The 144,179-nt window shown below is 42.7% G+C and overlaps 5 protein-coding genes across 10 annotated transcripts in view; 4 read left to right on the top strand and 1 right to left on the bottom strand.

Moving 5' to 3' along the window:
* The first annotated feature begins 23,635 nt into the window (after nt 1-23,635).
* LOC115167310 (uncharacterized) lies at nt 23,636-26,127 on the top strand. The gene has a single exon (XM_029721616.1). The coding sequence runs from the start codon at nt 24,359-24,361 to the stop codon at nt 25,208-25,210; it is 852 nt and encodes a 283-aa protein (XP_029577476.1). The 5' UTR covers nt 23,636-24,358; the 3' UTR covers nt 25,211-26,127.
* Nucleotides 26,128-34,252: 8,125 nt separating this feature from the next.
* On the top strand, nt 34,253-47,476 carry LOC115167309 (cytochrome c oxidase subunit 5A, mitochondrial). Its single transcript, XM_029721615.1, has 5 exons — nt 34,253-34,426; nt 42,279-42,395; nt 42,553-42,674; nt 46,104-46,228; nt 47,341-47,476. The coding sequence occupies exons 1-4, from the start codon at nt 34,354-34,356 to the stop codon at nt 46,215-46,217; spliced, it is 426 nt and encodes a 141-aa protein (XP_029577475.1). The 5' UTR covers nt 34,253-34,353; the 3' UTR covers nt 46,218-46,228; nt 47,341-47,476.
* Nucleotides 47,477-50,431: 2,955 nt separating this feature from the next.
* On the top strand, nt 50,432-57,115 carry LOC115167308 (protein FAM219B). Its single transcript, XM_029721614.1, has 6 exons — nt 50,432-50,652; nt 53,829-53,943; nt 54,072-54,165; nt 54,273-54,350; nt 54,849-54,900; nt 55,194-57,115. Exons 1-6 carry the CDS (start codon nt 50,578-50,580, stop codon nt 55,341-55,343), a joined length of 564 nt encoding a protein of 187 aa, XP_029577474.1. The 5' UTR covers nt 50,432-50,577; the 3' UTR covers nt 55,344-57,115.
* A 986-nt stretch (nt 57,116-58,101) lies between these two features.
* LOC115167307 (AT-rich interactive domain-containing protein 3B) lies at nt 58,102-135,518 on the top strand. 4 transcript variants are annotated; one of them, XM_029721611.1, is made up of 10 exons: nt 58,102-58,575; nt 59,887-60,537; nt 96,890-96,967; nt 97,287-97,359; nt 126,589-126,772; nt 128,217-128,470; nt 130,040-130,306; nt 130,972-131,013; nt 131,213-131,305; nt 131,414-135,518. In XM_029721611.1, exons 1-10 carry the CDS (start codon nt 58,540-58,542, stop codon nt 131,593-131,595), a joined length of 1,860 nt encoding a protein of 619 aa, XP_029577471.1. In that variant the 5' UTR covers nt 58,102-58,539; the 3' UTR covers nt 131,596-135,518. The 4 variants fall into 4 exon arrangements, 3 of the variants coding, with proteins under 3 accessions (XP_029577471.1, XP_029577470.1, XP_029577473.1); XM_029721610.1 differs by having other exon boundaries at nt 130,037-130,306; XR_003870468.1 differs by lacking the exon at nt 131,414-135,518 and adding an exon at nt 130,568-130,715 and having other exon boundaries at nt 58,103-58,575; nt 130,037-130,306; nt 131,213-131,229.
* A 6,165-nt stretch (nt 135,519-141,683) lies between these two features.
* LOC115167306 (semaphorin-7A) overlaps nt 141,684-144,179 on the bottom strand; it is a 15,527-nt gene continuing 13,031 nt past the window's right edge. For 2 of the 3 annotated variants that reach the window (XM_029721608.1, XM_029721609.1), the window contains exons 12-14: nt 143,430-143,575; nt 142,495-142,571; nt 141,684-142,388 (exon numbers count right to left, since the gene is read on the bottom strand). In XM_029721608.1, the coding sequence (XP_029577468.1) occupies nt 142,030-142,388; nt 142,495-142,571; nt 143,430-143,575 (582 nt within the window). In that variant the 3' untranslated portion in view covers nt 141,684-142,029. Of the gene's footprint in view, nt 142,389-142,494; nt 142,572-143,371; nt 143,576-144,179 lie in introns of those variants that run through there. The other variant, XR_003870467.1, reaches the window with a different exon arrangement.

The following is a 144,179-nucleotide window of genomic DNA, read 5'->3' as shown; positions in this document are numbered from 1 at the left end:
CAGTTTCCCTCTCCATTCAGACCACTCCCTGACAGTCCTAGCAAAATTCTTGCTTGATAAATTGCTCTTTGCTGAGAAGCTATTTTTGTTTCTTTTTGACCATTTTAATTGAAAACAATCACAGTAAGGTACTTAATTATTACCCAGGAATGATCTGATACTGAGATAAAACAGCTGCTTTGAACCTTTAAGACATAACATGTTTGAATAGTAGTAGAGTAGAGCTGAAGACTCATTCAGAGAGTGTTACCTTAGGTTGGCTTTTCATCTTGTGCCATCATACTAATATCCTTTAAAATGTCTAAACCCTGTCCTAAAGAGTAAAAAGGGAGTGTGATGGTTATGCAGTTTGTGTAAGGCTTAGCTTTGTGGCTTTCATCTCAGCAGGAGCAGAGGCCGGCCAGCACTGGGGTAAGTATAGTGCTACTGCCCCCTAGAGGGACGTTTGGGGAGGGATGGAGGGAAATACTGGAGCTCTGACTGCAACTTTAATATGCCCTATCAGGAGACTCCTGGAGGAATTCCAGGTGTCTTTGTCATGACCTGATTAAGTGGTGCTTCTTGCACAAAGGTAATGCAAGACAAATGAAGACACTCACTGTCTTGCTTGCCCATCCACATCAAATGCACACGCACACTGTTATTTCATGATTGGATAACTGATTCCACTGTTTCCTCTGGTCCATGTCTATGCAACAAGTATCAGAGATATTACTAATAATACAGAGGGTATACAGTATTCACACAGGTTTTTTGCATGCTTTTTAAAAGTCCCCTGAGGATTGGTGAGACCAATGCTACAGCATCAGTGTTTGTGCAGTTACACTTAAGAGAAACACACATTTGTCTTTATACATTTTCTGAAGTGCTGGAGTCTGGAACATTCTGAGACTTTGTGTTCCTCAGTGAAGAAGTTAGAGGAAATATCATTTTAGCAGTGTCCTGTCTTACTAATAAACTGCCACCAGCCACCTGTGGCACACACAAACAAACAGACAGAAATAACAGCTGGGTTACATTCAGTAAATAAAGGTAAGCGTTTTGATGTTTGACTTTATCCTTTGTGTTTTTCTACCATTCTGTCCTCACATTATCTGGGGTTTCATCCAATTGGCAACAGAATTTCATGCGAATATTCTAAAATCTGCATAAAGAATATATGTGTGTTCCACCAAACGTACATTTTTGCGGATACAAGTCAGTGGGTGATGATGTAGTGCACACAACATGTACTTTTTTGTTGTTGCTTAAAATCTAAAGTTTAATGTGTTTCCATCGCATTTTCAACTCTACGGATAGTTCAGTCACAAAAACTGTTGCGTTAAATAGCAAATCTGCCTGTTCTGGTCGTGGCACCTGCGCTCTAGCCAACAGCTCACAGATACAGTGCGGGCAGGCTAGTCTACTCTACACGATGAGATTATTATGGATAAGAGCAAGAATATTTGTATTTGTCAAACGGCAGTCAACCGTTGATCACGTCACCAGAATAAGACCCTCGATATTTATTGGAAAGTAGCACCAACATCACCGTGCACTTTCAACAAAACACCCTGTGAAGTTCATCATTATTTATTTCCAGCAAGGTCTGACAACGTCGAGAGATTACGTAGAAACCAGTCACTAGGCGCAACAACGTAGGTTTCGGTTTCCCTGGGGCGATGTGGACAGGGATGGCGAATGGGCGTTAGCATCTGCTTCTGATTCCAAAGGTTGCCGGTTTGAATCCAGCTAAAGAAAGTTGTTTTTAATATTTTTATTTTAAGCCTATCCCAAACCCTAACCATTCAGAGGTAATGCCTGAACTTAACCCTAGCCTTAAACACTTCGACATTTGGCGTTTGAATAACATGGATGAACGTCTAATTCTGATGTGAGACTGAGAGCTGGTAGCTTATTTCATTTGTAGCCTAATAAACTGCATGGTTTCTCGAGTCATAGTGGGAGGACCACACACCATATCATCTTATGACTGCGTTTCCACCGCAATTTCTCGCATAATTAATTTTACAGACACAAAAAGATCCCACCATTATTGTCATGTCTCTTGTCACCAGTCCCTGGTCTCCCTGCCATCGTCAAGGACCCTGTGGCCTCCCACGTAGCCGTGATGGTCCTTATCTCGGCAACGCACCTAGCAACCGCCTCTCGTAACTATGGATTATAACCTGTTGCTAAGGGAGACAGAGCTGGAGGGTTGATTTTCAGGGATGAAATTCCTGAAAAATAACTAAATAGATCAAATATGCTTGGAGACACTTTAGTTTATGAATGATGTTTATTCGTTCATACACTGTTATGCAGCTAACGTTTATTTTTGTTCTCTAGTGCCATATCATTGCAATAGCCTACTTCTTCCTTTGTCTGCTTGCCATTATATTCACTTCATTTACTTGCGATGTTCTGATGTGTATTTTGGCAAGAATGCCATCCTTTCTCAACTCACATTTTTGACTTGACAAGAAAATATGATAATGTAACACAGATAGAAAAACACAGATTCACATTGCCATGCCCTGTACTGAATAGAATGATTAATGTGTCTGCTTTTTGTACATCCTAACAATAAATAATACAGCAGACAAATGTCCCTACGATTGGTTTTGATAGTGTGCTTATTTGTTATTGGTGAAGATCAACAGATCATTAAGCAGGTCTAATATGTTCATTCATGTTCATTGAATGTAGGAGGATACTAATAATCAACGATAATCAAAGAACAAACCATTATCAAACGGTTCTATAATTCAATTACAGGGATCCATGGGCTTTTCATTCATTTTCTTGACATGTATGCAGAGACAAAAAAAAAACATTGTACATCTGGTACTTTCGTCCTGGATATGAGAGTGAAAAACTACAAAACAAATTGCCATTTAGTATTTTCTTAATTAAAAACTGTTTGGTGGCACGGTAATTCAAATATAAATTATAATGTAGCAGTAACAGTCTTTGTTTATTCTATTTGAGATGTTTTATATGGTGTTTTGCAGTATTACATGTTCACAGAGGACTTTTTACAATACTCTTTAAAATAAATGTACATAGAGCGTTTTATACAATATTAAACAGAATTAATATTAAACAAACTTGTATGCTCTTTGTTTCAGTGAGAACAAGGACATACAAGGCAACATTTTGAAAGCAAAATACATTTGCATGCGTGCACACACACACACTGTCTTTTCTCTCTCATCTCCTGTTCTCTCCATCCCCTCGCTCTCTGATGAATGCTTTTACATGAGCACACAAACTAGTCATTATATTACCCCAGTATTTTCCATCCTCTGAGCTAAATTACAGCCCAAACAGGCTGGCTTCCTGTCGACCAGCCTGTGGATATGAAAGCCTACTATTCCCCTGCTGTCACCTCGGCTAGGCTCTCACAAGCACATTAATGATAACCTGCCACTAGAGAGCCAGAGGAATGGGGCTGTAATGTCCTTGGAAAGTGCTGGTTGGTGATCAAACGGCGGTGGAGCACTCTGTTCCATGTCACTTACTCCCCCAGCGCTGCTACCAAACTGGATGTTAGTGGGCTGGGGTCTGGGTGTATGGCTGGGATTGGGGATTTTGGTGGATTGGGGAGACAGCTGACAGAACAGAGGCCCTGGACTGGTCATTACCCCAGTACTGTTATCCACATAGAACTGACAACACATGCCCTGGCTGCTGGCTCCTATTGCGCTGGCTGGCTCCTAATGCGCTGGCTGGCCAGCAGGGCTGCTGCTACAACAGAATGGATTCACCAACACTGGTGTCATGAGTCTGGAATCTGGACTGTGGTATTAATGATGAGCTCTCCATTTTTTTGGTCAAACAAAGATGGGGATATTGATATTCTTACACCTCTGGCTATTGAGTCAAAGGATGGAGCTGAATTTGAGTTATAAAACACTGATCTGGTATTCAAACATGAAATCAAGGAAGAACATGTCTTCTCCATAATTAAATACTATAAGGATTGTGCAGACAAAGTTGTATCCGCTTTGGAATATTTGCCACACTCCTGCGTAGTCCGTTCTGCTCTGACCTGCATTGACAATGGTTCAAATAAACCCAAATAACTTACAACAAACACAGAAATTAGAGTTCCAAGATGACGTATTGTCCACCAGCCATGTGTCATATACAAGAGCCTAGGGGAGAGCCTGGAAGACTGGCACAAAAGACTGGTACACACAAACAAACCCTGATACAGCAGCACCACCCTGTGGACGTTGAGAGAGAAAAAGTTCAACAGAAAAAAGTATTGTCTCCATAAATCGATTTATCTGATTGTTGATTATGCTAAAACGAGATCCTCTAATCCTTCCAATAATGGTCTGGCTGAGACCTGAGTCATTCGGGCAAGACCAGGGAAAAACCGCCCAGGGAAGAAACGCTCAGTGGAGAAACGCCCAGGGAAGAATCACCCGCTCCTGGCTACTTTCTTGTTCTAGCAGGTTAGGATAATTAACGTGGCAGGTTAGGATAATTCATGTGGCAGATTAGGAGAGCTAACGTTACATGTTAGGAGAATGAGGTAATGGTTAGGAAAAGGATTAGCCAAAAACCAATAGAAGAGGGGCGGGGTTTCCCTGGGACGCGGATCGCAGTCAGATTATTGTCATTCCTTCTAACTGCAGGCCTCTACAGAAACTGTATTTCTGTATCCACCAGTAAGTAGTTTATGATCTAAATTTTTTTTTAAAACAGCTCATCTAACAATGAAAAATTGACATTTCAGTATCAAATCTACCCTCCAAATGTTAAAAGGATAAAAGGAACCAAGCTGAATTGATTATGCACAATGTAAAATAGCTCATTTAGAACTCCTAATTTGATTGTCATATATTTTGTAAACTTTTAAAACTGGTGCCCGATTTCGGATAATCACGGATTATATGTTTACGTTACTTATTATATTAATTGCCACAGTTTAAGTCGAAACAGAAGATACTAGACCGACAGTAGCAATTTTCATAGTGTCTCTCTCCCCTTGTTGATACACACTGTTTAAATGGCAAAAATTATGATTTAGACCTTAACGAATATCACAGATTTTGACCATCACACATTTTGGATAAAGTAATAAAGGTGAAATATTTTGGGTAGATGTTCCTAAAACGGATTGTAACTATATATGGACATATTATAAAGCATGAAAAGGCTTCACATGTCATGAATTCACTATGATATCATCATATTTGTATAGGGTTTATTATACTTCATTATACCGTAGCCTTCTTGCTAGATGAACACAGCCATAGTAAAACAGTACAAAACGTCTGTCAGCTCAATGGAAATGTCAAGTCATTTCATCCTGTAATTTTATGATTTAAACAGATCTCCATTTTGTCTTCAATGCAACATCATATTTTGTTTTTGAAGTATCTTTTGACAGTTATCCACCAGAGGGCAGTAAAGCCTTCCAAATCAGCCCAGGCTGTGTGTGTGTGTGTTGAGCTGGGAGCTGTGTGCAGCTGAAGCCCTCTCTCTTGGGAACAAAGGTATTAGAGGTCCATCAGAGTGACAAGGCTATTCTGTGTAAATCCACTAAATCCAAAATGGGAACGGAAGGCCATGTCACTTTGATTTCATACCCTGGTAGCTGGATAGAACACTACAGATAGTAGGCCAACTGGGTATGAACACTACAGATAGTAGGCCAACTGGGTATGAACACTACAGATAGTAGGCCAACTGGGTATGCATGACAATCACTAGAACAACATACTAGAACACATGTGACCTATTGACACTAAATCAATCAACAGGTAAGAGTGTATTATGAAGATAGATGGATTTGGATATTACACTGAACAAAAATATAAACGCAACATGTAAAGTTTTGGTCCCATGTTTCATGAGCTGAAATAAAAGATCCCTGAAATGTTTCATATGAACCAAAAGCTTATTTCTCTCAAGTGTTGTTCACAAATTTGCTTACATCCCTGTTAGTGAGCATTTTCTCCTTTGCCAAGATAATCCATCCACCTAACAGGTGTGGCATATCAAGAAGTTGATTGTGTGCTGAGGACAATAGTGCAGTTTTGTCACACAACGCCTCAGAGATTTGAGGATGTTTTGAGGAAGCGTGCAATTGGCATGCTGACTGCAGGAATGTCTACTAGAGCTGTTGCCAGAGATCCGTACACAATTCCTGGAAGCTGAAAATGTCCCAGTTCTTCCATGGCCTGCATACTCACCAGACATGTCACCCATTGAGCATGTTTGGGGTGCTCCGGATTTACATGTACGACGGCGTGTTCCAGTTCCCGCCAATATCCAGCAACTTCGCACAGCCATTGAAGAGGAGTGGGACAACATTCCACAGCCCACAATCAACAGCCTAATCAACTCTATGTGAAGGAGATGTGTCACGCTGCATGAGGCAAATGGTGGTCACACCAGATACTGACTGGTTTTCTGATCCACGCCCCTACCTTTTTTAAAGGTATCTGTGACCAACAGAAGCATCTATATTCCCAGTCATGTGGAATCCATAGATTAGAGCCTAATGAATTTATTTCAAATGACTGATTTCCTTGTATGAACTGTAACTCAGTAAAATCTTAGAAATTGTTGCATGCTGCATTCATATTTTTATTCAGTGTCGAAAGTAACAATAGAATTGAACAGTTTATATGCCCAGTTACGACCATGTCCATTGTATTCAACGGAACTCCTATTGAACAGTGAATCTACAGCAGGACCCATAACAACATAGCCACTCGACACATTCCAATTCCAGTCAGGTAGAGCCCATCAGTCAGCTGGGGACAATGAAAGCTATGGCGAGTGAGTTGGTAAATATTTTGAGAGAGGAGACAGAAACACAATTAAAGAGGCAGTATGTAAATGTTGGATAAATGGAACGTGTGGTGAAGAGGGAGTCTCTTCTGAAGCAGCTAATTGATCAATTAGGTAAACAGAAAGTGCAGAGGGAGACTGAGGGGTGGGTGGGGAGATAGATAAGCCTCAGCAGTAATGACTCAGCTGTGGTTATGGAAGGCTGGAGATCTGGAGATCCTAATCGAGGACAATGGCTTTTGGGAACAGGAACACCTTGTGGACAATCTGTGGAGAACCGTGCCAGGATGAGTATGGAGTAGAGTGTGTGTCTGTGTGTGTGTAATACACATAAGTGTATTTCCCTATGCTCGTGTGTGTGTGTGTGTGTGTGTGTGTGTGTGTGTGTGTGTGTGTGTGTGTGTGTGTGTGTGTGTGTGTGTGTGTGTGTGTATAGAGGCTTGTCTCCAGACTGCAGTGTGGAGTGGAGAGCCGTGGGCCATGGGGCTGAACGAGACGGGGCCCAGTGCTGACAGCCCGGCGGACGGGTCTCCACCCTCATTCCCTCCGTCTTTCATTTGAATAATTCATGCTAATTACCTACTTACCGTGAGCAGAACTGTCAGCCCGTGGGTCCCAGCAGACAACGTCAAAACACACACACCTCCCAGATCAGCACACTCCCAATGGAAAGTTCAGAGCTGCTGTTGTCAAACTAAAGGGAATTTCTTTAACAAAAGCTAGCTGTCAGGTAACAGTGTAAGTTAATGATGGAGTAGACCTCTGCTCCACTAGAATAGCAGAGGATGGTACTTCTATTCTAGACTGTACTGAACTGCAGTGTTTAGTGACATGAAGTGACAGCAAGGACACTGGGGATAGAATTCAATCATAAAGCATTGCATAACACAGAACAGAAATGATCCAGGGTCATGATCAGAAGCAGTTGGAGGTAATGCAGTTGACATCTCCAATACTGCATAATCAACCTGTGAGAAATCACATTGCAGAAAGATTCACAACAATTGAATTTTGGCCTGGATATCCTATATCGAGTGTGCTATGTACACACTCTCTCTCTCGTACACACAGTATTTTTCCAGCTGCCTATAAGCACTGCAATGAGCACCTTTTCAGACGACCCCCCCCCCCCCCACACACACACTGGTTTTCTGCCACTCTGTTTACGGGAGCTCAGAAGTTTTCATCCTGTTCATTTAAGGGTTCGTTACACAAAGAAATCTTCACTTGGCCAAACCTGCAATTCCACTGATGAGCTTCCTGGCTGGGTACCCAGCTACCCACTAGCTGCTACCCAGGTGATTCTGGACAGCCTTGAGTGTGTGGCATCCAGTCATCCAATCAGTGAGCAGAGCTGCCCGCCGTGCACGATCCTCCAGCTCTAATACCCACAACAAAACCGCTGCAATTTGGGGCTCATTCTGCCCCGCTTGTCTCGTTCTCTCTACGAAAGCTCCCATTGGTATGCATGGGACTGCTTCCTACTAACAATAATGTGAGACTAAAATCAATGGCTTGCCAGTTGAACAGCCCCTGGGTGGAAACAGGGTTCACCAAATGAGGCAGAGCATTATTGCCAGACAGACAGGACTGCATTTTGGCAAGTACCCTGCACTAAAAACACATACACCAACACACACACAAGTTTGACAGATACTCAGCAGCTGTGGCGGAGGACGGCCATGTGTGTGGGGATGAGGCTGTTGACAGGGATGTCCATTAGCCGCTGGATGACTCATGGACAGCCGTAATGGCAGCAGTCTGTCCCTCCAGTCGTCATCACCACCATAGAGGGTTGTTTCACTTCACCCTGATAATGTGTTCTATTCTTTTTGACTGATTCCACATGATCACTTCTCAGTTGAATCCTCATTAAGATGTCAAATCAGTGGTTAATGTATTTTAGCGTTTCCCTCGTCCCCTAAACTGTTATTTATGACACTTATTAGACAGCGTAACCCAGCCATCAATTAATGTCCTACAGGCATTGCAGGCAATTGGGGCATAGTGACGTTGGATCAAATGTACTGGAACGTCCATTAATACCGCAATTCCCATACAACTGCTCAGACAGAAATCAACACACGTACAGGGTGAACACTGTGTGTGTGTATCTCTCGCACGCACGCAAACACACACTGCATGCAGTGAATGCACAGTGGATGCAAGTAAGACAAAGTATATTTTTTCAGGCATAAAGCAAAAACAAGTAAGAAGAGTAGGACTAGCCGTATCTCATTTTGTGTCGACCATTATTCATTTACTGTGTGCTGCTGTCATTTGCAAATGTCTACTGTCAGTGTAGCTGAAAAGATGAAGGAGTGGGTATACACCCAGTGGTGTGTGTTAGGCAAAACGCTGTCTCGGGGTTGTGTGTGTGGGTGCGCACACATACAGTATATATGTGTGTGTGTGTGTGCATATGTGTGTTCACGTACTGTATGTGTGTGTGGACGTGTGTGTGTTTGCGTGTGTGTGTGTCTGGGCCCATGGCCTGTAGGGCAGGGGCTTCTGTCAGGCCCATGAGTGAGTGATGAATGTGTGCAGGATGGGGAACCGGGTGCCCACTGCATTAACACTGCTCCGCGGCAGAATGTGTGTGTGTGTGTGTGTGAATGTGTGTGTGCCTGAAAGCACAAGGAGATAATGCTTCTCTCTTTCTCATCTCCCTCATCCTCGCTCATCCTGACACCACCCATGCCCTCTTCGTCACACTCCTGCCTCTCATCACAAACCTAATCGTCTCGCCCCCTCGGCAAGTACGTGCTGCGCAAATTAAAGCGCCTCTGCCCCTTTTCTTTATTCATCTTTGTCCTCGTCCTCCTCTTCTTCTTAGTGTTGTTTTTACATGTGCAACTCTCAACAGACAGCAAGTGGCCATGACAGTCTCCATAATGTGTCTACTTGTCAACATTTAGCTGTTGAACTGACATTTTCAATTTATGTTTACAAATTGAAGATATTATTATGTAGATGTGAGGGTGTGTATTCATTGAAATGGACCATAAAATACTGTAGAAGGAATGACAATGGCCCAGCCTGCCACAGCCATACAGTGTGCTGATCATTACAGAAAACACTGAGCATGCATTTAGGATACAGAAAGGCTTATAGAACTGCTTTTACATTAGCAGTCTTTGGTAATAAAAAAGACAGAGTCTAACCTAGTATTTGCATTTTCCCAAATGTTCACATTCAGAATAGTTTCCATTCTTTATAGACAAAACAGTTTTTTTCAGTTTGCTGATGCTATTTCATGTTACAGACACACAATGCCATTTTATGAGAATACGATATGAAAGAGTGTGTCATACATTTGCCACAAGCTAATAACTAGCAGTCCTCTCATAAGGCTTTTCAATCAGCCAGAAGCCCTTGTTCTATTTCCATTTTCAACAGCACTGGAACCACAATTACCGTGAGTGAGGGATTGATTTAACGGTCATCAAAGAGCGAGAACAGACATATATATTCAGAACTTGAAAGAGAAACCTACCAGTTGGCAGGCTGTAATAGCGTGAAGAGAGATCCAGCCTGCCTTTGGACTGGGGAGAGAGAGAGGGAGAGAGAGGGAGAGAGAGAGAGAGAGAGAGAGAGAGAGAGAGAGAGAGGAAAAAAACAGAGGTATAATCTATAACTGTAAGGTTGGTAATGAGAAAGGTGGGGGTGCAGCAGTCTGTTCACTGTGATAAGCTGGGGAACTTCCCTCAGGACTTAAACATCTCTGACCCAACAACAACAAAGGCAACAAATAGCTTTTTACCCCATCCATCTTTCTGTGCTCTGTCCTTCCCTTCCCTTCCCCGCTCTCTCTCTCTCTCTGTCTTATCCCTCTCTCCATTCTTTCCTAAATTCAGGTCCACACACAGCACCGCAGCCATGTAATCGGTTTCATCAGCGTTTCTATTAGCCAAAGAAGAATACATGGTAATTAAAAAGAGAGCGGCCAAGCGTAGCAGAGAGAGCTTTTACGGAGGCGCTCGTGTGGAAAAAGATAGAGAACGAGAGAGAGAGAGAGAGAAAGGGGGAAGTGGGGAGAGAGTGAGCGAGCGCAAGAGAGAGAGAGTGAAAGGGGGTCTTGAATGAAGTCAGGAAATAAAAAGGCAGAGCGTGAGGGTCACAGTGGTTTGGTCCTGCTCTCCAGTGTTCCGAGACAGAACGCTCTGTGAATAGAAATGCCATGTTAATGTGGTCAGTCACACAGTGCCACAATAAGGCCACATTTCACCATGACCAGTCACTCCATCATTTTTTTTTTTTTTACCAAATGTAACCTTTATTTAACTAGGCAAGTCAGTTAAGAACAAATTCTTATTTACAATGACGGCCTACCCCGGCCATACCCAGACGTCGCTGGGCCAATTGTGCGCCGCCCTTTGGGACTCCCAATCACGGCCGGATGTGATACAGCCCGGAATCGAACCAGGGACTGTAAGTGACACCTCTTGCACTGAGATGCAGTGCCTTAGACCACTGCGTCACTCGGGAGCCCATGAACCTACTGAGGACATGTACTGTGGAGATTTTTCAGAATGGGTACCTCAACACTGTTGGACCACAGATATTGTTTCACTGGACATGTCATGTGTTATAGAATCAGGATGGAGACATCACAGATGTGGAACTCTTTGATAACGCTCCCCCACCACTCCCATTCCCAGCACCTTGGGACTGATTTGCATGATAGTTCCCATTCAATCACATTATAAATCCTTTCGATGTACAAGCAGGGTTCACATTTCAGTGATGGTGTGATCCCCTATAATATGACTGGGCACTACTAACGATGTTACCATGCGCACCCTCATAAGTGTTCAAAAATATCATTGTTGGTCCAGTCCATCATTTTTATGACATACTCAGAAATCTATATTTATTTCAAACCCTTTCACAAGTGCCACCGCCATAACACATTGGTGCTGATGTTTAAATCTGAGGGCAGCTCCATGAATCATCTATTTTCTGTTTATCTCCTCTATATACAATGTTCATTTCATTCAGCTGTAGATGCAGTAGTCAGTGGACCAGAGACTGAACTCCAATATATTTCCCAAAACACGCCGGCCGTACGTTCCGCTGCCAAGCTGTGCTAACATTCATTTTCTGCTGAAACAGCCACTGGCCTGCGAGAGCAAGTTTGCCCTGAGCCGAAATATCAATTATACTGTTCTCTCCCTAGCGGACAGAGTGTCTTTAATCTTCACACAACCAATCAAAATGTCTTATGACTAGGTGGGAGAAATGTGGGGCTGAAGTAACGGGAGGGGAAGGAGAGTTTCAGCCACACAGTTAATATTTACAGGGGGTTTGTGGATCGATCTCCTACTGCTGGAATGAATAAATATATATTTTCTGTCTGTCTGTCTGTCTGTCTGTCTGTCTGTCTGTCTGTCTGTCTGTCTGTCTGTCTGTCTGTCTGTCTGTCTGTCTGTCTGTCTGTCTGTCTGTCTGTCTGTCTGTCTGTCTGTCTGTCTGTCTGTCTGTCTGTCTGTCTGTCTGTCTGTCTGTCTGTCTGTCTGTCGCTGGTTGGCATGTGAAGATGCTGTAATTTTCCGCCACAGTTCCCCTGCTGTTTGATGGCTTTTCCTTGGCCGGGCGCAGCGACAGAGATAGCGTTGAACAAGGCAAAGGCCCCGCCAGCACTCCTGCCTTCCCGCGATTATTAATGCAGCAGCAGCCACCGTGGCCGCCAGGTTAAACCAGCAATCAGCACTCTCTAAATAACATCATTCACAGCCTCTTTAAAAGGGAGGCACTCAGACAGACACAGTCCCAGAGCTCCACACACAGTATATGTACCGGGAATGGAGGTACAGGGAGCAGCGCACATCAGAGACCTATTCTAACCACTGACCCTGCTCAATCTGCATCTCACTACCTCAAGACACCTCAATATGGACCTTTCAACCACTAGATCAGAGTCCCGGTCTTCTCACTGACCTGTTGAGACGTTGTTAAGAGAGGCCCCTCACTCCTCACTCCTCCCCCTCATACACACTACCTATCATCACAACAGGACTCCTCTCACAACCTTTCTCATCCAGATATTGATCTTAGAATACTTCTATTTCATTATTGACTCCAATACTATTATAATAACCCCTCCACATACATAAGGACTATTCAACGCTAGTCTGACCAATCGGAATCCACGCTTCAAGATTGTTTTGATCAAGCGGACTGGGACATGTTTCAGGTAGCCTCAGAGAATAAAATCAATTTATACGCTGATTCGGTGAGTGAGTTTTTAAGGAAGCGCATAGGAGATGTTGTATCCGCTGTGAATATTAAAACCTACCCTAACCAGAAACCGTGGATAGATGGCGGCATTCACGCAAAACTGAAAGCGCGAACCACCGCATTTAACCATGGACAGATGACTGAGAATATGGCCGAATACAAACAGTGTAGTTATTCCCTCTGCAAGGCAATCAAACAAGCAACATTTTAGTATAGAGACAAAGTGGAGTTGCAATTCAACGGCTCAGACACGAGACGTATGTGGCAGGGTCTACAGACAATTACGGATTACAAAAAGAAAACCAGCCACATCACGGACACCGACGTCTTGCTTCCAGACAAACTAAACACCTTCTTTGCCCACTTTGAGGATAATACAGTGCCACCGATGCGGCCCGCTACCAAGGACTGTGGGCTCTCCTTCTCCGTGGCCGACGTGAGTAAGACATTAAAACGTGTTAACCCTCGCAAAGCTGCCGGCCCAGATGGCATCCCTAGCTGCGTCCTCAGAGCATGCGCAGACCAGCTGGCTGACGTGTTTACGGACATTCAATCTCTCCCTATCCCAGTCTGCTGTCCCCACATGCTTTAAGATGGCCACCATTGTTTCTGTACCCAAGAAGGAAAAGGTAACTGAATTAAATGACTATCGCCCTGTAGCACTCACTTCTGTCATCATGAAGTGCTTTGAGAGATGAGTCAAGGATCATATCACCTCCACCTTACCTGTCATCCTAGACCAACTTCAATTTGCGTACCGCCCCAATAGGTCCACAGACGATGCAATCGCCATCACACTGCACACTGCCCTATCCCATCTGAACAAGAGGAATACCTATGTAAGAATGCTGTTCATTGACTACAGCTCAGCATTCAACACCATAGTACCCTCCAAGCTCATCATTAACCTTGAGGCCCTGGGTCTCAACCCCGCCCTGTGCAATTGGTTCCTGGACTTACTGACGTGCCGCCCCCAGGTGGTGAAGGTAGGAAACAACATCTCCACTTCGCTGATCATCAACACTGGGGCCCCAGAAGGGTGCGGGCTCAGCCCCCTCAGCCCCCTCACGCTTCTAACTCAATCAAGTTTGCAGACGATACAACAGTAGTAGGCTTGATTACCAATACCAACGAGACAGCCTATAGGGAGGTGGTGAGGGCACTCGGCGTGTGGTGTCAGGAAAACAACCTCTCACTCAAAGTCAACAAAACAAAGGAGATGATCGTAGACCTCCGGAAACAGTAGAGGGAGCACCCCCCTATCCACTTCGACGGGACAGCAGTGGAGAGGGTGGAGAGTTTTAATCTCCTCGGCGTACACATCACAGACAAACTGGAATGGTCCACCCACACAGACAGTGTGGTGAAGAAGGCACAACAGCGCCTCTTCAACCCCAGGAGGCTGAAGAAATTTGGCTTGTCACCTAAAACCCTCAAACTTTTTCAGATGCACAATTGAGAGCATCCTGTCGGGCTGTATCACTGCCTGGTACGGCAACTGCACCGCCCATATCTGCAGGGCTCTCCAGAGTGTGGTGTGGTCTGCACAACGCATCACTGGGGGCAAACTACCTGTCCTCCAGGACACCTACAGCTCCCGATGTCACAGGAAGGCCAAAAACATCAAAGGACAACAACCACCCGAGCCACTACCTGTTCACCCTGCTACCATACCATCTCATGCATCTTGCCTATGCCGCTCGGTCATCCATATATTTAGATGTATATATTCTTATTCCATTCCTTTTCTTAGATTTGTGTGTATTAGGTAGTTGTTGTGGAATTGTTAGATTACTTGTTAGATATTGCTGCACTGTCGGAACTAGAAGCACAAGCATTTCACTACACTGCTAACCATGTGTATGTGACCAATGAAATTTGATTTGGACTCATGCACACACACCTCATTTGTTTCATTATCAAATGTTGGTTGCCCACTCTCTAAAACCAACTGAAACCTATTGGGAATGTGTATTTCAGTGGTAAGATTGAAAATCAATGAAAAGGGGTTTGGAGTGTAAACAGATTATTAACTCTGTGTATTGGGGCAAGATCACTGCATTACATACCTCTGTGATTCCCAATAGATGACCTGGAGCACAATAGATTTTCATCCACTTGCTTCGCAGAAATCCAATCGTAATTTCAACCTGATCAATGATTTGCTCAAGCTGATCATGCTCTCAACCGAGAGACTTTGAGTTTGATGCACCGTTCACAATAAACAAAGAGGGACAGAGATGGAGAGAGAAAAAGAGAAATTGAGAGAAGAGGTAGTGGTAGAGAGAGGGGGGGAAGAGAGAAAAGAAGGGTGATTGCTTTCGGGGTGAGAGAGTGTGTTTTCCTGGTTGGAGTGGGAGAGAAGAATAGTCTCTCTAGATGGGAGGAAGAGGCCCTGCTCTGCCACTGATAAAGTGACTGAAGCCCACTACTGCCATAGTTTGACAATTCCAGCCGCAATCTTCTACTCTCATTTCTTCTGTCCTCCTCTCTGCCAGACCCTGCTCTTTGCAGGCATAATAATGGCTGTCTCAGCACCCTGTCTGCCTGCTCCACACACTCCCCTGTAGTGCCAGGGCTCCACAATAGAAGTACATTTGAGGGGTACTTTCGTTGTGGTGTAGCCCTGACAAGCCTCTCATTAGACCAGGATAGAATTAAAAGGGCTCCTCATTCTTCTTCATCTTCCTCCTCCCCCCTCGTTCTAATTTCCTCCTCATCTTCCTCCACCTTCTCCTCCCTCCGCTCAGGTCTGACACATGGAGGTGTCTCTGGAGCATGTACGGCAGAACCACTCTCAGATCTGCACCAGTCCATTATCACGGAGATGGGAAAATGCCTTCAAAATGTATGTAGACCAGAAGCTCAGCTGGGAAGGAACGAAACCCTGCATGTGCCGAGTTTCACATTTGAACGTGTCAATATGTTCTGATGGTTGTAAGAAAGCGGGCCAGAGTTATGCATGTTATGCATTATGTGGATCTCTGACTACTGCTCCCTGTCAAGGCTTTGACAGATTAGAAAGTGTGTGTATATGGATTCAAGGCAAATAATGAGAGATGACTTTTAAAATTGTAGCTGAGCCCATTGACAAAAAAAGGCCCTGTCAATATTGCTGGATGGTGCAGAGAGAAAAGCGAGGGATTCAGGGATGACTTTGTTTTGGTTTATTGCTTATTACCATCATAATCATCTGTCCTCTTCCACTCTGCAGTCTGGGCACACCTCTCCGCCTGCCTCGTCTCTGTGTTAGACGGTGATTGCCTTGTATTCAAAGATGCTTCTGTGAGGCTCTGTTCCGACAAATGCTTTTCCAATACCACTCACAGCAGAGCACACCTCATTTAAATCTGTGAAAGGGATTTTGATTCCATCAGCAGAATTCTTTGAGGCGAGAGAAGGTGCAGGCCATTCAATAATGCGTCAGGGATGAGAAAAAGCACAAGAATATTCTTTCTCACCTACCATATACATACGGTATGCTGAAAGAGCTATCTCTCTCCTCAGACAGTGCTGTTCATTTAATCCTTCTTTTATTCTTAACACAGACCCTCATTTAGCTTTACGGCTTCACGACAGCATGAGGAAGTGTAAGCCATGTGCCGAGCAGCTTTCAAACACACTGTGAAACAAAAACATTGGACTGATCATAAGCTTTGATCTAAGAGTTACAGCAGAGACTCACTGTAGGATCTGCGTGGAGATTATCATGTAACGTATGAAGTCTGAGGTTTATATTTTGTGGCTGTGTGTGTGTGTGTGTGTAGCTACGTGTTTCTGCTGTGGACCAACTGCTCATATCTTCACTGTTGCAGCTTGTTGACCTTCAACACTTATCAGTGCATATCTTTTGTCTAAGCAATTGCCAGCTTTTCAGTCCGAGAGGGATTGGATAATGCATCCAAATTAAAATCTTGTGTAAATCCCCACGCTTGATTGCTTGAGAGCCGCTGAGAGTTGTTCTAACCTTAATGCTGAAGGACTTCCTGCATCCCAAAGTCATTTTCTTTTTCATTCGTTTGTGAACACTTATTGTTTTCTGCCCAGGGACTTTTCACTAGTACAGCTGCATACAAATACATCTAGCTTAACAATGAAACAAATTCCCCATCCTCTCAGTTGTGCTGCTATTTATAATAGTAATATAATATTGTCTATATATACACGGAGTGTACAAAACATTAAGAACACCTGCTCTTTCCATGACATACAGTAGACTGACCAGGTGAATACAGGTGAAAGCTATGATCCCTTATTGACGTCACTTGTTAAATCCATTTCAATCAGTGTAGATGAAGGGGAGGAGACAGGTTAGAGAAGGATTTTTAAGCCTTGAGACAATTGAGACATGGATTGTGTATGTGTGCCATTCAGAGGGTGAATGGGCAAGACAAAATATTTTAGTGCCTTTTAACGCGGTATGGTAGTAGGTACCAGATGCAATGCTGCTGGGCTTGTCATGCTCAACAGTTTCCAGTCTGTATCAAGATTAGTCAACATGGGCCATCATCCCTGTGGAATGCTTTTGAAACCTTGTATTGGCCATGCCCCGATGAATTGAGGCTGTTCTGAGGGCAAAAAGGTGGGTCCAACTCAATATTAGGAAGGTGTTCTTGATGTTTTGTATAATCAGTGTCTGTAGAACTCATACATTTGGATAAACTCTCAAATTGGTGAACACTTAATTGTTTACCTATATGGAAACAAAGGTCTAATGCTGTAATCATCCGCATAGTACTTGAGGCTAGTGATGTTTTTAGTTGAGGCAGTTTGCTAGTCTCCACCCAATGAGCTGCCTCCTCTGAGAGCCTAAACACCAAATCACTGATGGTGGGGGAGCAAAGGCTACAGGGAAATGAAGAGTTGACTCCAGCAGCTGAGAGGGGTACAGGACAAGTGTCACAGGATGCCATACCGCAGAGATAACAATACTAATGGCACTTATTTTACATTATGATAATTGCCAACACAAAATGCCACCTAATTTTTCCCTGTTTCTAATTATTGAGCTCTCCAATGCTAGCAGGCACTGAGAGCAGCAGAACATTGGCAGCCAATTAAACTCCTGCAATTATGGTTCCATTGTAACGTGCTGCGGCTTTACAGAGGATTTGTGGGGCAGAGAATGATTGCTCTCCGATGCAATTAAAAACGGGACAAATCTGGTCTGGACCTGTAAACGTGTCTGCTACACGACGGGTCTTTTGAAGCTTACCGCAGTTACACTCTGAAGTCTTTCTAGGGGTTGTGAAACGTGCCAGAATATTTGGAATAGGTCACACGGACATACTCACCAAAGAACCTACTGAGGCAAATCGATTTGAGGATACACACTTGGAACACAGTCCACACGCACGCACACAGTGTTTCATCCATAGACACACATTTGCATTTAGAGTTTCCAGAGTGTGGCATGCTGGGTAGGATTAGCCACCCTCCTCTCCTCTGCAGTGTGTAGCGTGTCGGAGGAAGCAGTGACCCGGTACGAATGTGCTCGGTAGGAAGTGGCAAAGCACCGGACACGGGCACTATCGGGCCGTGGCCATCTGGAAACAGTGGCAGGAGAGTGTTTATGACTGAGGCAGCTCTCTGGGGAGACTAACGACACCCACAACCTGGGCCACTACCTTGTCCTGTGCTGCTGCTGTAGACCAGCCATCAAAGGACAACAACTAACAAGTCATTTTAATGGGAGAGGGCTGCCTGCAGCTGTAGGGCTCTAATCAGCATCTCTGATGGTGCTTAGTGTTAAGTGTTATTAAGACATGCTGTTCTCCGTGACACTGCTGCTCTTCATCTGTGTTTTTAGTTGTGTTTGTTTTTTTGGAGCACCGGTACGTCTCTAAATGGAACTCCTGGTATTAACTCGTAGTCGCTAGGAGCCATTATTAGCTATTAGCATTTGTTTCACATGGCATGTTCATTTCCCTTAATTTAATTGATCAAAAACATTTCCAATAAAATCCATTAATTGTAGCCTGGGGCTGGAGAGAACAGCATGTGTTTGTGCCTGTGTGTGTTTGCCATTAATAGGTAGACTCTGCCAATTACAGTTAGAGTCCGTGGAGTTAATCAAACACAGTGCACAAATATACCTCAGAGCAGAGAAAAACAGCTCTCAACTCTTCACTCATCTCTTTAAATGTCACATTCAAAGTGTCATGGATTAGGAAATGTTTTCTGGGATGACATGCTTGTTAGCGAGTAACCTACAATGGCTTCAGAGAATGCATTTGTGGGGGAAAAAAAGGTTTCCTCATAGTTCCACAGGGATGGTACACTACATGGCCAAAAGTATGTGGACACCTGCTCATCAAACATCTCATTCCAAAATCATGGACATTAATATTGAGTTGGTCTCCTCTTTGCTGCTATAACAGCCTCCACTCTTCTGGGAAGGCTTTCCACTAGATGTTGGAACATTGCTGCGGGGACATGCTTCCATTCAACCACAAGAGCATTAGTGAGGTCGGTCACTGATGTTGGGCAATTAGACCTAGTTCGCAGTTGGTGTTCCAATTCATCCCAAAGGTGTTTGAGCAGGCCAGTCAAGTTCTTCCACACCGATCTCGACAAACCATTTCATTATGGACCTTGCTTTGTGCACGGGGGAGGGTTGTCATGCTGAAACAGGAAAGGACCTTCCCCAAACTGTTGCCACAAAGTTGGAAGCACAGAATCTTCTAGGATGTCATTGTATGCTGTTGCGTTAAGATTTCCCTTCACTGGAACTAAGGGGCCTAGCCCAAACCATGAAAAACAGCCCCAGACCATTATTCATCCTCCACCAAACTTTACAGTGGGCACTAATATATATCTCATGTATATATTTCTTGGGGGGGGGTAGTGTTCTTCTGGCAGCTGCCAAACCCAGATTCGCTAGATGGTGAAGCATGATTCATCACTCCAGAGAACACGCTTCCACCACTCCAGGGGCAATTGGCAGCAAGCTTTACCACACTCCAGCTGACTCTTGGCATTGCGCATGCTGATCTTAGGCTTGTGTGCGGCTTCACAGCCATGGAAACCCATTTCATGAACTTCCTGACGAACAGTTGCTGTGTTGACGTTGCTTCAGGAGGCAGTTTGGAACTTGGTAGTGAGTGTTGCAACCGAGAACAGATGATTTTTACCCACTTCAGCACTTGTGTGGACTACCACTTTGCGGCTGAGCTGTTGTTGCTCCTATACATTTTCACTTCACAATAACAGCACTTACAGTTGACCGGGGCAGCTCTGGAAGGGCAGAAATTTGACAAACTAACTTGTTGGAAAGGTGGCATCCTATGACAGTGCCACGTTGAAAGTCACTGAGCTCTTCAGTATGGGCCTTTCTACTGCCAATGTTTGTCTATGGAGATTGCATGGCTGTATGCTCGATTTTATACACCTGTCAGCAATAGGTTTGGCTGAAATTGCCAAATACACTTATTTGAAGGGGTGTCCACATACTTTTGGCCATGTAGTGTATAACAGAGGACTTTCAAAGTCCACTCTCATAAATCAAGAGTTTCCCCATCTGTTTTTCTGTGCTATGGTGTTTGTTTACTTTCTCTCCTTCCTTTGTTCTATGTACTGAAACTTTCTTAATCCTTGCCTACACCCTCTTGGTGGCACTAGGTCACCTTCCCTCTGTCAATTACCTCTCTCTCTCGATGAAAGTTTCCTGCCATCATGTGAGGCTCACATCTGCATTGCAGTGCCGAGGAGAAAGCAGTGGCTGGAAGAGAGGAGTCATTGTGCATGTAGAGAGAGAGAGGAAGAGGAGAGATGGCGGGGAAGTGAGAGAAAGAGGGAGATTAAATATGCAATTTAGCTACATCATGGAGTCATGAGTGACACCTTGGAATTATTGCCTTTTGACACACACTAACACATAGACCAATCAATCAATCTCATCCAGAAGTGATGACAACACTGAGAGGGTCATGTACCCCTCCACCCCCACATAGACTCTCTCATTAATGGCATCAGCATTTTTCCTGGTCTCTCTCCATTTCCCTCCTGATGGCGGGACCCTGCTTCATTGTGTTCTGCCATGTTCCTGTAATTGCTGAAACGACCTGCCTTATGCTGAGCATGCACGTGTGTGTGTGTGTGTATGTGTGTGTGTGTGTGTGTGTGTGTGTGGAGAGCAACTCTGTACCCCACCGAGGCCGGCTGGGAGTTTGTGGGGCTGAACGGCAGCAGAGCCGCGGGCGAGCTCCACACTGAGTGAAATGACAGCCTCGAGGCCAGCATTGGTTGATGACCGTGAAACTCTTGCGGTTTACAAAATGCGAGCGGGAGGCTGGCACAGCGAGAACTCTGAGGCTGTGTGCAGTTCTGCCAGCAACACAAGCCCCTCTCCAACTACTCTGCAGTACAGAAACAAAACAACAGAGTCCATGTTACAATTCATAACACCAGCAACTATGCCATACAAGGTAAGCAGAGAGGAGCTAGACAACTGCTATTTGTCACAGTCTTTAAGAATAAATTGTTTTTGTGCATGAATAAATGCTGGTATACACACAGCAGAGAAGGCTGAGAGAAACTGTAGGTAGAGTAAACTACATGGTCAGAGAACAGTATTTGGGAGAGATAGAGTGCCTGCCTGCCTGCAGTCAGAGCAGAGGTGTCAGCGGAGAACAGATAAAAGGTAGGAGTAAGTGTCTGGAGAGGTGTGGGAGCAGAGGGCAGCCGTAGAGGAGGTGTGAGAGGGTGAGTGACCAAGCGTGAGCTGCTACTGCTCTCTCTGTCATTAAACACAACCACCATTTTAAAAGCTCCTCTCTCTCGAAAAGGTACAAATACAGTCTGATGGAAATGTATGATGTTTTCATGTAGTGATTTAGAATAGAGAATAGATAATAAGTTTTCAAATGCACAATCAAATGAAATTGCTTTTTCAGAGAAACTCTGTTGAAGACATTGAGTTCTTAAAAACACCAGATTCGTAAATCTATATTTTCCCTAAGCAGAGAGCTTTTTCAGGTTACATTGAGGTTCAAATGTGGTGCTAAAAACAGGTTGTGAAGTGGGAGTGATTACTGGCAGCTTTTTATCTTGTAGTTTAACCTCTGGGCACTTAAATCAGCCCTCTTCTCTCGCTCTCTCTCTCTCTCTCTCTCTCTCTCTCTTAGTTTATTATGCAGTAACATCACCAGATCTCCTTAGGCAGCTATGCATCTCCTTATGACTGATGAGGGTAATTTCTCCCAAACAGCAGAATGATCACTTTGGTTTGGTCCTGCAACTCCTTCCCCCTTCTCTATATCCGAGTAGAAAGAAAACAGAGACATTTGTTGCTATGTCTCCAGCAGTGGGTAGAATGGGTTCAGATGATGAATAGCTCTCCAGTCCCATGCATTTGAGCTACGCACAGATTGGCTATAATAAAGTGGTTGGTGAGAAAAGAAACAAAATTGTGCACAAACAAAAGAAATTGGCAAATGTGTTCAGTTGGTGATCTGGATTTTTCATTGGTGAAGAAATGTTGCTTCTCAATCATAGAAACTTTGACTAGAATACAACATTTAATACTGATTTAAATAATACCGTCACGTGTGAAAACAACAAACCTCCTTATTTTCTTTGATTTTCCTTTGGGGATCCAAAATAATACCCACGCCAATGTGAGTTACCTTCATGGACTATTCCCAGACATAGCGCGGTTCTTATTCCCATTGTGTGCCCTCAGAGGAGTGATTGGAGAACAGTTAGGAGTCTCCTAGCCTCATAGGTTCAGCCTCAGTGGGCTGTCTTTACCAATTTTCCCATCTGTCAGTCACAGGCCAAAACAAATCCACCTGTCTTCCAGGAGGCTGGGCTCAGAGACACTGCAGCTGTCTGGACTGGGACAGGAGAGTGTGACAGCGCCCTCCTCTGGTGATGGAGGGTCCATTAGTCTGCTTATTAGCCCACCTGTCACCACTACGACACCATCTCACCTGGAGGTGCCTCCAGCACACTAATGTGCAGACCTATCCATGCCCCATCACAACAATACTTTGGTGCTAGAAGTAATGGCTCTATGCTTCTGTGATCCACATGTCCTTGATCATCATGAGGTTGTTTCCAACCTGGTAACAACATGACAAATCATCCATGAGAGACATGCACCTCAGTGGACTCATGATTGCTTGAACAATGAAGCCATTAACACCACATTATGTAAATGGTAATGGCCAAAAACATTTAATAGGATAAAGGCTAAGTACAGTGCAATATAATGCCGCTGACTTTAACTGGCTCTTTGAATTATGTTTTCAATTATAACCTTGCTAATGTAATTCATTGTTTCACAGCCGAAAAATGCATTTTTAAAGCTTCACTGAGTCTCTATTTCAGAAATCAGTTTAATCAGTCATGTACATTGAACACATGCACTGAAACGTCCTCTAAAGAGATTGACAAAGTTGCCCGGGATCTGCGCTCGCTACGGCTTTTAAAAGGGATATAACCCCCCCCCCCCTCCCCGCCATGGCAGGTTTCCATTGTGGAGGGAAAGTGTTCATCTGAGATATGAAAGGCCTGTGCCTTTAAGAGGGCTGTCCCCCCTTTTCCTCATGCTCCCCCTCAACCACACAGAGTAGACACTCCTCCTGCGAGCATTTGTGAAGCAGCTCCTGTCCCTTACGTCTCTTTGTGGGGAAACAGAGGGCACACTTTCTAGAGCATAACTGGAGACAGAGACACAGAGTTCCAGGCAGGACGCCCAGGGTTCCAGCCTACAGCCACCCCTGGCCCAGCCCTGCAGGGGGACAGCTCCCCCAGAGCACCTTGGCCAAGAGGTCAACGAAAGGAGAAGAGACGCTAATCAACTAGACCGTCCCAGAAAGTGAGATGAGAGTTGATGATATGAATGATATGAATCCAACTGATCAATGTGGGATCTGAACCCTAAGTGAGAGGTGTATTGAGTGTGTTGTATAAAGTAGCAGTTCTCTTGAAAAGTTAGACTGAAGCATCGAAGTATCCAGGTTACAAGGATAAAAGCTCATCGAGAGAAAACAAGAGAAAGGACACTTCAGCTGAGAATGTATGCATTTTCAAGGTTTTCTTTTTTTACGTCTTGAATTGCCCCATTTGTATTCTTAATTCACCACCCAGCGTTTATCTTATGTTTTCAGCTGTCTGTAAAGCAGCATGAAAAGACTCCATTGAAAGCACTTTCTGCGAGCCGGATAATATTACTTTCTAAAGCCTTGAAACTTTCGCAGACGTCTACAGAAAAAAGAAACCTATAACGAGAATACGAAAACAATGCTGTGCTGGATCCCATATGAGTAAGAGGCTCTGACTGGACTTATATGATTGGAGAAGATATAGGAGTGAAGAGATGTATTCCGGCTGTGGAGTTGGAGTGGCCAGCATTCAAAGCCAGTATCAGGTCAGGGACTCTGTCAGACCATACACCGGACCTGGAGGGAATGTCCCAATGGAAACCGGTGTGACCCCAGCTAGGTGCCCAGTATATCAGGTTCAGCCTTACAGTGGGCAGCCCTCCTGCACTGTGAACAGTGTTTCCAACACACAGCCCACTCCGGTGCCTACACCTCTAACTCCACCTCCCGCCGCACTCAAACCGGGCCAGGGTGGGTTCAAGAAGGTGTGTCGCACAGAGGAGGACAGCCCGTGCCCCTTCCCAGGATTGGCCTCAGGAGTGCTGGAGATGCGTGTCAAGGAGGGCAGTAAGATCCGTAACCTCATGGGTTTTGCCATGGCTCGCATGCAGGGGGATGTCAGTGGTGTTGGGGTTAGTGGAGGCGGTGGCCTGAGGCAGGTTGTTTTCTCTGGGTCAGGTCGTGCCGTCACCAAGACCATCACATGCGCTGAGATCATGAAGAGAAAAGTGGGGTCTCTGCACCAGCTGACCAAGCTGCGCTACAAGGGCGTGAGGGAGGTGTGGGAGAGCCACGAAGGGGGGGCATCGGAGATGACCGTTCACAGGACCGTCCCCTCCATCAGCATCCTTTTGTCCAAAGACCCCCTGGACCCGCAGGAGCCCGGCTACCAGCCCCCTGAGACCCTCAGTGCTCTCTGGGAGGACAGAGACGGTGTGGATGCCCTACAGACAGCCAGCAAGAGACCTCTTGGTCTGTCCCCATACAGTAGTTTCTCTGACCCTAAGAGAGTGTGTCTGGGTCTGGACGAGGGGACTCTGGCTTTGTCCAACCCCCTGGCTAACTGAACTGGTATCAAACAGTCGAGTGGGAAGGATCAGAGGAGTTCATTCTGCACTGCCCTCCCCTCAAGCACAGCGCTGAAACAATCAGAACATTCACTCAGACAGAACAGTGCTTTCTGAGGAGAACTGAGCACCCTGTCCACCCCATCCTCCAGAGGTCAGTCAAAATAGGACCTGAAAGCTTGTCTTTGTAGATACAACATTTATTGAACCCATTTCTCAGCACAATCAATCGTTCGCCTTTGTGCCCAGAGATACTTAATGTCATCATACTATATGTCACACTGTAAGAGCTTAGACATGACAGCACACTTATCACATTTTAAATCATCAACACAACAAAACACAGAGTGACCAATCACCCAAGATCCCAGATTTCTGCTTTCAGTAGACTGACAATACATTTTGAACACTGTAGTTCTGTTTTCCTAATTATATCCAACAACTGCAAATCTGTTCAAATGCACAAGGTAGGTCCACGATATTGTAATGAATACACAGAATATCTACACTCCCCTACGTATATATTTGGACAGGGAAGCTAACATGTTTCATTTGGCTCTACACGCAAGCATTTTGGATTTGAGATCAAATGTTTCATATGATGCAATAGTAGAGAATGTCACCTTTTAATTTGAGGGTATTTTCATACATATCCGTTTTACCATTTAGAAATAAATGCACTTTATGCATCTAGTCCACCCATTTGAAGGTGTCATAAGTGTTTTAACAAAGGCACTTATAATAGTCTACATTTGATACACTATAACACAATAAGTGAATTTATCCAAATACTTATGGCACCTTTAAATGGGGGGACGATATACATAAAGCGCATTCATTTCTAAACTATCCATAATATGACAAATGTATCATGTTTTCAAATATCCAAACATTCAAATAAACTATATGCAGGAAAAGCCTTTTTTGTGTATTTCTATCCCTCAGACTATAGTACTGTACAAAGTCCAGATTGAAAAGGAAATCACAGCGTGCTGATGTGTTGATAAGAGTAACGGGAGAGAAATTTGTCTAAGAGACAGCTGATTTAATGACATGGCCACTGATAAGACGCAGCTCCAGAACCAAGCAGCCTGACAGATGCTGGGGGCTGAAATACAGGGACAGATTATCATTAAGATTACAACACTACATTGCAGCACACTAGAGAAAAGGATCAAAACTAGGCTTGATATAACTAAACACAGTCAGTGTCCCACCAGAATATGAAACCATAGCAGCAGACTCAAGTCCATACCATTACTACAGTGCTAGGGTTCACGTAGAGAATATCTTATGCAGTGTTTGGGAGTAGTGAACTACATGTAATTCAACAAGTAAGTTAATTACATTTGTTAGTGGAACTCAATTCAAATCTTGGTAGTGTTTTTAGTAATTCATTACTTGTGTAGCTAACGAACTACACACAAAAAAATATTGGTAGGCAAGTAGTAGGCAAATTGGTAGGCAAGAATTTCCTTTCTTTTATGGCATCAGACCTGCCTAATTCTCGCTTGTTTTTGTGTTTTTGTGTTGAATAGGATAATTACACATTATGTTAAAGGAAAATACCATCTTTGGGTATTTGAAAAACATTTTCGAACTATATCAACAGTGGGCTAATGAAATAAATACCAAAAGATTGTTTTTGAGAAGTATTTTTCTTTAACATTTGACTCCAGAGTGATATGTTATTGCAATTTGTAGTATGACATTTCAGATATGATAATTTAGACTGGATGTTTAAAAAATAAAAACACTTTAGCGTTATTCCACCTTAAAAAAGCACAAGAAACACGATTCACCATTTATTTTCATCATGAGCAAAAGCTATTGGTTTTCTACCCAAAGTTGCAAAGAAAATGTTGTGATCTATTTAATAAACACAAGAAACAAGCAAAATGGATAAAAGGGTGTGGCGGCAGTAGCAGGAACAGTGGCATCTAGTGGGCAAAACGTGGTACTTTCACACTAGCTTATAGTAAATAACGCAAGCAACTTCAATGGCTAATTTCTCTGAACAGGGGGAAAAGACCATCACCAGATTCACATGGAATACATTACAAAGGATGAAGAAGCAATACTCCAAGCAGCAGCTCATAACTACCTGTCAGACAGAGAACTGATATTGTATACTGGTTGTTGAGTTGGGGTGTGTGGGTCAGTGGGTGGCTTCTGATCGTTTTATTGGATTCCTCATGCCTACTCATTGTTCGGTTGAATTATGGTCCAAGTCGAATGTTAGGTACTATATTTATTGAAGAATATATACATCCTATAAATTAAAATGGCCAATTTGGGTGCAATCAATTAGCTTTATTTAAACAAAATAATGTTTCAGGAATACTAATCTTATCTGTTTCGACCTACATAAATCATTTCAGAACAATCTGAGATGGTGGGTGTCATGGCTTGCTGAAATTACCCTTTAGTTAGGTAAACAATATGTTTCTTAGGGATAGCTTTAGTATAGCTCAACTTCTTCCAGTGTGAAGTAATTGGTAGCTTGGTGAACTATATTTTCAGAGTAACCTCCTCTTCCCTATATCTTACTGTACATCTGACCCGAAAAGGAGTCAAGTACTCCTAGCTCCATCCGTTATGGACGACTCATTCAACTACTGATAAGTGTAAGGTTTTCCTTTATCAAAAAAACGATTAGATACTGTCCCAAACCGAGATCACACTTCCCAAGAGGTATTAGTTCCATATCAGCCATGCCTGCTGAGTATGATAACCTTTCACAAAACGGAATGAAGTGTCCTTTCTCTTCATCATAATGAAAATCTGCAAGGACAACACAAGCCTAATACAATACATTTATCAAAATGCCTTTAGAGCTCTGGAAATAGTTTTGAACAATTAGAAGTGTGAGCCCATGCACTCCTAATATTTTGACTGAGATGACATCTTTCAAAATAATACAAAAAATAATGAAATACCAAACAGTGCTTTTGTAGCAAAGGTCTGCCTGCATTTCACTGTCTAGAGCGGACACAGCCATTAACCTCCTTCTCAAACCCATTAAATTAATCTGAGCAAAGCAGAGAACCCAAGGTTGAATAAAGAAATGCTGCGACTGCAATAAAGCCCATATGGAACAAACTGTGTGTCCTCAAGACTGGAGAAGGTTATCACTTCAGGTCGCTGTTATCATACAGTTAACAGCTTCCATTGAGAAGCCTGAGGGACAACCAGTCAGTGATGCAGGTCACATAGATAGAGGCTCTATAGGTAAATCTCCAATCGACCTGCTCAATCCGTTATCAAGCATGACGAATTCTGGGCCAAGTGTAAAATGCAGAGAGGGTAATTAGGGCGAACTGGATAGTGTATGCCTGAGTGAAAGGACAGATAAAACACTGTGACAAAAGCATTACCCTACAGCCAAATCACATGTGGCTGGTGAGAAATAGCATATCAGATGAGACAACAAGGCACCATATGAGCCTGTGGTGTACAAGGATACACAAGCTGGAAGTCTATTTCCCCAACGACATTGGTTTTCTATGAAGTACCACAGCTTTTTGTATGGAACACATCAAGTGGTATTCTCCTAAAACATATAGCCCTGCAACTACACAAACCAAAATATAAACGCAACATGTAAAGTGTCCCATGTTTCATGAGCTGAAATAAAAGATCCCAGAAATGTTCCATAAGCATAAAAAGCTTATTTCTCTCAAACTTTGTTCACAAAATGAGTTTACATCCCTGTTAGTCAGCATTTATCCTTTGTCAAGATAATCCATCCACCTGACAGGTGTGGCATATCAAGAAGCTGATTAAACAGCATGATCATTACACAGGTACACCTTGTGCTGGGGACAATAAAATACCACTTTAAAATGTGCAGTTTTGTCACAACACAATGCCACAGATGTCTCAAGTTTTGAGGGAGTGTGCAATTGGAATGCTGACTGTTCCAGCATGATAATGCACGGCCCCATGACGCAAGGATCTTTACACAATTCCTGGAAGCTGAAAATGTCTCAGTTCTTCCATGGTCTGAATACTCACCAGACATGTCACACGTTGAGCTTGTTTGGGATTCTCTGGATCGACAGCGTCATCCATTTCCCGCCAATATCCAGCAACTTCGCACAGCCATTGAAGAGGAGTGGGACAACATTCCACAGGACACAATCAACAGCCTGATCAACTCTATGTGAAGGAGATGTGTCGCGCTACATGAGGGAAATGGTGGTCACACCAGATACTGACTGGTTTTCTGATCCACACCCCTAACTTTTTTTTTAGTGGCATCTGTGACCAACAGATGCGTATCTGTATTCCCAGTCATGTGAAATCCATAGATTAGAGCCTAATTTATTTATTTCAATTGACTGATTTCCTTATATGAACTGTAACTCAGTAAAATCTTAGAAATTGTTGCATGTTGCGTTTATATTTATGTTCAGTGTACTACAACTACTACTAATAATAAATATTTTTTAATATTGATTAATCATAACCCTTTTCTGTTTGCCAAAACCTTCCAATGATGTGGATGTAGACTAAGGCAGCCCCCCACGCCTCTCTGATTCAGAGCAGTTGAGTTAAATGCGGAAGACACATTTCAGTTGAATGCACATTTCAGTTGAACTGACCAGGTATCCCCCTTTCCTTTTCCACTGCATAGAGAATGAGAATAAATTCATTTTGAACTTTGATAAAAGTGTGCACTCTATTTCTTCCCTTCTCCCCACCTGCAGCAGATGAGAGCGAGGTCTCTAGGATGGCGTGGGAGTTTGCTATCTCCCTGCTTGCAGATGGTTCCATCTTTTCTTATCTAGAAGAATGGGTGCTGCCTCCATTCCCTTATCTGGGAATCCTTTCAATTGAATATTTACTGGGCCTATGTTGCTTTCTGCCTGTGTTAGCCCCACTGAACACACTATTCCTCTTGCTTGGGAAGACAGGCCGAAGGGTTTTTCTCCCCCCCTTCATGCACACTCTCACTCTCCATCTCCCTAGTCAGGGAATGGGACAGTGATTGATTATGTGATTATGCCAGAAAAGAACGTAAGGTTAAGCTGGGAGCAGCACGGAGGTATTAATGAATGACCATACAGGGAATATGTTCAACAACAGAGAAAAGTATGGATTATGACAGGGGGGAATACCTCCTCCATCTTGTGTCAAGAATAGAATAGATGGAGTTAATCACTTTTTTCCCCACACTCTTATTTCCTTCTTCACTTTGTACACCACGGATTAAGAGGCACACTCAAACAGTCATTTTAAACGTCTTATTGCAATATAACTGGCAGGCTGGGGTCTATCTGCATGAACAAACCAGGTCACAGCTCCTCCCTGGTAAGTGTCTCAAAATATTTTCAAAAAACAAATTCCTCCATGTTGGATTAATCAGTGCAGCTGAGGATGTAATTGCAGTGCTGAAGTCAAAGCTGTAAGTGCAGATAATGAAGACTGAATAAAGGGCTGCCAGAATTCAAATTCAAAGTTCAAAAAAATATGAGAATAGCAGAGACCACTGTGCCCCTGATTTATATGCTCTAGAATTGTAGCGGGCCACAATGCAAAATGGTGGGACTTTAGTTTGTTTTACATTTTATATAGAACAAATTGATCTATACCCCCAAATTCAATTTCTGATGTGCAAGCTGATGATTGAATGAGAAAAGTGGGATAAATTTGACAATTAAGAAGAAAAAAAATGTAATTGCCTAAATGGTGGTTTTAATAATTTTTAAAGAAGTATGTTTGTCTTCTGATGCTCTACCAAAACTCTCAGATAATCTCCATTGAAATAGCTTTTTAGTCCAGGACTAAATTAGTCTTGTGTCTGGGAAACCGCCCCTCATTGTGTTACATGGGTTAAGGTAAAATTGTGAAAGCTGTCAATTTGGTTACTTGAACTGACTGTTGCTGCCCTCTGGTGGAGGTGAAATATTATAGACACCTACATTTGGAGAGGACAGCAGTAAATAACAATAGCTCTATATGCTTCATGTTCAGGCTGTTTAAGGGACTAAATGATGGAAAGACGTTTGTTTTGGCACAAAAATTTGTAAAATTGTGCAGTACATTGATTGATTGATGATACTCAAGTTATCGCACTTAGTCTAATTTATAGGGCCCTAGCCCAATATTGGACTTTAACGTTTCTCCTTACACCATACTGGGCACGCGCGTACGTCCGCAAATTGATTTTGTCCCTCCACACCAAACGCGATCACGACACGCAGCTTGAAAAATCAAAACTCTAAACCAATTATATTAATTTGTGGACAGGTCAAAAAGCATTAAACATTTATGGCAATTTAGCTAGCTAGCTTGCAGTTGCTTGCTAATTTGTCCTATTTAGCTAGCTTGCTGTTGCTAGCTAATTTGTCCTGGGATATAAATGTTGAGTTATTATTTTACCTGAAATGCACAAGGTCCTCTACTCCGACAATTAATGCACACATAAAACGGTCAACCGAATCATTTCTAGTCATCTCTCTTTCTTCCAAGCTTTTTCTTCTTTGGACTTTATATGGCGATTGGCAACTAACTTTCATAAGCTGTATTACCACCACCGACCTCCGTTCATCTTTCAGTCACCCACGTGGGTATAACCAATGAGGAGATGGCACATGGGCAAATGCTTCTAAAAGCCAATGAGGAGATGAGAGAGGCAGGACTTTCAGCGCGTTCTGCGCCACAAATAGAAGCAACTTCTATGTTAGCGCCTGGCAATGCAGACGTTTGTTGGCGCAATGATTGAATAACATGTATGTGTACATTTATTTTGCAACGCTCACGCATGGGACGTGAGCAGTGTGGTCAGCATGTTAGTCCAAGGACCTTACATTTCGTATGATATGTTACAAATTGCAATTCGTACAATATGTTACGAATTTTAATTTGTTGTGGCTTATGAAAGCTAGGCTAGGAGTTAGGGTTAGAGTTAAGGTTAGCTAACATGCTAAGTAGATGCAAAGTAAACTCAGCAAGATTTGCCAGTTCTTGCTGTGAGATGTTACTCCACTCTTCCACCAAGGCACCTGCAAGTTCCCGGACATTTCTGGGGGGAATGGCCCTAGCCCTCACCCTCCAATCCAACAGGTCCCAGACGTGCTCAATGGGATTGAGATCTGGGCTCTTCGCTGACCATGGCAGAACACTGCCATCCCTGTCTTGCAGGAAATCACGCACAAAACGAGCAGTATGGCTGGTGGCATTGCCTTGCTGGAGGGTCATGTCAAGATGAGCCTGCAGGAAGGGTACCACATGAGGAAGGAGGATGTCTTCCCTGTAACGCACAGCGTTGAGATTGCCTGCAATGACAACAAGCTCAGTCCGATGATGCTGTGACACACCGCCCCAGACCATGACGGACCCTCCACCTCCAAATCGATCCCGCTCCAGAGTACAGGCCTCGGTGTAACGCTCATTCCGTCGACGATAAACACGAATCCGACAATCACCCCTGGTGAGACAAAACTGCGACTAGTCAGTGAAGAGCACTTTTTGCCAGTCCTGTCTGGTCCAGCGACGGTGGGTTTGTGCCCATAGGCGACGTTGTTGCCGATGATGTCTGGTGATGACCTGCCTTACAACAAGCCTACAAGCCCTCAGTCCAGCCTCTCTCAGCCTATTGCGCACAGTCTGAGCACTGATGGAGGGATTGTGCGTTCCTGGTGTAACTCGGGCAGTTGTTGTTGCCATATTGTACCTGTCCCGCAGGTGTGATGTTTGGATGTACCGATCCTGTGCAGGTGTTGTTACACGTGGCCTGCCACTGCAAGGACGATCAGCTGTCCGTCCTGTCTTAGCGCTGTCTTAGGTGTCTCACAGTACGGACATTGTAATTTATTGCCCTGGCCACATCTGCAGTCCTCATGCCTCCTTGCAGCATGCCTAAGGAACGTTCACGCAGATGAGCAGGGACCCTGGGCATCTTCCTTTTGGGGGTTTTCAGAGTCAGTAGAAACGCCTCTTTAGTGTCCTAAGTTTTCATAACTGTAACCTTAATTGCCTACTGTCTGTAAGCTATTAGTGTCTTAACGACCGTTCCACAGGTGCATGTTCATTAATTGTTTATGGTTCATTGAACAAGCTTCGGAAACAGTGTTCAAACCCTTTACAATGAAGATCTGTGAAGTTATTTGGATTTTTACGAAATATCTTTAAAAGACAGGGTCCTGAAAAAGGGATGTTTCTTTTTTTGCTGAGTTTAGCTAAAAGGTAGTAGGCAGTTGCTAATTAGCTCAAATTATAAAATTGTCGATGATGAGATTAACACACAACCCTTAGGTTGTTAGATGTTCACGTTATACGACCACCCACGTACCCTCCATTCATTTTTGCCTTAAGTAACCTTCTGTCTCATGTAAACATACCAGATGTAACATATACTAATTTGAGTGTCCCGGATTGGCGTTTACTATTTTACATCTAGTCAATGAGACCAGGCTGTCCATTTACACACAGTTGTTCAGAGAAGGTTAGCTAATTAGCACAGATCGTCCAATCTCTCTTCGCTCTGTACACAATCGCTGTAACATGAACATATGGCCGTCTGGGAACCCTAACCCTATAAAAGGTGTATCAATTGAAGCTTTGTTTTTCGAACACGATTTCTCACTGATGGTTTATATGCTTCCAAAACCATACTGCAATCATTACAAAATGACGGCCTACCCCGGCCAAACCCTAACGACGCTGGGCCAGTTGTGTGTCAGCCCTATGGGACTCCCAATCACGGCCGATTGTGATACAGCCTTGAATCGAACCAGGGTCTGTAGTGACACCTCTTGCACCGAGATGCAGTGCCTTAGTCCTTCGAATGCCCCATTTATCAGTGGGTAATGTAGCCTAGCAGTTTATTTACTGCGTTAGGCAGGTTAACACTGCTATGGGAGTGTGTATTTACGGTAATTATATTGTAACGACCCTGGGTTTAATGTATTACCAGAAGGCGTATGTACATTGTATGCATTTATTTCCAAATGGCAGTTGTTGATAAGACCACCAAAGGTGAGGCTAACAGCCTACCTCACTCTGTCGCGCGGTTGTCTCCTAGCACGTAGGCCCTGCGGTTTTGCGCAGACGCAATAGCTTCCTTTTCGATGTCCCTCTGAATCGGTTCCTTAGCATACGACACCGTTAGCCACTGATTGTCACCGGTCGGCAATATGTTCAGAGCTGTTGTTCGACTTTCAACCTCTGGGGTACGGAGTTTAACGCGGACACGACCATGTTACTCGGGTAAGACTGACGGCAAAGCCTATTAATTGTCTATTTATTAATTAAACGGTTTGCCTTTCGTGTTAGCTTGCTTGCCAGTTGTCCATAGCAAGTAGCCACCAAGCTAGCTGGCTAACGTTAATCGTAAATGGTATGTAACGTTACGGTAGTCTTCAAACTCGACATGATATATATATAGTTTGCACTTTTAGGCAAATTCAAAGCATTGCGTTAAGTATATGAAGTCACAAATGTATTGTGATCATACACCGCTGATTAGACTAGATGGCATTAGCTAGCTAGTTAGCTAATGCCAAGTCAATGGGACTATCGTTTGCGTCAGGGTGACATTGATTATCATTTGATCTAAAGTAATATTTCTTGGTGCCCATAAATAGTGTAGAGTTTTCACGTTCTTAAATTGATGCCATATCCAGTGTCAATGTATAGAACCATCAGACAGCTAGTAAACTTTAGCATGTGTCCTTGTGATGACCCATGCTTCGGTTTTTCGAGGGAGTCACAGCAGTGTTGCCAACTCCTCAGTAAGGAAAGTAGCTATTGGCTGTCCTAGAAGTCGCCAAATGACGTCACATAATTTGCATAATTGGCCATGTGCATGTAATTGTGATGGACCCTGTAGGAGAGAGGAATAATGTGGGAGAGACAAAAAAGTGAGTAAAAAACATCCTAAATATGTTTAGAACTAACTACAAATGAACTTTCATCTGTCGATTTCTTGTTTTGTTTTTTGTCACAATTCCAACCCTCCTCCTTTATCCGGGCTTGGGACCGGCAAGTGACCCAAAAGAGACACTGGCGGAGTTACTTCGTTTTTTATAAAAACATTTTTTTTTAGTTTTCTTAATTTGGTTTGGTTTTTAACCTTATGGACCACTTAGGAGCCTACAACAAGTCACAGTAAAACATGAACATTTTTAACCATAACATTTAAAAAAAAAAAAAAATTGTATACAATCTAAATGGACCAAAAAGAGACAATAGAAAAAACTGTCAATGGCAATGTGAGAAAATTATGGTAACTAGTCTGGCCCTAATTCAGGTTAATTTGTTATTTATTTTTTTCAGACCCCCCCCACACACACACACAGGCTGTGCTGGCTCACAGAAAGAGTGGGTCATCGTCATTTTGGTCAAGGCTCTCTATGGCAGGTTCAGCAACTGAGGGAGCTGACTTAAATGAGTAAGCAGCTGATGTGCCAAAAAGCTGCAAAACATTATCAGGCAGCTGGTGCTCATAGCAAGCCTCACCAGACAGCCTCAGCCCATATTGAATGTACAGGATGGATTTCTAAGTTTGCTTTTTACCACACTCATCTGGCTGAATACTCTCTTGACTTCAGCATTCGAGTGTGGCAAGGACAACACAGACACAGCGGCCATGGCAAGTTCTTGAAACGGGTTGATATCAGCTGCATCCCTGAACTTCCAAATCTCACTCCAGAAGCCCAGTGTGTTTTTTTTGTCTCATTCCATTTACTAAGATGGATGGCACGCCATTGCTGGACAATCTTGTCTATCTCTGCAGGGGAGTAGCCAAAAAGCTTGGCTATTTTTTTCTATTTCTCCAGGGCTCTTATTGTGCTTTAGAGTTTCCTCCACATTGAAATCTGACATGTACTGCAATGCTTCGACGTTGTCCGGCAGTCTCACCCTCAACTCATTAGTGAGGGAGATGGTAAAGGCTACACATCGCTTTCGGGCATTGTTTTCATCCTCAGGCGCAAGGTGGAGCTCAGCTGCCTTTGACTCAAAAAGGTAACCAAGGTACGGTTTGGGACTGATGTAGAGGTCGACCGATTATGATTTTTCAACGCCGATACCGATTATTGGAGGACCAAAAAAGATGATGCCAATTTTTTATTTTTATTTATTTGTAATAATGACAATTACAACAATACTGAATTAACACTTATTTTAACTTAATATAATACATAAATACTATCAATTTGGCCTCAAAAAAATAATGAAACATGTTCAATTTAGTTTAAATAATGCAAAAACAAAGTGTTGGAGAAGAAAGTAAAAGTGCAATATGTGCCATGTAAAAAAGCTAACGTTTCAGTTCCTTGCTCAGAACATGAGAACATATGAAAGCTGGTGGTTCCTTTTAACATGAGTCTTCAATATTTCCAGGTAAGAAGTTTTAGGTTGTAGTTATTATAGGACTATTTCTCTCTATACGATTTGTATTTCATATACCTTTGAATTTGGATGTTCTTATAGGCACTTTAGTATTGCCAGTGTAACAGTATAGCTTCCGTCCCTCTCCTCGCTCCTACCTGGGCTCGAACCAGGAACACATCGACAACAGCCACCCTCGAAGCAGCGTTACCCATGTAGAGCAAGGGGAACAACTACTTCAAGTCTCAGAGCGAATTATGTTTGAAACGCTATTAGCGCGCACCCCGCTAACTAGCTAGCCATTTCACATCGTTACACCAGCCTAATCTCGGGGGTTGAAGTCATAAACAGCGCAATGCTTGAAGAATTGCAAAGAGCTGCTGGCAAACGCATGAAGGTGCTGTTTGAATGAATGCTTATGAGCCTGCTGCTGCCTACCATCGCTCAGTCAGACTGCTCTATCAAATCATAGACTTAATTGTAACATAATAACACACAGAAATATGAGCCTTTGGTCATTAATATGGTCGAATCTGGAAACGATCATTTCGAAAACGTAACGTTTATTATTTCAGTGAAATACGGAACCGTTCCGTATTTTATCTAACGAGTGGCATCCCTAAGTATAAATATTCCTGTTACATTGCACAACCTTCAATGTTATGTCATAATTATGTACAATTTTGGCAAATTAATTACGGCCTTTGTTAGGAATAAATGGACTTCACACAGTTCGCAATGAGCCAGGCGGCCCAAACTGCTGTATATACCCTGACTGCTTGCACGGAACGCAAGAGAAGTGACACAACGTCACTTCCCTAGTTATAAGAAATTCATGTTAGCAGGCAATATTAACTAAATATGCAGGTTTAAAAATATATACTTGTGTATTGATTTTAAAGAAAGGCATTGATGTTTGTGGTTAGGTATGTTGGTGCAACGACAGTGCTTTTTTCACAAATGCGCTCGTTAAATCATCACCCGTTTGTCGAAGTAGGCTGTGATTCGAGGAGAAATTAACAGGCACCGCATCGATTATATGCAACGTAGGACACGTTAGATAACTACACATGGTTGATGATATTACTAGTTTAACTAGTGATTATGTTAAGATTGATAGTTTTTTATAAGATATGTTTAATGCTAGCTAGCAACTTACCTTGGCTTCTTGCTGCCTTCGCGTAACAGGTAGTCAGCCTGCCACGCAGGCTCCTCGTGGAGTGCAATGTAAGGCAGGTGGTTAGAGCGTTGGACTAGTAACCGGAAGGTTGCAAAAACGAATCCCCGAGGTGACAAGGTAAAAATCTGTTCTGTCCCTGAACAAGGCAGTTAACCCCCGTTCCTTATTGAAAATAAGAATGTGTTTTTAATCTGACTTGCCTAGTTAAATAAAGGTGTAAAAAAAAAAAAGGCTAATTGCTATCCAAAAATACCGATTGTTATAAAAACTTGAAATCGTCCCCAATTAATCGGCCATTCCGATTAATCGGTCGACCTCTAGACTGACGTATCCATCTATTGGCCCTTTGAGTACATCAACATTTGCCAGTGGATTCTGCACCCTGCTGCTCACAGACTTGATCAGGCTAACCAAGCTGTCAAGTAGCTTAAGAGGATCTACTTGCTCTCCCTCAAAAGCCTTGATGGCAAACTGTACCTCACCCAGCACTGACTTCAAAAAAGCCATATACAATATGTTTTGAGGATCACTGTACATGGAGTATAAAACCTCAGCCATGTAGCAGTGTTCACTGGACTTGGTGACTGCGAAATGCAGCCTAAGCTCCTCCCACTGGTCCAAAATGCGTGAAACCACAGGTTCAATGGAGAGCCAACGTGTGGCACACACCTTGGTTATCTGTAAAGGTTTCTCCCCACAGTTGATGGTCTCATATATGGCCTTGTAGCCTCCCTGCGCTTTGGAGACACTGAAAATCAGTTATAAGTCTCTCGTACCGAGTACTCCACACTACGGGGGATGGTGTCATTGGAAGCATGACTTACAGCAAGCTGCAGAGAGTGGCACACACAGCACTTTATGGACCCCATTGTTAATCCCCGTCATAAGAGGCATTGTCAGTCCCTATCCCCAGGAGTTTCTCTTTTTTAAGACAACACTTCTCGAGGAAAGCCACAACAGCACGTGCTATAGATTTGTCATCTCCTCCCTCCAACTCAACAAGCCCCAGAAATGTTGATAGAATTGTCTGCTTGGTGTCACTAAAGTACCTTATCACAACCCCCAGGTACTTAGAAACACTTACATCCGTGGACTCATCGAGGAGGAGGCTGAAACGCTGGTCACCCACATCTGCGACCAACTTTTTCAGAAAGTATGGCACTAGAACACCATTAATCATTACTGTGCACTTTGTCCTGTGCATTTTGAAGTGGGTAGCAGCAGTGGAGTCTGAGAAAGCAGCTCTACATGCTTCTCCAATGTGATCACATGCCAGCATGGAACAGTGTTCAGCGATAGCTAATGCCATGGTGGCCTCAGCCTTTTTTGCAGAGTACATTTTAACCATAAATGGCAGCCTCTTTTGGGTGGAACTGTTATAAGGCTTTGCCTTTTGAGTATGTTTTTGAGTTGTCATGTGTTTTTTTTGTTTTTTTTACATCACTAAGTTTGGTGTAGAAATCAGCCTTACAATACAGGCAGTATGCCCGTGTATCATCTCCAATAAATGGCTTCAACCAGCCTTTGAATTCAGGGTTTGATTCCCACTCCTTTCTGTATTTTTGAGTGTACAGTTTAGACTGAGACATGATGAGCTAGCCAGCTAGATGTTTAGCTTATGTCACAGAGAGGCACACACACAGTGGACAAGGTAAGTGACTGAGGCTGTGTGAGTCAAATGCAGTGATTTATTTTTGTGCAGTGATTTATTTTAGACAAAGAACATTTTACATTTACATCCTGCCCTGAATGTAAGCCAGGGCGGGATCAGCCAGCGGCGGCTTCCCGCATGCGTGATTCATTTGCAGTCTGGACGCGGAGGGGTGAACATCTCCTGCTCTGACTGCGGCTGGGAGGGACTTCTGCACGAGGACTGGGCCGCCTGTGAGTGTTTTTGGACGGGGGTGGGGCCCACGGCAGCATCCGCTGCTCTTTGAGAAGAGTAAGAACGATACGTGCTTTCACCTCAGTCTCCAATAACACCAGGAAAAAGTTGCTAGATTTGTCGCTAGTCAATGTTTTTTGTAAATTGTTTTAGAATGTGTCGCTAGAGGGATCTGAATACTCGCTAAATATAGCGACAAAGTCGCTAAGTTGGCAACACTGGTGCACAACAATTCGCAGAAACTCTAGACCTTGCAGTCAAACCAGTGTATGGTCATGTCCTACACTGCTCATGTCCTACACTGCTCTTGATCTGTTTACACTCAGTTATGGCTAGATTTGGGCTGTCAAAATATATTAAGTGTCTTGGCATTGACCTCTGACCCAGTTAGCCGGATTGCTGTAAATAGACATTCCTTCCCTGCCAAGTCGGGATATTGCAGAGAGCTGCCCGGTGACACGAGCCTACTAGACAGGCTAAATTACTTCTATGCTCGCTTCGATGCAAGTAACACTGAAACATGCATGAGAGCATCAGCTGTTCCGGATGATTGTGATCACGCTCTTTTTATTTTTTCAATTTATTTAACTAGGCAAGTCAGTTAAGAACAAATTCTTATTTTTAATGACGCTTAGGAACAGTGTTGTTAACTGCCTTGTTCAGGGGCAGAACAACTTTTTTTTACCTTGTCAGCTCGGGGATTCGATTATGCAACCTTTCGGTTACTAGTCTCCGCAGCCAACGTGAGTAAGATCTTTAAAACAGGTCAACATTCACAAGGCCAGACGGATTACTAGCACGTGTGTTCTGAGCATGCGCTGACCAACTGGCAAGTGTCTTCACTGACATTTTCAACCTCTCCCTGTCTGAGTCTGTAATACCAACATGTTTCAAGCAGACCACCATAGTCCCTGTGCCCAAGAACACTAAGGTAACCTGCCTAAGTGACTACCGTCCCGTAGCACTCACGTCTGTAGCCATGAAGTGCTTTGAAAGGCTGGTCATGGCTCACAACACCATTATCCCAGAAACCCTAGACCCACTCCAATTTGCATACTGCCCTAACAGATCCACAGATGATGCCATCTCTATTGCACTCCACACTTCCCTTTCCCATCTGGACAAAAGGAACACCTATGTGAGAATACTATTCATTGACTACAACTCAGCATTCAACACCATAGTGCCCTCAAAGCTCATCAATAAGGTAAGGACCCTGGGACTAAACACCTCCCTCTGTAACTGGATCCTGGACTTCCTGACGGGCCGCACCCAGGTGGTAAGGTTAGGTAACAAAACAGCCGCCACACTGATCCTCAACACGGGGGCCCATCAGGGGTGCGTGCTCAGTCCCCTCCTGTACTCCCTGTTCACTCATGACTTTACTGCCAGGCATGACTCCAACACCATCATTAAGTTTGCCGATGACACAACGATGAGACAGCCTATAGGGAGGAGGTCAGAAACCTGACCGTGTGGTGCCAGGACAACAACCTCTCCCTCACCGTGATCAAGACAAAGGAGATGATTGTGGACTAAAGGAAAAAGAGTACCAAGTGCGCCCCCATTCTCATCGACGGGGCTGTAGTGGAGCAGGTTTAGAGCTTCAAGTTCCTTGGTGTCCACATCACCAACAAACTAACATGGTCCAAGCACACCAAGACAGTCGTGAAGAGGGCACGACCAAACCTATTCCCACTCGGGAGACTGAAAAGATTTGGCATTGGTCCTCAGATCCTCAAAACGTTCTACAGCTGCACCATCGAGAGCATCCTGACTGGTTGCCTCACTGTCTGGTTTGGCAACTGCTCGGTCTCCGACCGCAAGGCACTACAGAGGCTAGTGCGTACGGCCCACTGGGGCCAAGCTTTCTGCCATCCAGGACCTCTATCCCAGGCAGTGTCAGAGGATGGCCCTATAAACTGTCAGACTCCAGCCACCCTAGTCATAGTCTGTTCTCTCTGCTACCGCATGGCAAGCGGTACCGGGGAACCAAGTCTAGAGAGGCTTCTAAACAGCTTCTACCCCCAAGTCATAAGACTCCTGAACATCTAATCAAATGGCTACCCAGATTACTTGCATCTCCCCCCCCCCCCCCTTTATACTGCTGCTACTCTCATCTATGCATAGTCACTTTAATAACTCTACCTACATGTACATATTACCTCGACTAACCAGTGCCCCCGCACATTGACTCTGTACTGGTACCCCTTGTATATAGCCTCACTATTGTTATTTTACTGCTGCTCTTTAATTGTTACTTTTATTTCTTTCTTTTTTTAAGTTAATACATTTTTTTAAACTGCATTGTTGGTTAGGGCTTGTAAGTAAGCATTTCACTGTAAGGTGTTCGGCACATGTGACATACAATTTCATTTGATATTGCAATTATGCATGTAATGTTTACAGGTCAGTTTCCCCTAGAATAAATCTTAGTGGAGCGCACAGGCGAAGTCCTCAAAGCAACATCCTGGGCTGCAAAAATCACATTTGAAATCAGCTGGTAGTGAGATGACATGTCTGACAGCAGGTGTAGGTTATGGCGCACCTGCTTTTTCATGAGAATTGAAGTGTGTGTGTGTAATATTTTTTTTTTCAGTCAAGCATCTATGAATAGGCCTTGACCTCTATATGATCTAAAATGTTTGTTTTCTATGTTGCAGCTCCTTTGGCCTCCCGGTGCTACTCCCATGCCAAGGTGGAGACAGATGAGGAGTTCGATGCCCGTTGGGTCACTTATTTCAGCAAGCCAGACATTGATGCCTGGGAGCTGAAGAAAGGTGATCTAAAGAATATTGAAAATAAGTCTGCACTTTTGCCGAAGGTCTACAGTAATTTTTGAGTTTGAGTCTAACGGATAGACAGTTTAAATAAAAATCTGTCAAATTTGAAAAATGTATAACGTAGTATGCTTGAATCCCATTCCACATCCCATAGGCATGAACACACTAATTGGCTACGACCTGGTACCTGAACCCAAAATCCTCGACTCAGCTCTTCGTGCTTGCCGAAGGTTGAATGACTTGGCCAGTGCTATCCGCATCCTCGAGGCAGTCAAGGTAAGCTACACAGCTTGCCCTACCAACTCCTAGTGAAGTCATCTCAATAAAATAAACGTATATATTTTATAAGTGCAGTCAGAAAGTGTTCAGACCCCTTGACATTTTCCACATTGTTACGATAGCCTTATTCTAAAATGGATTAAATTATTTGCCCCCCTCAATCTACACACAATGACAAAGTGAAAACAGGTATTAAAAATAAACATACCTTATTTACATAATTATTCAGACCCTTTGCTATGAGACTTGAAATTGAGCTCAAGGTGCATCCTGTTTCCATTGAGCATCCTTGAGATGTTTCTACAACTTCATTGAAGTCCACCTGTGGTAAATTCTATTGATTGGACATGATTTGGAAAGGCACACTCACCGGTCTATATAAGGTCCTAGACATGAGGTCGAATTAATTGTCCGTAGAGCTCCGAGACAGGATTGTGTTGAGGCACAGATCTAGGGAAGGGTACCAAAAAATGTCTGCAGCATTGAAGGTCCCCAAGAACACAGTGGCCTCAATCAATATTAAATAGAAGTTTGGAACCACCAAGACTGGCCGCCCGGCCAAACAGCAATCGGGGGAGAAGGGCCTTGGTCAGGGAGGTGACTAAGAACCCGATGGTCACTGACAGAGTTCCTCTGTGGAGATGGGAGAACCTTCCAGAAGGACAACCATCTCTGCAGCACTCCACCAATCAGGCCTTTATGGTAGAGTGGCCAGACGGAAGCCGCCACTCAGTAAAAAGGCATATGACAGCCCGCTATGAGTTTGCCAAAAGGCACCTAAAAGGACTCTCAGACCATGAGAAACAAGATTTTCTGGTCTGATGAAACCAAGATTGTGACGCCTGGCATTCAGGCCAAAGAGTTCATCTGGAGGAAACCTGGCACCATCCCTACAGTGAAGCATGGTGGTGGCAACACCATGCTGTGGGGATGTTTTTCAGTGGTAGGGACTGGGAGACTAGTCAGGATCAAGGGAAAAATGAACGGCACAAAGTACAGAACCTTGAACTCCTGCTCCAGAGCGCTCGAGACCGTAAGCACACAGCCAAGACAATGCAGGAGTGGCTTTGGGACAAGTCTCTGAATCTCCTTGAGTGGCCCAGCCAGAGCCCGGACTTGAACCCGATCGAAGATCTCTGGAGAAACCTGAAAATAGCTGTGCAGCAACGCTCCCCATCCAACCTGACAGAGCATGAGAGGATCTGCAGAGAAGAATGTGAGAAACTTCCCAAATACAGGTGTGCCAAGCTTGTAGCCTCATACCCAAGAAGACTCGAGGCTGTAATTGCTGTCAAAGGTGCTTCAACAAAGTACTGAGCAAAGGGTCTGAATACATATGTAAATTATTTTTTGATTGATTGATATCAATCTCAATATAAAAATGTGTAAACCTGTTTTTGCTTTGTCATTATGGGGTATTGTGTGTAGATTGAGGAGGGGGGGGGACAACTCATCCATTTTAGAATAAGGCTGTAATGTAACTGTGGAAAAAGTCAAGGTGTCCGAATACTTTCCGACTGCACTGTATTAGGATCCCCATTAGCTGTTGTGAAAGCAGCAGCTACATTTCACAGGGTCCACACAACATGAAACCTGACATACAGAGCATTAATGGACAAGGACAGAACAACCCAAGTGTGGATATACTCACTGCTTTTATATCATGTCTAAGTGGGAAAATAACTTCAATTTCTGCCATTTGGTTAAAGGACCTATATGTAGAATTTTTGCATTGTAATTTCAGAAAATGGCCATAATATACTGAACAAAAATATAAACGCAACATGTAAAGCGTTTGTCCCATGTTTCATGAGCTGAAATAAAATCCCAGAAATGTAGGAGTTTTTCTGTCTGTAATAAATCTCTTGTGGGGGAAAACTCATTCTGATTGGGTGGGCCTGGCTCACAAGTGGATGGGTCTATTGCAATTCACCTAGCTTCCACATGGGTGAGACATTCTACATGTTTATCATATTCAGGTGTTTTTGTTCCAGATGGTTAAATTTGAAAATTTTACAGATTACTGAGCATAAATGGTTTAAATGACTTCCATTCAGACAAATCCACTAATAAAGTACATTTAACATTCCAGTAGCTTTGAAAAACACTGCTTATTTCAGGGGAACCGTACTATTGACTTTTAGGGTTTGGGCTATTTCTTATATTGGTGGAAGCAGACTTTAATCCTCACATGAGACACCTAGCTGTACAAAAATAACAGTCAAACTCCTTAATTAGTAGGTGTCAACGTAGCTGACTTTCAACGTAGCTGACTTTTTAATTTATTTGACTAGCCGGAAGGTTCACAGCATAATCTATTTTTATGCTATACTGAATAAAAAAATGCAACATGCAACAATTTCAATGAGTTACAGTTCATATAAGGAAATCAGTCAATTAAAATGAATTAGGCCCTAATCTATGGATTCACATGACTGGGCAGGGGCACAGCATAGGTGGGCCTGGGAGGGCATAGGCCCAGCCAATCAGACAGTTTTTCCCCACAAAGGGGCTTTATTACAGACAAAAATGCTCCTCAGTTTCATCAGCAGTTCGGGTGGCTGGTCTCAGACAATCCCGCAGGTGAAGAAGCCAGATGTGGAGGTCCTGGGCTGGTGTGGTTACATGTGGTTGTGAGACCGGTTGGACGTACTGCCAAATTCTCTAAAACGATGTTGGAGGCAGCTTATGGTAGTGAAACAAACAAAATTCTCTGGCAACAGCTCTGGTTGACATTCTTGTTTTCAGTATGCCAATTGCACGCTCCCTCAACTTGAGACATCTGTGGCATTGTGTTGTGACAAAACTGCACATTTGAGTGGCCTTTTGTCCCCAGCACAAGGTGCACCTGTGTAATGATCCTGCTGTTTAATCAGCTTCTTTATATGCCACACCTGTAAGGTGGATGGATTATCTTGGCAAACCAGCAATGCTGGGGCGGCAAGTAGCCTAGTGGTTAGAGTTTTGGACTAGTAACTGAAAGGTTGCAAGATTGAATCCCTGAGCTGACAAGGTAAAAATATGTCGTTCTGCCCCTGAAGGCAGTTAACCCACTGTTCCTAGGCTGTCATTGAAAATAAGAATTTGTTCTTAACTGACTTGCCTAGTTAAATAAAAAGATGCTCACTAACAGGGATGTAAACATTTGAGAAAAATGTGTTTTTTGTGCATATGGAACATTTCTGGTATCTTATTTCAGCTCATGGAACCAACACTTTACATGTTGCGTTTATATTTTTGTTCTGTATGTCACTTTCTTGTGAAAAGGCATTTAACATGTAAAATATGTTGGATTTAATTTCCTTTGAATTTATTCACATAATATACTTGTAATTTAGGAAACTTCTAGAATGGTACAGTTATCAACCTGTATGCCTTTTTTTGTAATATTCCCTATGGTGAACTTTATCGTCCTCTTTGTAACAGGACAAATCTGGTCCCTACAAAGATATCTACCCATACCTGATTCAAGAACTGCAGCCCACTCTGATTGAGCTGGGTATCTCCACACCTGAGGATCTGGGCATGGACATATTATAGACATCCTCTGGGTGAGTGCTTACACATTGAAAAACAAATGCTCTGGGCCCGGTTTCTCAAAAGCATCTTAAGGCTAAGTTCATCGTTACAACCTTTTGTAGGGGCATCATTAAATCTCAGAGTTGTGTCCCAACATTTGTATTAAAGTTGCACTTAAATATTTGATTTACCAACTGCCTCAGACCACTCGTAGAACAGCGACGTGCATCGTTAAATGTGTTTCCCCCCCCTACCGTGTCATGTTATACATAGAATCAAGATGTTTATCAGTCTTTATGACCCCAGATAACTTAACAACGAAGTTGAATGCAAATACAAAGTTGCCAATGTCTCTGTAAATGTTAAACAAGCGAAGGATCAAGATCTTCACATGAAACCTGAGATGACTGCATCAAAAGACAAATAGCCTACCTACAGTATATGCTACATAGGCCTATATTTAAATATTTAAATCAATTATGTTCATTTGAGATTTATTTAGTGCATTTAGAATAAGCTGCCTCAATATTAGCAGCCGTAGGTGATAATATCTCTAGGAGCTGATACAGAGTCAGTATTGTGGAATAATTCTAATGTTAAAGGTGCAATGTGCAGAAAATCGCTCTGCCACTTCCTGGTTGCTAAAATTCGAATAGTTTGCCTAATTTCAGTTTGATAAAGCAAGCAGTCATTGTGTAGAGAATCATTGTACTGCTCTGAAATAACTTTTCCATAACCAAAAATAGTCTTCATCAATTTGAAGCTGGTGTACAAAACCAAAAGATGCTAAAACTAAACTTAAGAACGGGAAGCATAGATATAGAGCACATAACAGATCTACCGCTTCTTAGACTTGCTTTCAATGAGTGACAGATCTATAACCCATTTCTATGTGAACTTGGTTGGGTCGCCCAGAAAGTTACATACTGCAGCTTTAAGGTAAGATTTCAATGGAGAAAGCTGGCCCGAGAGCAGCGCTGCCTTTCTTTCGATCCTATCAGTATTGACACATGCCTCAACGACACACTTAGAGAACGTTCTCTCTGCATGGTGTTTTGGGAAACGCATGTTACATCTTCGGGCCCTTTACAGTTCTCTTAATTTTAAATAACTAATTAAATGTTTCCTTTTCATTTCCCCTCAGGTCATCTGGTGTCCAACGAGATGAACCACTTCTCTTCAAGTCTCTGCCTTGTCCTGGTGTCTGTGTGATGTTGATTTAATCCACACTCTCCTGTTGTGTACAGAATTATGGATTTAATAAAGAAATATCTATTGATTCTGCTGTCTCAATGGTAAGGTTGATTTACTGGCATGTAACCCATTCATTCAAAGGTCTCAAATGTTCAATTTCCAAAACACTTTTATTAATTTAAATCCATTATAGGCTTTTTTTCAGACCACTGACTTACACAACACACAGATAATCTTATGTTTACATGAACATATGGCAGCCCCAAACATTTAACTTATCTAGTAGTATGTACTTTGATGCACCCCAGAACACTGCTGGGTTGAAACTGATAAAAGATAGTTGAGGGCAAAGGGATCAATTCCAACAATGGGTTTGGTCAGCATTCACTTTGATTCAATGCAGAGGGGTCCTGTTATTCTGTCAGGTTTTGCACTAGCTCTCAAACCCTTCTCTGGGTAGGGTGTTCAGCAGTTAGCTTCGCCCACGGTTGGCTGTTACGTCAGTCATTTGCTTATGGACCGGTTTTCAAAAGACATGGCCCATATCTCTCATTTTAGCGAACTAATCTTCCAAATAAAACATACTACTTACTGTAACATTAGCTAGCAGACGTGCACAGATCCATATGCTGTGTGCTTCCTCCCAGTTAACGTTACACATGCTAGATTGCTAAATAGCACTGGTGGTCGTCTTCCTTAACAAGTGCTGTAACATGGTGATATGGCTGTGTGGGAACACTAACCCTAAAGGTGTTTATTTAACCTTTTTTTTCCAAAATTATTTCACGCTGATATGAATAACATACGTTCCTTATTTCCAAAACCTTACCGCAAGCGATATATGTCAACATTAAGAGCAAGCGTCGGGGGCTCTGAACAAAAGGCCCCCGGGAAGAAGTTTCCTTCATCAATAGATGCTAGCCTAAAGGTAGTTTTGCACTCTCTGTTAGGTGGCCCCTTTTTGTTGAATATTGCACTGATCTGACATTTTGATAATGACATAGATAATACTGATTTGTTTCGTAACTGCCTAAAAAGAAGCCAGTGTTCTTTTCTTCTCAGGAAGGCCAAGTCTGAATATTTTGTCTGTTACCACTGATAACCTGAATGACCCTAGAAAGATTTGGAAGGCTATTAAGTATGTCTGGAAACAGTAATGTTAATGAATTACCATCATGTGTATTGAAGGACTTTGTTGCTGTATATGACAAAACTGAAATGTTTCAATGAGCACTTTGTATCATCTGGTAGGCTGTTTGATTCAGTGTCCTCTGACTGTACAACCCTGTGTGGATGAACCAGCGAGAGCTGGTCAAACTGAGCTTTTTGCCATTCTATGTGCAGGAGGTACATAAAGCCCTGAAATTCTTAGATCAGAGAAAGTCTGCAGGTCCTGATCTTCTTGATCCCTGCTTTTTAAATCTGGCAGCTGATTTCATAGCTGAACCACTTACAAATCTGTTCACTCTAACCCCGGAATATAATGAAATTCCAAAGATCTGGAAATCAGCATTTGTCCTACCATTTTTAAAAGGGGGAGATCCAACTCTTTTAAATAATTATAGGCCAATCTCAAATCTGTCACCCCTGTTAAATACTTGAAACCCTTGAGTGAACAGCTAAAATAGTTTTTATATACTATTTTATCAATGTACCAGTCGGGCTTCAGGAAAAAGCATAGCACATTTTCTGCAGCCATGAAAGTTTTAAATGATATCATTGAAGCCCTTGACAAAAAATAGCACCGTGTCTCACTTTTTATTGATCTCTCTAAGGGTTTTGATACAGTTGATCATGCTATTCTGAGGCAGAGATTGTCGAGTGTAGGTCTTTCAGGGCATGCAGTTGCATGGTTTGCTACCTATCTGTCTGATAGAACTCAGTGCACTCAATTTGATGGGCTCATGTCTGTTAAATTGTCTGTCTGTAATGGTGTGCCCCAGGGCTCTGTACTTGGTCCCCTCTTATTCACTATTTATATAAATTAGACAAATGTGCAAAATGCACAACTTCACTTATGTTGATGATACTGTTATTTATTGTTGTTCCTCATCTCGCACAAAAGCTTTCCAGAACTTGCAAACTGCTTTTTATATACTGTTCAACATACCTTGTGTCAATTGAAGCTTATCCTCAATACTGACAACTAAACTAATGGTGTTTTCTAAAGCAAGAAATACATCTATGAACCTTACACCCATTACTACCTGTCAGGGCAATGAGATTGAGACTGTAACCTGATATCTTGGAATTTTAATTGATAGCCTCTTACTAAATTGCATATTCAACAATTTACAAAAGAAATTAAGCTGAAGTTGGGATTTTATTTTAGGAATAAGGCCCGTTTTTCTTTTGAAGCCAGGAGGCCAGTATCAGCTACATTTATGCCTTTACTAGACTATGGGGATATTTTATATATGAATGCTTCCACTCAGTGTTTGAGATCAATTGACACCCTTTACCATGGCGCATTGAGATGTATTTTAAACTGCAAAACCCTTACGCACCACGGCACTTTATATACCAGGGTTGGCTGGCCTTTTCAAGTCACTGGTATACTTTTTTTTTTTTACAAAGCCATTTTGGGTTTACTGGCATTTTTATTGTTCAGAACTGTGGTGGGTACTCTCTTCGTTCGCAGGACTTTATCCTGCTAACTGTTCCAAATGTCCGAACTGAATTTGGTAAAAGGGCTTTTATGTACTTATAAACTGGAATAATTTGTCCCGATTGGTGTTTTTAAATCACCGATTAAGAATTGATGCTTATTCTCTGACCTGTCAATGTTTTGAATTTGTTGTTTTATGATTTTGTTATACTCTTGTGAATTCTATGGTTTTTACAAGATTACTTGTAGTTTTTCATGTCTGTAATTGTGTGCTGACTATCTTGGCCAGGACGCTCTTGAAAAAGACATAAATAAAAATACGATCACCAGAAAGGTTTGTTACCTGTTTACTACAACTGAAGTTCTCCCACTTTGTGGTTTCTGATGTCATGGGGTAGGGATGAAGGAAGGAAGGACGGTGAAAGTAGTCCAAGGCTTCTCTTGACAGGAAGCGGAAGTGGTCCTTAGACTAGCTAGCAGGAGTAAAAGACATCAGCGATAAGACATCCTTTCATGGATGGTTGGAAATACAGTCAACATGCCTGTTTTAGCGTGTAAAGCGTGAACATTCCCACCAACATGAACAACATTATGGAGGAACAGGAGAGGGATACTCTCCTTGCTGCAGTCCCCGAGTCCCAAGTTTTGACGCCGGTAACTATGTTTTGGCTAGCTCGCTAACCAATAACAACACGCAATCTGATATCTGCCAACTCTTTTCAAATGACAGCCAACCTTGCTACAATTCTCTCAGCGTATAACGTTACTTGGCTTGTTATTTACGGTTTACTGCGAACGTTAGCTAGCTACGTTTGTGTAAGCTAACCATACTAGCTACAGATTGTACACCAGATAATGAGAACGTTATTTACATTTGTCATTTAGAAGACGCTCTTAAACCTAATTTCTCTGGATAAGTGCCTTGCTCAAGGGCATACCGGTATATTTTCCACCTAGTCGGCTCGGGCATTCGAACCAGCGACCTTTTGGTTACTGGCCCAACGCTCTTATCAGCTTGGCTACTTGCCGAATCCAGCAACTTTAGGTTCACTAACAAATATTAAAAAGAGGATATGTTAAACTGTGTAGAATACACACCAATATCTTTCTTTTGATATTTCAAAACATCTTGTGTAATCTTAACTATTCCGTTACCCCTTTACACTCGTGGGAATATGCCTATATTGCACAGGAGGTTGGTGGAACCTTAGTTGGGGAGGAAGGGCACATGGTAATGGCTGGAGCAGAATAGGTAGAAAGGTATCAACAACATCAAACATGGTTTCCATGTGTTTGCCATTCCATTCCAAGCATTATTAGTCTGCCCCTCAGCGGCCTCCTATATGGAAAGGGCTAAATTGGAATGTTTCTTACAGAAGAAATATGAAAATTATTTGCATAAGCATAGCTATGGTAGCAACTGAAACGGAAGAGTTTCGTAAAGTTAAGGACACAACACGACTGAAATCAAAACATTACACTGTTGATTTTATGATATAACCAAAGAGTTTGGGTGTACGTTACAGGACAGCCCCATACAAACCACCGCCATAGTTCAAATCTAACTTTTATTTGACTATACCTTTTTTTGGTCTCGATTTGGGCAAAGAAGTATCTTTTAAATATACATGACCAGTTGCAGGTGGTTCATTTGAATTTAGAAAATGCTCAGTTATTAAAATAAATGTTTTTCTCGATGAAGTAATCCAACAATGTTTATGCCACCATTTTGTCTATTTAAAATCTTCTCTCATTGAGTGACACTTTGGGAAGTGTCCTGATGGCACTCACTTGTGTCGATCAATGTGAGAAGATTTTTAAATAGACAAGATGGCGGCACAAACATTGTTGGATTACTTCATGGAGCGAAACATTTATTTAAAAAATGTAGCATTTTCTAAATTGGTGGGAATATACTCGGCTAGTTATCTATTTGATTCAAATGAGGCTAATAGCAGGGCTAATTTGTAGTTGTTTAGCAGCGTTAGGGCAAGGCTGTTTTCCTGTAGTGGTCTTCCAGGGATCCTCTATTTGTAACAGAATCCGCCATGACATTTCATACTTGGGGTCGACCGATTTCTGATTTTTCAACGCCGATACCGATTATTGGAGGACCAAAAAAAGCCGATACCGGTTTGTAATTTTTTTTACATTTTTTTAACATTTAAATGTATTTATTTTTAATACTGAATGAACACTTATTTTAACTTAATATAATACATCAATAAAATCAATTTAGCCTCAAATAAATAATGAAACATGTTCAATTTAGTTTAAATAATACAAAAACAAAGTGTTGGAGAAGAAAGTAAAAGTGCCATGTAAAAAAGCTAACGTTTCAGTTCCTTGCTCAGAACATGAGAACATATGAAAGCTGGTGGTTCCTTTTAACATGAGTCTTCAATATTCCCAGGTAAGAAGTTTTAGGTTGTAGTTATTATAGGACTATTTCTCTCTATACCATTTGTATTTCATATACTTTTGACTATTGGATGTTCTTATAGGCACTATAGTATTGCCAGTGTAACAGTATAGCTTCCGTCCCTCTCCTCGCCCCTACCTGGACTCGAACTAGGAACACATCGACAACAGCCACCCTCAAAGCATCGTTACCCATCGCTCAACAAAAGCCGTGGCCCTTGCAGAGCAAGGGGTACAACTACTTCAATGTCTCAGAGCGAGTGACGTCACCAATTGAAACGCTATTAGCGTGCACCCCGCTAACTAGCTAGCCATTTCACATCGGTTGCACCAGCCTAATCTCAGGAGTTGATAGGCTTGAAGTCATAAACAGCGCAATGCTTGAAGCACAGCAAAGAGCTGATTGAAAACGCAGGAAAGTGCTGTTTGAATGAATGCTTACGAGCCTACCACCGCTCAGTCAGACTGCTCTATCAAATCATAGACTTAATTATAACATAATAACACACAGAAATACGAGCCTTAGATCATTAATATGGTCAAATCCGGAAACTCATTTCGAAAAAACAAAATGTTTCTTTCAGTGAAATACGGAACTGTTCTGTATTTTATCTAACGGGTGGCATCCCTAAGTCTAAATATTGCTGTTACATTGCACAACCTTCAATGTTATGTCATAATTATATAAAATTCTGGCTCTATCTTGGCCAGGTCGCAGTTGTAAATGAGAACTTGTTCTCAACTAGCTTACCTGGTTAAAAAAAATGTATTATGTTCTTTGTTAGGAATAAATGGTCTTCACACAGTTCGCAATGAGCCAGGCGGCCCAAACTGCTGCACATACCCTGACTGCTTGCACGGAACGCAAGAGAAGTGACACAATTATCCTAGTTTAAAGAAATTCATGTTAGCAGGCAATATTGCAGGTTTAAAAATATATACTTGTGTATTGATTTTAAAGAAAGGCATTGATGTTTATGGTTAGGTACATTGGTGCAACGACAGTGCTTTTTTTCACGAATGCGCTTGTTAAATCATCACCTGTTTGGCTGAGTAGGCTGTGATTCGATGAGAAATTAACAGGTACCGCATCGATTATATGCAACGCAGGACAAGCTAGATAAACTAGTAATATCATCAACCATGTGTAGTTAACTAGTGATTATGTTAAGACTGATTGTTTTTTATAAGATAAGTTTAATGTTAGCTAGCAACTTACCTTGGCTTCTTGCTGCACTCGTGTAACAGGTAGTCAGCTTGCCACGCAGTCTTCTTGTGGAGTGCAATGTAATCGGCCACAATCGGTGTAAAAAAATGACGATTACCGATTGTTATGAAAACTTGAAATCGGCCATTCCGATTAATCGGTCGACCTCTATTTCATACATTCCTGATTTTCACATGTCAAGGGTCCTGGCACTGGCAGCAGCTCAAGACCAAGGGCTACAGATGGGGGCATCAGACCTTTGGAGAAGAGGGGACCCTACATCATGTCCAAAGCCTCAGCCATTCACATGAAACTACGTAAGTGCATTCCTGGCCCTAGATTGACACAATTCTTGTTTAAAGTCTTGTGATGTTTCAGTGTTGTCATAGCCTATGTTTTTATTTAAAGTGTTGTTCTTCTGCATGTGACTGAATCATGGCTTTAGAGAAACACCGTGAAATGGCCCGCAAAGCAATGAAGAAAAAAGGCCTTACCTCAGGGGGTCCAGTGATGCAACAGCCCAGGCAAGGAGGAAAGAGGTAAGAGGAGAGGAGGGAGAAGTATGTTTGTAGGCGTGCATGCAAGCATAATGGAATTTGAGGTATTCGAGCTGTTATAATTCAAGTTTTTCTTGTTCCTCTTGTAGAAGTGTGAAGTTCAACAAAGGTTATGCCGCTTTGAGTCAGCATGCTGAAGATACACTGGTAGCATTGGAATCAGACAGGTAAAGGACTACACACATGGCACCGAATGTTGATCTGCCAATCGTTCGGCGCACTGTGTTTTAGGGACCACACGCTGGTGGATGTCTGACAATTATGGCTGGCACTCAGTACAGAGGTGCTAAGTACTCTCTCCGGCAAACACTATTGGCAAGGCACTACTGACTGCAGACACTACTGACTACAGACAATCTCTAAAGAGCCCTATGTTTATTTAGGACATTTTTTTATTTAACCTTTATTTAACTGGGCAAGTCAGAACAAATTCTTATTTACAATGAAGGCCAAAACCAGACGATGCTGGGCCAATTGTGCACCGCCCTATGGGACTCCCAATCACGGCCGGTTGTGATACAACCTGGTATCAAACCAGGGCCTGTAGTGATGCCTCTAGCACTCAATCGTAAATTACCTTTTAAATGGCACATTGTCCAAATCCTCGATCGGATTGAATCCCAGCCTAAGAGTATTCCTAATGACATCTTGTCTTGACCTTGCAGTGATGATGAGCTAGATGTCGAGCAGTATTCCTCAGGATACTCTTCAGCTGAGGTGAGTGTGTCCAGTGTATACTATACTCAGACCATGATTCTACATAGAAATGCTCGTTCGTTGGGCAGCAGTGCTCTCTATCAGTAGCAGGGTGCAGTTTCAATATAAAATAGTTGTCCCTTTATAGTCAACTACAAATGTATTCATATTTAAACAAGATTCAATGCAAGTATACACCATTATTGCCTAAATAGGCTGTGTTATAAAAAATATCCAGCCTATCCTCACACCTGTTTCTTACACCTCCTGTCCGCATACCTTTTTCCACGGCTGACTTCTTGACCTCTGTGCAGGTGCACCCAGACCTGAGCAGGCAGCTGCTGCAGGATGGATACCGTCTGGATGAGATCCCTGATGACGAGGACCTGGACCTCATTCCCCCTAAAGCCATGGGTTCCTCAGCCTGCTGCTGTGCTGAGGACCCGTCGTGCTCTGTGCAGTGAGGAGGGCACTTAGTGCTGTGACCTGGCTGACCCTGCAGCTCTGTGTTTAAAGACTGGACCTCTGTTACCCTGACCTTAGCCACTGTTTAAGTCGAGCAAGGCCTCCCGTTACCCAAACCCTACCACTGTCTAAGCATGGAACCCCCCTAGCACTTTAAATGGCTAGCCACTGTTTTTGCAGTGCTCTATACAGCCTAAGTAACATTAAGCATGGATTGAAGTCATCCAAAGCCTTAGCCACTGTCCTAGCAGGGCTCTCTGTCACCCCAAAGGTTGACCTCTGTGGTATTTTGGAACTAGATGAAATGCTAACCATGCTGCAGCCCCTCTCAATAGACAGGTGCAGGGTGATTCATCTCTGGACATGCACTACACTCATTCACCTGATGGAGAAGGTCACTGTCTTGTTGTCCTCTTTGGCATATCACTCCCAGGTCTATTTAAACATAGAAAATTGATATGCAAGGTAATATGCATACAGCAAATGTCCTAGAACGGTTTGAAGGCTAAAGCTTTTTCTACAAGCTTGTCTTGCTCCAATTCACTTTTTTCAAAGTAAGCCCTTTGAAAACAAACCTGAACATTCCATAACTATAGCTTCATTGATTTAGAATTTTTAATCCATCTTCCTAAAATTCCCTGTTTTTGTTGTAAATCCCTGGTATTAATCTTGGGTCTAACCTCAGACCCTTAGGTGTCTTTGACACTAAATGGTTTACTTTTATGTGAATTAATGCTTTAAATGATATAGGGATACTAGCACTTACTCTTATGTCAGGCTGCCTTCCAATGCTTTCTCCCAAAAAAGTGTTATGTTAAAGGGTTACAAAATGGCACTGTTTACTGTAATGTTACAGCAATGAGAACTGTGGTCAATCTTGTCCTGCGTGTTAGATGTAACATTACAGCCCATGGTGTCACTGAGGTTAACCACTACCTCCTGGCAATGCTGTACACAACAGCACAATAACCCACTTGATCCTCTGTCTACTACATATAGTAGTTACTAGATACTCAGAGGGACATGCATACAATATCAGAAGGCGATCTGAACAGACAAGTCACCTACATGTTACATTTTGATCACTCTCTCTCTCTCGCATGTCACTCGGCAAATTGTACATTTTCCCACCCTAATGTTAGTGTTTTGTATCTTCTGGTTTTAAAAACAAGCAGTACATTGTGAGTACACTAAACATTTTGAAGAATTCTGTCTGTTGTCAAGCATTAGAATGAGTGATTCTCATTGCTCAAGCCCTTACATGTGTGGCTAAAGATAAGAAGTGTGTTTGCTAGTTGCTGTTTATCAGTGCAGACTTAATGTGGAAGTGTGTGTTGGTCTGGCTGAGTTTACACAAGTGACCCAATTCTGATATTTTTCACTAATTGGTCTTTTGACCAATCACATCAGCTTTGAATAAGAGCTGACGTGGAAAGATCTGGCATGATTGGTCAAAAGACCAGTTAGTAGAAAGAATATCAGAATTGGGCTGCCTGTTTAAACGCAGCCATTGAGTGCTTGACCTGTGTCGCTAGAAAGATAAATATTGGACTCATCACCATCCGGTGCCGTCAGTAGCCAGTCGATGCACTTGACTGTACTATGCAACTAATGGGACAATCTGCTTCTGTATCCTAGTTAAAACAATATACCAAGTGTTACTGAGTGCTAAATGCATTAACTTGAAATATTATTATGTAAAGGAAACACTATTTTTATTTGATTCTAAATATTGTTTTGCTATATTCAATATAATTAATTAATATACACATGTCCTTTTGTAATTTTCTTCTGGTTTGCTGGAGGTGATGTTACACCATTCAAAGTTATTCTCACAGAATTCAGAGAACTATCAATCTAATCTCTATGTCAAATATTTGTTATGTGGAAGAGTGTGGATGTACAGCCATGAGGAAGCAGAATATGTTTATGTTGAGTATTCTGGTATATTACGGGGCGGCAGGTAGCCTTGAGGTTAGAGCGTTGTACTAGTAACCGAAAGGTTGCAAGATAGAATCCCCGAGCTGATAAGGTAAAAATCTGTCGTTCTGCCCCGGAACAAGGCAGTTAACCCACTGTTCCTAGGCTGTCAGTGAAAATAAGAATTTGTTCTTAACTGACTAAAGGCAAAATAAAAAATATTGGAAAGGCAGGTTGGTTAGAATAGATCAGGGGTGTCATACTGGTCTGCTGGTTTATCCTTTCAATTAAGACCTAGACAACCAGGTAAGGGGAGATCCTTACTAATCAGCGACCTTAATTCAACAATCAAGTACACGGGAGGAGCGAAACCCCACAGCCAGTCGACGCTCCGTGGAATGAGTTTCACACGTGGAATAAATAGATCGTTAACTGAACGTAAAGACCACAGACAGTGGGGCCATAGTACCAGACCAGAGCACTACCATCCACATCCGTTTGGGGGCAGAATTGAGTTACAATATTACATCATGGCAAGGGAAGTAGCCAACAGACTGTCATTACTTGCGTTACGGACATGCATCACTGTATAAATGTGTCTTTGTAGGCTATTTTATAGCTCACTGCTCAGCAGAGTAATTTTTATCTGGGATTATAAATTGCATTAGTACTGTACCTCAATGGTTACATTTTTTTAACTTTGCATTATCATTGTTTGCCATAATGTAGGGCAGGCTAATTATTCAACATCCAAGTTATCCACATGTTAAATGTAATTGAACCGAGGGAAAAAGCCTGTCAACATAACGGCGACACGCGATCTACTATTTAATAGGCTCTAGTTTGTATGGACTGTGACAAGTGTTGCCATTCTCATAAAATTGCAATTCTCATGAGATTTGCATACGCATAGTAACTATTCAGCCAACGCTGCGCTGGAACTCTGGAACTTGTTGCTGTCACTGGGCGGGCCCTAATGATGTTGTACGCCTAGACGGGGGGTGTAATTCAAGTGAAGGAAAATCGAGTCAAGGGAGTTACTTCAACCGCAAGCTTTCGAGATATGAGATCGGGCCATATTTCATGTCTGTCTTTCTCTAATTTAAAAAAAAGAAGTGGAAAAAGATACAATTGAGAGTTACACAGCCAACATTCTGCCTATCAGCTGGTGGACAAATGTAACCCCCCCAGTGCATGCACAAATTCTCTGTGTTTACAAGTGATTGAAACCGTGCCAGCGAAGAGGGAAAAAGATAACCAAGGAAGGAAGGAGGGATGGTGGACAATTCCGGTAGCAGCAAGGCGCAAATGGTGAGTTGTTTCCCCCTGTTTGGCGCTGTGCCCTGGCTAGGTCTCGGTTGTGTCATAGCCTAGGAGCGAAGTGGCGAACATTTATTTGCAGAGCAATGTATTCTAAAAGCATTAGGCTATCAAATGTAACGCTTTAAAAAAAAAAAATGAAATCCTTATTACTATTTGGTTTTGATAGTTTAGCGTACGTCATTGCCAATTTCCTGTTTTAATTACAGTTGTAAATCCGACGGTAAATACATAATGCATCGTGCAAAACCCAATAAAATAATGATAAGCATATTTTCATACACTGTATCTGCGCCCCTAATATAATTTATATATACTTTTTTTTCTATGTGCGTAGCTTATAAACTAGCCAGATATTATACTATACGCTGTTGACTCATTCGTGTACGTTTTTCTGGAGCCTCGCCATATACACCCTGAAGGCTAATTTTGACTTACTGCACGAATAGGAAAGAAGAGGCTGTAGGCCTATGTGTTTTGGATAAAATTATATTCCAACTTGAACCATATCAGTCATCTCATTTTGAATGTAGGATACATCTGGGTTGGTTCTTGTTTCGGATTGAAGCTAAATTGTAAAAAAAAAAATTGATGCAAAACAACTGTTCGAGGCAACATGTTTCACAATTGTTTCAAAGTTGTTATATTGTTACAGATGTTTCTGGCAAAATCGTATTCGGTTTATATTGTTTTGGCTCATTCTTAAAGTGGTGCATATCTATTTCAATTGATTGTTATGCGTGAACTCGAATTAATTTTTTTGAAATCAGAAGCATGAATGCAATATGCTGTAGATCTATCTACAGGACAAAACGTGGTCCTGTAACTTCTGCATTATGTGCAGCTGTGCTGAACAGTGTGTCATTGCCTATCACTACACTTCTGTACAAATGTGTCCTGCATTTTCCTACTGTGCTTTTAAATACAATCACGTGTAGCACCAGCTATTGCATACCATACAATCTCTTCCGTGCAGTAAATTTTTTTGTTGTTTATCAAAGGTATTTGGCCTATCTTCTCCCCTTTTCTCAATACCAATTAGCCTTTCCCTCATCTATTGTGCTCATGTTGAAACGTACCCATGTTATCTTCATGAAGTGGATGGTTTGTTGTAGCCTACTGTACTAAGTCTGGCGGTGACTTAACTCAAATCCTGACAGATAGGACTTTTTTAAAATGTTTAAATAGTCCACTTTGTGTAATGCATGTTTTTATTAGAACCGGGAAAGCCAGACATCCAGTGGTAATTTGAGTTGTTGGTTTATGGTTGACTATTGATGTCTTTCTCACTTCCTCTCCCAGCCCAGCATGTCACAGGAGAGTGGTCTGGGGGGTGTCTATCCTCAGGGAGGCACGGCAGGAGGAATGAAGCTGGAGGCTGTCATGGAGCAGCTGCAGCGCCAGCAGCAGGCCAGGCTGGAGATGGAGCGCAAGGAGAGGCGGCTCCGCGAGGCCCACATCATGTACGCCCAGCAGGTAGCAGCGCAGCAGGCCATCCTGGCCGCGGCCCGGGCCTCTGGAGCTGGCTTCATGGGCAAGGCCCTGGTTGGAGGTGGAGGTTCAGGGATACCCAGAGGAGGCCCACTGTCCCGGGTCTCCAACCAGAGCAGTGTGGACTCAGAGAGGGAGGACGAGGAGGACAGAGGCCGGGATTCAGGGGATGAAGATGATGATGAGATGATGGATGGAGATGAGGGGAGCGAGGAGGAAGAGGGAGGGGCTAGTGGTCTCGAGTACCTCCGCAAGCAGACACTGGCTCTACAACAGGGTGCCTCCCACCTCCCAGCGAATCCATTTGGTAGTTACTCTACCTCGGGCCCCCAGCATGCCCCATTGCCACCCGTCAGGGTGAAGCAGGAGCCTGACGAGAGCCGCTCTCCTGCAGGGCCCCACTCTGCCTCCTCCCCCAACGGGCAGGCCGACTGGAATAGCTTTGATGATCAATTCAAACAGGTAAGGCCACCTTGGCTTACCGCCAATCTACTGTCCATATTACTGTATGTCAGTTCTCCATTCTTAGCTATATATTCAAAATCCTATCCCCAGTTGAATTTTATGTCTGCCCTTGACATGAAAGAGTAGAGTTGTCCACATGAAGAAATATTGCCACATCTCTCTGAATATTTATCCTCAGCAGCTAATCTGGCATCAAAGTCGTACTATCTCTTCCCCAAACACAGTGATTCAGCACAAAGCTGTGTAATGAAAACACAAATGTCCCCTTGGTAAGTAAGCGTCATATAGGGGGAAAGCCTTTCGCTATTTTCCAGTCTCCTGTTGTGTGTTTTGTCTGATTGTCCCGCCTGCCCCTGCTGTGAGTGGGTGGGTTAATCTTAGCTTCGACACAGACCTCTCAGCCAGTATCTTTGTGAGACACTTACAATCACTGGGGGGGCTGAGCCGCTCTTTGGCTTTTGTGGCCAAAAATCCTAGAAGTGTGCACTGGCAGAGGGCCAGGCACGTGTGTTGCTCGCTCTCACTCACTCTGCGCTCTCTCGCGCTCAGTGATTTCTCTCTTGTGCTCTCCTGGCAGACATAGAGCACACGGGTTGGGAAGGTAGAGGTATCCTACAGCACAGTAGTGGTGCTACCCATCTGAAGAGTTTCAGCACTGTGCCAAGTATACTTTTTCATTGAAGGTAAATATTTCCTCACCGCTGTGTTACAGGGTGACATAATGCTGAGTGGAAGCCAAGCTATCCTTCATGGTTGAGTCAGCACTAAGGAAGTAGCATGTGCTGTGTAACAGCCCACCAGTGGTTGATATAAAAAGCCATGTTGCAGTGGAGTTGACAGATGTAGGAGGCAGAACAGATCTGTTGCTGTGACTGACCATTGCGTGTGCTGCACTCATTTTCCCCAAGGATGTCATTACTCTCTATTTAAAGGGGAAATGGCTTTGGGACCGTCACTCCGTCTATTTCCAAATTTAGCTCCACAAGGGTGATGATGGAAGGGGAAGTAAATAAATGACAGCGGAATGAGCCCTGAATTAGAGTAGTCTCCAGTTATCACAGAGAAAAGTCAGACAGGTGAGAGGGCGGAGTAGACTTCTAGCGACCACTACTAGATCACAGTGGAAACAACCTGAATGAAATTAAGTTTGACCACATTGTTGTGTGACTGTGAACAAAAACTGCGTCATTGGTGGCGATATGTCGACCACCTCTAACCTGTCTCTGTTTAGGCCAGCTGTCAGACAGCCACCAGTGATCAGAGCAGGAGAGGTGTCACAGAGCCCTGGCCTGGCTATCTCTGGTGTGTTTCTTTTATTAGGAGAGGGGGTTGATCCTGGGGGGGTTGGGGAGGCATTGTCAAACGAGAATTAGTCTGTGCTTTGTTTTGTTTCCTTTTTTATCTTTCCTGTCTTTATGACGGCTCATCTCTTGCGGCAGTTTCAGGTTGCACTGTTGAAGGGGGACAGTGGAGGCAGGGTAACTTTTTGTGATGGTATTGTCTTCAAGAGGCTGGAGAAAAGCCTCAACAAATGCCACAAATACCATTCTCTGAGGGAGGGTTGATAATATTTTCAAAAGCAATGGCACACCATAACCTGACCGTCACAATAGTTAGAAGCAGCCTATTATATACATTTATATTAAGATGGTTATAAAAACCAAATGGAACAACCTACCACTGATTTGGATATTATTCTATTAGCCTAGAATGGGAAAGGGGGATACCTAGTCAGTTGTACAACAGAATATCCTCTGACGGTGTTTCCCTCCTCCAGTCCTCCAGTACCCCCAACAGCACACATTTTTGTTGTAGCCCTGAACAAGCACCCCTGGTTCAACTTGTCAATGAATCATCAAGCCCTCAATGAGTTGAATCAGGTGAGTTTGTCTGGGCCTACAACAAAAATGTGTGTCGTTGGGAAACCCTGCTCTACAACAGCCCTCTCTGTGTCAAAGGAGCGTGGTGTAAATATCGGGGGGTGGAGAGAGTTTCTGTGTTTTCTGTCATTGATGCATGTGTCGTGACCTCGGCTCTGCCCTAAACAGCAGAGTAAATCATTGTCAAACAAGAGGATGGACAAAGGCATTGCGTGGAGTGTTGGCCAGAGTGTTATTGCGCCTGGACAGATCTCGGTCTCTCTGTGTGTAATCTCCCAGTGATTAATAGAGTAGTAAATACGCCTGTGGACCGTGCCCTGGGTGTGTGTGCTCCTGGCCCCCGATGGTGTCATGCAGTAATAGCTAACTCTGCCTAGCAGTTTCGTACTGGAGGGGTTGAGCTGGGCATTCTCTAATGATAATACAGGTGGTAGTGGTAGACTAGAGGTGGTTTTGGTTTCGCTGGTTTATCTGCTGTTTGTTCATGTTTACGTCTTTTGATGTTCCTTCATTCTGGTGTCAAGGGAGACCTAACCAACAAAATGGAGACTAACCAGGGCCTCATTTGCATTGTAGTGATGACAGAGAAAGAGGGAGTCAGGGAGAGCTAAGCTGGGTCTAGGAAGGAGGATAAGCCTCTCTCATCTCATCATTAAACTCCAAGCCCTGCTGGTTTGTACTGCTGGCTCCTGCTAGCTACTGGCCAGGCATTAAGACATGTTTGGTGAATGCATGCTGATGCATAATTCAGCTGTCACCTCAGCAACGCATCAGTCAGGAAATGGGGAGCTGGCTGCATAGCTGCAGCTGCCTGCGATGCGATCGATGGAGGCTGTGGGAGCTGCTTTTAGAGCAGGGAGTGAATGTTAGGTCTCATTTATGGCTCATAGATTATGAATGAGGACATAAACTCAGCAAAAAAAGAAACGTCCTCTCACTGTCAACTGCGTTTATTTTCAGCAAATTTGTCTAAATATTTGTATGAACATAAGATTCAACAACTGAGACATAAACTGAACAAGAGACATGTGACTAACAGAAATGGAGTAATGTGTCCCTGAACAAAGGGGAGGGGGGGGGGGTCAAAATCAAAAGTAACAGTCAACTGGTGTGGCCACCAGCTGCATTAAGTATTGCAGTGCATCTCCTACTCATGGACTGCACCAGATTTGTCAGTTCTTGCTGTGAGATGTTACCCCACTCTTCCACCAAGGCACCTGCAAGTTTCCGTACATTTCTTGAGGGAATGGCCCTAGCCCTCACCCTCCGATCCAACAGGTCCCAGACGTGCTCAATGGGATTGAGATCCGGGCTCTTCGCTGGCCATGGCAGAACACTGACATTCCTGTCTTGCAGGAAATCTTGCACAGAACGAGCAGTATGGCTGGTGGCATTGTCATGCTGGAGGGTCATGTCAGGATGAGCCTGCAGGAAGGGTACCACATGAGGGAGGAGGATGTCTTCCCTGTAATGCTCAGTGTTGAGATTGAGCTTGTTGTCATTGCAGGCAGTCTGAGGATGCTGTGACACACTGCCCCAGACCATGACGGACCCTCCACCTCCAAATCGATCCCACGCCAGAGTACAGGCCTCGGTATAACACTCATTCCTTCAACGATAAACGCGAATCCGACCATCACCCCTGGGGAGACAAAACCGTGACTCGTCAGTGAAGAGCACTTTTTTGCCAGTCCTGTCTGGGCCAGCGACGGTGGGTTTATGCCCATAGGCGACGTTGTTGCCGGTGATGTCTGCCTTACAACAGGCTTACAAGCCCTCAGTCTAGCCCCTCTCAGCCTATTGCGGACAGTCTGAGCACTGATGGAGGGATTGTGTGTTCCTGGTGTAACTCGGGCAGTTGTTGCCATCCTGTACCTATCCCGCAGGTGTGATGTTCGGATGTACCGATCCTGTGCAGGTGTTGTTACACGTGGTCTGCCACTGCGAGAACAATCAGCTGTCCGTCCTGTCTCCCTGTAGCGCTGTCTTAGGCGTCTCACAGTACGGACATTGTATTTTATTGCCCTGGCCACATCTGCAGTCCTCATGCCTCCTTGCAGCATGCCTAAGGCACGTTCACACATGAGCAGGGACCCTGGGCATCTTTCTTTTGTGGTTTTTCAGAGTCAGTAGAAAGGCCTCTTTAGTGTCCTAAGTTTTCATAACTGTGACCTTAATTGCCTACTGTCTGTAAGCTGTTAGTGTCTTAACGACCATTCCACAGGTGCATGTTCATTAATTGTTTATGGTTCATTGAACAAGCATGGGAAACAAGTGATGAAACCTTTTACAATGAAGATCTGTGAAGTTATTTGGATTTTTACGAATTATCTTTGAAAGACAGGGTCCTGAAAAAGGGACATTTCTTTTTTTGCTGAATTTATTTAGCAGATGTATTCCACTATACATTTTGACAGTGACATTTGGAACAAATGCAGCCTGATGCATCTGCACAGAAGACTGCTGGGAATGCAACTGGAAATGTGTGAGAAATGGTTTCTTTGCACGGTGACATGGCTTCAGTTCTCAGATGGAGGCTGTGGTTGGAATCATGGGGCCTCTCTCCCTCCTTGCCTAGTCTGTGATACAGTACAGGTGTACGACGTCAGTATGACCTGGTTAAAGGCTTCGCAATGTTGCCTTGTTTGTATTCACTTTCCAATGTCACTTACCACCTGTTGTTTTTCCAATAATGTTGTATACTTACTTTGTTCAGTTTGAACTCTCCCATCTCCTTTGTTTAGCAAACGAACATCCGGTTTGTGTTCTCCTATCCCTATGGAGATGTCATTAAGGCTTTCTGGATGGACAGCTACTGCTAGGGATCTGTAACTATTACAAGCCAGATTCTTGCTGTGTTTAGTTCAGTTAACACATTCTGCTTTTAGTTTATTTTCTTACCTGCCGCAGGCTAGAGTTCTTCTCACAAGCCTTTTTCAATCAACATCATTTCCTGGCCTAGATAATTATTCACATCTATTTAAGGAACCATTGTGCAACACCTATTTGTTGTACAGCTGAACGCATAAAAAAAATAACATGAAAGGTGTCTCATTAATTCTACACAGGTTTTCTAATGGTTGCTTAAAGACTGGTTGAATAATTATAGCCTAGTCCTGTTATTTATTTGGGGGTTGTAGAATGTTAGTGTACACCGTCTTTTGTCCACTCAGATGGACGTCTCTTATGGAGCTGGCAATACAGGAACAAACGTTTAATTATTTTACTGATGTTCTACTGAGACTGAAACGTTGGTTACATAAGATCCATAACTTTTTTGTGAACCATCAAGATTTCTTTTGAATTCATAATACAGGAAGTAACAGAATAAAAACCGATCAAGAACACACGTCCTGTGGTCTGGGCTTTCTCTTCCTGTCCTAATGTGATTCATGTGATTGATAGGCTGAGCGCTAAGGGGTTAACGTTGCCTAATTTGGTCTGTTAATTTCAGAGCTTGTCTCAAAACAGATTAGACATGCTGCTCAGAGCCTCCATGATTCCAGCTTTATTTTTAGTTTGTGGTGGACAACTACCCCGTGAGATTGTGGCTGGAGCCAGCATTTATGATAACACAGTTTGAGAAGTTTTATAATTATTTACAGTTAGGATATCCATAGTTTATGTTGCTCTTGTGTTAGGCTGATTTTTAAGATGTGGCTTTAACAGTGTGTTTGAACTAACTGGCTTTGTATACATTTCTAATTTCATGCTTCAGGCAGTCCACATTAATGAATTATGTATGTTGTTTTTCGTATGTATTGTAATCCGGAGTCTTTATTTTCATAACATGGCATTCAGTGATGTAGCGTTTCTAACTCTTTAAACAGACTCGGGCGCTGTGTTTATACATTTGCTTCACATGGTGCGTTGCGTCTGTAGTGGGATTTTCTGTCTATTTTCGTGGCTCAGTGCTATGTGGGACTTCGTTGTGCCTCATTAACACAGGGCCCTGGCTGGGTGGTTTGGGTGAAAGAGGCAACACGCGATTAGCACCGACTCCACCATTCTAATAGCACTCTTTCCATCAGAGAACAGTCTGCACTCAATGTAACTGTTAGTTTGTCATGGTATAGAAACCAATACAGAACCTGTTTAGGTGTCAGATATACAGAGATTTGGAACGGAGACTTGAGCCTGACTAATCTCGTGAGGTGATCTAACCGTGGGGTTATAGGAAGGCTCCTTTGTGGGAGTTGGCTTGCGCTAACAGTCAAGTGTGGAATATTCCGCTAACCTAGAAGCAGGGAGATGGAGGGGGAGATGTGGAGGGGTGGGGTCAGGGGGATATTGGTCTGTCTCAACATTGCACTGCCCCACCCAAAGGAAACATTCCAGGCGGAATTAAAGAGTTAACTCTTCAAACAGTGAGCATTCCCATCGGGGCTCCTACAAGAGGCTGGGAGGGGGGGAGAGCATGTCCGTGCTGTTCTGTTAGTCAGGGCCGTGATTGGTGATCTTTTAATTCATTTCAGTCATTGTCACAGGGGCTGTAAAAGAAAATGGGGAGGGCCACTGGGCTGGTGCAGGGAAAGACACTTTATTTTTTATTTATCTGCGTCTCAAAGGGCACACCTGCTGCTGGGAGGGAGGCCGGTCTGGTCTGGGTGAACCCTCATGGCTCCTCTCCACTTCACTGGCTGTGCTGTGCTGTGCTGTGCTGTACTGTACTGTGCTGTGCTGTGCTAAAGATGTGCACCAGCTGACCTGACCAGAGCTTGAGCTCTGCTTTATTGTCATTGATGAGTCTACCAACCATGGATTGGCATAGGGATTTTTGTCTGAGGCTACAGGGAAGAAAGGAGCTTTTGTAGTTGAATTTCAAGATCAGTGCGCTTGATTGCAGCTCCAGCACTATGGCCAGATGAGGCCAAATATTATTAAAGACGTGTTTTTTGCCACTTATTGTAATAATAATTTGGTGGGTGCTTATTTGTCCTATTTTACACGTACAAGTAGGGCTGGCGATATGGCCTTAAAATCATACACATTGCCAAAAGTATGTGGACGCCTGCTGGTTGAACATCTCATTACAAAATAATGGGCATTAATATGGGAAGGTTTTCCACTAGATGTTGGAACATTGCTGCAGGGACATGCTTCCATTCAGCCATGAGCGTTAGTGAGGTCAGACACTGATGTTTGGCAATTAGGCCTGGCTCGCAGTCCGTGTTCTAATTTATCCCAAATGTGTTCGATGGGGTTTGAGGTCAGGGCTCTGTGCAGGCCAGTCAAGTTCTTCCACACCGATCTCACAAACCATTTCAGTGTGGACCTCGCTTTGTGCAAGGGGGCATTGTCATGCTGAAACAGGAAAGGTCTGCCACAAAGTTGGAAGCACAGAATCGTCTAGAATGTCATTGTATGCTGTCGCGTTTAGATTTCCCTTCACTGAAACTAAGGGGCAATGCCCGAACCATTATTCCTCCTCCACCAAACGTTACAGTTGGCACTATGCATTGGGCCAGGTAGTGTTTCCCTGGCATCCGCCAAACCCAGATTTGTCCATCAAACTGCTAGAGGGTGAATCGTGATTCATCACTCTTGAGAACGTGTTTCCACTGCTCCAGACTCCAATAGCGGCGATCTTTACACCACTCCAGTTGATGCTTTGCATTGCACATGGGGATTTTAAGGCTTGTGTGTGGCTGCTCGGACAGGGACGCCCTTTCCAACTGGAAAGGTGGAATCCTATGACGGTGGTGCCACGTTGAAGTCATTGAGCGCTTCAGTACGGGCCATTCTACTGCCTATGTTTGTGTATGAAGATTGCATGGTTATGTGCTAGATTTGTATACACCTGTTGGCAACGGGGGTGTAGCTGAAATAGCTGAATCCACTCATTTGAAGGGATGTCCATGTACTTTTGGCCATGTCGTGCATCTCAAATAATTGTTTTATTCATGCATGCATGCATGCATGCATACAGTTGAAGTCGGAAGTTTACATACATCTTAGCCAAATACATTAAACTCAGTTTTTCACAATTCCTGACATTTAATCCTAGTAAAAATTCCTTGTCTTAGGTCAGTTAGGATCACCACTTTTATTTTAAGAATGTGAAATGTCTGAATAATAGTAGAGAGAACGATTTATTTCAGCTTTTCTTTCTTTCATCACATTGCCAGCGGGTCAGAAGTTTACATGCATTCAGTTAGTATTTGGTAGCATTGCCTTTAACTTGGGTCAAATGCTTCAGGTAGCCTTCCATAAGCTTCCCACAATAAGTTGGGTGAATTTTGGCCCATTTCCTGCTGACAGAGTTGGTGGAACTGAGTCAGGTTTGTAGGCCTCCTTGCTCGCACGAGCTTTTTCAGTTCTGCCCACAAATGTTCTATAGGATTGAGGTCAGGGCTTTGTGATGGCCACTGCAATACCTTTACTTTGTTGTCCTTAAGCCATTTTGCCACAACTTTGGAAGTATGCTTGGGGTCATTGTCCATTTGGAAGACCCATTTGCGACCAAGCTTTAACTTCCTGACTGATGTCTGGAGATGTTGCTTCAATATAGCCACATCATTTTCCTTCCTCGTGATGCCATCTATTTTGTGAAGTGCACCAGTCCCTCCTGCAGCAAAGCACCCCCACAACATCATGCTGCCACCCCCGTGCTTCACGGTTGGGATGGTGTTCTTCGGCTTGCAAGCCTCCCCCATTTTCCTCCAAACATAACGATGGTCATTATGGCCAAACAGTTCTATTTTTGTTTCATCAGACAGGATATTTCTCCAGAAAGTATGATCTTTGTTCCCATGTGCAGTTGCAAACTGTAGTCTGGCTTTTTTATGGTGGTTTTGGAGCAGTGGCTTCTTCCTTGCTTAGCGGCCTTTCAGGTTATGTCGATATAGGACTCGTTTTACTGTGGAAATAGATACATTTATACGTGTTTCCTCCAGCATCTTCACAAGGTCCTTTGCTGCTGTTCTGGGATTGATTTGCACTTTTCGCACCAAAGTACGTTCATCTCTAGGAGACAGAACGCATCTCCTTCCTGAGCGGTATGATGGCTGCATGGTCCCATGGTGTTTATACTTGCGTACTATTGTTTGTACAGATGAACGTGGTACCTTCAGGCGTTTGGGAATTGCTCCCAAGGATGAACCAGACTTGTGGAGGTTTCCAATCTTTCTTTTGAGGTCTTGGCTGTTTTTTTTTCTTCCCATGATGTCAAGCAAAGAGGCACTGAGGTTGAAGGTAGGCCTTGAACTACATCCACAGATACACCTCCAATTGACTCAAATGATGTCAATTAGCCTATCAGAAGCTTCTAAAGCCATGACACAATTTTCTGGAATTTTCCAAGCTGTTTAAAGGCACAGTCAACTCAGTGTATGTAAACTTCTGACCCACTGGAATTGTGATACAGTGAATTATAAGTTAAATATTCTGTCGTAAACAATTGTTGGAAAAATGACTTGCCAAAACTATAGTTTGTTAACAAGAAATTTGTGGAGTGGTTGAAAAACGAGTTTTAATGACTCCAACCTAGGTGTATGTAAACCTCTGACTTCAAGTTTGTGTATGTATTTTTATATATATATATATATATATATATATATATAATTTTTGTTTTGTGGGTGTTTTAATTATCTTGATTACAATACATTTTTTCTCTAAATAAGCTTTGTTGTACAGTTAAAGATAAAATACGCTGCATTTCAAGCAGTCAGCAATCTATTGAATTCACCGCTTGTGAAATTATACCTAGGCTTTCCACAACCATAAAACCCACTAATAATTGAATTACTGTTCATTTGAATTGTTATGGACACACCCTTCTTCCGTCTCTGTTTGAACAGCATGCTAACCTGTCCACTTTGTTCATATGTTGAAGTCAAGTGGCCTACCTTATTTCTCAGAATGACAACTAGTTGCCATATTGCACATTTATAAAACGGCTAGTATAACAGTTTTTGGCTAAAATGCTCCTAGCGGTACATGGTAGCGCAGTGCCACGCGTGACAAACTGAGCATTATATTTCCAGAGTCAATGTTCATTGATACAACCACAATTTGAGGAGTTGAGACTAGAGGTCGACCGATTAATCGGAATGGCTGATTTAATTAGGGCCGATTTCAAGTTTTCTTAACAATCGGTAATCTGTATTTTTGGCCACTGATTTGCCGATTTTTGTTTTATTTTAATGTTTTTACACCTTTATTTAACTAGGCAAGTCAGATTAAGAACACATTCTTATTTACAATGACGGCCTAGAAACGGGGGTTAACTGCCTTGTTCAGGGGGGATTTATTTTTGCAACCTTCGGTTACCAGTCCAACGCTCTAACCACCTGCCTTACATTGCACTCTACAAGGATTAACAGGCTGACTACCTGTTACGCGAGGACAGCAAGAAGCAAAGGTAAGTTCCTAGCTAGCATTAGACTTATAAAAAACGATCAATCTTAACATAATCACTAGTTAACTACACATGGTTGATGATATTACTAGTTTATCTAACATGTCCTGCGTTGCATATAATCGATGTGGTGCCTGTTAATTTTCATTGAATCACAGCCTACTTCGACAAAAGGGTGTTGATTTAACAAGTACATTTGCAAAAAAAGTACTGTCGTTGCACCAATGTACCTAACCATAAACATCAATGCCTAACAGGAATATTTAGACTTAGCCACCCGTTAGATAAAATACGGAACGGTTCCGTATGTCACTGAAAGAAAAAAACTTTTGTTTTCGAGATGATAGTTTCCGGATTCGACCATATTAATGACCCAAGGCTCGTATTTCTGTGTGTTATTATGTTATAATTAAGCCTATGATTTGATAGAGCAGTCTGACTGAGCGGTGGTAGGCAGCAGCAGGCTCGTAAGCATTCATTCAAACAGCCCTTCGCTGTGCTTCAAGCATTGCGCTGTTTATGACTTCAGCCTGGGTGGGTATAATTTGTGGAACGTTCCAACAGGAATCTATTCCAAAAACTTCGTAAATAACAAGGTTTCCAAAAAACAATGCATACAAAGTTGTATAGTGGCAGAATAAGATACCGGGTAGGGAGTGGTCTATTCCATTGCGTTTTTCACTCATCACGTTTATTCCGAAAAATGTCTGTCCTCACTTGTCTGTTTGCCAATGGACAAACATTAAGAATAAGCTACGTGGTGAGTTGATGCCTATTTGGCAGCTAGTTGGCTAGGTTTGTATGCGTTGCTACTTTGTATGCGTTGTTGGTTGGCAACCTTTTACTTTACGTTTTTTGGAACAGATTCCTGTTGGAACTTTCCACAAATTATACCCACCCCTTCAAGCCTATCAACTCCCAAAATTAGGCTGGTGTAACCGATGTGAAATGGCTAGCTAGTTAGCCGGGTGCACGCTAATAGCGTTTCAAACGTCACTCGCTCTGAGACTTGGAGTACTTGTTTCCCTTCCTCTGCATGGGTAACGCTGCTTCGAGGGTGGCTGTTGTCGATGTGTTCCTGGTTTGAGCCCAGGTAGGAGCGAGGAGAGGGACGGAAGCTATACTGTTACACTGGCAATACTAAAGTGCCTATAAGAACATCCAATAGTCAAAGGTATATGAAATACAAATGGTATAGAGAGAAATAGTCCTATAATTCCTATAATAACTACAACCTAAAACTTCTTACCTGGGAATATTGAAGACTCATGTTAAAAGGAACCACCAGCTTTCATATGTTCTCATGTTCTGAGCAAGGCACTTAAACATTAGCTTTCTTACATGGCACATATTGCACTTTTACTTTCTTCTCCAACACTTTGTTTTGCATTATTTAAATCAAATTGAACATGTTTCATTATTTATTTGAGGCTAAATTGATTTTATTGATGTATTATATTAAGTTAAAATAAGTGTTCATTCAGTATTGTTGTAATTGTCATTATTACAAAAAATCTAAAAATAACCGGCTGATTAATCGGTATCAGCTTTTTTTGGTCCCCCAATAATCGGTATCGTTATCGGCGTTCAAAAATCATAATCGGTCGACCTCTAGTTGAGACATGAAAAAGGGTATCATTAGAAAGGTTTTCTCCTTTATTACAGTAAAAGAATGCCTCAATGTGTTTCGGTGTCCATATGAGTGATTCTGTTGAACCAAACCTCAAATGCAAAGAGCGAGTTAAAACCGCTTGTCAGAGAAGAAGTGATCTCTCATCTTTTTGTTGTTAGTGGCAGGGGGAGGAGCTTGGTGTGTTTGTAAATGGTAAGACGATATGCAGACAAACTGTGTAAGTCGCTCTGGATAAGAGTGTCTGCTTTATGACGTAAATGTAAATAAACGCATAAAAAAAACAAGATTCTTGTGATGGGTATTTGTAATATCGCACAAACATACACTATCATTTAAAAGTTTGGTCACTTAGAAATGTCCTTGTTTTTGAAAGAAGAGCACAAAATGATAAACTTGGATTAGCTAACACAACGTGCCATTGGAACACAGGAGTGATGGTTGCTGATAATGGGCCTCTGTACGCCTATGTAGATATTCCATTAAAAAGCAGCCGTTTCCAGCTACAATAGTCATGTACAACATTAACAATGTCTACACTGTATTTCTGATCAATTTGATGTTATTTTAATGGACAAAAAATGTGCATTTCTTTCAAAAATAAGGAAATCTCTTAGTGACCCCAAACTTTTGAACAGTAGTGTACATTCAAATTAATTCGATATGTATTAATATGCATTTGTGAATTGGAAATGTGTTTTTCGCATATCCCAACTCTCCCTGAGTCGCCCTCAGAGAGTTGGGTCACGGCCTGCCATGATCACCAGTGACCCCGGCGCAATTAGTGTTAAGTGCCTTGCTCACGGGCACATCTGCGGATTTTCACCTCGTCCGGGATTCGAACTAGCGACCTTTTCAATTAGTGGCCCAACGCTCAAACCACTAGGCTACCTGCCGCCCGAGCCTTGTCAGTGATGTTTGAAATGTATGTTCTTGATAATGACAATAAGAGTATGGCTTGCTTAAATCAGCAACTACATCTGATCTCATTTTCGTATCTGTTGCAATGCTGAGCACAAAGTTTACCACCCATTCAGAGAGAAGTCTGCAATGCAGCTGAAAAAATGGCTCATCCAGCAGTCGATGCAAAGGACTGTCTGTTTGGGAACACCCCTCATGCACATCAGCACTGAGTGACACTGCCCTTCTCCATCTAATTGAATTGTAAGACAAAAGTTCTCACATTTAAATGCAAATGGCGCATGTCCATTAGGCCTATCACACTCCCCCCCCCCCCCCTAATGGAAAGGGAGCTACTGATGGCTGGTGTAATCTGATCAGTCAGCAGCAACCGCAAGCCCCCCTCCCTCTCTCCCCTCTATTGTGCCCCCTCTTTTTTTCTCTCTCTTCATTCTCAACGACCATATCCTTCCCATTTTGACATATCTCAACACCTGCTCTTTAATGAAGCCCCCTACGCACAGACAGATGAGAGGAAATGGCCGAATGAAACAAAGAGCTCCACCATGGCCTCCACCAGCTGCAGCCAGGGAGCAGAGCCAAGCTGAGCTCCTATGTCACAGCAGAGCCTCGTCATTGAAGTTAACATTTCTATCTCCATGTAGAAGTGAGTGAATTCTCACTAACATCACTGACTATTTAGTAACCATAGTCTGTCTTTAGAACAGACTGGAGTGGAGGGTGGGTCGGGTCTGAGTTTAATCCTGGCTTGTCGACACCGGGCTCTGCTCCCTATTGAAAGCACAGTGCTCCTGCGGCGGTGAGGAGTGAAAGGTGTTCTGCTATTGTTAGTGGCAGTCTTGGCCATCTCCGAACCCTGGCGGTGCTTTGGCTCAGGTCCAGGCCATTGCCAGGCGGGCCCTGAAGTGCTAAATGACCCGCTATGTCTGAGGCCCTGGGTAAACAACACCACAGCAGCTGACAGGAGCAGGAGGTGTGTAGCAGGGAGGCTTTACTTTCACTGCTGCCTTTCTCTCCGCCTACCTCACCGCAGCGCACCCCCTGCACTAACGGCATGTGCAGACGACCTGCCTGCCAACCTCCTGTGTAGCGTACAGCACAGCAGTGTGTGGCCAGGTTGTTAATCTGCCAAGTCTTCACAATACAGTCCCTCATGTAATCGTCAGCACCAGTCTCTTGCAGAGGAGGGAAAGAGAGAGAATTGGCCACTCGTTTATAGTGGTTAAACGTAATATGTTACAGCAAAACCGATGTCTTTTTTTGCTGTGCCAGCTGATGTTTTCACACATTCATAAATCTGGGAATTTTCACCACGTTGACTTGCGTTTCACCCTGTTTCTGAACTAAAAGATAGGCTACATCTCTGTATTTATATATTTCAATAGTGCTGTTGTGAAGCAATGAAACTTGTATTTTAGAGACATTTCACTTGCAAATCAGGCACATGGATAGATTGGACTTGCAAAGGTCTTTCTGAGCTTATGTTTCTCAACTAAAACAACCCTACTCCCAGCTTTGAAATCATGCAAGCTACTTTTGTCTGATGTCCATATCAGTCAGAATATGGTGAACAGTTCCTTGCTCTAGTGATTCAGATTACATTAAATGTGAGATATAGAAATGTGTGGTGATAGATAAGGATATCACTTGAGTAATAAAACCTGTGATTTCTTTTTTTGCTGATCTAGTTAATAGACAATCACATTCTCAATAGAACTATGAACCATGTCAACTGGAGTCGATCATTTCAAAAGCCGTGTTGGTAAATGATTTAAAAGGTTGGTACCAACATGTTAATTATTAACCTCAAGCCTTTGAATAGGAAGAGTTGGGACTGCATTGAATGGTAAAGATTATTTTCAGTATAAAATTGAGAATACTGTGGCATACCTGATGAGGTATGAAAGGAGTAGGAAGATAAGAACATAAACTGAAGAAAAGAGTGTTTCAAGTTTTGGATCCATGCAATTTTCAGAAATCAGACATTTGCATTGATCTAAATGTGAGGACTGTGGAGGCTGTTTTCTTTTCCCACTTGAATTAGCTTAGATTGGTCAAACAAAAGACATCCAGTCAGACCTGCCTGACTCAAGTAAATGTGATTTAATCCTCCAGGAACCATTAAGCTACAATGGCTAACGTGACTCACAGCGCAGGGAGAGCTGTGACCACACTGGTCTGGAAAGGAGGAGAATTAGCATGACACAAATGGAATTAAATGGAAAAGGCTTTGAAAATAAAAAAAACTTGCAGTACGCTCAGTGCACCAATGACATTTTAGAGACGCTTGTTTTTGTGAGTACTTAGAAAAGTACAGGAATTTCACATTCTGAAAAGAGTATACTAAAATATGATGATACATACATGACATGTAGTATCTCTATCTTAATTGTTTTTATGTCCTCTGGAATCGAGAAGAAAAATGGTGTGTTCAACGGTGGGCCTGTCAGCCTTAATTCTCGCACAGCATCCAGACTAGTTTACGTAATGCTATTTTCCAGATTATTTTTTTTACCTCTTTTTCTCAGGCCTCCATTGATTTAGTCACCCTAATTTTGGCCATCCTACAAGGGTAAAAACTCCAATAACTTTTGAACGAATATTGATAGAGATTTGTTTTCATAGAGGAGTATCTACACAATTCACTTTTTTCTCACAAATTTTACAAAAACACATTCATTTGAAGAACAATGCAAATGCAAAGTTTGGTAACAGAATGACAGCGCAAACCAAAAAAACGTTCATTCTGTTACCAAACTTTGCATCTGCATTGTTCCAAGTAAATGTGTTTTGTAAAAGTGGAAATTGTTCAAATTAAATCTTTGCAATCATTGATTATTATTTGGCATAGATTTTAAAGTGGCCAAATCTGAGTCTCGGCATCATTCTGTTACCATGGAATTGCCCTAATGCAGAAAGATACAAATTGTCATTCTTTTCCCACAAATTAAATTTAGCATTTATGAGTTTTTAATGTACCTTTTTTTTGGAAAGAACATTCTTAACCTTTTGCACTACTTTGATTTCAATGTGTGCAGTACAGTTTTTAAATGACCTCATAGTAAGGTTTTAAATGACATCCAAGACATGCCATAAATATCCCTATTTGAATCAGTTATTTGTTATACAAAGGTCAAATCTTTCTGTAGGCTTTATAGCTTCTACATAGTAAATGTCAGCGGGTTGTTTACGCTTATGATTTCACTGCTAAATGAATAGTTATTTCCTTATTTAGCAGAAACTCTATTCTTGAACCACCCAGTCGAGTATGTGAAAGGAAGGCCCGGAAAAATGACTCCAGCCACCCAAGCCATAGACTGCGGCTCCTGAATAGCTTGTATATCCTCAAGCCATAAGACTGCTAAATAGCTAACAAAATGGCTTCACTGGGCTATCTGCATTGACCCTCTATGCACATTCTACACACTCATTCACACTGACACTCCAATGCTTCCCAACAATGTAGAGAGACATAAAAAAAATAACACAAGGAATAAATGCAGTGTAACAATAAAATTGTATTGGTCACATACACATGGTTAGCAGATGATATTGCGAGTGTAGCGAAATGCTTGTGCTTCTAGTTCCGACAGTGCAGCAATATCTAACAAGTAATCTAACAATTCCACAACAACTACAGTGAGGGAAAAAAGTATTTGATCCCCTGCTGATTTTGTACATTTGCCCACTGACATAGAAAGGATCAGTCTAATTTTAATGGTAGGTTTATTTGAACAGTGAGAGACAGAATAACAACAAATAAATCCAGAAAAACTCATGTCAAAAATTTTATAAATTGATTTGCATTTTAATGAGGGAAATAAGTATTTGACCCCCTCTCAATCAGAAAGATTTCTGGCTCCCAGGTGTCTTTTTATACAGGTAATGAGCTGAGATTAGGAGCACACTCTTAAAGGGAGTGCTCCTAATCTCAGCTTGTTACCTGTATAAAAGACACCTTTCCACAGAAGCAATCAATCAATCAGATTCCAAACTCTCCACCATGGCCAAGACCAAAGAGCTCTCCAAGGATGTCAGGGACAAGATTGTAGACCTACACAAGTCTGGAATGGGCTACAAGACCATCGCCAAGCAGCTTGGTGAGAAGGTGACAACATTTGGTGCGATTATTCGCAAATGGAAGAAACACAAAAGAACTGTCAATCTCCCTCGGCCTGGGGCTCCATGCAAGATCTCACCTTGTGGAGTTGCAATGATCATGAGAACAGTGAGGAATCAGCCCAGAACTACACGGGAGGATCTTGTCAATGATCTCAAGGCAACTGGGACTATTGTCACCAAGAAAACAATTGGTAACACACTACACACTAGCCTCAACCTTAATGACTTGGAGAAGATCTGCAAAGAGGAGTGGGACAAAATCCCTCCTGAGATGTGTGCAAACCTGGTGGCCAACTACAAGAAATGTCTGACCTCTGTGATTGCCAACAAGGGTTTTGCCACCAAGTACTAAGTCATGTTTTGCAGAAGGGTCAAATACTTATTTCCCTCATTAAAATGCAAATCATTTTATAACATTTTTGACATGCGTTTTTCTGGATTTTTTGTTGTTGTTATTCTGTCTCACACTGTTCAAATAAACCTACCATTAAAATTATAGACAGATCATTTCTTTGTCAGTGGGCAAACGTACAAAATCAGCAGGGGATCAAATACTTTTTTCCCTCACTGTACAAGTTGGCTAAACTTGAAAGATTTCAAGTTAACTTGGTTACTCACTAGCATGTGGGTTTGTGCTTGAGAGATTGAGACCTAGCTGTGTTTAATTTTCTACAATGCATGCTACCAGAATTACTCAATTATTAGTGAATGTGCTTTATGCATGTTTGTGGTTGAATTTGTTACAAAAATTGCATTTTTATAGACTGACTTGAAAGCCAGATCAGTGATTATTGCAAAAAAGCATGTTAAACTATTTTGAGTAAATAAATAATTATTGGGTCTTTTATAATTGTGTAAGTTTTACATTTATTTAGCCTATGCTATGTATAATTTCACAACCCCTGAATTCGTTAGATTATTTCTGACTGTTTGAAATGCGGTGTATTTACTTTTAATTGTACAACAAAGCTTATTTCGAGAAAAGATTTAAGAAATCAAGATCTATATTGTGAATTGCCCATAACGTTTTGAAAAAATCGATACATGATTTTTATGTCATATTGCCCAGCCTTGCTTGGGTGTCTGGAGTCTTTTTGATAGTTTGTAGGGCCTTCCTCTGACACTGCCTGGTATAGAGGTCCTGGATGACAGAGAGCTCGGCCCCAGTGATTTACTGGGCCGTACGCACTACCCTTGTATCGCCTTGCCGTTGAATGCCAAGCAGTTGCCATACCAAGCGGTGATGCAGCCAGTCAATATGCTCTCAATGGTGCAGCTGTATAACTTATTGAGGATCTGAGGGCCCATGTCCATGCCACACAGTCATGATTGAACAGGGAGTACAGGAGGAGACTGAGCACGCACCCCTGAGGGGCCCCCGTGTTCAGGGTCAGCGTGACAGATGTGTTGTTGCCTACCCTCACCACCTGGGGGTGGCCCGTCAGGAAGTCCAGGATCCAGTTACAGAAGGTGTTCAGTACCAGGGTCCTCAGCTTAGTGATGAACTTGGAGGGCGCTATAGTGTTGAATGCTGAGCTGTTGTCATTGAACAGCATTCACACATAGGTGTTCCTCTTGTCCAGGTGGGAGAGGCCAATGTGGAGTTCAATAGAGATTGCGTCATATGTGTATCTGTTGGGGCGGTGTGCAAATTGGAGTGGGTAGGGTATACATAACACACACACATTCATACTGACTCAACACACACACTGGCATACAATCACATACACTGCTTGTCATATATCCTGATGCCTCTTCACCTTACCCCTATACATATCTACCTCTATCACTCCACTATCCCTGCACATTGTAAATATGGTACTGGAACTGACTCTGTATATAGCTTACTTACTTTCTCGTGATCTTCTTATTTATATTTCGTGTTTTTTTTTCTTTTTTCTACTTTTTCATACTTTTTAATTTTTTTTATAGTACTACTGATATTGATTAAACCTGAAACATAAAGTGTGTGTGTATATATATGACATATGGACAGCTGCTATTAAAGTACATTTTTGTGAGACTTTAGCTTGATATAACACACTTCTCTTTGCATACTGTATTAGCCCACCACATGAAGTGACTTTGTGAGAATGTACAATAGAGCTGTAGCAGCCAGTGAGCAGTAGCTGGACTCCCCTCTGTTGCCTCCCTGGGGCCTGGAAATGAGCTCCAGATGCGTGACGGCCAGGCTGAAGCCGAGGCCAGGGTGGACGATCCAGGAGCAGGGGCCACGGGGCCGCAGCTCCTCTCAACTCTAACAGCGGCAGCGGGCCCACAGTGGAACACCAGCCTGGTCCTCTAGGGAGCCGACCAGCTTGTCAGAGGTGGAACACCCCCACACACTTAACACGAGCTGAGACAAAACCGATACCAGCAGCCACTGAAAAGGGAAATCAGTCCCTATCGATTTAGCCTTTGCCCCGTTCTGCTCTGCTCTGCAAAAGGGCTGTGTTTGAATTGGGAATATGACTAACGCCATCTGATACTTCAGAATGGGGAAAATTCTTCCAGCTAGCTGATCTGTGACGTTAGGCGTTAAGAAGGAAAGCCTCTGCTCTGAATGAGGCACTCTGTTTTTTTTATATCCCCACCAGACAAAGAAGTCATTTCACAGCAGGGTTTGTGGCCCTGGCCCCATTTCATATGTGATGTGGCTTAATAGCAGAAAGGCCTTTGTTTATTTCTGAATGTATTTAATTCCTTTGGCTCTGCAGTATAATGAGAATGGCTATAAAAGCTGACAGTGCTATGTGATGTCTACAGCTACCATTAGCTCTCGAGTGCGGTGGATGAATGTGAGAAATGCAACGTATTTTTAGCCAAAACTTTTAACCCAAGAAAAAAGGCTATTGGCTCTTTTGACGTGCATAGAGCACTGTTTTCTCTGAGCAGTCTTGACTTTAATGGCTTCAAATAAATGTAGTTTTATTGTACGTATAATGTACTTCAATTTTAGTCTTAAAAGCTCCCACTTGTTTGTTCACTGGATCTGTTTTAGCACTATCGTCTCTTTTCGCTCCCCCACCTCGGAGAGCACTTCAAATAAAATGGTCACTACACTTCAGAGAATAATGCTAATAGCTCCAAATCCAATTATATGAAAGGGGGGACTGGGTCTCACTCAAATCTGCACATGCAGTAGTTAGATTGGAAAAGTCAACCCATTACAGATCAGTTTAAGGTTCTCAGATGTTCACTCCTAAAGCGCCAGTGGTATGGTGCATGTTGAGCCACAGATGTTTTGATAAGTTTACTCTGGCTCGGAAAGGGTCTTTGAACCAATAAGTGTGAACTTCTGGCCACGCCAGCCTGTAAACTTTGCATTTGCATGAGGCGGAAAGGGGGCAGCGGGTGAGAGAGAGTGGGGGAGGGGATCTCTCTCTGCCTGAGGAATGTGGTGTCTTGGTGAAAGGGCTGGAGCTGAACAAATGCAGCCAGTTTATTTGACGAACCAGACTTACTGGTAACCAGCAGTAGAAATGTTTACCCAGAATGTTGATACACCCTGGCTTTCTCTAAGACCCTGCCATTGTCCTCTGAGTTTCAAACCCTAACTTCTAGTGACTTGGAGGGTCTGAAGAAGCCAAGTAGGACAAGGTGAAAAAGTTAGTTGGTCAGTCAGTGTCTGGTTTGTCCTCTCTGTTGTTCTCTTTGCTCTGTAATTGGAGTGATTTAATGGAGGGTGGTGGTCTGTCCTGAGGCCTACCTGCCTTTTCATATGTCTCTTCTCTTTAGAGGTGCAAGACAAATCGCAGGATGGGCAGGTAGCGACACGCTCTCCCCTCTGGACGCTTGGCCCCCTGTCCCTGGCTCCCCGCCGTTCTGTCTGCTGCTCCCCAAAGAAATACATCTCCCTCCAACATGACTGGACATCCAGAGGCAGGCAGGCTCTGATCTGATTCGGAACCCTGCTGCGTTTCATGTGATGATGTATGAGCTTTTGAATGCGTTGTGGTAGTTCTAAATGTGAACAGAGAGAATCCGGTCGTATGTGTGTGGAGGAATTCCACCATATGTTCCAGCATTGGCAGTGAGATTTACTCCCTGTGCGCATGGAATTGTGATTAGTGAGAGCCTTTGTGCTAGCATAGCATATGGCCAGCTCACCATGAGATACTTTACAGCCCTATCCACTCAGCACCCCCTCCCCTCCCCCACCACAGCAAGAGGCTCTATAAATCATTATATGAGTCCCGCAGAGGGATAAAGCCCAATTATTTGACTTGGATTAAAGATGGCAACCCCCTGCAATGCCTGTTTTTTTTAAGCGTGCTGAGAGGGCAGTATCAATGTCTGACATAGGGAAGGGGATTTGCAGCTTTAGGGGACACCAATGAGAGTGACAACGCCGTATGACATCAGTAACAAAGGAGGTGCTTGCTGTACATTTAATCTGCTTTAATCCATCACTTCCCAACCAGTAATTGAGTAATGTACAAAGCAAATAATTGAAGTTTTCTTATAATTCTTTTTCATTATGGTACAAAGAAAGTTATGTTATAGAAAGACTGGGAAACATTCTGACTAGCTGTAATTTAATCTTGTAGGCATTTACTGTTTAATGTGAGACAAAACATAAGGAAAATTTAACCACTGCATGTTTATTTTAGCACATGGTTTTTGGACTTGATAGAAAGAACCAGACATTTAGCATAATTATGGTGTATAGAGTTAACTGTATGGAAATGCTCGTTTGCATGTTTCTTGTCATTTATCTCCAGCGTTTGGCTGGGTTCCAGAACTGTCTCAGAAGTCTTGTGGTAGGCTCAGCCCAGAGACAACCTTGAATATGATTCAATTACCACCCCTCATGTCTGTTTTAGAGATTTCCCTCAATCTTCCAGTTTGACAGCTAGTAATTTTAGGGGAAAAGATTAGTAAGGGGAGTGTGATCTAGAGACGGCTGTGAGATGGTAACCGCTCTGCTCCCCCAATATTGTGAGGTCCCATTACTGTGTGTGGATTTACAGTGGAATGTGTCTATTTTAGTCAAGTCTGCCTGTCATTGTTGACTAGGTCAAGCTGGTAGTACAATGGCATTTCTCTAGCCATGATTTACAACCTACGGTTACCATAGTGATATTGTTTGTGTTTTTTGCAAAGGACGGTTGTGGCTCTTTGCTCCAGCTGGCCTGTGGGGATTATGGGTTTTATTATTATTTCAGCAAGATAGGGGACAGGAGTCCCAAACTTGAGGCTCTTGCTCAAGAGTCGTAGCGATGATGATATTTACCCTGATCATAGCAGAAGTATGAGGAAGATGAGTATTGACCTGTGTGGTGAGATTGCGTCCGGAGGGGGTTGGGGAGTTCACCATGTTTGCACATCCAGAGCTATTGATCGGGCCTCTGTTCGATCGCTGGCCAGGCCCCGGGGGAAAGAGCCAGGGCCTGTAGCATGAAGCTGTAGGAGGGAATGTGGCAGCTAGGTGGAGTGGAGGGTTTAGGGGGCTGCAGCAGCTCCGGCCTGCCTCCGGTTAAATACGACTCTGATATGTCAGGAACACACGTGACTTTGTCGATTTTTAACCCTAGCTCCATACGAGCATAACGCAACTCTTCAAACCAGAACTGCAAGCCACCCAGCCAGCCAGACACACGTTTAAACCAGCCAATGAGAACATGATCTCCCCTGCTCTCCACCCTGTCCCACAAGCATGTTTAGTGTTTATCTGCTAAGTTATCTACAACATGACAATGAACTTGTTCAGTAGGATGTTCTCTTGCAGTGTGTGCTGCAGGTTGACCTGCTTTAGTGTGCTTGTGTAGTTTTGCTGTAGAGTGGATTTGCCCAGAGCCAAGGTTTCTCTTTTTCATGTATTTCCCATTGTAAGCACCACACTTCAGAGCCACACCACGTCACGTTGTGAACTAGCCCTTTCCATCGGGGCCCCTCTGGAGAAATTAAGGAAAATCACAAAATGCTTTAATTGCAAACTAGCCTCTTCATCTAATAACAGCTGCTTATCAAATTGGAGAAGTGCTGTCAACATCCTGAGCAATCAATTCTGTCCCCTCCCCCCTTTCAAGCTGCCTAGCGCCTGCCATTAATCCCTCCTGTTCCAGCTCGCCTGGCTTCCTCCACCAAAATGGAGGCGTGAGTCAACATTGTTTTTAATGGCTGTTTTGTGTTGTTCCTCAGGTATGTGTAGACATTCAACTTGGAGGAGGGGTTGTAAAGGTGTGTGTGTGTGTGTGTGTGTGTGTGAGAGAGAGATGTTGATAGAAGCATATGTAAAGAATGTAAATGCATTACACACTGCAATACGCAACACTTATTTCCCAGAGATTTATTATCCATCTACAGTCAAGTCCATTTCAAGTATTATGTTGATGTTTACCACTCAAAATAAAACCTACTGCTTTTGTTTTGCCAGAAATTGGCCTTTTTCCAAATTATTTGCATTTCTGGCATGGTTCCTCCATCTCAACATAAGTGTGGCTCATTGAGCTGCTTTATATATATGTAATCGTGCCCTGGCTTAGTGCTATATTGTCATCAGTCCAGTTCTCCTCTCTGAGACTCACTAACACATGGATGGTCATCTGGATGATTCTCATGCCTTATTTGGTGCTGGGCCAGTCAGACACGTATGGCCATAATGTGATTATCCCTCCCACCGCCTGGCCAGTAAACCTGCTAACAGCATTACGCTGAAAGACTGGAGAAGGAAAGAGAAAAAAGTTGACAGCCTCGGCAACACACACTCATGTCACATTCATGCGTGTGCTGACCATTTCCCTACAAGAGCCAACATGTCTGCCCAAGAGTAGGAGGTTCCTTTTGTATTGGCCAATATTTGATGTCTATTTGGGATAAAGCCCTAGAACTGGGGTGACTAACCCTCCTTCTGGATAGCTGCCCTTGTGCAGGGTTTTGTTCCGGCCTTAATCTAACACATCTGATTTATACTAATTGATTTAAATAGTTAACTGTATCAGGTGTGTTTTTGGTTGGGATGCACGATATATCGGAATTGGACGATATTAGCTAAAAATGCCAACATCGGTATTGGCCCGATGTCTGTCTAGTTTAACGCCAATGTTAAAAACCGACGTCAAAGCTACCGTGCATACCTATATAATGTAGATGCATGACGTAATGACGCCACGTAAAATTTTGCGCTACACGTGCAACACAGCATACCTAACCTAGCCCACAGTGTCTGCTGTGTGGATCGAGCAGTCAACAAGTCGAGTAGTCATTTGAAACAGTAAGAAAATTAAAGCGAGACAACTCAAAGGCGAAATTCATTAAAGCCAAGATAATGGTATTCATTGCCCTTGACAATAAACCATTCTCTGTCATGGGTGATGTTGGCTTTTGCCAACTGGTCGAACACCGGTACACACTACTAAGTGCCCTGTTTTTCAGATGTTGCCCTACCAGAGTTACACAGTAATAGCGTCATTGCTATTAGCTTCACGACATGCATACTATGGAACGCCGTTTGGGTATTTCCTTGTCAAAAAATATACAGTAGCACTGTCAAAGCTGTACAAAAAAGTCTGCAAACACCACCCACGAACGATGTGTTTACCATACCGTGATGGTAATAAAGCATAATTTGTTCGACCCCAACTTCTGGGGTACTTAGCTTTAGCTTGATACCTAGCTAGCACCAATACAACCAGCCTGAAAACAATGACCAGTAAAAACTGCAGTCATTAAAAAAATATTCTTAGCAATGATTTAGGAATCCTTGTGAATAAGTATTAGCTAGGTTGCCACTTTTTGTTCGCCGATTGAAATTGAACTTCAGTTCATGAAAATGGCAAGCCAGCTACTTAACCCTGTTGCCCAAAGCTAACGTTATAAGCAGCCAGCTAGCTTCATCTGACTAGTGATGCTCGACTGGACCGGGTTATGTGTTGTGAAGCTAGCCACAAAAATGAGTAGGCACAATAGTGGAATTTGCGGTTTGCCTTCAAAATAAAGGTTTGTCATTGACAGTGATGCAAATTAATACATAGTAGAATTATGCCATACTTTTATTTTGAAGGCTAACCACAAATTCCACTATTGTGGCTAATCCTTATTGTGGCTAGCTTCACATAGATGGATCCGACCACCATTAATCAAATAAGAACTGTCTTATAAATTAGGGTTATTTTAGATGAGGACACCTAGATTATGTCGTTTTGCTATGTTTTTGGGTAGAACATTATTTGCATCCATGAGCTAGCTAGGTTTTTTTATGACCAGCACTGTAGGTGCGCGAGACAACTTTACCAGCATCATAGCATACGTATCGATGAATCGTTGTGACATGAAATATGAGTGATAGGGTAATAACTACGTAAAATATTTATGAACGGGTTAAATTATTATGTGACACGCAATCATATTCAGGTCCTGATTGGTCAACAAGCTTATTTGATGTGTATCTTTTTGACATGCAAAGATCCAAATGGCGTCCCATAGAAATCCTGGTTGAGGAGTAAACGACTGAACAAGGAAACAGCACAGCAAGTGAAATAAATAGTTTTACTGGTAATGGGGACATACGCAAATGCAAAGAAAATAACTTTTTGGTGTGTGTGTATCCTTTTATTTAACTAGGCAAGTCAGTTAAAAACAAATTCTTATTTACGATGACGGCCCGGACGATGCTGGGCCAATTGTGTGCCACCCTATGGGACTCCCAATCACGGCCGGATGTGATACAGCCTGGATTTGAACCAGGACTGTAGTGACGCCTCTTGTATTGAGATGCAGTGCCTTAGACCGCTGTGTGTGTGTGTGTGTGTGTGTGTGTGTGTGTGTGTGTGTGTTAACTATTTATCTTTACTAGAATGCTTAAGGCCGCAATGTTTTTGAATATAGGTAACGTTTTTTTTTTTGGCAAGGAAAATATCGGATAACGGTATCGGCCAAAAATGTGATATCGGTGCATCACTAGTTTGTACGATCGGAGCATAATCACAATCACCTTCATCCAGAATTTGACTTGGTGAAGGGGTGCTGCTAGCAATAGACAATATACAGACAGAATATAGACCGAGGAATTTACAAGCCTGTATACCCAGTAGCTGTCCATTTAGGAGGGGAAGTCCAAGTAAGTCCAGGGAAGGGGAAATCCTCTGGTCTCTGGAGCAGACAGTCGGTTATAAGGTAGGCAGTAGCCTAGACGGGCGTGGATCAGTGGACAGGTAGGCTGGCCCAGACGCTGGAAGTCTGTCATTTAGCTGTGACATTCTATCACACAGACCTTTGTTACCTGTGATGTCACACACACCTTGACCCCCGCTCTCGCAGCACGGAGTGTCCCTCGGGGAGATGTGTGCATGTGTGTACTCTAACAAATGGCAGCCAATAACCCAACAGTCACTGCTCACTGTCAATAGTTATTATATATTCACCCTATGGAGGGAGGGGCTACCAGTATGGAACGCCGTTTGGGTCTTTCCGTGTCAAAAAAGATACACGTCAAATAACACTATTTGACACGTCTAATAAGCTTTTTGACCAATTAGCACCTGAATATGTCACAATGATTTAAGATTTAAGACAATATGTCGCATGTCACAATAATTTAAGACGTTCAAACATTTTTGACGTAGTGTAATCAATGTGTAATAACTATCACTCGTATTTCATATGTCACAATGATTCACCGATATGTATGCTATGATGCTGGTAAAGTTTTGTGTCGCGCCCGTCCCGCTCCCACACGAGCGCAGACACACTTCCCCAAGCTCTGGACAGTGCTGGTCCGAAAAAAAGGTACCAAGCTGATGGATGCATACAATGTTCTTCCCCCAAAACATAGCAAAACGACATCTTAGCTAGCTATAGTTAGCTAGCTAAGTGTCATCATCTAAAATAACCATAATTTATAAGACAGTTCTTATTTGATTAATGGTGGTCGGACCCACCTATGTGAAGCTAGCCACAATAAGGATTAGCCACAATAGTGGAATTTGCGGTTTGCCTTGATCTCAATGAAAGTCTTGCAAATAGTGGAATCATGCCTTAATGGAATAGATCATGCTAAACAAGGTTGGAATGTTGTTTATATAAAATCAACAAAGACAATAATGTATTAATTTGACAAAAATCTGTTGATCACACTGGATGTATTAGACTTTAGAATTACATTGGGGGCATACGTATTTCACTGTACAGCCTTACCTGTGGATTGTGGATCAATGACGTGGTGTATCAGTCTACTCAGTGACACCCAGAGAACATTAGCATTGTAGCTCTTATTGCGGGACTCTGAAACCACTGTGAATTGAGCCACATTTACTGTACCAGTCAACCTACTATGTATATTGAACACTTTTCCAGAGGAAAAACAATACAACGTGGATGTTTTGGAGCCTGATAACTCTTGAGGACTTTTGGGAAAAAGCACTTGGGTACTGAGTAGGCTGATACCCCATTTCAATGATCCCCAATCGTTAGATAAGGCTGTATAGTACAATATGAATGTCAATAGGCTGACTGGTACCCCATTTCATTGCTCCACATTCCAACACTCCAACCATGTTTAACATTATCTAGTCTAAATATAGCATGATTTCACCAATTGTAACCTTCTGCATCACTTTCAAATAGGTACTTTTATGTTGAAACCAAACCGCAAATTCCACTATCGTTGCGAATCCTTATTGTGGCTAGCTGCACAGCACGTGTCCTGGTCTGGTCAAGCCATAGTAGCCAGATAAAGCTAGCTGGCTGCTTATAGCGTTAGTTTTGGGCAATAGGGTTAAGTAGCAGGCTAGCTAGTTATTTCAATAGGAGAACAACAAGTGGCTAGCCAGTACTTACTCACATGGATTCCTAAATCATTGCTAAGAATATAGAAAATTACTTCAGTTTCTTCTGTTCATTGTTTTCAGGCTGGTTGCATTGGTGCTAGCTAGGTACCTAGCTAAAGCTAGCTAGATACCCCAAAAGTTGCTGATAACATCTGTATCAAAGATATTTGCAAACATTTTTGATCCTGCTCGTTTGATCCTGATCTAATTTCAAATGCTCACAGATGTTTTCTCATTCGGTCGAACAAATAATGCCTTATTACCTACGCAGTATTGTACAGCTTTGACAGTGATCGTAATGGTGGCGCTTGGCTTGCACTTGCAAATTCAGCACACACAACATTCTATAATAGAATTGTGTTATTTGACATGTCAAATTAAAAGCTTATATGATGCGTCAAATAGCGTTATTTGACGTGTATCTTTTTTGACACACAAAGTCCCAAACGGCGATCATATACCGGTAGTTAGATCTTCAGTCATGAGTCATTCACTTACAGATTTGGTTCTCTCAAATGTCATTTTTTTTCCCTCTGGGGTTGAGACCTCTCGCTGTTTGGATTTGAAAATCCAGCCGTTGTAATGGAAGGGGGGGGGGCTGTGCGTGTGGTTGTTTGAGTGAGAAAGACAGAGGGGAGACAACCAGTAAAAGCACAGCCCCCTTCATTATTGAAGCATTGTGCCGATAACATCAAAGAGCCATTCCAGACTCTGAAGTCAGAAGGACTTTGAGAGTTAGGTGTTAGCCAGACTAGTGAAATGATTGAGTGTGACAGATCTAGGTTTATGGCTTTTTACATGGAAAAGAGAACAACAATGTCGTTTATAACATACAGATCGCAACATTTTGAATGAAAAAGTAAATGAAGTATATGGGACTCTGCATGGTCATAATCTGAATTATCTGCTATTATAATAATTTCTAATTGTCCAATTTGAACAAAAGCAACCAAATAGTGTGCTTGGGGGGTTAATAAAGATTTCTAAATGTACTATTTTGCATGTGTACTTTCTTGATGGTCCTGTTGTAATCTTTGTTACTTGAAGCACACACACATTGCACCAAATGTGGATCTAGTGTTCGTCTGCCGATTTGTTAAGCGCGCTGTGTTTTATGGACCACCCGTTGGTGGATGTCTGACTGCTCACATTTTCACAGATTCTACTTGTTAAATTGGTGCGCTAATTACGCTCTGTTCAAAGGTGCAAAGTACTCTCAACCAGCCAATGCTATTGGTGTGTCTGAGCCCTTAGATAGTGGAAATTTATGCCTAAAGTGTTTGATATTTATTGTAAAAAGCTATTTGTTTGTCCAGTTACTTAGAAACACTTAGTGATAGTTCAATCATAACTGGATTGAAATCTGTGTTTTAAACTGATATCAATATCTATTTAGACTGCAAGACCATTGGCAACCATTAAGATATAGATGTACACAAGCCCAGTGAGTGAGCGGGTGAAAATAACTTGCTCTCTGGGGCCTTGGCAACCTTTGGCCTCCTGCCTCTCGTTTTCAGGAGTTTTCTTTTGTACTGACCAATGGGCTTGGGGCTATTAACAGCCCCTCTCTTCTCTCTCCTGTCCGGATCTTGTTTTGATTCCTGATACTTTTATTGGGTTTGTCTTAAAGGAGAAATTCCTGTTCTGCACATACTGTTTTACCTTCTACCCCTATGTTCCTTTATCTTCCGTCCTGTGGGGCCACTGAGTGACCCCCCCCCCTCCATGACCAATCCGCCTCTGGTGAGGGCTACTGACCAGTCTGTCAGCCTTGCTACACCCCATGAACCTGGCTGCCTGCTGCAGCTGCGTTTGGGTTGAGGGATGGAGGGGCCCAAGGTATCCAGCTGGGTTGGAAGTCCTGGTGGGGGCAGGTCTGGGTCCGGGCCCAGATGTAGATGGTTTAGGTGAAATAGAGATGTTAGCTAATGGGGGAAGGGAAGGGCACAGGAGCTTCTGAGGAACAACTCCTTAGGCTTCTCTCACAGGTTCCAAATAAATGCTTTATGAGTGTTTGTAGGGCTGTCGCGGTGACTGTATTACCGCCACACTGGCAGTCATGAGTCATGACTGCAGTCAAATTCCATGTGACCGTTGAGTCACTGTAATATCCTCTTATGTACTCTGGACATGCAATGGTAGTACCTAACTCGCTAATGACCATCAGGTTGCTAATGGCCTGGTACTCGGGGCTCTATTGTCCCTCTAACCACTCTGACATCAATGTAAATGCAATCCAAAATCACATCACTGCATATTACCCATGGAAGAAAAACATACAACAACAAAAAAGATTTAAGATGTCTTTGGTACATAATCGGTCTATCCTATGCTCCAAAATTAAACACATTTTAGTAATCGCCTTTTTGGGTGTGGACTGTGTTATTATGCATAGCCTACTGGATGGACTGGGTACCTTTATGAAATGCTCCAAACTTTCTATCCATGAGTCAGGGAGAGAACGTATAGGCCTAGGTGACGCTGTTGGTTCACTGATTTGTGCAGGACGGCTTACAGAGTTTGCCTACAATTATAGTGAATTTGTGTTTTATTTTAAATAGCCTAGTAATAGGGCATTATTTTATAAAGAATATGCTGACACATTAGCTTCAAAATATCTCACCACCATGCGTTTCCATCTTATCCTCTCTCTTCTTCATTCCTTTCTTGAGCGTGCAGAGATGGGAGCTGTCAACAGTTTATTTAAATATGTTTCGTTGTTAAAACAACATGTTACTTACTATTGATGTTCCCGAACCGATTCCACTTGGTTTCCTAAATAAAGCACTGGGTAGCTGCAGGAACATGGTTGGGAGAGCCCATGGCATAAAGAGTTTGGGTGGAATATCACCTGTTGCACGTGTGAAGTGAAATAAGTATTCTTATAATCCCAGACATTTCTATATGCAATCCTGTGTGAAAGCAGAGTTTTGATGGTTACCACTAAAAAGTGGAGGATCCCAGCTGCTACTATATTTATTTCTCAGCTGCTTGGCTATAAAACGGAAGTAGCCTGCCCGGCATGATTTAAACTGCGGGAAAGCAGCCTCCATTCACAATTCGAGTGCATCTGGACGACCTTCTATTTGCCCCTGTTCTTACCTATTTGATAATGGGCCATTCTAAATAAAGACACATTTTACGTATTAGTGAAGAGATTAAATTGAGAATAGTCTGATGGGTTAAAATATGATTACTTGATGAGAGAAGTGTGCAGCCTGAGGCAAAGAACAGATGCAATATTATTTTGCAACTTTTTCAAATAGCCTATAGTTGCATCACTCAGCCCATTATAAACTCAGCAAAAAAAGAAACGTCCTCTCACTGTCAACTGCGTTAATTTTCAGCAAACTTAACGTGTAAATATTAGTATGAACATGACAAGATTTAACAACTGAGACAAACTGAACAAGTTCCACAGACGTGTGGCCACCAGCTGCATTAAGTACTGCAGTGCATTTCCTCCTCGACTGCACCAGATTTGCCAGTTCTTGCTGTGGGATGTTACCCCAAATAGGGATTGATTGAATATGTCTGTAAAAAACACACCAGCCAGCTGGTCTGCGCATGCTCTGAAGACGCGGCTAGAGATGCCGTCTGGGCAGGCAGCCTTGCGAGGGTTAACATGTTTAAATATTTTACTCACATCGGCCACGGAGAAGGAGAGCCCACAGTCTTTGGTAGCGGGCTGTGTTGTTGGCACTGTATTGTCTTCAAAGCACGCAAATAAGTTGTTTAATTTCTCTGGAAGCGAGACGTCGATATCCACGACGGGGCTGGTTTTCCTTTTGTAGTCCATGATTGTCTGTAGACCCTGCCACATATGTCTCGTGTTTTGAGCCGTTGAATGGCGACTCCACTTTGTCTCTATACTTGACACTTTGCTTGTTTGATTGCCTTATGGAGGGAATAACTACACTGTTTGTATTCAGCCATATTTCCAGTCGCCTTGCCATGGTTAAATGCGGTGGTACGTGCTTTCAGTTTTGCCCGAATGCTGCCATCAATCCACAGTTTCTGGTTAGGGAAGGTTGTAATAGTAACAGTGGGTACAACATCTCCTATACTCTTCCTTATAAACTCGCTCACCTAGTCAGCGTATATGTCAATGTTATTGTCTGAGGCTACCCGGATAGACTTAACCTCTCTAGGACCGGCGGGACGAATTCGTCCCACCTACGTAACAGCCAGTTGAATCCTGTGGCGCGATTTTCAAATACCTTTGAAATGCTATTACTTCAATTTCTCAAACATATGACTATTTTACAGCTATTTAAAGACAAGACTCTCGTTAATCTAACCACACTGTCCAATTTCAAAAAGGCTTTACAACGAAAGCAAAACATTAGATTATGTCAGCAGAGTACCCAGCCAGAAATAATCAGACACCCATTTTTCAAGCTAGCATATAATGTCACAAAAACCCAGAAGACAGCTAAATGCAGCACTAACCTTTGATCTTCATCAGATGACACACCTAGGACATTATGTTATACAATACATGCATGTTTTGTTCAATCAAGTTCATATTTATATCAAAAACCAGCTTTTTACATTAGCATGTGACGTTCAGAACTAGCATACCCCCCGCAAACTTCCGGCGAATTTACTAACAATTTACTAAATTACTCACGATAAACGTTCACAAAAAGCATAACAATTATTTTAAGAATTATAGATACATTACTCCTCTATGCACTCTATGTCCGATTTTAAAATAGCTTTTCGGTGAAAGCACATTTTGCAATATTCTGAGTAGATAGCCCGGCATCACAGGGCTAGCTATTTAGACACCCACCAAGTTTAGCCTTCACCAAAGTCAGATTTACTATTAGAAATGTTTGATTACCTTTCCTGTTCTTCGTCAGAATGCACTCCCAGGACTTCTACTTCAATAACAAATGTAGGTTTGGTCCAAAATAATCCATAGTTATGTTCCAACAGCGACGTTTTGTTCGTGCGTTCTAGACACTATCCCAATGGTAAATAACGGTCACGCGCACGGCGCATTTTGTGACAAAAGATTTCTAAATATTTCATTACCGTACTTCGAAGCATGTCAACCTCTGTTTAAAATCAATTTTTATGCCATTTTTCTCGTAAAAAAGCGATAATATTCCGACCGGGAATCTGCAATTAGGTAAACAGCCGAAAGAAAATACAGCACGGGGTCGAATCGGGCACGCGCCTAAGCCCTTTGTCCTCTGATCGGCCACTTGGCAAAGGCGATTATGTGTTTCAGCCTGGGGCTGCCTCGACATCGTTCAGGTTTTTCCCGGGCTCTGAGAGCCTATTGGAGCCGTAGGAAGTGTCACGTTACAGCTAAGATCCTGACTCTTCAATAAACAGAAGCAAGAACAACAACACCTTGTCAGACAGGCCACTTCCTGCATGAAATCTTCTCAGGTTTTTGCCTGCCATAGGAGTTCTGTTATACTCACAGACACCATTCAAACAGTTTTAGAAACTTTAGGGTGTTTTCTATCAAAAGCCAATAATTATATGCATATTCTAGTTACTGGGCAGGAGTAGTAACCAGATTAAATCGGGTACGTTTTTTATCCGGCCGTGCAAATACTGCCCCCTATCCCCAACAGGTTAAGCACGGGCGCTTCCTGTTTTAGTTTCTGTCTATAGGAGGGGAGCAACAAGATGCTTGTGTACTGCAATCGATATGCTGATGGTCAGATTTGCCAAAACGAGGGCAGAGGAGGGCCTTGTATGCATCGCTGAAGTTAGTTGCAATGGTCGAGCGTGTTACCTGCTCGTGTACTGCAATCGATATGCTGATTTGAATTTAGATAGTCTTGTTCTCAAATTAGTTTTGTTAAAATCCCCAGCTACAATAAATGTGGCCTCAGGGTATATGGTTTCCAGTTTGCGTGAAGTTCCTTGATGGCCGTCTTGGTATCCGCTTGCGGGGGGATATACACGGCTGTGACGATAACCGAGGAGAGTTCTCTTGGGAAATAATACGGTCGGCATTTGATTGTGAGGAATTCTAGGTCAGGTGAACAAACGGACTTGAGTTCTTGTATGTTGTTACAATTACACCATGAGTCATTCATCATGAAACATACACCCCCGCCCTTCTTCTTACCGGAGAGATGTTTGTTCCTGTCGGCGCGATGCACTGACAATCCCTTTGGCTGTACGGACTCCAACAGCATGTCCCCAGCTAGCCATGTCTCTGTGAAACACGGTGTGTTACAATCCCAGGTATATCTCTTTGGAAAGCAACTCTTGCCCTGATTTCGTCAACTTTAACTATAGACTGGACATTAGTGTGTAATATACTCGAAAGCAGTGGGTGGTGTGCGCACATCCGAAGCCTCACTAGAAGACCGCGCCCTCTCCTCCTCCGGCTCTGGAATCAGTTCAAATGCCCTGGGAGGTGCAGACAAAGGATCCGCTTTGGGAAAGTCGTATTCCTGGTCGTTGTGCTGGTAAGTTGAAGTCTCCTCTGATATTCAATAGTTCTTCCCGGCTGTATGTAATAACACTTAAGGTTTTCTGGGCTAACAATGTAAGAAATAATACATAAAAAAACAATACTGCACAGTTTCCTAAGGACTAGAAGCGAAGCTGCCATCTCTATCAGCGCCATCTTGTGTAATATTCAGAAAGTGTTTCAAAACCTATACTAAGTAAGGTATTTGATTGACTATGATTCTTCTGTAAAAATGCAAACAACTATTCGGAGACTATTTCAAAATGTAGATAACCTCTCTCAATAAGATTTAGTACAGACCAGGCCTGACACAAAATGTGGAGAGAGTACCTTTGACAACAATTCAGTGAATGCAACAAGTATTAGAGAGAAAATACAAAGCACAATTGTTCAGACAACTTTCACTCTCCTCTCTCTCCAGTCCTCCCTCTTCCTCCTCGCTCCACATCTCTATCCCTCCAATCATCTCTAACTCCACATCACTTCCCTCAGTTTCACTGACCTGGAGGGAGGGGAGCAACAAATGGGATACAATTGTGGTCAGGAACATACATCATCTCTCTCCCTCTCACACGCTCTCTCTCTCTCTTCCTTCCTCTCTTTTTCTCAACCATACACATACTCTCTTCCTAATAATCACCTCTTAGGAGTTTCCATAATAAAAGCCCCCCCCCACACACACACACGCACTAAATAGTATCATCATGATGCTGTACAGCACATCTGTCAATTATTTTATGAAGCCATTAGTGGCCAGATTGTTTCTCAGTTCATGGTGTGCATATGTACAGTACCAGTCAAACATTTGGACACACCTACTCATTCCAGGGTTTTTATTTGTTTTTACTATTTTCTACATTGTAGAATAATAGTGACGACATCAACTATGAAATAACACACACAGAATCATGTAGTAACCAAAAAAGTAAATATATTTGAGATTCTTCAAAGTAGCCACCCTTAACCTTGACGATAGCTTTGCACACTCTTGGCATTCTCTAAAGCAGCTTCATGAGGTAGTAACCTGGAATGCATTTGAATTAACAGGTGGGCCTTAAGTTATTTTGTGGAATTTCTTTCCTTAATGCGTTTGAGACAATCAGTTGTGTTGTGACAAGGTAGGGGTGGTATACAGAAGATGACCCTATTTGGTAAAAGACCAAGTCCATATTATGGCAAGAACAGCTCAAATAAGCAAAGAGAAACAGCAGTCCATCATTACTTTAAGACAAGGTCAGTCAATACAGAACATTTCAAGAACTTTGAAAGTCGCAAAAACCATCAAGCGCTATGATGAAACTGGCTCTAGTGTGGAACGCCACAGGAAAGGAGGACCCAGAGTTACCTCTAATGAACTAATCCTCTGCAGCCGAGTTACCAGCCTCAGAAATTGCAGCCCAAATAAATGCTTCAGAGTTCAAATAACAGACACATCTCAACATCCAACTGTTCAGAGGAGACTGCGTGAATCAGGCCTTCAAGTTCGAATTGCTGCAAAGAAACCACTACTAAAGGACTCCAATAATAATAAGAAGAGACTTGCTTGGGCCAGGAAAGACAAGCAATGGACATTAGACCGGTTGAAATCTGTCCTTTTGGTCTGATGGGAGATTTAGGTTCCAACTGCTGTGTCTTTGTGAGACACCGAGTAGGTGAAGGTATGATCTCTGCGTGTGTGATTCCCACCGTGAAGCATGGAGGAGGAGTTTTTGTGACCCAAGCCCAACGGATAAACAAATGACTAATCTCCATTTCGGTGGCTAGTTAGCTAGTTGTCTGTATGGCTAGTAAGCGAAAGTGACAGCTGAGGTTGACGCTTCGCGAGCGCAGCCTATATTTACCGCCACACACAACTTTTCTTGCCTAACAGGCTGGCTAGCTAGACACAGATATTATTGTAGAAAAAAAGGCAGTTTACGGCCACTATAGTAATTTTAAAGAAGGGCGTTTGATTGCAGCTATGGGTTCTAAAGGGTTAAATGGATTTATTAAACTTTTTTAAATGTAGATGTTCCAAAGGCGCACATCAGCGGCTTGTATGCGTGGAGTCTTTTGAAATGCTAAATTTGTTATATTATTTATGATCAGTCAATTACTGTGACACCGGCAGTCATTTGCATGACCATAGCCGTCGGACAAAATTGAATGACCGCCACAGCCCCAAATGTGTGTATGTTTGGGTGTACTGAGTGTTTATTCTCTGTCATCTCTCCGCAGAATGGGAGCGCTGCTTGGGCTGACGAGAATGACAGTGGAAGAGGAAGAGGAGGAGAGGCCTCCAGAGACTTTGCTAAGGTACGTATCTGGTCAGGAGCACATTATGGCTGAACCAGGCTTTGGTTAGCACTCAGAACACAACAGGTCATCAAATACCTATCTAGCAGTAAAGAAAGAATGTTATTCATCTCATAGAGAAGATCACAGGCCAGATTTAATATAATGAACCCTTACTATTTATTAGTAGTGATTGCTTGATGATACTTCCTGCTTTCCTTTAGTTAGCCAATTTGATTAGAAGCAATTCAATAAATACAAATGCATGTTGGACTTGAGTGCTATATTTAAAAGTATCAAAAGATAAGACTGACTGAAACGCAATGGTTTTCACCTTCAGCTGTATGAGCTTGACAGTGACCCCAACAGAAAGGAATTCCTGGATGACCTGTTCACCTACATGCAGAAAAGAGGTAAGAAGACTGACTTTAGAAAGCAACTTTCCCCTACTACTTCCATTTAGACTTTATTCATTTCCTCTTTTATGTGCTATGGTTCACTTGTCGAGATACTGAAATTCTCACAAAGGGTGTGTCTTGCTTGTATGATTCACAACACCATAGTTTCTCTTCCACTTTCAGTCGCATGCAAGCACGCACACACACACACACACACACACGAAACGAGCCCTTTCTCAGAGAAAATAGTAGTCAACTAGAAAAGACAAATTATTGAACACTGTGAATCCTGTTTTGCGGTGTTAAAGGTGTTCAGGGCTTGTCAGGTGAGATCAGTCTCCGGGTGTCCCCTCTGAGGGACACACACACACACACACACAAAACAAGCCTTTCCTCAGAGAAAAGAGTAGTCAACTACTGTAAACGGGATTTACAGTGTTCAACAGTTTTAAGTCCATTTTCTAATGGACTTAAAACTGTTGAACACTGTAAATCCTGTTTCGCTGTGTTGAAGATGTTTGAGGGCTTGTCAGGTGAGATCAGTCTCCTGCTGTCCCCTCTGACCACACACACACACACACACACACACACCGTCTCAGACCTGAGAGAACCTGTTTAGGCTGTGACTAATTCACTAAGCGCAAAGCCTGGAAGGCTCCACAATCAGTCTGCTTTCTAAACATGGCCCCTCAAATGAGAGAGACCACCTCAGACTAAAGAACTGCTAAGGGATAAAGGGCTCAGTTCAAGCCAACCTGCAAATTGCAGTATTTTATAAACACAGCTTTTTCCCTGTGGTCATATCACATTTTCAGAATGCTTTTAGCTCATGTTCAAATGCCAGGTACACTCCTCTCCATATGTATTTGGACAGTGAAGCAAAAAAAAATTTATTTGGCTCTATGTTCCACCATTTTGGATTTGAGATCAATTGTTTCATATAAGACATAAGTTTTTCGACAAATTCACTAAGTGTATTAAAGTAGTCAAAAGTATTTGGTCCCATATTCCTTGCACTCAATGACTACGTCAAGCTTGTGACTATCAGCTCGGATGCATTTGCAGTTTGTTTTTGTAGTTTCTGGTTATATTTTGCGCAATAGTGGTGATTCATGTGTTGTCATTTTGGAGTCACTTTTATTGTGAGTAAGAATAGAATATTTCTGAACACTTCTACATTCATGTGGATACTACTATGATTATGGATCATCGTGAATTAATTGTGAAAAATGTTCGGTGAGAAAGTTAGAGGCACAAAGAACATTACTTCCTTTTCAGTCTTTCGTTTAGGTTAGTATTGTGGAGTAATTACACTGTTGTTGATCCATCCACAGTTATCTCCTATTACAGCCATTAAACTCTGTAACAGTTTTAAAATCACCATTGGCATCATGGTGAAATCCCTGAGCAGTTTCCTTATTGTCCGACAACTGAGTTAGGAAGGGGTATCTTTTTGTAGTGACTGGGTGAATACTTCCTCAAGGCACTGTACCATAATGAATTTAATGGATTGGAAATGATTTTCCCACTGTAGCTACTGGCTTTCTGTGACTTTACACTATAAAGTACTACTCAATTCCTAATTTTAGGATTGAATACCCCATACCCCTGCAAGGCTTGTAAGGAGAAAGGGTTTGTTAATTAACTTGTAACAAATAAAGAAGAACATTCACATTTAGCATGGTCAATTTATAAACACGAATAAGAATTGTATATAACATTTGTTTTTCAAATGAAAAAGTTTTATATTGAGAAGTGACGAGATGAGCATCTTGTGTGTGAGCGTTATTTTTCAAACCAGTGATAATTGGTAATAGTTATATTGGGCTAATTTTTTAGAGTTCAAGACACCTTTGGTAGATTTGTAGTAGGCTACAGAATTAGAGAAAAGTTGTTTCTCTGAACCTCAGGCAGTAGGCTCAAACAAGCCTGTTACTCTCCCTAGTCAGAGGCAGCCTGCTTGTCTCAGACCAGCAACCGATACTCCTTATTTATGTTTAGAAAACAAATTTGAAGGCCAAACTTGTGGGGATAAAACACTCAACCTAATCACCATACTAATTCTTCCAGGGGGTGAGGGGGGCATATGATGTTCCCCCATGATGAAAGGGGGCCATGACTGAAAAGGTTTTAGAAGCACTGAACTAGCTAATGATTAGCACAAATACAGATGGGCAACCCCATGTTTCTGCCTGTTTATTTATAGCCACTATGCTGCATCATTTGGGCTACAGGTTATAGTGCTTATTGCTGAATAACACACCAGTCTGATAATATGGACCAGGGGGAAATTATATTCTAATGGTGTCACCATTTTACATTAATTTTGGAGTAGAAATGTCATCAGGGCTGCGTTCAGTACAAAAACATGTAATGCAACTTTCAATTAAATGGAAACGGGGTGTTCTGAACGACCAGTTGAAAAACAGGGAGGGATTCTGTTGTGGGTTCAAAATGCACCACTTCACTTCAAATATGTCACTCATTGCTTCAAGCCACACCTCGGCACACCCACCAAACGGAGCAAATTTAGGCTGTCTTGGTCTAAGGAAGTTGAATGTTTTGGGGAAACGTCATTCAATACAAACTGTTACGCAACGTAGCAAACATTCAATCAAACCCCAGAACTGACTTTCTCAGTCGTTCTACCAAGAAATTGTCAAGCATGGTTCCTTTCTGAACTGTTAGAGTTAGACCAACAGTTTATAGTAATACAGAAATGATTGGTATTTCAGTTGTGGTTGGGATATATTGATCAAATTATCAGGAAAGTTTTGGATGTATTTTCCCTTAAGTTCACCAGAAACATTTCACAGCTATTTCTTGTTTTATTATTCTGCCCCTAGAAGGGTGTTGACCCTGGAACCTATTAACCCTGAACACTCATAATATGCAACACAAAGTTACGCACTTGGCAAAACCTAACACAACCAAAACATACTGCAAATGAATCTGAGTTTGTAGAGTCAAAAGCTTGATGTAGTCATTGTATACTTGGAATGTGGGCCCAAATATTAAACTTTTGACTACTATAATACACTAAGTGAATTTTGTCCAAATATTTGACTGTCTCAAATGGGCGGACTAGATACATAAAGAACTTGCATTTCTAAACGGTAAAATAGATTTGTATGAAAATACCCTCAAATAAAAGTTGACATTCGGTACTGTTAACTCGTATGAAACATTTGATCTCAAATCCAAAATGCTGGAGTATAGAGCCAAATGTAAAATGTTAGTTTCACTGTGTGTGTGTGCGTGTGCGCTAAGATACTGTCAAAACATTGCCACGGCGGCTGCCATCGACTCCGACCCTAAGACAGTCAAATGACTGAGTGCCTGTAGAGAGAGCCTTATGTGTGTCCTCACAGCCAGTGAAATCAGCGGTAGCTAGTGACTCCCCTCCCTGGTCCCTGGGCTTGGCCGGCCTGGCCTGGCACGTGTGTTTAGATGTCTTGTTGGGGGATGATGTATTAGTTAGAGAGGGAGAGGATCTGTCATTGGCCAGTTAGCATGTCACTGCTCTGACAGTGGGGAGTGGAAGGCTGACCCTTGTACTATATTGGTCAGATGGCAATCTTCATCAAGCCGACTAAAACGCTGGATCGTTGATGATGATGACTTAATCAGTTATTTTTTTGTGGTTTCCTTTTTTATCCGCTCATACTGCAAGTGTGTTGTTTTCAACCAGTCAAGTTCAATCTGGTTTCATTCATGGGGCATCATTTTGTTCAGAACACGGTGCCAGGATGAGTTTCAAAATCGAATTTGTTTCGTCACATGCTTAGTCCACACCTGTTGTTTATGAACACTGAAATGCTTACTTACAGGCCAAATGCAGTGAGATAGAAATGGAGAAATAATAGAAAAGTAAAACACGTAATAATAGATATACAACAATTAACTCATTGGGCTATATACAAGTGGTACCAGTACCGAGTCGATATGCAGGAGTACAAGGTACTAAAGGTGTACAGTACCAGTCAAAAGTTTGGACACACCTACTCATTCAAGTGTTTTTATTTTTTTACTATTTTTCTACCTTGTAAAATAATAGTGAAGACATCAAAACTATGAAATAGCACATATGGAATCATGTAGTAAAAGACCAAGTCCATATTTAGTAAAAGACCAAGTCCATATTATGGCAAGAACAGCTCAAATAAGCAAAGAGAAACGACAGTCCATCGTTACTTTAAGACATGAAGGTCAGTCAATCCGGAAAATGTCAAGAACTTTTAAAGTTTATTCAAGTGCAGTCGCTAAAACCATTGAGCGCTATGATCAAACTGGCTCTCATGAGGACCACCACAGGAAAGGAAGACCCAGAGTTACCTCTGCTGCAGAGAATAACTTCATTACAGTTAACTGCATCTCAGATTGCAGCCAATAAATGCTTCACAGAGTTCAAGTAACCGACACATCTCAACATCAACTTTTCAGAGGAGACTGCTTGAATCAGGTCTTCATGGTCAAATTGCTGCAAAGAAACCACTACTAATGGACACCAATAAGAAGAGACTTGCTTTGGCCAAGAAACATGAGCAATGGACATTAGACCAGTGGGAATCTGTCCTTTGCTCTGATGAGTCCAAATTTGGAATTTCTGGTTCCAACCGCCGTGTCTTTGTGAGACGCAGAGTAAGTGAACAGATTATCTCAGCATGTGTGGTTCCCACCGTGAAGCATGGAGGAGGAGGTATGATGGTGTGGGGGTGCTTTGCTGGTGACACTGTCAGTGATTTATTTAGCATTCAAGGCAAACTTAACCAGCATGGCTACCACAGCATTCTGCAGCCATATATCATCCCATCTGGTTTGCGTTTAGTGGGACTACCATTTGTTTTTCAACAGGACAATGACTCAGAACACACCTCCAGGCTGTGTAAGGGCTATTTGACCCTGAAGGAGAGTGATGGGGTGCTGCATCAGATGACCTGGCCTCCACAATCACCCAACCTCAACGCAATTGAGATGGTTTGGGATGAGTTGGACCGCAGAGTGAAGTAAAAGCAGCTAACAAGTGCTCAGCATATGTGGGAACTCCTTAACCTCTCTAGGAGGTGAGGGACGCTACCGTCCCACCTGGTCAACATTCAGTGAAATTGCAGAGCGCGAAATTCAAAAATACTTAATTCAAATATTTAACATTCTTGAAAATATGTTATACATCAAAATAAAGCTTAACTTCTTGTTAATCCAGCCGCCATGTCAGATTTCAAAAAGGCTTTACGGCGAAAGCAAACCATGTGATTATCTGAGGTCAGCGCTCAGCACACAAAACATTACGTACAATTACCAGCCAAGTAGACTAGTCACAAGTCAGAAATAGCAATAAAATGAATCACTTACCTTTGATCTTTGTATGGTTGCTATCACAAGACTCCATGTTACACGATAAATGTTTGTTTTGTTCGATAAAGTCCCTCTTTATATCCTAAAAGCTCCGTTTTGTTGGGGCGTTTTGTTCAGTAATCCAATGGCTTAAATGCGATCACAAGAGGTAGACGAAAATTCCAAATAGTATCCGTAAAGTTCGTAGAAACATGTCAAACAATGTTAATAATCAATCCTCAGGTTGGTTTTAGCTGAAATAATCAATAATATTTCAACCGGACAAAAGCTTTGTCAATATAAAAAGAAAACAAGAAAGGCATGCTCTCGGTCGTGCGCAGTAACCAGCTCTCAGGACATCCCAGGGTCCACTCACTCAATGTTCTCATTCTCCCTCATTTTTCAGAATAAAAGCCTGAAACAATGTCTAAAGACTGTTCACAACTAGTGGAAGCCATAGGGAACGGAATCTGGGTCCTATCCCTTTAAATGGTGGATAGGCTTTCATTGGAAAAACAGCCATTTCAAGGTAATGGCACTTCCTGGATGGATTTTCCTCAGGTTTTCGCCTGCCATTTCAGTTCTGTTATACTCAGACATTATTTTAACAGTTTTAGAAAACACTCCAAAGTTTCTATCCAAATCTACTAATTATATGCATATCCTAGCATCTGGGCCTGAGTAGCAGGCAGTTTACTTTGGGCACGCTTTTCATCTTGGATAGATGAATAGGATAGAAAACACTCAAGTTTCTAAAACTGTTAAAATTATGTTTGTGAGTATAACAGAACTTATTTGGCAGGCGAAACCCAGAGGACAAACCATCCAGGATTGCATTTTTTGAGTTCGTTATTTTCGATTAGGTTTCTATGGTAAAGTAGATTTATGAGGCACCTGGTGGCATTTCCTATGGGTTCCCCTAGATCTCAACAGTCCTTAGAAATTGGTTGATGTTTTTCCTTTGAGAAATGAAGAAGTACGGCTATTCAGAATGAGTCAATCCAAGTGGACTCTTTTGTTTGGGGCGTGCGACCTGTAGCTCGCTCCACTTTGATTTTATCTGCTATTGAACACAGTATATTCCGTCTTAAATTTTATAGATTATTTACGTTTTAGGATACCTAAGGATGGATTAGGAAAGTTGTTTGAAATGTTTGGACAACGTTTACAAGTAACTTATTAGATAATTTGTAGTCATGTTGGGCGAGTTGGAACCGGTGTTTTTCTGAATCAAACGCGCCAAATAAATGGACATTTTGGGGATATTAAAAAAGGAGTTTATCGAACAAAAGGACCATTTGTGGTGTTACTGGGACATATTGGAGTGCCAACAGAAGATCTTCAAAGGTAAGGCATGAATTATATCGTTATTTCTGGCTTTTGTGTCGCCACCTGCCTGGTTGAAAATGATTTATGCATTTGTATGGTGGGGTGCTGTCCTCAGATAATCGCATGGTTTGCTTTCGCCATAAAGCCTTTTTGAAATCTGACACCGCAGCTGGATTAACAAGAAATTAAGCTTTATTTTGACATATTGCATGTGTATTTTCAAGAACGTTAAATATTTAGAATTCTGTAGTTTGAATTTGGCACCCTGCACTTTCACTGGATGTTGGTCAGGTGGGACACTACCATCCCATCTAGCCTAGAGAAGTTAACACTTTTTTGGTTACTACATGATTCCATAGTTTTGATGTCTTCACTATTATTCTACAATGTAGAAAATAGTAAGAATAAAGATTAAACCTTGAATGAGTAGGTGTATCCAAACGAATAAAGTGACAGACAGTAAACAGTAGCGGCAGCGTATGTGATGAGTCAAAGAAGTTATTCAAAACTAATTCAAGATAATTGTGATGGGTGAGTCCTGACTTATAAGCTGTGTTGTGATTCCAATAAGATGCACTGAGAGAGTGATAACCCCCAGGCTGCTTTATTGATGATCTCACAGGATCATTCTAGAACCAGAAGGTCAATGCTTTTAGCTGAGATGTTCTCTATCCCGTCATTACCATGGTGCAGCAAAGAATTTCACCTACCTGGCTACCCTGTCAATACCTCTTTGTGGCCTGAGAGAGAAACAACCCCCCTCTCCTTTTTCTACTTCAATAAGCGGCACTTGGCTGACCTCCGCTGTCTCCTAAATCGGGGCCTTAATCATGGAGAACAAATTGCTTGGCTGTCTTCCCACTCGGCTGTGAGAACAGGGCCGCAGCACAACACACATTCCCCAGGACTACCGTGAGATGCAGCCCTCAGCCGCTTGCCTCGCAGACCAGGCCGGTGATCTCTCTGAAAAAATTGTCTGGCCCTGTTATAGATCAATTGGAGGCACTGTACTCCATTTTTGTTTTGTTTTTGTGGCTTCTGCTGCACTATCAAATGAAAATACAGATTTATACTTGGATACTGCATTTCATTTTCAGTTCTTTGAGTGTCAAAAATGTTTTCTAATTATATTACCGTGTTTTGAAGTAGGGGAGAAAACACTCTTTAGATATAGAATATATTAGTACAGCTGATCAAACGATGTTAGTTTGAGTGTGTGTGTGGGGGAAAAAAAGAAAAGAGGAAATGGGAAGGCTGAGAGGCCCAAATGGAGGAGCAATTACCCACTTCATGCCCCCCAAGTCCTTGGGAAGTGGGAAATAACTGAAAGGAAGCTTGCGAGAGAATCAGATTTGGCCTTGTGTGCCTAAAAACAGGCGTGTTTTGTGTGTGTGTGTTCGTTGAGGAATTTCACCAGCTGTCTTACACCCAATGGGCCTATTGATGCACCCCACAGAGTAGCAGCAACAGCGTTTCCTCTTCAATTGGTGGCTGAGGACTCAGCGTTTAGCTGCTGTGTTTTCACGTAGCCTTATTGTTTATCATATCCATTTCACTTCTTGCTTTCTCGCCCCGATTGGGAACGTGGTGAAAAACTTTGACAATGTTGTGTTGCTATTAACCGTCTTAAAGGCTTCAATTTAAGCAGATGGGTGATTTTGTTTTTGATTTGACACCCTTCCCTCACCACCTGCTCTGAGATGGGATGGGGGCTGGGAGGGAGGGGGTAAGGGAGACTGTAGGAGAAAAGGGCACTTTATGAAGAAAAAAAAGTGCAAAGCAGCCAAATGCCTGTCAGCGCTGTCCACTTGAGATGATTAATGGTGCCTAGGTCTGATGGATAGAGCAAGTGTGTGTGTGTGTGTGTGTGTGTGTGAGAGAGAGAGAGAGAGAGAGAGAGTGTGTGTGTGTGTGTGTGAGAGTGTGTGTGTGTGAGTGAGAGTGTGTGTGTGTGAGTGAGAGTGTGTGTGTGTGTGAGTGAGAGTGTGTGTGTGTGAGTGAGAGTGTGAGAGAGTGAGAGAGACTTTGCTGTAACCAAGAAGCTTGATCTTGACATCTAGCCACTTCGCTATCAAACCAAATGAATAGTTGGAGCCCAGAGCAGGATATAATTTATTTGACATCTTAGATTTCTTATATTTATAAGCAGTGGCATAGCATGCAGCCGTGCCCCTAACTCCCTAAAATTGTATTGAAAATTATACCGTCAGATGTATGCAATACCCTAGTATATGGAGGCGGTGTCAGAGGAAGTCCCAAAAAATTGTCAGACTTCTGTCACTCAAGTCATAGACAGTTCTCTGTTCTCAAGCGGTACCGGAGCGCCACGTCTAGGTGCAAAAGGCTCCCGCAAGCCATAAGACTGCTGAACAATTAATCAAATGGCCACCCAGACTATTTGCATATACCCCACCCCCCCACCTTGTTTTTACACTGCTGCTACTTGCTGTTTATTATCTATGCATAGTCACTTTACCCCTACCTACATGTACAAATCATCAAATTTATTTATATAGCCCTTCTTACATCAGCTGATATCTCAAAGTGCTGTACAGAAACCCAGCCTAAAACCCCAAACAGCAAGCAATGCAGGTGTAGAAGCACGGTGGCTAGGAAAAACTCCCTAGAAAGGCCAAAACCTAGGAAGAAACCTAGAGGAACCAGGCTATGAGGGGTGGCCAGTCCTCTTCTGGCTGTGCCGGGTGGAGATTATAACAGCACATGGCCAAGATGTTCAAATGTTCATAAATTACCAGAATGGTCAAATAATAATAATCATAGTAGTTGTCGAGGGTGCAACAAGTCAGTAACACAAGAGTAAGTGTCAGTTTGGTTTTTCATAGCCGATCTTTGAGAGTATCTCTACCGCTCCTGCTGTCTCTAGAGAGTTGAAAACAGCAGGTCTGGGACAGGTAGCACGTCCGGTGAACAGGTCAGGGTTCCAGCAGGTCTGGGACAGCAGGTCTGAGACAGGTAGCACGTCCGGTGAACAGGTCAGGGTTCCATAGCCACAGGCAGAACAGTTGGAACTGGAGCAGCACGGCCAGGTGAACTGGGGACAGCAAGGAGTCATCAAGCCAGGTTGTCCTGAGGCATGGTCCTAGGGCTCAGGTCCTCCGAGAGAGAAAGAGAGAATTAGAGAGAGCATATTTAAATTCACACAGGACACCGGAAAAGACGAGAGAAATACTCCAGATGTGACAGACTGACCCTAGCCCCCCGACACATTAAACTACTGCAGCATAAATACTAGAGGCTGAGACAGGAGGGGTCAGGAGACACTGTGGCCCCATCCAATGAAACCCCCAGACAGGGCCAAACAGGTAGGATATAACCCCACCCACTTTGCCAAAGCACAGCCCCCACACCACTGGAGGGATATCTCCAACCACCAACTTACCATCCCGAGACAAGGCCGAGTATAGCCCACAAAGATCTCCGCCACGGCACAACCCAAGGGGGGGCGCCAGCCCAGACAGGAAGACCACGTCAGTGACTCAACCCACTCAAGTGACGCACCCCTCCCAGGGACGGCATGGAAGAACACCAGTAAGCCAGTGACTCAGCCCCTGTAATAGGGGTAGAGAAAGAGAATCCCAGTGGAGAGAGGGGAAACCGGCCAGGCAGAGACGGCAAGGGCGGTTCGTTGCTCCAGCCTTTCCGTTCACCTTCACACCCCTGGGCCAGACTACACTTAATCATAGGACCTACTGAAGAGATATATCTTCAGTAAAGACTTAAAGGTTGAGACTGAGTCTGCTTCTCTCACATGGGTAGGCAGATTATTCCATAAAAATGGAGCTCTATAGGAGAAATCCCTGCCTCCAGCTGTTTGCTTAGAAATTCTAGGAACAATTAACAGGCCCGCATCTTGTGACCGTAGCGTACGTGTAGGTATGTACGGCAGGACCAAATCGTAAAGATAGGTAGGAGCAAGCCCATGTAATGCTTTGTAGGTTAGCAGTAAAACCTTAATCAGCCCTTGCCTTAACAGGAAGCCAGTGTAGGGAGGCTAGCACTGGAGTAATATGATCAAATTTTTGGGTTCTAGTCAGGATTCTAGCAGCCGTATTTAGCACTAACTGAAGTTTATTTAGTGCTTTATCCGGGTAGCTGGAAAGTAGAGCATTGCAGTAGTCCAACCTAGAAGTAACAAAGGCATGGATTAATTTTTCTGCGTCATTTTTGGACAAAGTTTCTGATTTTTGCAATGTTACGTAGATGGGGAAAAAGATGTCCATGAAACAGTCTTGATATGTTCTTCAAAAGAGAGATCAGGGTCCAGAGTAACGCCGAGGTCCTTCACAGTTTTATTTGGGACGACTGTACAACCATCCAGATTAATTGTCAGATTCAACAGAAGATCTCTTTGTTTCTTGGGACCTAGAACAAGCATCTCTGTTTTGTCTGAGTTTAAAAGTAGAAAGTTTGCAGCCATCCACTTCCTTATGTCTGAGACACAGGCTTCTAGCGAGGGCAATTTTGGGGCTTCACCATGTTTCATTGAAATGTACAGCTGTGTGTCATCCGCATAGCAGTGAAATTTAACATTATGTTTTCGAATGACATCCCCAAGAGGTAAAATATATAGTGAAAACAATAGTGGTCCTAAAACGGAACCTTGAGGAACACCGAAATTTACAGGTGATTTGTCAGAGGACAAACCATTCACAGAGACAAACTGATATCTTTCCGACAGATAAGATCTAAACCAGGCCAGAACTTGTCCATGTAGACCAATTTGGGTTTCCAATCTCTCCAAAAGAATGTGGTGATCGATGGTATCAAAAGCACTAAGATCTAGGAGCACGAGGACAGATGCAGAGCCTCGGTCTGATGTCATTGAAAGGTCATTTACCACCTTCACAAGTGCAGTCTCAGTGCTATGATGGGGTCTAAAACCAGACTGAAGCGTTTCGTATACATTGTTTGTCTTCAGGAAGGCAGTGAGTTGCTGCGCAACAGCTTTTTCAATTTTTTTTGGAGAGGAATGGAAGATTGGATATAGGCCGATAGTTGTTTATAATTTCTGGGTCAAGATTTGGCTTTTTCCAGAGAGGCTTTATTACCTCAACTAACCAGTACCCCCGCACATTGACTCTGTACCAGTACCCACTGTATATAGCCTCAATTATTATTTTATTGTTACAATTTATTTAATTTTTTACTTCAGTTTATTCAGTAAATATTTTCTTAACTCGATTTTCTAAACTGTGTTGTTGGTCAAGGGCTTGTAAGTAAACATTTCATGGTAAGGTACCTGTTGTATTCGGTGCATGTGACACAAAATGTGATTTGATTTGGTACGGTATAAATGGTATGTCGGTGAACATATCGGAATAGGCCGATATTAGCAAAAAATGCCAACATGGGTATCAGCCTGATGTTAAAAACCGATGTCAAAGCTGATGTGCATACCTATATAACGAAGGTACATGACGTAATGACGCCACGTAAGATTTTGCGCTACACGTGCAACACAGCATTCCAAACCTAGCCCACAATGTCTGCTGTGTGGATCGAGCAGTCAACAAGTTGAGTAGTCATTTGAAAGAGTAAGAACATTTCAGGGAGATTACTCAAAGGCGAAATCCATTAATGCCAAGATAATGGAATTCATTGCCCTTGACAATCAACCATTCTCTGTCATGGGTGATGTTGACTTTCACGACTGGTCGAGCACTGGTACACACTAACGTTACCAAGTGCGCTATTATTCAGATGTTGCCCTACCGGAGTTACACAGTAATAGCGTCATTGCTATTTGCGTCACGACATACTATGGAACACCGTTTGGGTCTCTGCGTGTCAAAAAAGATAGACGTCAAATAACACTATTTGACAATAACACTATTTGATGTGTTAAATAAGCTTTTAATTTGACACTTCAAATAACACAGTTCTATTATACAGTGTTGTGTATTCTGAATTTGCACGTGCAAGCCAAGCGCCACCACTACTATCAGTAGCACTGTCAAAACTGTACAAAAAAGTCTGCAAACACCGGCCACAAACGATATGTTTACAATACCGTGTTGGTAATAAAGCATTATTTGTTCAACCACAACTTCTAGGGTAGCTAGCTAGCTTTAGCTTGGTACCTAGATGGCACCAATACAACCACCGTGAAAACAATGACCAGTAGAAACTGCAGTCATTTTCACTATTCTTTGCAATGATTTAGGAATCCTTGTGAGTAAGTATTAGCTAGGTAGCCACTTGTTGTTCCCCTATTGAAATTGAACTTCAGTTCATGAAAATAAATAGCTAGCCAGCTACTTAACCCTGTTGCCCAAATATAACGTTATAAGCAGCCAGCTAGCTTCATCTGCCTAGTGATGCTCGACCTGACCAGTTTATGTATTGTGAAGCTAGCCACAATAAGGATTAGCGGTTTGCTTTCAATATAAAAGTCCCTATTTGAAAGTGATGCAGAAGGTTACTATTGGTGGAATTATGCCATATTTAGACTAGATAACGTTAAACAAGGTTGGAATGTGAAGCAATGAAATGTGGTATCAGTCTACTCGGTGACACCCACAGAACACAACAGTGAAGAGTTTATGCAAATATTAGCGTTGTACAGCTTTACCTAAGGTTTGGGGATCAAATGGGGTAACAGTATACCCAATATATTTTTCCCCCAGCGTTGTCCTCAGAGTTATCAGACTCCAAAACATCCATGCAGTATTGTTTTTCCTCGGGAATAGTGTTCAATACACATAGGTTGACAATAAATGTGGCTCAATTCACAGTTGCTTCAGAGTCCCGCAATAAGAGCTACAATGCTAATGTTCTCTGGGTGTCACTGAGTAGACTGATACACCACTTCATTGATCCACAATCCATAGGTAAGGCTGTACAGTGAAATACAATGTAATTCTAAAGTATAATACATCCAGTGTGATTTCAACAGATTTTTGTCAAATTAACAAATTGTCTTTTGTTGATTTTATATAACAACATTCCAACCTTGTATAGGCCTTCCCTGTAGCTCAGTTGGTAGAGCATGGTGTTTGCAACGCCAGGGTTGTGGGTTCGATTCGCACGGGGGGCCAGTACAAATTATTATTTTTTTTAAATGTATGAAATGAAAATGAAATGTATGCATTCACTACTGTAAGTCGCTCTGGATAAGAGCGTCTGCTAAATGACTAAAATGTAAATGTAAAATGTATAGCATGATCTATTAAATGATGGCATAATTATATTAATTTGCATCACTGTCAATGACATACTTTTATTTTGAAGGCTAACCGCAAATTCCACTATTGTGGCTAATCCTTATTGTGGCTAGCTTCACATAGATGGGTCCGACCGCCATTAATCAAATAAGAACGGTCTTATAAATTATGGTTATTTTGGATGATGACACCTAGCTTTATAGTTAGGTAGCTAACTATAGCTACTGTAACAGATTGTCATTTTGCTATGTTTTTGAGGAAGAACATTGTTTGCATCCATGAGCTAGCTAGCTTTTTTTTATGACCTGCACTGTAGGTGCGTGAGACAACTTTACCAGCATCATAGCATACATATCGATGAATCGTTGTGCCATATGAAATACAAGTGATTGTGTAATAACTACATAAAAAAATTATGAACGCATTAAATTATGTGACATGCAGTCATATTCAGGTCCTGATTGGTCATCAGTCTTTTTGAAATGCAAAGACCCAAATGGCATTCAATAGAAATTCTGGTTGAGAATGAAACGACTGAACAAATGAACAACGAAACAGCAAGTAAGTGAAAGAAATTGGTTTTGATTAAGTTTTACTGATAATGGGGACATACACTACCGTTCAAAAGTTTGGGGTCACTTAGAAATGTTTTTGAAAAAAAAGCACATTTTTTGTCCATTAAAATACCATGAAATTGATCAGAAATGCAGTGTAGACGTTGTAGATGACTACTGTAGCTGGAAACAGCTGATTTTTTTTTTAATGGAATATCTACATGGGCGTACAGAGGCCCATTATCAGCAACCATCACTGCTGTATTCCAATGGCACTTTGTGTTAGCTAATCCAAGTTTATCATTTTAAAAGGCTAATTGATCATTAGAAAACCCTTTTGCAATTATGTTAGCACAGCTGAAAACTGTTGTGCTGATTAAAGAAGCAATAAAACTGGCCTTCTTTAGACTTGTTGAGTATCTGGAGCATCAGCATTTGTGGGTTTGATTACAGGCTCAAAATGGCCAGAAACAAATAACTTTATTTTGTAACTCGTCAGTTTATTCTTGTTCTGAGAAATGAAGGCTATTCCATGTGAGAAATTGCCAAGAAACTGAAGATCTCGTACAGAGCTCTGTACTACTCCCTTCACAGAACAGCGCAAACTGGCTCTAACCAGAATAGAAAGATGAGTGGGAGGCCCCGGTGCACAACTGAGCAAGAGGACAAATGCATTAGTGTCTAGTTTGAGAAACAGTCCTCAACTGGCAGCTTCATTAGAGTACCCGCCAGTCTCAACGTCAACAGTGAAGAGGTGACTCTGGGATGCTGGCCTTCTTGGCAGAGTTGCGAAGAAAAAGCCATATCTCAGACTGGCCAATAAAAATAAAATATTAAGGTAGGCAAAAGAACACAGACACTGGACAGAGGAAGATTGGAAAAAAGTTATGGACAGACAAATCTAAGTTTGAGGTGTTTGGATCACAAAGAACAACATTCGTGAGATGCAGAAAAAAATGAAAAAATGCTAGAGGAGTGCTTGATGCCATCTGTCAAGCATGGTGAAGGCAATGTGATGGTCTGGGGGTGCTTTGGTGGTGGTAAAGTGGGAGATTTGTTCAGGGTAAAAGGGATTTTGAAGGAAGGGTATCACTCCATTTTGCAACGCCATGCCATACCCTGTGGACGGCCCTTAATTGGAGCCAATTTCCTCCTACAACAGGACAATGACCCAAAGCACAGCTCTAAATTATGCAATAACTATTTAGGGAAGAAGAAATCAGCTGGTATTCTGTCTATAATGGAGTGGCCAGCACAGTCACCTGATCTCAACCCTATTGAGTTGTTGTGGGAGCAACATGACCTTATGGTAGGTAAGAAGTGCCCATCAAGCCAATCCAACTTGTGGGAGGTGCTTCAGGAAGCATGGGGTGACATCTCTTCAGATTACCTCATCAAATTGACAACTAGAATGCCAAAGGTCTGCAAGGCTGTAATTGCTGCAAATGGAGGATTCTTTGACGAAAGTAGAGTTTGAAGGACACTTTATTATTTCAATAAAAAAATCATTATTTATAACCTTGTCAACGTCTTGACTATATTTCCTATTCATTTTGCAACTAATTTCATGTATGTTTTCATGGAAAACAAGGACATTTCTAAATGACCCCAAATGTCTTTTGGTGTGCAGTTGAACAAAACAAAACATTTGGAATAATTTACTAAATATTAGCTAATTCCACAAAGAAATCATAAAATGTCCCGGACAATATTATTGGCACCTTCTAGAAGTAGTTTGAAATAATTAATGTCAAGCAGGTGATTCTCATTTACGTTGGAATTGAACTCGCCTGTGGTGAGTTGACGGTTCATGCGGTATAAAAATCACGTGTTCAACCAGTTTGAGTAGAGAAAAGGACTTATTCTCCTGTTTTGTGTCACTGTGTGTACTGCAATGAGCATGGACAAAAGAAAGAGAACCAGAGATTTATCTGAGGTTAGATGCACGATTATAGCCAAGCATAGACAATCTCCAGAGACCTTGATGTTCCTGTTTCCACCGTATGTGATGTAATCAACAAGTTTTAGGCCCATGCCACTGTAGCCAACCAACCTCACTGGACATGGCCGCAAGAGAGAACTTGATGGACGATTGCAGCGAAGGATTATTCGAATGGTGGAGAAAGCACCTCAGTCAACTGCCACACAGATTCAAGCTGACCTTCAGACACAAGGAATGACAGTTTCAACTCGCACTGGGAGAATGTCCTGTGGACAGATGACACCAAATTAAAGCTATTTGGTAAAGCACACCATCTATGTTTACAGAAAACAAAATAAAGCTTTCAAAGAAATTAACACTTTCCCTACAGTCAAACATGGAGGTTTAGTGATGTTTTGGGGTTGCTTTGCTGCCTCTGGCACTGGTTGCCTTGAGCGTGTGCATGGCATCATGAAATCAAGTGAATACCAAGGTATTTTGGAGCGCAATGTCGGACCCATTGTTCGAAAGCTGGGTCTCCGTCAAAGGTCATGGGTCTTCCAGCAGGACAATGACCCCAAACACACTTCAAAAAGCACCCAGGAATGGTTCAAGACAAAACGCTGGACTGTTTTGAAGTAGCCAGCAATGAGTTCAGATCTAAATCCCATTGAAAACTTGTGGAGAGATCTGGTAACAGCAGTTAGAAGAAGACACCCTTCAAATCTGGGAGAATTGGAGCAATTAGCACAAGAGGAGTGGGCCAAACTGCCAGTACAGTGGTGCAGAAAGCTCATCGACGGTTACTTGTTTGCTGTTATTTTGACCAAAGGCTGTGCTACCAAATATTAAGTCTAGGGTGTCAATTGTTTATTTTCTGATTTAAATGAATATAATAAGTTCTGAATCAAAAACAAAGTTTCTGTAATATTAACAGTGAAATAAAGAATTGTGGAGACCAAATACTTTGTTCAATTTCAACTTATTTTTTGGGAAAATTGTGAGTTATTTGAAAAAAGTGCAAGGGTGCCAATATTTTTGGCACAACTGTATGCCGCCCAAACATGGTGTCGTGTTGAGTATACTGTAGTAAGTTGATGCGTCAAAAAACCTGATGCTGGGGGTTTGTTTGGCTATTGGAGTAAGAGCTAACTAAGGTTATTATAGGAAAATTCTCCGTAGTAAAGATTTAGATTGTAATGCTGTAAGCCGGCCTTGTCTGTGCCATTTAACCAGAACAGTCAGGACTGGACTGGAGAGAAACTGAGCTGATGATTGTTTTGCATCATGGCTGAAACTGACAGACTGGTCAATATTTTCTCTCCCAGAAACTATTGCACAACTTTTAACCAGGACACAGGTCAAAAGTAGGGCTCGGGTCAAAAGTAGTGAATAGCCACTACTAGTCAGCTACTTGCTCCACCCCCCAATGGACATGTATTCTTCCTACTCACTCGTCACTCTATGGACAAGTATCCTTGTTTACGCACTTTGCAGCATCTGTATAGAATTTAAAACTAGTTGTAAATATACACAGTATAGCAAATATTAGGATCACCTTCCTGATATTGAGTTGCACCCCCCCCTGGGAAATTGTGGAGTGTGAAAAATCCAGCAGCGTTGTAGTTCTTGACACAAACCGGTGCGCCTGGTACCTACTACCATACTCCGTTCAAAGGCACTTAAATCTTTTGTTGTGCCTATTCGCCCTCTGAATGGCACACATACACACTCCATGTCTTAATTGTCTCAAGGCTTAAAAATCCTTATTTAACCCGTCTCCTCCCCTTCATCTACACTGATTTTAAAGTGGACAATTTAATGAATTAATTAATCATAGCTTTCACCTGGATTCACCTGGTCAGTCTGTCATGGAAATGTTTTGTACACTCAGTATATATATGTGATCTTTTTCTATTCTATTATTTTACTTATTATTATTTATTATCTTGTTTTATTCTATTATTTTACTTATTATTATTTATTATCTTGTTTTATTCACTTATTTTTAACCTGTATTGTTGGAACTCTGAGCTTAAGAATTTCACTGTACTCTGCAATTACATCTGCGACCCTGTGCATGTGACGACTAAACTCTGAATTGATTTGGATTTGCTTCTCTTTGAACTACAGTAGGTCCGGCAGCTGCCTCAGCACAGCCAGGCCTATTGGCTAGTGACTGAATCTCGAGGCGGGCAGTAGTTGTGCCCTAATCGCCTTAATGTTACCAGGCTGTCGGTCAGTCAGCTGTGTTTACTGAGGGCCGGCCACGTTGGCTTGGCGATGTGTCGGCGGCCAGCGCTGCGTAGTGTAGCGGCGTGGGAACAGTGGATGCCCAGCGGGGGGGCGCGAGGATGTCCCTAACAGTAACCCAGAGACGGAGTACTCTGTCCTCTCCACTTACACCACGAATGGGCTCTTGGGGATCCATGTATGCATTATATTACCACTGAGCAGGGCTAGCACTCACACTACAGAGCTCACCCTCCCCCCATACAGGACAGGGAGGCTCGCTGTGTTGTACGTACACACACACTATAGCAGAGTTACAATGAGAACATTCTGTGGCCTGTTTAATAGGGCTTTATTTTCATTTAACAGTTTCTGGAAATGACTTGCCTGAGAGTTTTACACACACTGTCATATGAGCACATCTGTCCATACTATTATAGTAGGTGTTGTGTGAGCAAAATGGTTTCCAACTGATTCCAAACCTGTTGACTCTAACCTCCCCCGCTGGTCTGAGAGGTGGTAAACGTCAGGCTACTCATATGGTACACTGATTTAGAAACCATTTATTTGAATTTCATTCTGGTTTCACTACACTACTAACTCAAAACCATGAGTGTAGCAACACGTTATATAGATGACTAGCTCACAGATTCAGTTCCTTATGAGAAGTGTGTGAAACATGGCTGTAAAGAACAGTGACTGGGGCCAGAATAGAAATGTGATGGTACTGAAAAATCTCCCCTCTGTCTGTCCTCCTCCCTCCCCCGCTCCTCTCTTCACCCCCTTTTCCCTCTGTTTATTGTGCTACAGTTACAGCCACTGAAACTTGATAAGACCGTGGGGGATAGGGGCCGAGGTTAGTGCGCAGGGCAGGCGGTGGGGGGAGGGGCTGGATTAAGGGGCCTCCTGTCCTACAGAGAATGATTAATGAGCCCCTAAAACTGGGGGGGCCCGCCTTTTTGATAGGGGGAACACTGACGGACAGCAGACGAGGGAAAGACCGCCACGTGTCTGGACTGCGAGGGAGGAGGGCATGAGGGATTAAGGTAACCGACAGACAGGGGAGGCACTAGGGTGGAGAGGGTGCCACAACTACAGAGGGGGAGTGGAGTGAAGGGAGGCATCAGGCCTGCATGTGTGGAAACAAGGCCACAGTCTTTCATTTCCCCTGGAAATGAGCGATCCGTCACTGAGGAAGACACTGGGGGTGTGTCCCAAACAGCACCCTATTCCCTATATAGTTTACTACTTTTGAACCAAGCCCTATGAGCACTACTTTTGACCTGTGCAATATATGGGGAATATGGTGCTATTTGAGATGCAATTTGGGTCTGGGGCTGGTCCAGGCAGGAGCTGGGGATGGGCTGGCAGAGTAGAGTGGGCCCCTGAGGAAGGAAAGGGTGGGAACCTCAGGGCCAACCCCAGCCCAGCGCAGTCAGAGCCACTGCTTTATAATAAATGCCTTCTAGAATCTAGACAGATGCCAAAAAGGACAAGTATTCTTAGCTGCAGACATTTCTCTCTCTTTGATCAATGATGTGGTCAGCGTGTTGATATGTTAGTCTGAGATTGTCTTGGGTAATTTTAAAACCTCGCCCGCCTAAATTACAAAGCCGTATTTAGATGCAGGCTCATCCACAGGCAGACCCATCAGTCCTCTGTTTTCCCCCACTTCAAAACCAAAGGAAATTGGTGTTTTCCTGATGTTAGCTCCATGGGAATCTACTCTATCTTATTTGTTTAGTTTCGGCACCATCAGGGGCCCACCCTTTTTATGTTTTTGTGTCTTTCTTTCTCCCCCCACCCCACCCCTTCCTATCCTTTCCTGAATCAATCCACTTGGTTGTGGGGTGTATTCAGTGATGTAAACGTTGCAGACAGAAACAGAATGAATAGAGCTGTGACGATTCCCTTCTCTATTTGACAAGGTTTCAATCTGAATGTTGCAACGTTAATGTAACATCTCTATAGTTCTCTCTTTGTCCTGTTCTGTGTGCACTGGAGATGGGATTCCTCTCCTTTGCAATCCAGTGATGGATGGACTGAAATAGTTAACGGCCCCCGAAGGAGATCTTCACCAGCATAATAGCCCTGCGCTGACATACAGTATGGTGTATATAGTACCGTTACATACGACTCAGTAATGTACTGGTACACATTGTACTGGTACACATTGTGTTTTCAAGAGAAACAAAGAATGACAGATGTCTGTCGGTGGATGAAGGATGTCTCAAAAGAGCTTTTTTATTTGTTTTATTTCACCTTTATTTAACCAGGTAGGCCAGTTGAGAACACGTTCTCATTTACAACTGCGACCTGGCCAAGATAAGGCATAGCAATTCGACACATACAACAACACATAGTTACACATGGAATAAAACAAAACAAAACAACCTTAGTGTGTGTCGTACTCATTTACGCACACAGTCAGTGCTACAGTATCGATCCTAGACCTTCTACTTTTTATTGCTTTCTCAAGGTTACAATGTCAGCCCATGTATGGAGACTGGAACCTTGAGCTGGAATGAAATAATCAGCAGTTACCATGGAGAGGGTTTTGTATTGAGTTGTGAGGGGTACCTGGTTTCCTCTCCTCCAAACCATATGCTATCCCCAGTCCACAGCAGCTGATGCTCCTGTATTGATCACCTCTTGCTGAGCTCCAAAAGGGGCTCGCCAGCTGATGGCTTTATCTGTCAATCTGGGTGTCCATTGATTGGAGCAGGTATCTGTGTTATAAAGAGAAGAGTGGGGAGGGCAGAGGTCTGCTGAGACCCTGTCAGTGTTCCTCCTGCCGGGGGTGAGGTTTATGTCCCCTACCTACCCTCTAAACCAGCCCTGTTCCAGTTGGCCACCTCTGTGGTCACTGCGGCAGCCCAGCTCTTCTGTTATTTGAGGAGCAGCTGATTTCAGACCTGTCTCTCTCTATTACCTTAGGCGAGGATGATGACGTTTTATATTTTGACGGGGAGAATAAACATAGAAGCACAGTGGAGATCGAAAAGCCGTCTAGTAATGTGCTCATCATGTCAAATTTCGACACAAGCCAATTTTTGCTAAAAAAAATAGACAGATTTACCCGCCAGCACAATTTGGTTATATTAGACTACTGAAACTGAATACAAATGTAAAAGTGTAGGTAGTGGTTTGATCTTTAGTTGAGATGGAGGGATTTGAGATCTGGGCTAGATCTCTTCTGTCTCCCTGGCCGTGTTTACCTGCAGGGGAGATGTGGGGTGGACCCCCCCCCCGCCTCATCACCTCTCTATCTGATGGACTGTTGATTAGAGTCCAGTCAGCCAGTAGTCCAAGCCAGACCCCGGCCTCGAGGGACCAAAAGGATTTGGGTTACAGTTGAAGTGGCCGTCTCACTTTTTGCGCTATCCACATTCCACTCTTTCAATCCCCCTCCCCCAATTCACCAGGTGACCCATCTTTATGACCCGAGAGGAGAGAGTCATGTTTCTCTCTCTCTCTCCCCTTCTCTTTTTAATCTTTCTCTCTCCCTCTCTCTTGCTCCTTCTCTCACCTCTTTATCGCTGATCTTCTTACTGAACTAATTGTTCCCAATGAGAGAGCGCGAGATTCCCGTCCCCATTTTGGACTGCAGCCAGATCACGGTCTACTCCGTGAGTTGTTACTGTTGTTCCTTTTATCATTGACGAGACTTGACGTATCAAAAGATTTGTCCTATAAATAAAAAGCTCTCGTTCCCAGGCTTCAATCTAGTGATTTACATGTTGTGTATTGAGTTTAACATATAATGCAAGGTCTCTTTGCAATTTACTCTTCAAATGTTTGTTGTGGGATTTCTTTTTTATGGTTTGTCATGAGACACTACCCCCTCCTCCCCTGAGGCCTGGCCGGCACCAGCTGTGCTTTTATATCCCCGCCTGCCTGGTGTTATTGGCCTCCTACATATATAGGGGGTAATCTTAACTCTCGCTATAGATAGGAGGGCTGTTTGGCTGCTGTGTCCACATACATATTCTGTACCACTTGATCTGAATTGGTCAGTCATGTGATGCATATGAATGGCTCTCCCCAGACTAAAGATAGCTAAAGAATTCCATACCGTCGCTGGACTTTACCTTCTATGTCCCTCGGCCCGGCATTAAAAATAAAACAAACGCTTCTCCAGCAGCAGCATAGCAGGCCCTGACATTACCAGGCTCAACATATGAACATGTAAACCAAATGGCCTGGGTCCCTGGGTAAACTAAACATCCAGCAGGAGCAGTCAGGGCTGCTTGTAGACTGTAATGGGTCTGAGGCAGAACAGAACAGTGGTGGGGAGCTGCAGGCCCTTGTTTGGTCTAATCTGGGATATTACTGGTGGTGGGGTGGATCCAAAGGGGTTTGGGGGGGATCTTCTGAAAGGACGCTGACATGAGGCAGAGGCCATTTGTGTTTTGGCTGACACCTTATAGCAGTAATCCAGTCTTTATCCAGCTGGCTGTCCCATCCACCTCATCCGCTCCTTCCCCCTCTCAGAGCATGGGGGGGCGTGTGTATATAGAGAAAGGGGGAGGGGGGTCCACAGAAAGCGATATATCCTTTAGATAATGATAGGCTTATAAATGCGCTCCTGCCTGCCCTTGTTTCTGTCTCTTTCTCACCTCTCTCCATCCACTCTTTCCTTCCTCTTTTCCTCCTCCCACTTACTCCGAAGAGGTGGATGGTAGTGAAACCCCACACCTCGTGGCAGCACATTCTGAATAAAATGCATTTCCTGTCTCCTCTCCCCAGCCCCTGTCAGCTGGAATGCCAGTAATGTGAAATCAGCTACATTTAATTTACGATGCTGGCATAAGATCAAGTTCATTTATTTATTATAGAATTCTTTAATGCAGACAGGTGTTTTACAAAAACATTGGTCAGGGATCATCATGTAATGACCTTGTTTTTTGTCACATGGAGATGGAACGCATCTTTGGAACTGTAGGGGGCAGTGTGGATGGTGCAGGGGGAAGGGGGTTAAACTTATCATGTGACAAGGGGATGCTTCAACACCAGTCTCATTGGTGTTTTTAAATGTTCTGTTTTCTCTCCTGGAACTGTGACTCACTAACTGACTGGTTCAGACTGCAGCAGGCTGGTCTCCCTCTTTTTGATCTTGTTCTCTATCCAGTGTAGTGTCTTCTAAGCTGGGCTGTGCCCACTACTGACAAAAGTGCCTCAATTACTGTACTGTAACTCCCTCCCAGTGGGGTGAGAGGTGGCTGCCTCCTGTCCCTTCCTGCCCCTATGGGCCTCTCTCTGTTGGGTTCTGGCGCTGTCTGAACACTGGAAGTACTGCAAATGGAGGAAGGAGTTAGGGAGTGGCTCAGGGAGCCTTACCACCACGGCACTTCCCACCACCATGACCTCTGACCTCCACAGCCATTAATCACTCGCCTCCTGATGGTCCTGTCCCAGGGGGGAAATCAGTCCAGGGCAAAGGATGATGGGAGGTGAAGCCTGTAGCCAATTACAAATCGTTTCGGTGCTGCAGTGGACAAATCCCTGCTGCCCTTTGAGAGAAAGCAGCCAATAGTGGCCTACATTAACGCTAGCATGAGCTAATGCTTCAGCTGTTCAATATGTGGCCTGCTATCCTGGCTACGCTGCTCTGCTACTCATTTCTACATCGACCGACTCTGGGGTTGTGTTTCCCAGATTAAAACGTGTTTAAAGTGATTGTGCCCACAGGCCTAAAAGAGCTAGAACAGATGTTTCTCACCAAAGACTGGTGGGTTGTTAGTTCTCACTAATGTTTCTCTATCTCCTCCAGTCTAGCTGAAGGGGCTTTGGTTAATTACGTCATTTAATCATTTTCATAAATGGGTTGTTGCAGTTTGCTCACATTTCAGCAGATCCTGTTGAAACGTGTTCATTTGATTCTGTAGCGTTAGGTTCATTGTAGCGCTGGGTTTATTGTAGCGTTTGTATTTTGTTTACGCAGGCAGAATATCTGCTTCAGAGTAAAAAAATCTATTGTCTCAATTAAAGTAGTGATTTTTGCAAAAAAACACGTCTCTACATCGCTTCCTGATGGTCCTATTCCTAACATTGATATTAGTGTGCTGGAATGGAATAGAGGCATTGATGTGAATTAAAGCCTAAATGCTGGGTTGTCAGTGCAGGTCAGGTCTATTGTGCTTATCTGTTCTGGCCTCATTGTCCAGGGGGACATACGGCTGGCTGTGTATGAAAACGGCTTCTTGCTGACCTGCACTTTAATTCAGACATCAATAACCCCTGGCCAACCTCTGACCCCTGCAGTTGTACTAATTGTTTGATGCAGGATTGATGTCCTTGCAGCGCTGCATTAAATAACTGTGGCCTGACCAGGGCTCAGGCTGGCCTTTTACACCACATTCCTTCTGATTTTGATAGGCTGTATGTTCTGGAAGCGCTGGGCTACTGGCTCCTGTTCTATCTACCCTCTACCCAGCCTATCTCCGTCTCTCTCTCTGGTGGCTGGTGGTAGTGACACCATGCTCCCTGTGTTAATCAAACATCCTGCCTGATGTCATCTCATCCACCACACAGACAGGACTTCAGACACATTATTGGGCTGTTGGCACTTCTTCAATCTTACAGGAAACTGATATGTCCTAGCGGCCATGGACAATCTAAAGTTCATGTTATGAGATCAGAAAGTTGAATTCCGGGAAAAGCTGAGACTATTCCCACTGTCTCGTAGGTGTAGTGGATTTTGATTTCCTATCTTAGCTAGCTGTAGTTACCGCTGGCTTTGTTGATGGCCTACTCTATATAGGCTTTAGTCGTAAGTAGGGTTGCAAAGATTCAGAAACTTTCTGGTAAATTTCAAGGAATTTTTCTGGAAATGTTCCATGGGAAGTTAATCCTGGGAATTTGGTGAATTTTGCTTAAATTCATCCAAAAAGTTGGTTTACAATAGTGATACTGTTTTGTGGGATACACATACGGCAATTCTAGGTCTTGTGGCATATTTTGGTTAAACTATCCCCAATTCAATGGAATTGCAACCCTCTACATGCACAGTGCATTCTTCCATCACATGTACAACTGATTCTCAAGATCTTGCACACTAATGAGATGCTCTTGAGCCCACACAACTACACTGACTGAGCCAAGGACTACATGTTTTCTGGTACGTTTTGATTACAATACTGGGTGGGGTGAATATATTTTATGACACATGATTTTTTTGTTAACTAGTAAATAGTAGCCTACAGCAAAGTGTGTTAAAATAATTCCTGCTCGTTCGTTTTTGCTACCGTGTGCGTTTTAGCTTGCTTGAGCCTGCTAACTGAGTGTTAATTCACCTGTTTCCATACATATTTCATTTAAAACTTATCTTACAAAGGAGTTGTTTAATCTAACTGTTTAACTATTTATTTGTACATGCAATTGTATTTTTTATTTTTTTTTCTAATCTTTACAGGAAAATACCACAGGCACTATCTGATGTGTGGATACATTTCTCTGCAGCTAATGTAGAAGGAAAAGCGGTGTACATTTGCAAATACTGTGCCAAATCATATGTGAAGAATGCAACAAAGATGCAGAATCCTCTGATCAAGTGCATAAAGTTCCCTCAGCGCTCACAACACGCAACCTCTGATAAAAGTCCCTCTACTTCCATTCCAAGTGAAAATGATGAATCAGACACCTTATCGATAGCAAAGAATCAGAAGTTTTTTGACTCAATGGAGGAACGTAGTCAGAGAAATGCTGATGAATGTCTTGCTCGAGCTGTGTATGCAACTGGTTAATCTCTGATGCTCACAAGCAATGTGTATTGGAAGAGATTTCTGAATGTTCTTCGCCCAGCATACACCCCTCCAACCAGACATGCTTTGTACTCCATTTTCTGGATGCAGTGTTCAAGTGCAGGTCAAGCAAATCATAGAGAAAGCAGACTGTATTGCAGTCATCTCCTGATCGGGGGTCGAATGTTCGTGGGCAAGGAATAATTAACTACATCTCCACCCCTCAACCAGTATTCTACAAGAACACAGACACAAGGGACAACAGACACACCGGTCTCTACATTGCAGATGAACTGAAGGCAGTCATCAATGACCTTTGACCACAGAAGGTATTTGTACTGGTAACAGACAATGCTGCGAACATGAAGGCTGCTTGGTCTAAAGTGGAGGACTCCTACCCTCACATCACACCCATTGGCTGTGCTGCTCATGCATTGAATCTGCTCCTCAAGGACATCATGGCACTGAAAACAATGGATACACTCTACAAGAGAGCCAAGGAAATGGTTAGGTTTGCTGCTATAACTTGATGACCCTTCACAATCTACCTCACCAAGCAAAGTGAGAAGAATAAGACAACCACATTGAAGCTGGCCAGCAACACTCATTGGGGTGGTGTCATCATGTTTGACAGTCTCCTGGAGGGGAAGGAGTCTCTCCAAGAAATGGCCATTTCACAGTCTGCTGATATGGACAGCCCCATCAAGAGGATCCTCCCGCATTATGTATTTTGGGAGAGAGTGGTAAGCAGCATGAAACTCCTGAAACCTATAGCAGTAGCCATTGAACGGATTGAGGGAGACAATGCCATCCTGTCTGATGTTTAGACTCTGCTTGTAGATGTAAGAGAAGAAATCCGTACTGCCCTGCCCACTTCACTGTTGCTCCAAGCAGAGGAAACTGCAGTTCTGAAATGCATCAAAAAGCGTGTTGAACCCCAAGTATGCTGGCAAGAGCATCCTGTCTGGTGCAGAGATCAACAAGGCCTATGGTGTCATCATTACCGTGTCTCGCCACCTTGGCCTGGATAAGGGCAAGGTCCTTGGCAATCTGGCAAAATATACTTCCAAGCAAGGGCTTTGGGATGGAGATGCAATTTGGCAGTCGTGCCAACATATCTCATCAGCCACCTGATGGAAGGGACTTTGTGGATCTGAGGCTCTTTCCCCTGTTGCCTCCATCATCCTCCAAATCCCACCAACATCAGCCACCTCAGAGCGCAACTGGTCCTTGTTTAGGAACACACACACTAAAGCACGCAACAGGCTGACCAATACAAGGGTTGAAAAATTGGTGGCTATCCGGACAAATTTGAGGCTTTTTGAGCCTGACAACGAGCTATCCTCAACAAGGTTGGAAAGTGACAGTGAAGATGAGGCCTCAGTCTGATGTGCAAGAGGTGGACATTGAGGAGGAGATCCAGGGAGAAGACATGGAAGCCTGAGAGGAAGACAGTCTAGAATCTAAAGCTTCAGTTATCATTTTACAGATGTATGTTGAAAACGTTTTTGGGAGATGCGATGGATCATTGGGGATCATTCAATATTCCCTTTTGTTGTTCAGTGAAATCATCCCGTATGAAGTCAACTCATTTAATTGAAGTTCAATTCGTAACTAAATTGTTTTTTTATTTCTATTGGAAGGATTTAATAATTTGCAATTATGTCTACTTATGATAAAGTTAAAGGTTTATGTTTCTGTCTCCATATGATATGGTAAATATATCCAATGCAAAAAAACATCTATATTTAAATGGTATTAATATTAATTTTGCATATATTTCTGTTAATTCCCATGAAAAGTTTCCACCTCCTGAATATTCCTCAAAATGTGCAACCCTAGTTGTAAGGGTTTACAGTGTTTTTATAACACATGTTCCTCTCTGACATGAGATGAGGTTATGCCTCTGCAGCCACGCCCCGCCCCAGAGTTAGTTAGCAACACTTACACAAGCTAGCCCATGTGTCCTCCAGTCAGAGCCAATGATTCTAATGGTTTAATTAAAGACAACCTGTGCCTTGGAGGAGGGGACTGACTGGCTGCTGCTTACTTGAGACTTTGAATCAGGACCAGGACTAATCTTTGCTATTTGAAAAATACATGACTGGGTCTTATTCCAGGTTAGATCTGCTAGCAGCCTGCGGAGGCTGGGAGGATTGGCTGCTATTCACCACTATGCCACAAAGCTGGCCTGGCCTCCGCCTGGCCGTCCTCTCTACTCAGCAGCCACTCTGCACCAGGCCCCGGGCAGCACTAGCACAACAGCTAACAGCAGAGGGGTGTGGATTTACTCTGCACAATCCCCTAAATAAGCTTTATTATACCAGGCTATCCATGCTCACCTCCCCCTCCCCGCTGCCCAAAGATTAGCAGGCCTACAATCCCCCCCCCCCGACATGTCGGGACTGGAGAGTGGCGCGTAGCACTTTTTTCTAGGCCAGGGTTACACCTCCCTCCCTCCTCCCCCCCGACACACACACTTTCTACACGCTTTACTGCAGATAAGCTGTTAACAAGATTAATGCATCTGTATCAAAAGTCTGGAGCAGGTTCACTTTGTTGTTTGCAAATCCCTCTTTCCAGGTCCAGCTGTCTTTGCCTTAACTTGGCTAATATGTTCTCTTTGTCATTAGTTTCCCAGTCTAATTCAACCGGCTCTCTCTGTCACCGAGAGCATTAACGATATCATCTGGGTATTTGTTTCAGCAAACAATTTAGGGTGAAAATGTACTTTCAATAATAGAAGATCGCGTACCATTTCTGTTAGTTAACTTTTCAAAGCATGTTACAGTGCTCTGAAAATATTCAGAGTAAAAAACAAAACAATGTTCACTTTTTTTAGGTTGTTAAAACGTGCAACAAACCACCTCATCCACACCAGCTCCTTCAGCAATGTCACTCTAACAGGATATTTGGGTCCATATTGATGCGTGTGGTTCTACCTTCAGGGACTCCAGTGAACCGCATCCCCATCATGGCCAAGCAGGTTCTGGACCTGTACATGCTTTACAAGCTGGTGACAGAGAAGGGCGGCCTGGTGGAGGTCATCAACAAGAAGATCTGGAGAGAGATCACCAAGGGCCTCAGCCTGCCCACCTCTATCACCTCTGCTGCCTTCACCCTCCGCACACAGTAAGTCTCTCTCTATGGTGTGTATCTGTGTCTCTTTCTTTCTATGACGGCTGTGTCTGTCTGCATGTGTCCATTCATCCTGACCCTAGGGGGAGGTGTGTGTGTGTGTGTGTACACGCATCCCTCTTTTAACTACTCACCTCTCTCGCTGCATTCCATCCTCCATCCATTACATCACACGTGTGAGGAGCCCATTGATCCAATAGATTTTGTGATGGGATTTGGGTCAGAGTTCACAACAATTGAGGTGGGCTTTCACTGAGGGGTGAGCGCTCTGTGTTCTGTAAGCCCCTGTGTAGGGCTTTAGCTCTCTACACTGCTGCCTGTATACCAGAGAGCCTTAATGAACCTTTATGTATTTTTAATGCTAGCCTACTCAGCCTGCCTGTTCTCTCCAGCAGCAACGGTCCACTGGTCTTATCTAATGGATAGTGCTCTTCACTCCGTATTGATCCTCAGTGTGTTCTCTCTCTTTCTCTCCATTATGCTCTTCGCTTTTATAAATGTTTGAGGTAGAAAAATACCTATGCTGCTAATGCTACTGCACACTCAGGCTGTTACATACCATGGTCTCTGTTAGGTAGCTATTTGACCTCTCTGCCACGGCATCAACACTACATGAACAAAAGTATGTGGACACCTGCTCGTCCAACATCTCATTCCAAAGTCATTAACATGGAGTTGGTCCCCTCTTTGCTGTCTCCACTCTTCAGGGAAGGCTTTCCAGTAGATGTTGGAACATTGCTGCAGGGACTTTACTTCCATTCAGCCACAAGAGCATTAGTGAGGTCGGGCACTGATGTTGGGCGATTAGGCCTGGTTTGCAGTTAGCGTTCGAATTCATCCGAAATGTGTTTGATAGGGTTGAGGTCAGGGCTCTGTGCAGGCCAGTCAAGTTCTTCCACACCGATCTCGACAAACCATTTCTGTTTTGTGCACAGGGGCATTGTCATGCTAAAACAGGAAAGGGCCTTCCCCAAACTGTTGCCACAATGTTGGAAGCACAGAATCGTCTGGAATGTCATTGTATGCTCTAGCATTAAGATTTTAGACTGCCAGATGGTGAAGCGTGCTCCAGAGTCCATTGGTGGCGAGCTTTACACCACTCTAGCCGATGCTTGGCATTGCTCATGGTGACTTGTTGGAAAGGTGGCATCCTATGACGGTGCCATGTTGAAAGTCACTGAGCTCTTCAGTAAGGCCATTCTACTGCCAATGTTTGTCTATGGAGATTGCATGGCTGTGTGCTCGATTTTATACACCTGTCAGCAACGAGTGTGGCTGAACTAGCCGAATTCACTAATTTGAAGGGGTGTCCATATACTTTTGCAAATATAGTGTGCGTGTACTCTGATCTGAAGACCATTTATGCACGCATGACTAAGTTTCTTTGGTCTGCTAAATGGCATATCTTATCTTCCATCTTAATGTTTGTCTCATTCAGGTACATGAAGTACCTGTATCCCTTTGAGTGTGAGAGGAAAGGTCTAAGTTCCCCAGGCGAGCTTCAGGCGGCAATCGACAGTAACCGCCGGGAGGGCCGTCGCCCCAGCTACAGCAGCAGCCTCTTCAGCTTCTCCCCCAGCACAGCCCCTCACATCCTCTCCCCTCCCAAGATGCACCTGTCTGCACTGGGGGCCGGGGCCGCTGGGAGCCTCAACGGCCTGCTGGCCTCACCCGTCCACACTCTCAAAAAAGGTGAGTATTAAAGGATCAACAACTTCTCAATAAATGACTGGAAATTAAGGGTTAAGATTGGAAAATAAATAATTATAAATGTATTAATACAAATAAATACTGCAATTAAACACACAGTAGGCATCTTGGCAAAAGGAAAACAAAGCCCATGGTGTCTATTGGGTTCCAAATAAGATCGAAGTGAGAGTTGCGCTCCATCAGACTGATCAGAGCACAACCCTCAAGAAATATCCATAGTGCCGTGGCGCCCTCTGTCGCAATGGTTAGGAACTACAGGAGAATTTTCTTGAGTTGTCTGGAAAGGATTCGACACCACAGTCTACAGAGAGTATTATTACAAGAAGAAATGCTCTGATTTCTTAATGGTCCTTTACAGAAGTATTTTGTACTTTACATACTTTACTTTCATTGGCAGGCCTTGTGTTATGAAATGTCTGCAGCACAGGAGGTTGGTAACACGTTCATTGGGGAAGACAGCCTCGTGGGAATGGCTGGAGTGGAATAAGTGGAACGGTATCAAATACATCAAACACAAGGTTTCTGCCAACCAGGTGGCGCATCGATCTAAGGCACTGCATTGCAGTACTTGAGGCATCACTACAGACCTGGGTTTGATCCCAGGCTGTGTCACAGCCGGCCGTGACCGGGAGACCCATGAGGCGGTGCACTATTGGCGTAGCGTCTTCCGGGTTAGGGGAGGGTTTGGCCGGCCGGGATGTCCTTGTCCCATCGCGCTCTAGCGACTCCTTGTGGCGGGCGAGGCGCCTGCTGTACGGTGTTTCCTCCGACACATTGGTGCGCCTGGCTTCCGGGTTAAGGGAGCAGTGTCAAGAAACAGTTAGGCATGACAGGGTGATGTTTCGGAGGACGCATGGCACTCGACCTTCCCCTCTCCCGAGTCCGTATGGGAGTTGCAGCAATGGGACAAGACTGTAACTACCAATTGGATACCATGAAATTGGGGAGAAAAAGGGCTAACATATGGTTTCCATGTGTATGATGCCATTCCATTATTATAAGCCGTCCTCCCCTCAGCAGCCTCCACTGTTCTCCAGTGTGTATTGTACTGTATATTGTGTGATGATCGATGTGCTATGCACTCCCATTGTGATCAAAGCGTCTTGAGTGTGACTGAGGGTTTGACCCTGGGCTGTTCACTGTCTCTTAACCATTTACTACTGATTAATAACATGTTTCCCACAGACAGCAGGACACTTTACGGCCAGCCTGGATTACAGCTGTCCACATCAATAGGATCTGGCTTGATCACTACCATTACCTGTTTTTCTTATCTGATCTTGCCTTTGATGTTATTGGAATGCGGCTCAGTTACAGAAAATACTGTGTAATGGCCCACATAATTGCTGTGGGTTTTTTTTCTTCTCTAAAATAGGTAGTTATTGTTTCAACAGATCTCCCTCCCTTTCTTTGGCCTCATTTTACCATGTTAAATTGTCATTTAATCAATAAAAAAAATCTTCATATTTTACGATACTGAAATGAATCTCATATTTTTGTTTCCATGGAAGTAACATATCCTACCTCTCCTACCCTGCCTCTCTTTAGAAGAGATCACCCCCTCCATGATGGCAGCGGCTCGTGGTTCCTCCATGTCCCTGGCGCTGGGGCAGCAGCAGGTGGCAGGGCTGGCGCGGGCTGCCACTCTGGAGCAGCTGAGGGAGAAGCTGGAGACTGGCGAGGGCCCTGAGAGGAAGATGGCACGCCTGGCAGAGGAGCAGCAGCGTCTGATGCAGCAGGCCTTCCAACACAACCTGCTTGTCATGGCCTCCCAGGTCCCCATGAACCTGCGCCTGGGCAACAGTGCCACCGCTAGAGGTACGTGCCCAGGCACTCTATACAGTTACATATCATAGTCAGTTTGTATCTGACACATACAGTACATTCTATACGTATTCGAGACTGGAGTAATGCCTGATATGCACTAGTAATTATTTTCTCAATGAAACGTTTACATTTAAATACGCTAGTGATGCACGCTGAAGTTCCCTCGATGCCTGACTCTCTCTCTGAGCACCATAGAAAAAACACACCGCCTACACCAGATACCCTCACAGTTCTCCAACTCCCATTCCTCAGCTCCCCCGTGAGATAGAGGATGACATTTAGAAGCCATTATAAAGGCAACGCAGCGGTCACTGCACAACAGAGATGAAGGCTGCCAGGCCACTCTGCTAGCTGACTCACTGACCTGCGCCTCTTCAGCTCAGCCTCTGGCTGTTTGGATGTACGTCGTAACACATGCTTTATTTGGTGCCTTAATGTTATCACATGCTGGTTATTCCCCACGTCTCTCTTTCTCTCTCACACTCTCTCACTCTCACTCTCCCTCTCACTCACACAGTAGAGGTGCAGCCTGTATGTGTGTTTGCGAGTACAACAATCAACACATTATGACTACTACACAATAAAAGCTTTGAGAGGGGAAGTGCAGAATGTTTTCCTGGGGTCACTGTGACATGATTGTGTTTCTCTCTCCTCAGTGGGTTATGCAGATGTATGCTGCAAGACACCCACAAGGAAATGTGCGTGACACCCGATTCTCACTTACTGCATGTTATTGTACAGTACCTGTGTAGACAATGAATAGAGAGAGTTCGATTCTAGTTCCCATGTTTCTGCGTCCTTTCCCTTGGAGATATATATTTTTTTTTATTGGTCAGAGGTTCTGGATTTTCTTTCTGCCCACAGTGGTTTACACTTCCTATTTATTTCTCTTTCCAGATGAGAAGCAGCAGGATATGGCTCTGAGCATCTCCACCAATGGATCTGCTAGCATCAGTGTGTCTGTGGAGGTCAACGGCACACTCTATTCAGGTGTGTGTGCGCGTGCGTGAGCGTACGTGTACATACACTCAGGAATAAACGGATTTGGCTGTGTTGTTTATCTTGCTGTAATATTCTGTTTGTCCTTCTGTCCTGTAGGAACCCTGTTTGCACAGAAGTCAGGCGCACCAGGGACTAGTGTGTCCACTGCGGCCACAGTGCCCCCTGCTGGACCCAGCGCTGGGTTTGGGTTCGCCACCTCTACTCACAGCCACAGTCCAAGCTCCTCCTCTTCCAAGGGGCCTTGCTCGGCCGAGCCCTCCACCAGTGGCTCCCCTTAGCTCAGGCCGCCCTACCACCCACTCTCCAGGCTTTTCCTCACCACCGAGGCCTAGCATGAATACAGTACATTGATAAATCGATAAGAAAAAAACTGTTGCACAACAAATACCTCATCGCTCCTGTCAACCTTGGCTACCCATTTATGAATACACAATTCACACACCCAATTACATCTCAAGAAAACATGCACACACACACACCTATGCATTTTACACACTCGACACACATGTGCACATACACACATGCATTTCAGACACCCAGCACACACAGACTCTTATACCAAATGCATGCTAAACACAATCAAAGCGCTCAGCCAAAACCCACTGACAGGTGTTCACAACTGAACTTGAAGAGTTTTATTTTATGATTTTGTTTGTTGCCATTTGTTTGTATTTTTTTGTTGTTGTTGAAATATTATTCATATTATTTTTTTAGTTATCTTTTTACATACCACTGCAGGTTACTTGATTTTAGGTATCTTTACCTCAGGAGCTGTAGTATATTTCACCTGAATTAACTTTATTTTTGTATCCTTTTTGATCTTATTGAAATTAGGGGAATTTTGGGGCATTTCACAACGGAACCTCACTCACCTCAGCACACCACCTACGCATTTATACCCTATCACAACGCTCGAGTTGCCATGACGACAGTCCGTAGCCTTTTTACTTCTGAGTGCACTACATTATTGCTCCTACAGATCGCCATGTAATACCTCGTATACAGTAGTCACTCCCACAATCAATACCAGGGAGTCACCCACTCATTCAGCCTATTTGGAATGTACTTCATCTTCAATCTAACTCAAGATGCAGATGGGCCTTGTGTCTAAAGGGCTTTGAGGATCAGAATTAGCTTTGGACATTTTATCACACACGTGATGTTATAAGAGCCGACTGATCCGCCGATCTGTTTAGGACTAGCAAGCCCCAAACTCACCACCCCGCATCTATCTATCTATCTATCTAATAATCAGAAAGGTAGTGAAGGTGTTCTGGTCCCTGCTCTGGGATCAGTGTGTGTCCCTAGTTCAATTCAACAGAGAGGAGAGACATCACCCATCAATGGTTTTCCTCGAACACTGGCAGACCAGAAGTGTTTTAACCACATACCTTTTCAAACCTCATATTCGCCTCTCCGTTTGGGATAGGGGCCTTTCTCAGGAAGCATCGTGAAGTCTCTTATTATGGACTCGCTTTGTCATTTAAAAAAGGATCCCACCGAAAGAATGCGCAAGTCTAACAGACTGTCTTCAAAGAATACCTCAGACTCTCTAGAAGGAGACGTACACTACATACCTCATTGCTGCAAAGCCAGCGTGACTTGACCTGGTGGTTTGAGTCCCTGTGACGAGCAACGGTCCACAGGAGTGGACTCCTCCGGAATGCTGGACTACATACGTAGAGACTTGACTGCTGGATTTTCTTGGGGACACATTATTATACCAAGCTGAACTGGGATGGGCTTGCTCTCCTCCTGTTGTCTCTGGCTTACTTCATACTGCGTTTTATGAGACTAAATCTATTTGAGTTTTGCTCTGCATGTGTACAATCGGGTGGCCAGTTTTTTACACCGTAATCCTCTGGTGTGTGGTAGCCTCTGGTCGGTGCACAACTGAATACCAAAGACTAGCCCTGTTCCCTACCCAGGCTGTTGTGGGCTAGCTGCTGTGGGTTAGCTGAATGGGCTAGCTGCTGTGGGTTAGCTGAATGGGCTAGCTGCTGTGGGTTAGCTGAATGGGCTAGCTGCTGTGGGTTAGCTGAATGGGCTAGCTGCTGTGGGTTAGCTGAATGGGCTAGTTGCTGTGGGTTAGCTGAATGGGCTAGTTGCTGTGGGTTAGCTGAATGGGCTAGCTGAACCACTAGGTAGGATACAGTGGGATACAGTTTAGTCCCTGCTGTTAAAGTTGTCAGCTCTAGTTATGTTGCTTTCCTTATCTTAATCAGACCTTTGCTTACCTGTGATTGAGTCTTGGGACTGGTATGGTTCTGCCTGGCATGGCACGCATCACCTGACATATTCCTCAGTGAGTTATGCTGCAGTCGCACAGTATATGATGCACAAAGCCCTTTGGCCTAACCTCTACATTGAATAAGACAGAGAAGGGGTAGCTGTTTCGCCAACTGGTTTCTCTGTCTCAATTCAAAGTTCAGGCCTCCCAAATTCCTCCGACACATCCACTGTTACAGTATTTCCATTCTCAAACTGTTCAGGTAATTTCTCAGCATTTTTAATAGAACATGATTTGGATTAAATGAATTTCTAGCATTATCTGTATTGAATGTGAGGTGTTTAACTGTTTCTAAACCTTTTACCCCCTTATCGCTGAGGTGGGCAGCCTTGTTGCTTTCATTTTTTAAATTTAACCTTTATTTAACTAGGCAAGTCGGTTAAGAACAAATTCTTATTTACAATGACAGCCTAGGAACAGTGGGTTATAACTGCCTTGTTCAGGGGCAGAACGACAGATTTTTACCTTGTTTGCTCGGGGATTCGATCTAGCAACCTTTCGGTTACTGGCCCTACGCTCTAACCACTAGGCTACCTGCTTCCCTAGTAAGCTGTGTTTTAGCTGTTATTTGTTGGCTTTTGTGGTGCAGACCACCGGTCAGGATTACAGGACCACCACAACATATATACAATGACTGAAGAGACACCTGCAATCCCTTGTGATGAAATATGTCCACATTTAATAAAGGTGAAAGATGTAGTTGCTGCCTTAATCTGCTGTGAGAGACCATTGAACCTTTCAGGAGCTCTCTGCTAGGAATGACTGTTTTATCTTCAAGCTTAATCCTTTGACGAGTAAACTATTTCCATTATCTTTATGAATTCAGTCAGACATTAAGGCATTCATCATTCATGTTATTGGTTTCAAAACCAAGGTATGCTATTTATTTGTTGATTTTTCTTCTGATGGACCGAGTTAGCTTCATCACTTAGGTGGTGTCACTAAAACCCTTTTTGCTTCTCTCACTGTTTTAAACAGAAATGTCTGTTTTCTATCCAATCAGTTTAGTCAATGACTGTCTGACAGCGTAGCCTTACAGCCTTTGCATGAGAGAGGGAGCGTGTGCGAGAGCAAGTTCAGAATATGCTAGAGGGTGTGAAACAACCATGTAATGCCATGTAGGAGACTGCAGGTGGTGCTGTCCTCTAAGACTACACCATGACAAGGGTGGGCAACAGGTTAGAACCACATTCACTGGGAATTCAGTTTACAGCTCCGGCTTATGTGGGTTACAATTGTGTGTCTGTGTGAGCTCTTGAAGACCTCTTACCTCAGGGCATTGGGCTGCTGTCATTGTTGCATTTGATATTGAAGTTATGCAATTGGCATGTATACTGAGGGACACATCCTAATGTAAATCTCTGACAACCCTAAAGCTGTCTCTAGTGACTTGCTAAATGCTATTTTAGACTGGTTCGGTTTTTTGTTGCTTTTTGATTTGTGTCATCAGTTACAGGCAAGGTCACATCACTCAGGAAACTGTGAAGTTGAAAGTCTGCCTAACCTTGTCCTTGGATGGTTTGGATTTTTATTAGATTGTTAATTGTTTAAATCTAACCTGATCTGTGTAATACAAGTACATATGTAAGTGGTTATTGAATACCTCATTTATCGATTGTTGTTTTTGGCTTGTATAATGCTCCGTATATAAATCTGTGGGGTTTGTGCATATTTTTGTACGGTTGTTATGTCCATAATAATAACATTACTGATGTTATAGTTTTCTCTTTTGATTAAAACAAAATTGGGATGTGAATGCTTGTAAAACTGGTTTGTGCTGATTGTATTTAAAAGAGGAGCACTTTTCCAAAGTGATTGACACATTCAGTTTTGTTTATATTAGTAATATAAAGATATGGTTCTCAGGGCTTTAAACTTGTATGTCATGATAAAGTTTTACTTTATATCTTATGTGTGTGGTTTTTGTGGCTTGAATTTCCTTCGTCCTTCCTTTTGCATGGGGCCAACTCTATTATTTGGAAAAATGACGAAAAAGGAGAAATGCGCTGGAGAAGTTGAACTAGGCCTCCTCTCATATCCCAGTGTGGACCTTTTAAAATATACATTTTCATTGGCACATGAATGATACAGGACTTGGAGCCATGTTTCAGCAGCTGCACCGTTGAGATTAGAGCGAGAAATGTACTAAGTGCAGGAAGGTAGTTAACATTTTGTCAGTGTAAAAACAAGGCGTTCCCTGATTACTAACCGCTTCCTCCATGTCCCATAATGACCATGTGACAGCTGAGACATATTTTGCTATACTGGCCTAAACTGCCTGTTACTCAAGCATGGATTAAGCCTGCTCGGAAGGGGCTCTCGCAATGAGAGGTTTCATAACATTTTAGTATCGGTGGATAACCCTGGAACATTTTCTGTAATTTCTTCACAATGGGCCCGATTCCGATTTAGGGAATTACGCCTTTCCTACACACTTCTCAGTAGTTGGTATTCAGACTTACCTTAAGGTGTATAGTGGGCTTTGTAGGCGTGGTTCTCTCGTGTGCATGGAATAAATGTAATTCAACTGCTGAAAACACTTGCTGGCCAACATATTTGTTTTCATTGAGTTTTCTGTACATTCTTAAGCCATCCCTTCAAATACGGTGTACTTTTAATAAAAATGTTCTATTAATGCATGCTTAACTCTGGTTGGAATCGGGGCCAATGTAGGTTTGGGAAATGATTCAGCAGGCAAAAGCCCCCCACCCCCAGATGCTCTGACTCCTGGTAGCTCGCCACACCACCCGAACACTCATCTTTCACTCCTCAATGGTCTGACTCATGTTCACTTACTCCAACTCAAACCTTTCCATCTGTTACACCAAAAATGTAAGCATTAAGTCAGCAGTGTGGATAGCACAGATGCAGTGCTGTGAAGAAGTATTTGCCCCCTTTCTAATTTGTTCTACTTTTGCATATTTTTCTACTGATTGTTATCAGATCTTCAACCAAAACCTAATATTAGATAAAGGGAACCTGAGTGAACAAATAACAATGACATACTTATTTCATAAACAAAGTAATGCAACACCCAATGCACATGTGACAAAGTAATTGCGATGTGGCAAGACTTGAAACGAGCAGTTCATGCTTGAAAACCCATAAATGTCACTAAGTTAAAGCAGTTCTGCATGCAAGAGTGAGCCAAAATTCTTCAGGAAGCATTTTGTTGCAGTCATTGCAGCTAAAAGGTGACAACCAGTTATGTTACCAGTAAGGGGGCAATTACTTTTTCACACAGGGGAGTTGGGTGTTGCATAACTTTGTTAATTAAATAAGTATACGTTTGTTATTTATAAACTCAGGTTCCCTTTATCTAATATTAGGTTTTGAAGATCTGATAACTTTCAGTATCAAAAATAGAGAAAATCAGGAAGGAGGCAAATAATTTGTTACTCATTGGTATCTAAAAAAAAAATCTTTCCCTAGAGATATTACAGCTTGGGCTTTTCTCATTTAACACGGACTTTACTGTAATGCAAGCCGGGGGTTTCAACTGCAAGAACATTTCACAAACGTCATAAGTCCCTTTGATTTCACATAGTGAACTTCAAAAGTATTGGGACAGTGACACATTTGTTGTTTTGGCTCTGTACTCCAGCACTTTGGATATTGGAGTCACTTTTATTGTACATAAAAATAGAATATGTTTCAAACACTTCTACATTAATGTGGATTACGGATAGACCTGAATGAATCGTGAATAATGAGTGAGAAAGATACAGACGCACAAATATCATAGCTGCCCCCCCCAATGCTGACCTCCCCTGTTATTGTAATGGAGAGGGGGTATGATATTTGTGCGTCTAACTTCATTCATGATTCATTCAGGACAGTCTGTAATCATGGTTGCATCCACATTAATGTAGAAGTGTTTAGATGCATATACCAGCAGCATACCACCCTGCATTCCACTGCTGGCTTGCTTCTGAAGCTAAGCAGGGTTGGTCCTGGTCAGTCCCTGGATGGGAGAACAGATGCTGCTGGAAGTGGTGTTGGAGGGCCAGTAGGAGGCACACTTTCCTCTGGTCTAAAAATGATCTAAATGACACTGCCCTGTGTAGGAGGATGTTAAATGGGTGTCCTGACTCTCTGAGGTCATTAAAGATCACATTGCACTTATTGTGAGAGTAGGGGTGTTAACCCCGGTGTCCTGGCTAAATTCCCAATCTGGCCACCTAATCATCCCCAGTTTACAATTGGCTCATTCATCCCCCTCCTCTCCCTTGAAACTATTCCCCAGGTCATTGCTGTAAATGAGAATGTGTTCTCAGTCAACTTACCTGGTAAAATAAAAACATGTTCTATTCTTATTTACAATAAAAGTGACTCCAAAATGACACAATGCATTATTTACCATTCATTTCTATTGGGCACAAAATAATCTGGAACACAACCACAGCAAATGCATCCAACAATTTTGTACAGAATATGGGACCAAATACAAAAACTTTTGACTACTTTAATAACCTCTACAGGATGGGTGTCCCTAAACCGGGACGGTTGTTGCTAATGTGACTAGAATGACGTTGTATACAACAGCCAACTTTCTGGGACATAGACATACATACAGTATGGGCAGAAAGCTAAGCTTTCCGTGTTCTTGTTAATCTAACTGCAGTTTCCAATTAACAGTAGCTATTACAGTGAAAAAATATGATATTGTTTGAGTGCACAACAACAAAACCCTTTATCAAAGCAACTGGTTTTATACATTCACTTCTGAAGGTAAATAATGTACTTACATTAAGTAATCTTGCGGGTCCCAGAGATAAAATATAGCATAGTTTTGTTTGATTAAATCCATTTTTATGTTGAAATGTAGGAACTGGGGTCTACAGTTTGACCCCACTGCTGTCTCTGGCTCTACACCCACCCCACCCGGACATCTAGATGTGTGAAAGTTAATGAACTGTATAAGCTAATGATCCATCATGTATGACATTCCTGGGAGTGTGTAAACTTCAATTTTTCTATTACCATGGCATTTTTGCATAATCTCTATTAGAGGTCGACCAATTATGATTTTTCAATGCCGATACCGATTATTGGAGGACCAAAAAAAAGCCGATACCAATTAAAATCGGCCAATTTTTATATATATATATTTGTAATAATGACAATTCCAACAATACTGAATGAACACTTATTTTAACTTAATATAATACATAAAATCAATTTAGTCTCAAATAAATAACGAAACATGTTCAATTTGTTTAAATAATGCAAAAACACAGTGTTGGAGAAGAAAGTAAAAGTGCAATATGTGCCATGTAAAAAAGCTAACGTTTTGGTTCCTTGCTCAGAACATGAGAACATATGAAAGCTGGTGGTACAATATTCCCAGTTCTTCAATATTCCCAGTTAAGAAGTTTTAAGTTGTAATTATTATAGGACTATTTCTCTCTATACCATTTGTATTTCATATACCTTTGACTATTGGATGTTCTTATAGGCACTATAGTATTGCCAGCCTAATCTTGGGAGTTGATAGGCTTGAAGTCATAAACAGCGCAATGCTTGAAGCACAGCAAAGAGCTGCTGGCAAATGCAGGAAAGTGCTGTTTCAATGAATGCTTACGAGCCTGCTGCTGCCTACCATAGCTCAGTCAAACTGCTCTGTCAAATATCAAATCATAGACTTAATTATAATATAATAAACACACAGAAATACGAGCCTATGGTCAAATCCGGAAACATATCATTTCATTCTTTCAGTGAAATACGGAACGTTACGTATTTTATCGAATGGGTGGCTACCCTAAGTCTAAATATTGCTGTTACATTGCACAACCTTCAATGTTATGTCATAATTATGTACAATTCTGGCAAATTAATTACGGTCTTTGTTAGGAAGAAATGGTCTTCCCACAGTTCGCAACGAGCCAGGTGGCCCAAACTGCTGCATATACCCTGACTCTGCTTGCACAGAACGCAAGAGAAGTGACACAATTTCCCTAGTTAAAATAAATTCATTTTGGCAGGCAATATTAACTAAATATGCAGGTTTAAAAATATATACTTGTGTATTGATTTTAAGAAAGGCATTGATGTTTCTGGTTAGGTACACATTGGTGCAACGACAGTGCTTTCTTCGTGAATGTGCTTGTTAAATCATCACACGTTTGGCGAAGTAGGCTGTGATTCTATGTAAATTAACAGGCACCGCATTGATTATATACAACGCAGGACAAGCTAGATAATGCTAGTAATATCATCAACCATGTGTAGTTAACTAGTGATTATGTTAAGATTGTTTTTTATAAGATAAGTTTAATGCTAGCTAGCAACTTACCTTGGCTCCTTGCTGCACTCGCGTAACAAGTGGTTAGCCTGTCACGCAGTCTCCTTGTGGAGTTCAATGTAATCGGCCATAATCGGCATCCTAAAATGCTGATTACCGATTGTTATGAAAACTTGAAATCGGCCCTACTTAATCGGCCATGCCGATTAATTCGGTCGACCTCTAATCTCTATAGTTATGTACTTGAAAATGTATCAATTGACCAATTCGGCACATTTGGGCAAACTCCTGACAGACTGTTTGCAGTAATGTAATTCTTCACTGGAATGGTCTGGAACTTCACACACACACTGCTGCCATCCAGTGGCCAAAATCTAAATTACACCAAGACTCCTATCTGAATGTAGGGCCTTTCTCTTGCATTTCAAAGATTCATTTTTTTTTAACAATTCTACCAGATCTAATGTGTTATATTCTCCGATATTAATTTCACAATTCCACAAACTTCAAAGTCTTTCCTTTCAAATGGTATCAAGAACATGCATATCCTTGCTTCAGGTCCTGAGCTACAGGCAGTTAGATTTGGATTTATAATTTTAGGCGAAAATTGAAAAAAAGGGTACGATTCTTTACACATATACAGCAAGTGAATTTGTCCCCTAAAATGGAGGGACAATGTACAAAAAGTGCTGTAATTTCTAAACGGTTCACTCGATATAGATGAAAACACAGTAAAATTAAAGCTGACCATCTGCACTTTAACCTCATAGTCATTGTATCATTATAAATCCAAAGAGCTGGAGTACAAAGCTAAAACAGCAACAAAAAATTGTCACTGTCCCAATACTTTTGGAGCTCACTGTAATTATATCTATTAATACAAATAAATAAGCAATAGAAAAAAAATATATACAATACCGGTCAAAGGTTTGGACACACCTACTCATTCAAGGGTTTTTCTTTATTTTTACAATTTTCTACATTGTAGAATAATAGTGAAGACATACACTATGAAATAACACATATGGAATCATGTAGTAACCAAAAAAAGTGTTAAATAAATCTAAATATATTTGATATTCTTCAAAGTGGCCACCCTTTGCCTTGATGATAGCTTTGCACACTCTTGTATCCTCTCAACTAGCTTCACCTAGAATGCTTTTCCAACAGTCTTGAAGGACTTTTCCTCCACTCTGCGGTCTAACTCATCCCAAACAATCTCAATTGGGTTGAGGTCGGGTGATTGTGGAGGTCAGGTCATCTGATGCAGCACTCCATCACTCTCCTTCTTGGTCAAATAGCCCTTACACAGCCTGGAGGTGTGTTGGGTCATTGTTCTGTTGAAAAACAAATGATAGTCCCACTAAGTGCAAACCAGATGGGATGGCGTATCGCTGCAGAATGCTGTGGTAGCCATGCTGGTTAAGTGTGCCTTGAACTCTAAATAAATCACTGTCACCAGCAAAGCACCCCCACACCATCACAACTCCTCCTCCATGCTTCACGGTGGGAACCACACATACGGAGATCATCCATTCACCTACTTTGCGTCTCACAAAGACACGGCAGTTGGAACCCAACATTTTGACTCATCAGACCAAAGGACAGATTTCCACCAGTCTAATGTCCATTCTCATGTTTCTTGGCCCAAATTAGTTTCGTTTTTTGATTCCATATGTATTATTTCATAGTTTTGATGTCTTCACTATAATTCTACAATATAGAAAATAGTAAAAATAAATAAAAACCCTGCAATGTCCAAACTTTTAACTGGTGCTGTATATATTTACAACTATCATGCTGTTAGCATGACACTTAAAAGTTAAGTGTTTTTGCAATATACTATACATTCAGATTTCACATAAAATATTTGAAACATCTGCAAAGTTCCATATTGGAAAACAGAGCATGATTATAAAATACATAAAGGCCAATTCCTCCAGATAAATCCTTAACTCAGCACAAGTGCAGTTCCTTTAACTTCTACAGCGTTCTGTTTTTTGACCAAGTGATTGTGAAAGTAACAAAGGAAATGGCTGAGAGAAATGGCTCGGTCACTTGACTGTAGACTGTCATGAAATATTCTTGAGGTAGTGTGGATGTAAGGAAGACCAAAGTACAGGTGCCGGCATGTCCAAGTCAAGTCAGCTCGGTCGAGAACCCACAGAGCTGATTCTAGCAGAGCAAAGTCAGGACCAGTGTTAGTACCAGACCCAGACATGCCAAGCGGGGAGAGGCAAGGCCTGTGGCCCCACTGTCTAGCTGTAACTGGTATTGCACCAGGGTCCTGTGGTAGCCCCTCTCCTCAGACACACAGCTGTATGTTCCCTGCTGCTCAGGGCCCATGCTCTCTATTAGCAGGAGACACTGGTACTCTGACCCTGTGGAGATGCACGGTATTGCTGTGGTGTTGCCATGGTGCCTCCAGCTGTACTCAGCGTGGCTGGAAAAGGTTGGGCAATTGAGGAAGTACTTTGACGATAGATGAATTCTGATTCCATCTGCAGCGCCAACTGATGATCCTGGAAAGTAAACTAAGAGCAAAACATTGCTTTTAGACTTATGTAGCTAACCATTGTGGATGGTTTCCATAATAAGTGTTTTTTGTATTTATACAAGGATGGCTGTAACACTACACACCTTTACTTGCAGTAACTCCTCTGGATATGTTGCTGCATACCCGATGGTTCCCGTTCTCCACATCCTGAATTGTCTTACTGTAAAAAGACAAGCACATATGAGTTAAGGAGTCTCAACAAGCAACTCAACCAGAAAATAGTGAATGTCTCTTCTCTCTGAGGTTCCTCTTTCCGGTCTACCTTGTGTTCAGAGTGATAGTTATTTGAAACTGCAGCTGAACTGAAACCACGGTGTATAGAGCGTTTGACTACACAACAGGTAGTGTGTAGTATCTATCGTGTGTGTGTGTAGCAGGGGTGGCAGGGTAGACTAGTGGTTAAAGCGTTGGGCTAGTAACTGAAAGGTTGCAAGTTTGAATCCCTGAGCTGACAAGGTACAAATCTGTCGTTCTGCCCCTGAACAAGGCAGTTAACCCACTGTTCCTAGGCTGTCATTGAAAATAAGAATTTGTTCTTAACTGACGTGCCTAGTTAAATAAAGGTAAAATGAGGAAGTGTAGTATACTTATAAGAGGAAGTGAGAACTAACATTTTCCACTGACACCACACTACAGACAGACGTTACGTTTAATCAAATGAAATTAGTTTTCATGGCCTCATCTGACACCACATTTGTTTGAACTATATTTTGTTTGTTTTCATGGCCTGTGACACCACATTTGTTTGAACAAGGGCCATGTGTGTTTACATCATTCTGGAAAAACTGGCTCTGGCCATGTTGGTCTAGCATAATGACCAAACTAACACACCACTCTATATTTGCATTTTTGACAACAACTATGAAGTGTTCAAACCAAACTGTGTAAGGCTCACAGGAAACCACAGAGAGGAAAGCAATATGTCGGTAACCATTAATGAGAAATCTATTTTCAAATCACCATTAAATATCTATACAGCGGATGCTATAAGCTGAAAGCGGGCTGTGCTTGGTCTCACTTTGTAGCTGTGGTGCAGTGATTGCCGTCCCAGCCGCAGTAAGGGTCTCTGGCCAGGACACAGTCTTCACATTGGGCTCCATACTGCTCACAGCTGCCCAGGTCAATCTGAACCAGCTCTCTGCTGGAGCCCAGATACAGCTTCCCCTGGAACACAACACCACAAAAACATTAGTACTCAAAAGGGTTCTACCTAGAACCTAAAAGGGTTCGTCGGTTGTCCCCATCGGAGAACCCCTTGAAGAACCCCTTTTGGTTCCAGGTAGAACCCTTTTGAGTTCCATGTAAAACCTTTTACAAAGAGAGTTCTACCTGGAACCAAAAAGGGTTCATTGTAGGAAATACTGGAACAATGACTTGACTGCAGAAGAAAGTTACTGGTTTACAATTAGAACACCACTTCTTCTACAATATTATTATAGAGATATAAATATAGTTATGGTTGAATTTGTCCCTGTCTATTGTCCCTCTCATCCCATTCAGACCTCTTTGGCATATTGTGTTCGGATTTTGGAAACCACCTTCCAATGTGGGCGCATTGGAGATGGATATAACGTTAGCAACAGCCTACAACATTCTGTGTATTTGAAGAAGGCATGTGATATCAAACCTGTGGACAATACTTATTATCCAACTAAATCCACAATGCCATCAAATGATACGCAGATGGAATGCATTTTAAGGACAGCAACATCTGCAGTTCAATCATCAAATGTCCAGCCGTGATCAAATAACTGATCCACATGTTAAA

Source organism: Salmo trutta, chromosome 29 (genome assembly GCF_901001165.1).
Source record: "Salmo trutta chromosome 29, fSalTru1.1, whole genome shotgun sequence".
NCBI lineage: Eukaryota > Metazoa > Chordata > Actinopteri > Salmoniformes > Salmonidae > Salmo > Salmo trutta.
Note: the sequence above shows the minus strand (reverse complement) of the source record. Positions and strands in the feature narration are given on the sequence as shown.

Bases quoted from the DNA above. Each gene is read 5' to 3' on its own strand.
- LOC115167310 (XM_029721616.1), top strand. From the start codon at position 24,359: ATGTATTCCGGCTGTGGAGTTGGAGTGGCCAGCATTCAAAGCCAGTAT.
- LOC115167309 (XM_029721615.1), top strand. From the start codon at position 34,354: ATGTTCAGAGCTGTTGTTCGACTTTCAACCTCTGGGGTACGGAGTTTA. The intron at 42,396-42,552 runs GTGATCTAAAGA...CACATCCCATAG, and splicing joins TGCCTGGGAGCTGAAGAAAG to GCATGAACACACTAATTGGC. The intron at 42,675-46,103 runs GTAAGCTACACA...TCTTTGTAACAG, and splicing joins GCATCCTCGAGGCAGTCAAG to GACAAATCTGGTCCCTACAA.
- LOC115167308 (XM_029721614.1), top strand. From the start codon at position 50,578: ATGAACAACATTATGGAGGAACAGGAGAGGGATACTCTCCTTGCTGCA. The intron at 53,944-54,071 runs GTAAGTGCATTC...TCATGGCTTTAG, and splicing joins AGCCATTCACATGAAACTAC to AGAAACACCGTGAAATGGCC. The intron at 54,901-55,193 runs GTGAGTGTGTCC...ACCTCTGTGCAG, and splicing joins CAGGATACTCTTCAGCTGAG to GTGCACCCAGACCTGAGCAG.
- LOC115167307 (XM_029721610.1), top strand. From the start codon at position 58,540: ATGGTGGACAATTCCGGTAGCAGCAAGGCGCAAATG. The intron at 58,576-59,886 runs GTGAGTTGTTTC...TTCCTCTCCCAG, and splicing joins GTAGCAGCAAGGCGCAAATG to CCCAGCATGTCACAGGAGAG. The intron at 128,471-130,036 runs GTGAGTATTAAA...GCCTCTCTTTAG, and splicing joins CGTCCACACTCTCAAAAAAG to AAGAGATCACCCCCTCCATG.